Below are 115,227 nucleotides of genomic sequence, written 5' to 3'. Positions count from 1 at the left end.
TTATTAAAACTATATAGTCAATTACCTCATTATAGATACTGCTTATATTGTTTTGTTTTCACAGTGATCATTTTACACTATGGTGATTTACCGATAGGAGAGCGCTCCTATGGCTGTCCCTTGGGGTTGACCGTGTTGTGATCCAGTTACCTCCACTTTCAACATTATAAATTTGTTTCTGTTCAATCATACACCTTTTTAGGTGACCCTATCGTAGTGTTTTGCTGAGCCTACAGACTGTGTAGGCCAGTGTTTGACGAAACCTGCCATTTGCGTTGGCCTTTTTCAAATGTGTTATTTGTATGTCGCAAACCTAGCAGAAAGTCAGCAGAGTGGAAGGGTTGCCAGAGAGGTGTAGTAAGTGTGAAGCCTTGTGACTGGGAGCACTAGAGGGTCATATGTTGCTATCTAAATATCCATTAGTCTTGCATGGAATTACTAAACCACTCTTAAGTGTTAACACAATATATTAATATCTTTACATTACTTCAACACCATCACTTTGATCTACAATCATTTTGTCGCTCATTGTAACCATAATGCTAACCCTGTTAACTTTTACTCTAATGTATCCCTAATCCTAACCCTAAATTAAACGTATTAAAATTAAGAATAGCAGTGATCTTGAGGCGAGACGATGTGGCATGCTTCCATCCCTCCATGTTGTCATTGAATAAGAGTGTTTCCAGACAAAACACTGGGAAGTAGTTGCACAAACATTAATAGGATAAATTGGAACACAAGAACTAAACAGAGTGCACCGACAGACTCAATCAGCATGCTATGCTTTACAACACTGTCTAAAGAAATAAACGAGTAAGTAAATTTACCTCAACCCTATTCCTAACTCTATTTTAATTAACTTACGGTAACTTACATTTCTTAATGTAACTCTGCTGGTAACCCCGAACCTTAATGACGTTGAAATGAGTTTAATTTAAAGGCAGTAACGTTACTGTACCTATAATGCTACTTTCAACCAAACATTGAATGATATTAAAGCAAAACTAACAGTCTTGTGCCCCTTTCTGTATGGCTACTTTAATTTGAATTAAATACATTTTAATTAAAGTAATTAACCTCCCCTTAATGACAACCGCGACTTCAAAAATAATTTGAATGAAGTAACCGTACCCATATATTAACAAGGATGTAAATTATATTGCTACTTTAAATTAACTAACGCACAAGCTTTCCATGATACTATCTGCATTATCCACATTCCCCATTGGTACCATTCTTAAATGTCAAAAGTACTAATTGTTTCTAAGTGGCAGTCCGTTACGGTAAGTTTGTGGAAGTAATGGTGCGCCAAACTAATGGGGTGCACCTGTTGGGGGGGGCGATAGACGAAGAGGCCCAGTAGGGGTGACACTTGCTCCCCACATAGTGTTTCGAAAGGTTGAAGGCAGTAAAGACAAGGAGCTTACAGAGCCAGGGACATATCAGAAGTGTAATGTCAGGCACATGTGGTGTCTGCCCCTGGGTAGTAGTGTTTTGGAGGTGCAGGCAGGTTGTCTGCCCTAAGTAGGAGCTGTTGGCAGTGAGTTCCCGAGTCCATGGCTGCCTGTACTGTGTGCTTGCTTGCAAACGGCAGAGAGCACAGGGGCAGCTGTTGACTGCCTTTTGAGGGCACATTATTGTTGGCATCAGTGGAGATTGAGGAGGCGTTGTAGTTTATTTAGAAATCTGCCTCTTTGTACGCAGGTGTACGTTTTGTCGTGTTTGCGCGTGTGTTCGTGTGTTTGTTCTATCCAAGTAGTGGTTGCCATTCTTTAGTTATAGTTTATATCGTGTTTCTGTTTAAACGTACAAAAACACTGAAATTCAATAGGTATAATTATCTCAAGTAAATATGACTAATATCCTGAGGCAACTATAACTCGCACCCGTTCCATGCACTGCAAAGTACATCACTCACAGCATGTTCTATGAAATCATTCATAAACCCACATTTGGAATGACATCAATGATGACAAAACTGCGCTTGGGCAAGGGCATGAGTTATAGTTACCTTAGGGCACGAGTTATAGTTACTTCAGATCCCTATAACTGATGATTTTCAGTGGTTTTGTATGACATTGTATAGCTGACATGTTCACCCAACTATAACACCACTTTAACCTTGTTTTGGGGGGAGCCTGTGTGTGTTTATGTATGTATGTATGTGTGCGTGTATGTATGTATAGAGAACAACAATGACAGCAACACTGCCACCCTGCTGGACAACCTCGCCAACCTCGAACTCAAGCAACTGGTGAACACCCCCACCCACTACGCCGGCCACATGCTTGACCCCGTCTTCTCCTCCAGTAAGCACATCTCCTTCAGCCACTCCAGCAGACTTCACTGGACTGATCACAGCTGCGTCCACTTCAGCTTCAGGAAAAACACGACCCACCACCACCCACAACAGATTACTCACCGGAGCTGGAGCAAGATCCCCGCCGAGCAACTCACCACCTCTCTCCGCCAGAACCCTCCCGCCAGCACACCGGACCCCAACGTTGCAGCCAGCAACCTCACATAGTGGCTCACCAACTGCGCCGACGACCTTGCACCACTAAAGAACCCCCCCAGCAAGCCCAGAAGCAAGAAAGCCCCCTGGTTCACCAACGAACTCAAGGACTCCAAGAACTGCCGCACCCTCAAGAAAGCCTGGCACCACGATCAGACCTCGGACAACATGACCGCCCTCAAGCACGCCACCCGCAAGCACCACCAGCTGATCCGCACCACCAAGAAGACCGCATTCAAAGAACGACTGGATAACAATGCCCACAACAGCAAGGAACTCTTCAACATCGTCAAAGAGCTCTCCAACCCCAGCGCCGCAAACAACGACATCTCACCCTCGCAAGACCTCTGCGATTACCTCGCCTCGTTCTTCCACCGCAAGATCGCCGACATACACAACAGCTTCGGTGCACCAACCACGCACCCAACCGCTGAACCAATGCCTCCTACCACCAACCTCTGCAACTGGACCCCGGTCAGCACCGAAGAAACCACCCGCCCGATGAACACCCTCACTCCGGATCACCTTCCGACCCCTGCCCCCACCACGTCTTTAACAAGGCCGACTTCATCATCGCACCCCAACTGCGGGACATCATCAACACCTCCTTCCACACCGCCACCTTCCCGGAGAGCTGGAAGCATGCCGAGCTCAGCACACTCCTGAAGAAACCAACAGCGGACCCCACCGACCTCAAGAACTTCCGCCCCATCTCGTTCCTCCCTTTTCCTGCCAAAGTCATTGAGAAGACCGTCATCAGACAGCTCGCCGCCTTCCTCGAGAGGAATGGATCCCTCGACCCCTCGCAGTCCGGTTTCCGAGCCAACCACAGCACTGAGACCTCCCTGATCGCAGCCACCGATGACATCAGATCCCTGCTCGACAACGGTGAAAGAGCAGCCCTCATCCTCCTGGACCTCTCCGCAGCATTCGACACGGTCTGCCACCGCACCCTAGTACAGCGCCTCAGCAACATCGGAATCCAAGGGAAAGCACTAGAGTGGATCATCTCGTTCCTCACCGGAAGAACCCAGCGAGTCCGCCTACCCCCATTCAGATCCGAGGCCACCAAAGTCGTCTGCGGCGTACCACAAGGATCATCACTCAGCCCGACCTCCTTCAACGTCTACATGAGCCCCCTCGCAGCCATCGCACACCAACACAACCTCAACATCATCTCCTACGCCGACGATACCCAGCTGATCCTCTCCCTCACCAACGACCCCGCCACCGCCAGAACCAGCCTACACGAAGGGATGACGGACGTTGCCGAGTGGATGAAGAACAGCCGCCTGAAACTGAACTCAGACAAAACGGAAGTCCTCATCCTGGGATCATCGCCCAGCTCCTGGGACGACTCCTTGTGGCCCCCGGCCCTGGGCACCACTCCCAAGCCAACGGACCACGCACACAACCTGGGCTTCATCCTGGACTCTCCCCCCCCCCTCCACCCCCCCCGTTGACTAGACAAGTCAACGCCGTCCCCTCATCGTGCTTCAGCACCCTGCGTATGCTCCGTAAGAGCTTCCGCTGGATCCCCACTGAGACCAGGAAGACCGTCACCCAGGCACTCGTCACCAGCCGACTGGACTACGGGAACACCCTCTACGCCGGAACTACAGCCAAACTGCAGAAAAGGCTCCAACGCACCCAGAACGCCTCCGCACGACTCGTCCTGGACATCCCCTGACACAGCCACATCTCCGGCCACCTGAGAGACCTGCACTGGCTCCCCGTCAGCAAAAGGATCACGTTCAGGCTCCTCACCCACGCACACAAGGCGCTCCACGACCTGGGCCCCAAGTACCTCAACGACCGCCTGGCCTTCTACGCGCCCACCCGCCAGCTACGATCGACCAACCTCGCCCTCTGCGCCGTTCCACGCATCCACAGAGCCACCGCCGGAGGAAGATCCTTCTCCTACCTGGCACCCAAGACCTGGAACTCCCTCCCCATCCACCTGCAGATGATCCAGGACCATCTTCTCTTCAGGAAGTAACTCAAGACCTGGCTGTTCACGCAGTAACGTCCCCTCTCCCCCAGCGCCTTGAGACCCTTCCGGGTGAGTAGCGCGCTATACAAATGCTATGATTGATTGATATATATATATTTCAGATAAGTGATTTGGTCAGTGTAAAAGTTGAAAAAGCATATCCATCTAGTACATGGGCTAGAACTAAGTGAGTGTCTACTTCTGCTGAGAATGAAGAAGAGGTGTTTGTAGTTAGGGGTTTATGGTTGAAGCTAAAAAACAGGGAGAAATATCTGGAAGCAGAGAACAGCAGAGCGGTCTCCCAATGCTAGCTCTAAATGCTTCAGCCAAGACTAGGCATCGGTTTCTGCTTGAACCGTGCGACGCAAAAGCTGTGGTATTGTATCACCAATGGGCATTTAATACAGCAGTACAAAACTTGTCTCTGACAGAAATAAATGGGGCAAATCTCCTTTGATCGAAGGAACAGTCATCCCTATCATGAGCCTCGTTGAAGAAGAAACTGGTTGATGTGTACTTGAAATGCGGCGTAGACATAGTCTTCATCCACAGATGCCTATTCCTACAATCCAATGTATGTATATCTAGGTATTTATTTAGCCTGAGCCTGGCTAGGGACAATGGATGATGTTCAGGAGGAGGGCCAGGAGTGCAATTGAAAAGTCACTCCCATTACGCAGAAGGGCGCTTCTATAGTGTTGGGCTGAGTACTTTCTCCCAGAACAAGGCTGGCTATCTGTTGTTGTCTCCGGACTTACCCCCATTAGATAGCACCCCTCAGGGGAAATGTCTCCTGCACCAGTGGTGGTGTGTGTGCTACGGTCAAGTTAGATCCCTATGCTTTCTTGAAGCATAATTCCTGGTCTGCATTCTCTTGCCTCAGAGGAGTGCAGGTCCACCTCTGCCGTCTCTGCTACAGGAACATAACCAGGATGTTTTGATAGTGTGGGTGAAAACATGGTCCTACTTGGGTCATGAAAATCGCCTTGAAGGAATTACAGCATTTTACAGTGATTGTGTCAGGAAATACAGAACGTGATGCACAGGTAGCTAGCGCTGCTAAAAAAATTAAGAAAAGAAGCGCTAAAGACATACTCGTCGTGGATGCAACAAAGACACAGATACAACATTAAGTGGATGCAAGCGGTTGGGCCACTTATGTTTTCAGATGCATTGGAGTCAGACCTAGTGCTCATAGCGCCCCTAATAACGACATTACTTAAAGATTCAGTAAATTGGTATAAGAGGGACAGACCACAAAAATAATTCCCAAATAGAATCAGTTGTGTTTTTAAAGCAAAATTGAAATAAAATGTCAACTACTAGAGAGTAGAATTGTTGGAAAGGGAACAGGTGTTATGAATGTATAAACACAAGCTTATTCCGGGTACAATTCTTAAAACAGCGGGTTGAAAACTAAATCCAGTAAAAAGTTGGTTATAAATGTTTAAAAAAGAGCGACAGTCATTGCGCTTAGTAAGTCTTACTCCTGCAAGCAGGTAACAAAGTATTGCGGCCACCCTAGCATCAGATGTAAGAGACTTCACTAGCTTCACATCTAGTTTCAATATCCGCCACCCAAGTCTCTCAGTAGTGGGCGCCCGGGGTGTCAACTAGCTTTGTGTGTTAACGAATATATGTATGTCACTCCTCCTTACCACCCCTTTGCTTTCTTCCCAGTAACTTAACCAGACAACATTAAATTCTACTTATGCCTACTTTATAGCATCCCTGTTTTGTACTTGCATCACAAACCCTCCAGATGCTGAACGCAGCTGTGTGTTTCTACACGCAGCCAGCAGGTTGGTGTCTCATCTCCTTTTTGGGTTTTGACTGCACAGTGCTTGCAATATCTCTTGTAAATATATATATAAATACATATAATAATCTTAAAAGGGCTTACAGCTGGCCCTTTACTTATCACTAGTTGCCTTTTGGGCCCCTCACATTTTCCTGCTTTCCCTTGGTCTGTCTCCTCTGGTTTCACTTGTCTGTTTCCTAGAGCATGGACCATCCTCTTCTTCGCATTCGTCTGTTCCTTGGAGCATGGACCAAGAACAGTTTCCGGTAGGCAGACAGTGCCCTTCCACTGGCTGCTCGTTTCTCGAAGCACTTCTTTTTGTTTTAGTTAGTTTCTGGCACTCAGTACGATGTACTTGTTTTCAGACAGTCTTCCCATCTCCCCCACACATCTTCCAGTCGTTGTCTGCACCCCTAACCCACACATTTCTTGCACCCTCCTCCTGTCCGTTACACGTTTTACTACGTATTTGCTCTTTGTGTGCCATGATACCCTGGTGGCCTCGCTGCAGAGTCTGCAAATCAGTACCACACCAAGACTTAAGTGGGACTGTAATTCATAATCCAACAAGTCATTCCAATAAAGTTGTACTGTATTATTCTTTCAACATGTTAATCCCTGCCCAAACAGTTTTAAGATGTTGACTTCTCTCAGTGGCGGCCTCCACAAACAAAGGGTGAGGAGGCGGGTGGATGGAATGCAGGAGGGGTGTTAGTAATAATATATATATATTTTTTAAAAGGACTTACCTGAAGCCTCCGGCAGCCTCCTGCGTTGTGCCTCCTGTCCTCTTCCTGGTCCCAGCAGCCCCTGGGACAGACTCTCATCCAATGCCCTTGCTACAGAGCAGTGCAGGAATTGGCCAGAGTGGGCTGGAAAGACGCTCAGCTACAGCAGGGAGTCTGTGGGGTTTCTCCAGCCCAGCTGTTCAATGATGCCGGGCTGGAGAAACCTAAGTGCGCATGTGTGTTTGGCCGGCCTGAGAGGGCCTTCCAAACACATGCGCACTTAGGGAGTGCACATAGCACTCCTCCTCCACCATTCCATGCCTAGGCCCCCGCCCCTCCCTACAGCATGGACTCGGAGCCAGCAAATGAAAAATAAAACTATGCTACAACCTTGTTTTATTTTTCGTTTGCTGGCTCTGAGCCCGGCTGTGGGGCGACGCTCCTCCGCCATTGTGGAGGAGCTGCCCCTACTTTCATTCTCTGTAATCGTCCTTAAACAATATTGTGTTACTCTTACCACATGCAGCACTTTAAAGCTCACATTAACTGAATAAACGGATATTAGGAAGAAGATGGCATCAGCCCCTTGTCAGGGGTAGTAAGTGCTATATAGATCCGATTTCAATAGATGTTTGTATTCTCAAGAAATTGAGTTCAATTGAGGTTTTTCATGAAATGAAACCAGTGTAATACCAGCTGAGCTGGTACAGGTACTCGAGTGACTCAAAGCCCAATAATGAACTGTTTCATCTCTTACCTTCAGTAATGCCACTCTGGGATGGTTTTGCATGAGTTTCAAGCTCAGTGGCATTTCCAGTGGAAGAAGGGCATCTTCAGCACTCAAACATCATTTCCGTATTGCCACAGGCTGGGCGACCAGTTCCTTACACAAGAAGGGCCGCATGGTTGTGCGCTCAGGGAGGACTTTGAAAAAGAAATCCCAGGTATGAACAGGCTGCGTTCTGTTTGTACAGGCTTCCTACATACTAATCTGCTTTATCTGCTTTTTTCCATGCATATTCTCCAAGAGTGCATGGCATTGTATGGTCTCACCACCCACCCCTCGCATGCTCACCCTCTCCATTGTCTGACACCCCCCCGCCTCCCCCTCCGGTCCCTCGTGTTACAAACTAAAAAAAGGCTCTATGACTGTTGTCATGTCTTTCCCCACCCCTCCCACTGAGCGGCAGGTAGAGGTAAAGTGAGGTGAGGGTTGACTTGAGGATTCAAGGATGGGTGGAAGTGGTGAGAGGGACTTGAGGGTTCGGTAGAGGTAAAGGGCGATGAGGTGAGGGGAGATGAAGGGGACTGTGGGGCTCATACTGGGTAGAGCTAAATACAGGTGAGGGTGACTTGAGGCCTCAGGGATGGCTAGAGATATAGAAAGATTAGGGTAGCTTGAGGACTCTGGGTGGATAGAGCTAAAGGGAGGCAAGTGTGGCTTGAGGGTTCGGGTGAGTTGAGGTTAATGGAGGTGAGGGTGGTTTGAGAGCTGATGGCTGGGGAGAGGAAAAGGGAGGGGAGGGGACTTAAGGGTTCAGGGGAGGGTAGAGGTTAGTGGAGGTGAGGGTGACTTGAGGCCTCATGGGTGGGTAGAGGTAAACGAAGGTGAGTGTGACTTGAGGGCTTAGGGGTGGGTATAGGTAAAGGGAGATGAGTTACTTGAGTGTTCACGGGTAGTTAGAGGGAAAGGGAGAGGGGGTGACCTGTGGGTTCAGAGGTGGGCGGAGGTGAGAGTGACTTGATTGGATAGTATGATATGGTATGGTGTGGCCAGTCATTGTAAATGATGGTACGGTATGGTATGGTGTGGCCTGCCATTTTATAGTGTGGTATGAGCTGTTAGTGTATGGTATGGTCTATTATAGTATAGTGTGGTATGTTTTGGTATACTGTGGTTTGTCTTCTATACTAATATAATAAAGAGAGAGCCCAAACCTTTGAGGCGGGTAATCTCAGGAACCACAACACCAATGACAAGACCCAATACAGCGTTGGAAAGGGCAGTTGCAGCAGAAGGACATAGGCTATGCAGACGCCCACCATATACATTTAAAAGGTAAAAGAACCGTGCCAGCAAAGTAGTCCCTTGTGGGTGTGTCTGTGCTGTGCTGGGGGGCATGACAAATGCTGGGGGCGTGTGGTATCTTCCGCCCTTCATGCCATGTCTCATATTGTGTGCTAATCCCACCCTGCTCCCTTTAAATACCCCAACACCCTTAAACACTAACCCATCTTAACCCTATAAATATACCCTGTACCCCAAAACCCAAACCTATGCCTAAACCCTATAAATACCCCTGTACCTCGGAACCCAAACCTACCCCTGAACCCTAAAAATACCCCTGTACCCCAAAACCCAAGCCTACAACTGAACCCTAAAATACCCCTGTACTCCAAAACCCAAACCTAGCCCTGAACCCTAAAAATAACCCTTTACCCCAAAACCGACCCCTGAAGCCTAAAATACCTCTGTACCCCAAAACCCAAACCTACCCCTGAACCCTAAAAATACCCCTATACTCCAATACCCAAACCTAGCATTGAATCCTAAAAATACCCCTGTACCCGAAACCCCATACCTATCCCTAAACCCTAAAATTACCCCTGTACCCCATAACCCAAAACTATATCTTCACCCTTAAAATACCCAAACACCCCAAGACCTATACCTCAGTACCCAAAACCATATACCCCTATACCCATACTTACCTTATCCAAACATTAAAAAAACCATGCTTTTACCATTCATGCATTTACAACGAATTTCGTGAATGTATGCGTGGTAAAAGCATATAAAATGTAATGCCATGCGTTATAATGGCATTGCGGAGTCATGGTACTTTCGTAATGAAAGTATGCGGCGTGATGGTATGCGGAAAGAAAGTTGCGGAATAATGGGTGTTTACACTCCCCCGGTAAGTACATTGGTGACACGAGGGCCCATATCTCCAGCGACATACTCATATTTTTTCACCACCCATTTGAAAAATGCACAGGTCTCCCTCATTGATGGCCAGCACCGACATACACTTTTAGACACCCCTCCCGCCACATGTTCTAGAATTGCGAACTTTAGAGCTGGGGAGCGTCGAATCTCGGCATCAGCTCAACATCCCGTGATTCCAGGCAAATCGCTTTGTCTCCCCGTGCCTACAACAAATGAATGTGTTCTTCTGTAATGTAAATTGTGCTCATGCCATGTTGTCGAGTTTGCGCTATATAATATTGCAAGGAAAAATAAAGTAGGGAAACTCAAGTTCACACACTACTGAACGCGCACTCTTAAGTGCATAAGCAGTGCACTGTGAATCGGAGCGTTTCACAGGCCTGTCACAGATAAGAAATGCTATCAAAACGAAATCCTACAAAACATTATACTACTGGCCGGCAGCAATTCATACCCGGACAACGTCTGGACGGGCTGCTAGTTATTGTATAATACAGTAAGTTATGGTCTGTTGTACATTATGGTGTGGTATGTCATGGCCTGTTATTGTAGAGTATATCATTCTACAATATTGCATAGGGTGTTTTTAAGCAATACAACCTATGAACTGCTAACAGCATGCATACGCATGCATTTAGACCAGCACCAATATCACCAGTTGGTACAATTTAGAAACGTAACTTATTTTGACTTTCCCAATTGTGGAAGCAGGGCAGTATTACACAGCATGTGTCCAAAACGAGGATGAGTCATAAACAAACTCATCCTTTGGGAATGCAACTCTAATCAAATGTGCGAATTGTTCTGTTGTTTTGTTATGCGGCTCGAGCAAGGCTGGCCAGAGAAAAGTGGCTTACTGAAAAGTGAAGATTTAAAAAATCCGGAAAGCAAGCAATGAGCCAGGGGAACGACAGGCCCAAGAAGTAAAAGCAAAAATGAAGGGGCATAAAAACAAGATAGAGCTGCTGAGGAAACTCTAAAAAGAACATACAAACAAATAATACACTGTCACAAGAGATGAAGTGAAGACGACATGTTCAGCACACCCGCCTGCCAATAAAAAGGAAGAAAATAAGCGCGATACTGATTGTAATCCTGCCTGCTGCTTGGCATTGGTTCACTCCTCTGCTACTCTTCTTTCTTGGCTCCTTATTTGTTACTGCTCCCGATGCATCAATTCTTGGTTTTTGCCAAGCAGCACCGACCAACTACAGTTTACTTACGCTTTCGCTGGTTATGTCTTCCCTTAGGGACTACTTGCTTTATTTCCTGCTAGTGTGCTGATAACTCATTGCACCTTAACGTTGGACTTTTGAGTGGCCTTAGGCAGTGATGCCTGCAATATATTCACGGAGTCCTATAAGGCATGCTGCGGTACTACCGCTTCACAATGGGGACATGCGACAACAATATTGCCGCCATCCTACAGTTGGATACAAGTCACGCGTTCCTAGGTCAGTGCCAGTGTTGGAGATCAATGCTCAATTATGCTGATTTCCCAGTGTATCATGGCCTCCTCCTAGTGTAGTGTGTTTGTGGAATTTCATGTTTAATTTACTGCCTTACTAAATCGGTAGATGTGCACCTTGGAGAATCTGGGTCTAGCTGAAAGGGACAGTTGCTATGGACAAGAGAAGGAACGACAAGCAAGTAAGTAATTAATAGCCTGAGCAAGAAGCAGAAGAAACATCTAATAGAGTTCAGCGAGCAGCACCCCTTTTATGACAAGTAAGTGGCATACCTTCTTTACGAAACGTGAAATTTTTCCTAACTCTGCACGTTATTTAGGTTTTAGGTCGAGCAAGACCTGCTGTAATGGGTTATGAGTTTGAGCTATTGCATTGTAAATGACAAATCCTTTTATTTATGTGTTTTGAAGACCTGCAAGCGGTGCCTAAACATGCCCTTTTGTACTTATAGTAGTTGCTTACGAGAAGCAAGGCTGGCAGTAAAAGAGGCGCTGTTACTGCCAGCCTTGTAAAAGAGGTGCTGTTACTGCCAGCCTTGTTTCTTGTATGCAAGGACTAGAAGTACAAAGTGCTTGCTTATGCATCGCTTGCAGGTTTTCAGAACGCATAAATAAAAAGCATTGTCGTTTAAAATGCCAATAGCCCAAACTTTCGCAAACTCGAGACCTATTGCTTTGCAAAGGCTTGCCACAGAAACAATAGATCATTGCAAGTGGTAGCGAATGTGCGTTTTCTCAGGCGAGACCTACCTAACGAGCATTGATGGGCAAAGCCAATTCATCTGGCTTGCCTGTAATATACAACATGAACACAGGGTGGCACCATTATTCCATGAATTTGAAATTATTATCCAGAAAAACGATCGGCTTTCCCTGCAACATGTACTATGACTGACAGTATGGAACTCATTAGCGCTGCCAACAGACTTCTACAGCTGTCAATGCGCTAAAAAGAGGACTTAACGGTTGGCTGCAGTAAGGCACTTTATTAACGGCTCTTGCTGCTAATGGATATGTTTTATATGTTGTATTTCACACGTTATTCTGTGAAATAGTGTTAATTGTTTAACTTGGCCTTTGATTGCACTAGGGCTCAAGAAGTATCGGTTTGTGTAAAGTTTTGATTACGAGTGAAGTTTCATGCAGTTGCTGATTATTGGACAACAGCGCCCAGATACCCCTAGGGATGACCGTGTCGCGCTTTACAAATGCTGATTGGTTGATGTCCAGAGTTTTCTGCTCTTCGGTTTCCTGTTACTTTGGCCGACACTGCATGTATTTTGCCCAGAGTCCTGCCAGCTGTATCACGCCTGTCACTCAAGAACGTTGTGTGTGAATGTAAACAATACGTCATTCATCCCTCATGTGGGAACGGATTGGGAAATTGCTCCTTCGTATAAAACTGGCATTAGTAATTAGGATAGGTAGGTGTACTTATGTCATGCCAGGGGAAATAAGTGTGGCCCAATAGCACATGATGTAGTACAAGCTGCAGGAAGCCGTGTTGCCGCCGTGGGAAAAAAGCCTCTCACCTTTGTGATAAACTAGTTCTAAATCGAGCAAGCACTGTTCTGTGGTGACCACATTTGCCCTCTGGTAGAGATTTGGGCCAACAGATATGGGGCTGGGCCCTATGAAGCTGAAGGGTTAATAGGCCCAGTCTGTATTTCAAGTACATCAACAATACCCTTGTCGCTATAAATACAACATATTCTTTTTGGAAAAAAATACAACAGTATGTCTTTATTTTGAGTGTTAATCTCATATATCTGTTTTTGTTTAACATATGTTACTTGTTTCGTTGCACCAGCTTATTGTGAATGTACATATAACTCAAATATATACATCACAATAAAATAGTTTACATATTTCAACATCAAGAAATACAATAGCTCAAAAAACCTTATGACACTATATATTTCTATTGCATAGTGAACACACCCCTGCACCATAGAGAGTGGTGAACAAAGTGATTGGGTATGTGAGCAAAGGAAAGAGAGAGAATTGAGAAACTCCAAGTTTTGTCCAAGAACCCCTATCTCGTTCGTAATTTAGACCTAAAAATGTTGGGTATTGTAGTTTTTTTTAATTTTTATTTTATTTTAATGAAGCAAGGAACATTCGGAATACAACCTCCAAGCAGGGGACCTAAGGGCGGGAGCTAGTTGAATGTCCATAAAATTACTAGGCCTGGGTGGAGTTCATGGATTTGTACACCACAGAACTCTGTGAAGTGCAGAAAAAACTCCACTGCGCTCCACGGAGTTCCGCAAGTGGTGGAGTGTGGTAAGTCGCGCTTCTAGCACAGAATTTTAGCACCAGAAGGTTGTTACGCATTGTAAAATCATCGTGAACAGCACTACGCATCGCACTAGAGATCGCTTCTTCTTGCTGCTCGAGTAGATATTCTACTTGAGCGACAGCTTCCTCAATGTGAATGGCAGATTTGTCAAAATGAGGGCCCGCGACCTGCAGTGACTGGGATGACGTCTAGCGTGCATTTTGTTTTTTTTTGCTCCCAACTTAAGGCTGGCGAGCCATGCAAGATAAAAAACTCACTTAGCAGAGTTTTGCGGAACTCTGCGCAGAGTGGGCAAAGTTCCTCAAACTTCACAGACAGACTGGCCTTCTTTGCCCACCCCTGAACATTTACAAGAGCTCCTGACCAGAAATATAATTTCTTTTATTATTAATAATCATTTGTAAAGAACAACTATCACCCAGTGGGCACCTTGGTGCTGAAAACTATCAGTCCAGAGAACTTCTGTTAAAAGATTACATCCAAGGCTATTTAGCTCTAGCAGTCCTTTGCTGGGGGCAGAGCCATGTTTTTAGGTTTTTCCTGAAACTCAACAGGTTTGCACCGGTTCTTAGATAGAGCGGCACGCTGTTCTCGATTTGGTCCTTCAATAGGTGCATGTTTGGTGATGCTGTGCGCTTATAACCTAACAGGGTCTTCCTCAAGACGGGGGATCCATTCATGCAGTTTATGCTTTGTAAAACATTTCTTTGTGAAAGTTAATATATTTAATTAAGTCGAAGAAATGCTCCATTAACACATCAGTAACCAGGAGCGCTGTGAGTTCTCACATGGGTGTAGAGTGACGTCTTGTATATTAGTGCTCTGAGGCTGAGCCTCTTTTACTGTGCAAGTGCCCGTGTGCTGGAGCTCCATTGTGGGCCACATGCAGCATGTCATAGTCCAATTGAGAGAGTGGCGTCTTAGTCACTTTACTGGGATGTGCTGTGCTAAGCTTAGCATGACAAGTACTGTAAAAATGTTTTGCATCACGGACTTGAGTATTTTGAAGGTGAGTTATACCTTGCGTAGCTTTTGTTAAAATTATCAAATTACACCCACAAAGTCACCATTTTCATGCGAATGTCCAAGCATGTAGAAATGTGAATACTTAATTTTCTTACAGGTAGATTCATCAACACAAATTGCGATCGCAATAGTCGCGAAACAGCTATTGCGATCGCAATTCCATGAACCGCAATTCATGAAAAGAAAAACAACCAAATTGCAAAATATATTTTGCGACTTCGCAAATAAAATCGCAGAATCAAGGTGAAACCCCCTTTGCAATTCTGAAATAGCGAGTTTCCAATCATTCTGCGATTTTATTTGTGAAATCGCAAAATAATCGCAAACCAAATGCATGAAATATCGCAATTAGCGAAAAAGCTCAAAATCCCTATTTGCAAGGCGCAAGTTAAGGAGAACCTAAACCAGGTGGTAACCATAAAGTAAAAACTAGCTACAGGTGCGGGGCTGAACAAACACAATTAAGGAGACACAGTAGGAGCATGAGGACATTCACAATGCCAGGACTCTACATGGTGGTCAGGCGGCGAAGGCTCCAGGCTGCAGCCAGGAACCGACGCAGGATCCAGGAGTGAATTTTCCGGCAGCGGATCACACTACTGGGCCAAACTGAGAAGGAAATCTACTCAAAGTACAGGCTGAATGGGGCAATGATTACCAAGCTCATCCGGGACCTTGAACCCCTGATGCAGCACCCAACGAGGAGGACCAATGCCGTGCCCACCCATGTCCAGGTCTTGTGCTGCCTGCACCTCATGGCCTCCGGAAGCTTCCAGGGGATAGTTGCAGTTGCAGGGGGGATGTCCCAGAGCACACTGTCCCGCTGCCTAAGGAGTTTCCTGAAGGCCATGCTGACCCGGCTACACCATTACATTAAATTCCCAACCACCCAACAGGACTTGAATCAAACCAAACTAGAATTTTACAACATTGCACAATTCCCCTATGTAATTGGATGCATTGACTGTACCCACATCTACATCTGCCCACCTGCTGAGACAGAATACATGTACCGGAACCGCAAGTCCTACCACTCACTGAACATCCAGATGGTCTGCAATGCAAATACAATCATCACCGACATAGTGGCACAATACCCGGGGAGCACGCATGATTCCTTCATATTCCGGCACAGCGGCATGCATACACGCCTGGCCAGGGGAGACTTTGGCGAAGGACACCTTCTAGGTAAGTACACATGCCAACAAACAGTACATCGAGACCATGTAGCTGCGCATAACAGGCACTCACCCTCTGCTCCTTTCATTCAGGTGACAGCGCCTACGGCCTCCGTGAGTACTTCCTCACCCCATACCTCAACCCTGCCACACCACAGCAACGGCGTTACAATGCTGCACACATTCGCACTAGAAATTGCATTGAGCGGACATTTGGGCTTTTAAAGAGCCGATTCCGCATCCTACACAAGACTGGTGGGGCCCTCAAATACCAGCCTGAGGTCTGCTGCCGCATCGTGGCCGTGTGCGCAATACTCCACAATATTGCTACCAAGCAGAGGATACCTGTGGAGATCTCTGGCAGTGAGTCGGAAGGGGACAACCGCCCACCTGCACATGTGCATCATGCACACGGGGAGAATCCTGCAGAAGGACACAGGCGCCTCAACCAAATCACAATGAACTGTTTCTAGTGCACCCATTCCCCTCACACAACACTGCACTCATGCATGACAAATGTAATAATGACGAGTCGGATTTACTTGTGACTATAAATTCTTATTGTTATTTTCACAATAATGTGTCTTTAAATTTTTTACAAATTACATGAGAACTGTATTTCCTCATACAGCCCCATGATAGAGAAGAGGGCGTGCTTGTCTAATCAGCATGGCCCTGCTGGTAGAGTTCATAGAGTCACTGGCGCCTCCAGCCGGACGGTCCCAGTCGCCTCTCCACGTCCTCCACGACACTATTGGCCCGTGATGCTGCAGTGGGCCTGGTGCTGCGGCGGCGTACGGTTACCAGCGGCAAGGACAGGCTGCTGTGACTCGAAGTGCCCTCACTGGCATCATCACCCCCACTTGCTTGGCCATGGCCAGACGCCTGCATACTCTGCACAGCTGTTGTGACTTGTTCAAGGGCCCTGGCGACGTCCTGGCAGCATTGAACCATGTGTATTTGCATCGCAAGAGAGCGGCGCGTAAGTTGGGAGGTGACATTTCCGATGAGATGGTTGGATCTTGTGTATGCTGACAGGCGGGTCAGCAGCTGGCGGCGGTGGGTGATATCCTGCTGGGACACCAGGATCTGGCTGTTCTCCCTGACAGCTGCGGTCATGACCTGCATGCTTTCTGTGAGCTGGCTCACGTTTCGCGCTGTTTTGTTGAGCTGCAGGTGGATGGCTGCCAAGTGCTGTGCCTGCTTCTGGTGGACAGCAAGCATCCGGCGTTCTATGGCCAGCCCAGGATCTCGGACATATTCCCCCCTGCCAGCGCGTGTTGAGACGTTGCGCTGCTGCCTCCTCAGTCCGCTGGACTAAGATCGCAAAGTGGCTGTGCGCCGTGTCTGCCTCCTGGGTGGTGGTGGTGTGGCCTGTACCACTGCCATGGGTGTCACATGGGGTGGTTGCTGTGCTCCTGTGGCTGCAGGGGTGGCCCTGTCCACATGGGGAGGTGGTGGTACTGCTGCTGGTGGTAGTGATGGTCCGGGTCGTGGGGCAGGATGGCCCTCTCCCTCGGTTTCCTCAGGGTTCTCCTCTATGTGGAGGGCCTCGCTGTCTGTGCTGGGTTGTTCAGACGCACCTGTGATGTAAATGGGTGCATGATTAATGATATGTATCTTGCACATGGGATGTTGCTACATGCATGCACGCTTGCATTCCCTGACTGGCTTTAGGAATATCTTTCACTTGACAGGTCTGGCTGTGTGTGGCTATCCGGGAATTGTGGTCACACTACAGGTCCCACAATGCAAAAGGGCATTTCAGGTGTGCATGGCCTGCATTACTGAGGTTATCAAATGGCTAGCTCTGGAGTCATGGGCATTGTTAGGGGACGGGGTCGCAGTCGCATGGCACTTACCTTGGGATTGTTGGGTGGGTCGGGAGGAGTCCAGCCGGGTGACCCCCACGCAGGCTGCAGGATTGAGGGTGTCCTCCACCAGGTCTTCGAGTGGAGTGTTGGGTGCAACTGTGGGGTCTCCTCCTTCGGTGGCAAGTTGCTCCCCCAGCCTCTCAGCGATGCATTCTTTATCACGCCCTCTGAGGTCGTATCACCTCTTTTTGAGCTCGTCAATGGAGCGCTGGGTCACTCCAACTGAGTTCACCTTTGCGCGGATGCGCAGCCAAATGCGCCGCTTATCGGCCTCAGGCACCGTCCGGGACTCCTTTCCAAACAGCCTGTCATGGTCCTTTGATACTCCCTCGATGAGGTACTCCAATTCCTGCTCAGAGAATTGTATTTTTCTCTTTCTGCCTGGTGCACTGCTCCCTGCTGCTTCCTGGGACATTTTAAGTTGTTGTTTGTGTCCTGGTGTGGTGCTGCAGGATGTCTGTTGTGGAGCTCTGGGCTGTGCTTCTTCCACTCTCAGGCTCTGTGTTCTGAATGAGGGAGGGAACTGCCTACTTCCTGGTTGTGATGTCATCATTGTGCTCGAAATGCGACTTCCCGTTTTTGCGATCTCGCAATTAGCGAGATCGCAATTTGCGATTTCGGTAATTGCGAGTTTGCAATTTTTACATGGAAAACGGGCGATTCTGCTAATTTTATGCGATTTGGCGAAAATCGCTATCGGCAATTGCAGCCGATTGCGATTCGCTTTTTTTAGTCGCTTTTCTTGATGCATTCCATTCTGCGAATTCTAAATTGCGATTCGGTATTTTTCGCAATTTAGAATTTGCAGAATATGGGCTTGATGCATCTGGGGGTTAGTGTTTGTGAGAAATGTGCAAAACTTGCAAGATTGAACCATTGCAACCTCCCATGCGCATAAATGTGAGCCTCCGCCTTGTCCAAATAATCTCTCATCACAATTTTGAAAAGTTGACTTCTATTGAATATTCACGTTAACTCGATCCTGCTCCTGACCTGTCCAGGAGGATAGTACTCTCATCCTGTTGGTTGAGTGGTAAGTAGTCTAGTCCAGTAGGTTGCACTCAAAAAGCTTTGCAATGGGTGCATTCTTCCCCTGAGCTGTTATACTAGGATTTAAACCTTGGTAGGCATTTATATACGGTTCTGTGCGATGGCCACAATAACTAAATGAATGGGACCTGTACGAGCAACTTAAAGGTGATGCACACATCGCTGGAGCAATGCAATAACACACTGAGCTATGCTGGCAGCATAACGTATCACCAACATATATCACACATGTAGTGTCCTGTTTCCAGCCACTACCTGTGGGCTGGTCTCGCACTCACCTTACACCCAGCGTCACAAGTGATGTGGGGCCTGCTAGGAAAAAGGTCCAGGCGCACATGCCCCGGGTAAGTTGTAGTACATTTATACTAGTGTCGTTCTGTAGTTAGCATGTGGCACTAGCACCCAGAACATCCCATTGTCGACCCCACATGCCGTGCTGCCCAGCTGCTAACTGTTGTGAAGGAGGGAAGAACGGAGACTGTTCGTCTCCACCACCTCACCGCAACTGCTGGTGCCCTCCTGCTGAGAGACTGTGTGAGGCAGGCAGTGCGGAGATGCAAAAGCAGCGCTAGCATCAGTATCCCGACAATGAACACGTCCTGGCCCTTCAAGATGAGAAGGGACCATCTAGAAAGCCACTGTGGAGCTGCAGCAGCGGAAGCCACGCGGACGAGTACGGTGTGAGAGGGGGCAGGGTACTGTAGCTAGCGCAGTGTACCCTAAAGAGGAGTTTGGGGGGCAGCCTTACACAGTAAGGTCTGCCCCCGGGCCGTTTGGGAGGGGTTGGGGCTGGCCGACTAGCAGCCAATTTGCACATTGGGCTCTTTAGAAATAGCCCCAAAACAGCCCAAGTTAATAAGGGATTGCACGGTGCGCTCCTAGCCACCATTTTAGATTTGGTGACCTGGTGGCTGAGAGCTCTGTAGGTAGCGTTTATCTTTTTAGAAGTTGTTAGTTTGTTGAGGTGAATTTATATTGCTGTTAGTGAGTTGATGCAGTGGGGAGCTTTCTGGGTATTAAAATGCAGGACTATGGGGTGTTGGAACCTGTGCGTCTCTTTAGCGAAGTGGGGCGCCTCGATATGCTGATGCCGGAGGCCGCGGGAACTGTGCGGCCCCCGCAGCGTGCCTCGGTAGGTAGCGCCGCCATCACGATCTGCACATCCCCGAAGAAGGCGAAGATAAGGGAGGTGAGTGTCCGGGGCTGCTCATTTGCCAGGAGAGCGGCCCCGGTGTCCGTTGCTGTGCCAGAGCCTCGTGCCAGCTCTGAGGCTCCAGCGTGGGGGTCCGGGGCCCATCGGAGGAGTGCATCACGCGCTGCTCCAGCGGCAGGTCCAGGAGATGTACTGACTGCTCGGGGAAGGGGCAGAGTGAACACATTTCCCCCAAAGCAGCCTTATTTAAGGAACGGGAGGGAGCGGGGAGGGGGGAGAAAGGAGGTTGGGTCGAAAAGTGGGGTTCAGCCCGAGAGGGGACTGAAAAAGGCCAGTGGAGGGGGGAGGGCCAAGGGAACTGGGCTTTGGAGGGTTTCAGCGTCTTACCCCAGCAAGTCGGCAAGTAGGGGAGCTGGGAGATGAGCTGGTCCTCAGTGGGGGCAGGTCATCTCAGGGGGCTTTGAGGGTAGTTCCTTGAGTGAGGGTAGCGGGGATGAGTCTGGGCTAGGGGGGGAGGGGCCCATCAATTTTTTGAATCTGGGGGAGATGAGGGGGGGTTACCTGAAGTGCTGGAGCCAGCAGGGGGTAGCCATGATTGGGAGGGTCTAGATATCTTCACTTCATGTAAAAAAAGAAATAGGTTTGTGCTGGTAGATGCATATTTGGTGCAGGGAGGTTCAGTAGGTCTTGAAGCTAGAGGGATGGCGCAGAAAGGGATCAGGAAGAGGGGCAGTGCTGGACAGGTTGCTGGATCTGGTGGGTCAGGGATGGGGTCTCCGCACCCTCTGGCTTTTATGGCTGGCTTGGAGTGGAGGGAGGAAGGGGGGGCAGTGATAATGAGGTTGAGTATTTGTTTAAGGTGGGGCGTAGGTGGGCAGAGAGTACTTTGGGGGTGAGTAAGAAGAGGAGAAGGGATGTAGGGGATGTGCTATGTAGGACCAGCACACCAGACCAAACATTTATGTTACAGGTAGAAGATCAATGGAGAAATGCGGAATTGACACAGCTGGGAGCGGCTCGGTGTGCCGAAGAGAAGGGAGGGCGGAGCTTTTGAGCGGAGCGTCTGTTACCTCCGGGGATCACGTTGCGGCTGGCTGATGTAGTCCCTAAGCGTTCTTACTGGCCCCAACACGCGACTGACCTCAGCGGTCTGCAGGGCATCAAGCACACCAGAATACGAATATGAAGGGTGATCAGAATTACTGACGGTTGCAGTTGGCGCCCCCCTGGTGCACGGAGTCGGTGTCGGGTAGGGGATCAACAAGGGGGATTTCGTGATTAACGCAATGAATTGGATTTCGATGAAGAAAGCCTTTATGAACACAAAGTGAGAGAGGATGGGGAAAGAGGGAGTTCAGAATAACGTTTCACATAGTATTTTACAGGTGACAAGGTGAGCGTCTGAGCCTGCAGTGAGGCCGGCAAAGTCGGAACAGCCCCGGGCCCAAGGGCAAGGCGGACTGCAGCAACACGGGCACCCTCCTTAGACCCCGATAAAGCAAAAGGTAGTAGGGGAGGGCCAAAAATGGTATCAGTGGGGATGGGGAGGATGACAAAAGAGGGGAGGAGGGGAGGTTGAAGAAGGGTAAGTTTGAATTAGATATTGCCGTGGGCACTGATGACAATATTAAAACGGCTACAACGAAGGTTGAAGGGGAAAAATGCGCAAAAGAACTCAACAAAGGCAAGGATCTGAATCTTGAGAAAAAAGATAAGTTTGAGAGTAAAGAATTGAAGATTTAAAAGTTGCCTTATATGAGGGTTACTAATTCACTGGGAGCACATTTGATGTTGGCAACGAAGGAGCACATTTGGAAGGGAGAGTACATCAAAATGTTAAAATTTTGCATAGGGAGGTACGCACAAAATAAGGGTCCAAGGAGGAAGAGCTTATGAGGGAACTTGGAGTGCCGTTGGCACCTGAGAAGACAATGGTGCCCAGCATAGCTCCGTCCTTTCTGGGCCCAGAAATTGATACTAGAATGATGCATGCATGCTTTCCGGAGGATAAAAAGGACAAAATGTTGGAACTGCTCAATGAGATGCTAGCTCGGGACAAAGTGACGCTCAAGGAGATTCTGGTGTTGCTGGGACATCTGAATTTTGCATGCAGGGTGGTGAGGGTAAGTATGACTTTTTGCAGAAGACTAGGCAGGGCACTCGCAGGCCAGAGACCACCGCACCATCATGTGCAGCTGTCAGCAGGTGTGAAGGAAGACTTGAGAATATGGAGGGTCTTTTTGCAGAAGTTCAGTGGGATTCCATTGCCAAGGGAGGAGGACATGGTCTGAGATGTACAAATGTTCTCTGATGCAGTGGGCAGTGAAGGTTTTAGCCTATTCTGGCAAGGGAACTGGCCTGAGGAATGGAGGGAGGGGAGTAGGAGTATTGGATTCCTGGAGTTCTTTCCTTTGGTAGTGGCAGTAACATTGTGCGGAGAGCAGTTGGCACACAAGAAAGTTATTTTCAGTGTTGACAATATGGCAGTGGTAAAGATAGTGAATCGCCAGTCAGCAAGGGACGACCAGGTGTTGATTGTGTTTGTTTTGAGCTGTTTGCGCCACGGCATAGCATTCAGAGTTCTCCATGTGCCGAGTGTGGACAATGACATAGCGGATGCTTTGTCTTGTTCACAGTGGGGGTGATTCCGTGGGCTAGCCAAGGACGCCGACAGGACCCCGACGTCCATGCCACGGCAGTTGTGGTACATAGGCAACACAGAATACTACAACTGGTGGTAGGGTCATTTGCGCGATTAACAAGGATAGCTTACAATTTGGCATGGAAAGAGTTTTTGCTCTCCAGCACCCAGCGGCGCTCCTCGATGCAGGATAAACGGGAGGATGTTGTGCAGTTCATTTTCGCTATGATTGGGAAAGGTTTATCTAGAGTTACAACTGCAGAGAAGTTGGCTTGGATCTGATTTGTAGGCAAACTTCTATGGGGTTATCCTCCGTATGCGCGGGAATTAGGTACTTGAATATAGGAAAGATGGTCAAGGGAGCAAGGTCAGATTTGGCGGGCCGGGAAGCCGGTATAGTGGCATCTGTTGGGTGGAGTCATTCAGACATTGCCAGCTGTATGCGCCAATGGTTTTCAGTCTTGTCTTTTTTCCACATTATTACTGTGGATGTTTTTTGGCGCTTTTTGGGTATCAGAATTGTTGGGGGACAGAAAGGGTGGGGGAATTAGGTGGGAGAATGTCGTGGCACTTAGCAAAAGGGTACACATTTGGTTGAACAAATCCAAACAGGACCAGGGTGTTCGGAGGAAATGGGTGTCATTGCAGGCTTCTTTTCCCATGCTAACTTGTCCTTGTAGGTGGGAGGCCAGTTGGCGGGCAACTTCCCAAAGGTGGGAAGGGCTGGTATTTTTGCACGCACATGGGAGCAGGGTCACAGTGTTTCAGCTGCTGGCTGTATTGAGGAAGGCTCTAAAACATGTGGGAATCAATGGCACAGGCTTTGGGGCGCATTCTTTCAGAATTGGAGCAGCATTGGAAGCGAATAACAGGGGTTGGGGCGAGGGACATTATGCACCTGGAAAGATGGTCTTCGAAGTGTTACAGCCGTTATTTACGCAACAATGCCAGCGGTACTTGCACGGTTGTGGATATTGCTTAAGTTCACTCCATTTTTTCTCGTTTCAGGTTCGGTCACTGGCTCCCTCTCCGCAGAGATGTCAATTTGGGTAGTGGGGCATTCATTTGTGAAATGGGCCCAGATACATCCACACAAGAGTTATTTTGGTGTTCATCTTGGTTTTAATAAAAAGCTTTTCAATGTTTCTTGGAAAGTCAAAGGGGGGATGTTATGGAAGGAGCTGATTCATTGCCTAAATGGTATGATGGTAGCAGGAAGGTGTCCGGATATGTTGGTCATTCACCAAGGTGAAATTGATTTGGTTAGAGAAAAAGGTATTGTACTCTTGAGAAGCATGAAAAGGGACTTGGCCCTCATCAAAAGGCAGTGGTCCAGCTTTTTCGCTATCCGGACGGAGTTTGTTACCCGCAGGGGAGCCATTAATCCTGGGGCCATCGACGGAGCTCAACGGAAGCTTAATACAGAGATGGTTCGCTTTTGTAGAGAGTTGGATTTTGGCAGGATTGCCCACAGGGAAATACGTTTTGACACAGTGGGATTTTTTCATGGAGATGGGCTGCACCTTTCACAAATGGGCATGAACCGGTATCTTTAAGAGATAAGGGAAGTGTTGTCTAGGACACTAAATGTGTTGAGTCACCCAGGAAGATAGATCCTATTAGGAAGGGGGGGGGCAGAAAAAAGGGTAGGCCGAGTAGACAACCTTTCACCTGGGTGGCAAGGTTTTTAAAAGTTGGCCAGGGTTGGCAGAAGATTTTGGTTAACTGTTGGAAGTTTGTGAGCAGGGGCAGGGAAAGAGTAGGCAGGTAGGCTAAGCTTCAGAGTAGACGTTGGTTATTTACAGTTGCAGAAAGGCAGGTAGGAGATTTGGGTTTGATTGGAGGGCAGGACCTTTAACTTCAATACTTTGTAGCCGGGTTTAATGGCTTAGAGGACTAATGCATCCACTGCAGGTGCCTGTGTTCGACCTCATGGTCACAGGTTCAAATCCCGGCGGGTCCACTCAGCCTTTCATCCATCTGAGGTTGATAAAATGAGTACCATTGATTTGGGTAACAATAAACATCTGTTATTCAGCGCCTTGAGACCCACGGATAATAAGTGCGCTTTACAAATGCACTTGGTATCTTAATGTTGATGTTATATTTATCAGGGTGGGGGAACGTTTGAATGGATAGTAGGGGCCGGGGGGATCAATCATCAGTTTATTTGATGTATTGTGAGGTTTTAGTTTTGTAAGGCAGTTGCCAGTGTTTTTAATTGTAATTTGCACCTGTTTCACTAAAGCGGCCTTTTTCACACACAAATTGGTCTCGGTTTGGCTTGCCCCCATTCCCTCCCAATACACGAGGCACCTACACACTCCCAACTCCTTCCGTAAGAGGTGCCCCCCACTGAGGGAGCAAAAAAGTATAGGCCGCTGTGCCGCATCGACACTGCACGCCCTTTGGTGGCAGTTTGTCACCACCACACTCTGCCGGAGAGCACCCAATGCCACCTGGTGGCTGCATGCAGCTACCACAGAAAAGAGGGAGAAAAGACTTTATGCCTCCTGTACCGATCAGACAGACGCACAGGAGGTAAGCAAGAGCCTGCTCCTGCTGCCTGGGAAGACGATGAAGGGTGATAAGACTGAGGCACTGGAGAAGAGGATCAAGTGTGACAAGACCGAAGACTCATGCCAAAACCTCAGAGTGCATCTACCAACACAGGCAAGCCATCGAAGTGGAGGAAACTCATTGATATCCAGCCGCGGTCCATGCAGGTGAAAGTGGTGGGCCGACGGGCCATGTAAGGGTGGATTTCGAGGCACATTGCAGAAGAAAAATTAAATAATTAATTTTCCCTCAGCATCTTCTCTCGAAATCCCCCCCTTACACCACCCCACCGCTGTTACCTGCACGGACCGGGGCTGCTGGGGACTGCCCAGTAGGAGAACTGAAAGTAAGTCACTTGTATGCGCGAACTGCGTATTTGCCCCACGCTTCCAGTGCAATGGTCTGTCCACAGTCACTGGCTGCTTGAGGAATTATAGTAACCCTTCTAGGAACCGCACCGAGACTATCTGCTAACCCCACCCGCGCCTGGGTCCTATTGGCGAGCACACTATACCATGTATCATCTACCCTTGGGGTTGCACACATGACTTAACAGTGGCTCTGCTGGCGGTCATGACTCCCCCCCCCCTCAAAGTGGCCTACTAGCAGCCCAGCACAGTCTACTTGGTCCCGTGCCGACCTAGCGAAAAGGGCCTCAAGGGAATCCCACACGAGAGATGGTCCTGAAGCTGCTCCACCGACGGGTACCGGAAGGCACCGGGCCTCAGAGGAAGGCATCCAAACATTGCCGATGCCATCCGAGTCCTCACAAGGTTGTCCATTGCGGAGTGAAGACACCCCAGTGGAGAAGTGTTGCTCAATGGTTAGAGCGGCAGACCCTGATGCAGAGGTCTAGCCCGGGACCAGGGTTCAATTCCATGCCTCGGCGGGTCTTGGGCTCAAAAATTCCACGGACCTGATAATTCTCACCTCGGTGCCTTCCAATCATGGAGTCCCACTCTGCAACTCTGGGCAATAGCTTGCTTAATCTCCACAATGGCCCCTCGCAGCGGGATGCCTGTCTTTCACCTTGGGGGTCCCCAGGAGTGGACGCCTCACAGGGAAAGCCAGGAGGGGCTCCACAGCGGTATTGGTACAAGCGCCTTGAGACCCTTGCGGGTGAGTAGTGCGCTATACAAATATCAAATTACATTTACATGAGAAAACCTCTGCAGCGGACTCCACTGATGCTCCTGATGCACCCCAGTTTGACACCAACCCCACCACCGCGAGAGCAGGCGGGACTGCCCAACATTGTACGGGTGGACATCAACCAAATCAACATGCTGTTGACTCAATCCACACCTGTATTCGTGCCCGAATCATCTGGTTAAATGATGGATGCGGGCAGTGATGTCCGGGTGCTACCAGCTGCCCCCTGCCCACGTGCCTTAGAGACTGAGAGACTCAGCGGTGTCTAGTTTGTTTTATTTATTCCGACAGGTTGGACTGACAGTCTTTTCATTTGGTTTTTTGGAGGGATGGTGTGTGCTGCCGGACACTATCTATACCCATCTGGTCTCACACGCACCCCACGCACCCCACACTGGCGTCACAGTGGCGTGGCATCTGATAGTAAAAGGGACCGGGCGCACGTGCCCTGGGCCAGTTGTAGAACCCTTATACTAGCATTCATGCCAATAGACCCGATTCAGGCGGGAGACTACCGATTTTTGAAGCCAAAAATGGCTTTATTTTAGCTGTCTTCAGTCTGAAATTGCATTTTCTACAACAGAAGTCAATGGGGAATTTGAATTCTCTCGACTTTTTATTTTAAATCTCCCACGTCCCTGTCCTCAGATGTTGGCATGTATGTACTAGTGTCCGTGCCGTTCTGTATTTAGCATGTGGGCCTAGGGGCATCACAACAGACAGCCTCCTCTATTGTATGTGCCTTTACCCCCAGCCTTACTGTAACCCCGACCTGAATTTGGTATAAAATTCTGTACAACAGCAGGCACTGGACGCGCATGAGACGGTGGCCGGCAGATGACACACCGATATCTGCATTGTATTTACCTGCTTCCCGGGCTGTTTTACTGGGATTGGAACATAAATCTAGCAGGCTAACAGTTCCCGGAAGAAGTAGCATTCCTGTCTTGAACCGGCAGAGGGCGCTCTTCGGCATAGAATGGAAGGCGCCTGTTAAGTGATCTGAAGGCAGGGGGAGGGGGGATGGGAGGCGCGGGCACGATGCCGAGCCGCAGTGAGACGTGGACGAGCTCAGCATCCTGCAGCATCAGCACCAGCCTCAGCCATGTGAGTGAGGGGGTGCTGCAATGCGAGGGTTGGGGGGGGGGGGGGGGGGGGGGGAATGGTGCACTGTGGGGGAGGGATGCAGGGGTGCAGCAAAGAGGGACGGGGAGGGCTGCAATGCATCAAGGGGGGAGAGGGGTGCGGGGAGGGGAGGGGAGCCGCCAGGGAGAAGGGCCGCAGCAAAAGAGGGTGGTGCAGCAAGGGGGGAGGGGGGGGGGCAGCGGGTAGGTAACGCCAGAATGGTGCAGTGCAGCAACGGAGAGGGTGCAGTGCAGCTGGAGGGACACTACTGAGCTGCAAGGAAAGGGGGGCGCAGCCAGGCGGCGCTGTGCTGCTGGGGAAGGGGGTGGTGCGGTTCTACACGCAGAGGGGGTGAGGTGCGGTATTGCGGGTGGGGTGGACGGTGAGGAGTGCAGTGCAGCGTGCAGGCGGAGGGAGGGTCGGTCTCGAGGCCTAGAGAAAAGAGAGAAGGCAGTGCCGCGTGCAGTGAGCATCAGTGCAGCAAGGACGTTCCGTAGCGCAACGAGACGGGACGCCCTGCGACGAGGCGCTGCAGGTGCTTAGAAAGGGGGCCGTGGGAGCTACGGTGGAACAAGCAGAGTATGGGGCGAAGAAGGGTTAGATGGTGCGACAGTGGAAAGCAGCGCACACTGCACCAAGAGATGCAGTGTGGGCAAGGGTAGGAGCGAGGGCGCCAGGAGGCAGTAGGAACGGCAGGAGCAGAGCAGTGTGGGAAAGGGGAGAGGTTCTGATGCACAAGAGGATGTGGCAGCATCTTAGTAAGGGGGCTGCAGTGTTTGCAGATGTGAGGGGCAGCTGCTTCTTTCGGTGGTTGCAGTGCTACACAGGGGTGCAGTGGAGCCAGCTGGTGGCCCCAAGGGCCATTCGATGCAGTAAGGGTGTATCTGCGGTACACACCGGCGCACAGTGGGGCAGTACAGTGAAGCAGAAGGGTCGAGTGCAGTGCAGCATGGGGGAGGTTGTGCAGTGCGTCGCAGCAGCACGAGCTGCACTGCAGCAGTGGAGTGGGGGTGCTTTACAGCAAGGGTGAGGGTTGCGGACGGGTCAGTGCAACAAAGGGAAATTGCAATCGATTGGGGTGCAGAGGAAGCGGGCTGGGTGCAGTGCATAAGAGGTCACTGCTGCATTGCAGTAAACAGCATAATGCAGTATTATAAAGACAGCAGTGCAGAGGCGAATGTGTAGGAGGCAGCATGGGAGGGGGTGTAGTGCTGCATGGGAGAGGCCTGCACGGCATGAAATGGAGAGTGTGCAGTGCATTGACGGCATGCAGTGTTGCAATGGGGGCGTGCAGATCAACGAAAGGAGCACTGCAATGTGGGAGTGCAGTGCACAGAGGGAAACAGGGTGCAGTGAGTGGCAGCTGTGTATAGGGTAGTTCGGGCGAAGGGTGGCGTTCATCAAAGGTGGTGGTGGTATATGATGCAGAAGGAAGTCCTCACTGGAGCAGTGCAGAAAGATGGGGCGATGCAGCGGGGCCTGGGGCAGCTGGAGCCCGCCAGGGGGTCGGTGGGCAATATACGGATGGGTGCAGTGTCGTCAGCAGGGGGCTGCTGAGCAGATGCCCCACTGGAAACACCGCTGCAACGAAGGAGAGTGCAGTAATACAGTGCTGCAAGAGGGTGCAGACAGGCAAAGGGAAGAGGGGGTACGGTGCAGAGAAGAGGGTGGGGTGCAGTCCAGTGGGGTGCTCTGGGGCAGGCTGTCATCACAGCACAATGCAGAGCCAGAATGGGACCAGTACATCTGTTCTGGCTTCATTGGTTACAAAGGTTGCATTTGAAAATATCTCATGTGGTTAATGCACCTGTGCAGAGAGCGTTGTCTGCCCAATAAATCTCAGGGAATAATAATAATGGTAAGATAGCTCAGGCGGTTAAAGCACTTGCTGGGGAGATCTGTGTTTTGTCTAGTCCCAGTTTTGGCTCATAAAGTAGAATAGAGGGATACATGGGTCTCCTTCGAAGCTCATTCTGTGACATGCACCTTATGGGATGTAGGTGGGTGGGTGGGTGACTGTTTTCGAAACAGAGACCCTTTTGTTACTTGCGGTTCATGAACTGCAGTCCTTCTAATGTAGCACAGTGAGCTATGAACAGGCATCAAGGGCCTGCAGGCAAACTGCAAGACATGGGTTAAACACCTTATTGATTTTTCTCAAACTGTTATTATAAGGCTGCAAAAAGGGTGTCTTTGGGTAGTAATAAAGGACAGCACCGAGCACGGCGCTACATCTTTGTGTTTCTCCCGGACGTACAAACTGGGCATATAATGCCTAAAGTAAAGGTGATGTGTGACTCCTACGACGTGAACCCTGCCCTGTCTGATGTAACATCCTGTACGTTGACTTACTCTACACAGAAACATCCTTTACAACAAAACTTTTTCCACGCAGTACCTTTACAACGCAGGATTTACAACGCAAGTCGTTACAACGAGTAGGAGTACGCAAGCTGATCGTGGAGGGTGGGGATAATGCGATCATTTCTGGGGTCCTTTCCTGCAGCTTGTAATCCACACTAAATCACTAAAAAAAGGGATTTATAAAAGAGCAGCCGCATCAAACAAAAACAGAATCGACCAAAAACACTACTCTCCATAATTGAGTGGTGAGGGCCCCAGTGCATGTCTACCTGATGCACTACTGATGGCTGTAGCCCTGAGATTGTATCCTCTTTCACTCCTCCCATGTCTGACCATCACTTCAATCGCAAAACAAGCTCTGTCCCTATCTTAAAAAATAGGCGCTCCCGCAAGTTGGCTCCCTTTTTGTAGCAAGGGTGCCATCTGCCATAAGGCAATAAGGAAAATGAGCTCCCATGCCCACTTTTTAAAGTAAGATATTCATAATTGTGATGCAGTGGGCCCTTCATGCTCCTTGGCACCAGTGCCACGGCGGCTGCTTCATCAATGCCAGCTACTGCCGGGCGAAGCAGGCTGCCTCCTCTGCCCTTTGTTAACAACACGGGCTTCCATCTCACACCATCGCTCTCCCTCCCGTCCCTCGTCATCCCACCCGCTGCCAGCTCTCTGATGCCAAATCAAGGTGTCTCCTTTGCTTTGTTTTTGTCCTCCCTTCCGCCATTGCCCCAAAGCCCAAGGCTACCCTGGCACAGAGGCCCCAGGCCTCTGATGCAAGCAAAGGAGAAGAATAGGACAGGTATAGTTCTGCAGCCGCAGCACGAATGATACATTCAGATCTGTAAAGCATTTATAAAAAGACAAGGCTCTGTTCCTCACTGCACCAATCATGATTTCATTCGGTGACTCACTGGTCACGGACAGACATCTGCAGAGTTCCAATTTGCCCACGGAGGATTCATAACGTAACATTTGATTAGTTTAACTTGCATTTATTTTCCATTTCAGGTGTGTGCGTGTTATTTTGTATTTAGTTATCTGACAGTGAAAAAACACAACACAAGTAAATATTTTCGTCTTTTTCGCAATCTTTCACCACATCTTCAAAGATGGCCGCCCATGGCGCTCAGCAGTACAATTTGCGTACTCTTATATGCGTTTTAACTGCTGCATGTAAATGGAGGCAGCGTGGAAACGCGTCCGTCCTGCTTCCAGGCCATCTTCATTTACAAGTAATTGCCGACTGATTTGCGCCCCCCTGAGAGCACATCCACGGACCCCCATGGGGAGCACCCCACAATTGGAAGACCTCTGGTGTACGCAAACAGCCGCCCCCTCAGTCAGGGTCGGACTGGCCTATAGGGCAACCAGGCAGATGGACTGGCCCGACAGGTCAGATTGGGGGCCTCTTTTTGGCGGTTAATGGGCTGGTTTTTACTGTTGGTTTCCCTGATATTAAAACAAACATTGCCTGCAGCAAGCACAAATCCATGCAGATCCCTTACCTTGTAAAGTACTTGTACAGCTTCTTTTACTTTACAAGTTCAAAAATGCCCTAATTTGCAAACATGGGCCGTGTTTTTAGCTACTTAATTCCCTAATGGGTGCCACTTTCATTTTGGTGCCCGCGCCTTTCTCGCTTCCCAGAGTGTCCCTGCCCTCAATGAGGCAAGGCATCATTTCTGTAATGGTTAGGTTGGCAAATGAAGGCTGTTGGGTGAGACTGAGTGACCAGCGCGGTTAAAGGGCGGAAAAAGCCACAGCATCCAGAGGAGTTAAGGCTATTTGAAAATAGGCAATGGTGCCGGAGGTGCATCTAATAACATCACATGTATTTGTAGCGCACGTATTAAGCAAGGTCTCAAGGCGCTGAATTAAAATGTATATTGTTACCCAACTCAATGGTACTCATTTTATCGACCTAAGATGGATGAAAGGCTGAGTGGACCCGCCAGAATTAGAACCTGTGACCATGAGGTCAAGCACAGGCCTCTACAGTGGATGCATTAATCCACTGCACCACCAGACCAGTGCAGCAGGTGCAGTGGTGCGAGAGGCCCAATGCCTTCTTCATTGCTATGGTTTTTTCCATGCAACAAGGGGCCTGGGGATAAGGACTCTCTTTGCTTGCATGACAGCACTCTTTCTAGGGCACTGGAAAGGGTAGTTAGAGGAAATGCCTCACTGCAGAGCAAGGGTTGACAAGGCAGAGGGCTTCAAACTTTTTTATGCTCTTCAAACTTTTTAATGCTGTGCTCTGCATTGCCCTGTGTTAAAAAAAAATCGTTGGTGCTCCTCAGAATGACAAACATAATTGTTCACAATTGTGCAATCAAATACATTATTGTAAACATGCTATTGGGCAGCCTGATTCCCTAGAGTGTAAAAGTATCAACAGTGTGATCTTTATCAGAAATGGGGGAGAGAGGGTGGGGGAGGGGAGTGTCTTTTTGGGTTGTTTAGAGGTGCTTTGACATCTAGTCCTAGCCAGGAAATGAATGACAAAAGATGTTACTAATGGCCATTGCCACTCTGTTTTTTTTCGGTAAAACATAGTTGTTTTCAGCCAGATGACCCTATTGGTCAGGGCTTGCCTCTCACGTCCCCTCAGAGCCCACCCCTCAGTTTGAAGAGCTCTGCTTTAAGGCATTCAGGGTCTTAGGGACAGCCAGGTGTAGCAGCTACCAACCCCTCTATTGCCCAGGGAACAGGATGCAGAGGAGACTCTAGGTGCTCTTTCCTTCCTGTATTTTCCAATCTTTGCCCTCCCCAACCCCCTCAGCACCAAAATGGGGCTGATAGAGATCTTAGGAAGAGACAGCAGGTCAATTCTGTGACGCCATCAAAGGTCAAAGGGCGCTTGATGTCACTTCGGAATCCACTGCCAGGAGATAAAGCGAATTCCATGGAATTCTGTTCAAATATATCAAAAGTGTTCAGGGTACAAGTGAAAATCACAGCCAGGCTGAAAAGTTTCTGTTAAGAAACACCTCGTCATTTGCATTAAACAACAGCGGTGCCTTGCAACACCCCTTTGCTGCTCCCATTCCGTGCTATCTAAAGCCGCTTCATGTTTGCCTTTCAAGGAAAACATGTGTAAAGTTATAACCGCATATGTAAACCCAAAATACTGTAGCAGTGGTTTGTTAAATGTGTCTAAAGTGTTATGAGGCCATTAGCAATGCACCATGCAAAGCAGAAATACTATTTCACTCTCACATAGGGTAAAAAATGAAATACTCTACTGTTCCGTCTATTTAATACATGAAATACAACTTTATTCAAGTATGTGCCAACACTTGGCCCTCTGTACACATTTTCGTTCAGCAGGCTCTGTTTTTGGTTCCCTGCAGGGTATTTTTACAATTCATCATTCTGAGATTAACATAATAGATACCACTGAGTTAATACTATTTTCCATATAAGGAATTGTTAAACTGCAAATTGAGCTGTGGCAAGTGCTCTGCAGAATGTTTAAATATATTTGTTAACTGAATAAACAAAGGTACAGACAAAGGTCAAGGTTGAAAAGAGTATAGAAAGCAACACCAACTGAAGATCTGAAAAGTACAAAAGCACACCATTTAAGGTCATTTTATTACACAAAAAATCATAGCACTCTGACTCTTCCTAAATTATGCATGGTTGCACCATGTGCTGTGGAGTACTACAGGTGCTCAGTGAGAATGAAAGGTTTGGGTATTTATATGATTTGATTTATTAACAAAAACCTTAGCTGATGTATTTTAATACTTTGCGAAATATTTTCTAGTGTTATAGTCTGCACCCAATGAGCTCTTGCTTCTGTTCTATTGTGGGCCGCGCATCTGCGCCTATGGCATTTGCTTCTCACCACTGGCAAAGCCAACTACTTCTACCTTCCACATGCCTACTAAGGATCCAGGACAATGGCCCACTAAACTGCATGTATGAACTTTTGTGGATTACTGGCCTGATTTCTGGTTATTTGTTTCCAGTATAAATATCAAATGAGAGAGAGAGGACTAGGTATCTGTGGGGGCTAGTTCACTTCCCCTGATCAGTACAAAAAGTATTAAGAAGAACTAGCTCACACACAGGAAGCTAAATGTTTATGTTTGGAAAAAAACATTTGTTTTTTGTGAAAACCCTCACCCACCTACCTAGTTGGTGGCATGCTTCATCATCGGGTCAAACTCAAGGTGCCGAGTGCACATCGAGTGTGCAACGATGCCTGATCTAGAGCAGAGCTGGTTTTAATAGTGGTGAATGTGCAGTGAAGCTACTAAAGTGAGTTCACCCCTCCCATGCTTATGACGAGCTCAGCTCGTCATGAGCCACGGTGGCTGTGTGCTCATGAGGAGCTCAGCTTGTCATAATGGCTCCAACGCTCGCACGCTGGGCTAATTCCCCCGCTGTGCTGAGCGTTCCATAAAAACAAGTGTGGCTGTGACGAGCTCAGCTGGTCATGAGCACACGGCCACCGTGGCTCATGGCGAGCTGAGCTCGTCACGAGCACCGGAGCGCTGTGCGTGCCCCCCCCCCCCCCCGCCCCCAGCACAGCGGGGGAATTACCCCCGCGGCCAAGGGGTTAAAAACTGTCCACAGGGTCCCTTTGAAAAAAGGTCAGTGTTTAATGCTAGGCCCTTTGACAGTACATAAAAGAGGAGTGTATATGTGTAGAAGTTAAGTAATGTCTCTAATATCCAGTAGTATGAGGTCAGGTCTACATGTTTCAACCAGACTGCAACGTTTACTGGCTTTCGTCAGGACCTATGCGTTGGTATATAAGTGATGGACGTGCTGGTCAGATGTGGTTGTGGTGACCATAAGTGATGTCGCACTCACTAAGGCGCGAAAAAAGAAGGAGATTTCCTCCCGTCGTTGCTTAAAATGATGAGATTTCTATCAAGAGCAACTTGAATCCCGCAAGGGGGCAGGACCTATAGTCACACTTGCGTCAAAGTTGTCTGCTCACTTCCCGTACCTACTGCGGCCTGCTGCTCAGGATTTCCAGTGTCAGACACCGTTTGGGAGGCTACATGACACACGGGATCAGGTTTTTCAGTGCTTAATTTGTAAAACAATAAGTGTTAGGGAACTTGTCCAGAGGCTGCTGCAGCTTGCACCACCTTTTGCCCCTGCCATGGCTGCCAGTCACAGAACCAATACAACGACTTACCGTCACACGCCTACCAGTGTAGCAATTCAGACTATTCCAGCCGCCCAAAGCTATAAGAATGGTATGAGCCGCTGATCATCTCTAAATCAAACAAACAGCGCCCCCATTTGGCAGACTGTCATTAGTGCTGGTGTCAACAGTTACATGTCGGTGCCTAGCACGGGAAACCACCCGCTCAAATTAAGCACTGCTTCTAGTGCAGATTACATTCACCACAGGTTTAAATAAGCAATCTGTTTGCTTTGTTCTTACCCCGTTTATACTTACAGGTAGGAAGAGTCTCAAGTTCTTGCTCTCTCATCAGCACGTTGGAGCTCCTCTGTCCGGATCGCAGGTGGGGGCACCCGGACATGCATGTTGCTCCTGTAGATGTTGAAAGGGAGGTCAGTCACAGCCCACTTCTTCAGCGCGTGCAGCTTTCCTAGAACAGAAGATTGCAACCAGATGGGGCAATCGTTTTCGCAGCAATCTGGCTACTTCAACAGTCACAGCCCCCTTCTTGGCTGGTGCAGTCTGCTCCGATGACAAGGCAGTTATGAGCTACCTACAGGCCGGTGTAGTCGGATCCCATGGCAAGGTAGTTACAGTCCACCTCTGGACCGGCGTAGACGGATCCCAGAGGCAGGGCAATTGCAGTCCATCTCCTGGGCAGGGCAGATGGGCCCCACGGCATGGTAGTTGCAACCCATCTCCAGGACAGGTGAGACGGATGTGTGTTCCTGGCAGTTGCAGCCTTCCTGGGCCTATCAGCTGTCTGTTAGCAGAACTGTGTCTTCTTATGCTATGGGCGTTGGTACCAAAAATGATGACCCACAGCAGTGGTCAGTGGAGCATATGGGACGCGAAAACCTCAGTAGTCTTTTTTGTGCAGTTCTCAACAGGAACCACAGAGACAGACCAGGACACCGCTTGCAGCAAGGGTCGCTCATGGCTCTGCTCTCTCAGGCAGTCCACTTTCTCTAGGTATTCCTTAGACCAAGAACATGCTGGGCTTCTTCTCCTGAACAGTCTGGTTTCCTGCAGGGCCTGTGATACTCCTTCCCTGTCTCTGGAGGCAGGCAGGCTTCTAGGCACTAGGCGGACTCCCAACACCTCCAGCAGAAAGAGCAGCCTGCAGGTAATTCACCCTCACCGCTAATAGACTGTTAGGCACAAACCATCCTTAGTCACACAGCAGCGGGGCCGGACTGGCCGCAGCGGGCACCCAGTGTTTCCCCGGTGGGACGCTAGGGTGGGGGCCGGTTTTGGGCCCCTGGGGGTCAGTTTTTGTTACCAGGGGTCGGCAATATCAGCCCACTGTAACAAAATCGGCCGAAACAGGCCCTCGCAAACTACTCAACTGCACCCCCCTCACCCCAGGGGGGCCCGACCGAGCAGTTTGCCAGGGCCGGTTTTGGTTCCCAGTCGGGCCCTGCACGGCGGTCCTTCAAGTACTCTGTGGTGCTTTCCCTTCCTTCATCATAAAGAACTGGAACAAGGTGAAGCAGTTTTTTTTATTTTTATTTTTTGATTTTTTTCAAATGATTTTATTAGGATTTTTTTTTCTCATATATACAGTACATTACAGGCACAGAGAAGGCAATACTGGTGAGACCGTGCGCCAGTGGGGTTACATTCGGCGTGTCATTGTCAACGTCTTGGCGCGTACATGAATTGTTAGGTGATCACGATCTTGGCGCTTTCACACTTTTATGCACATCTTCCAGACAGAGGATGTGGATCCCTGACTCAACCTTTGGAACAGGTATGGGTTGCTTCTTTACCAAGGGATCATTCTTTTGCTGCTCTGTAGACACCATATTTGTGTAAAGTGATGCTTCTCACAGCAGGTGGCAATTGAACTGTCTCCAAGAAGAAGCACCTACAACATGAACACAGTGATGTGTGCGATTTCTATATTTGCCTATTTCCAGCCTTTCTGAGCACTAGTCAGGGGTAGACAAAAAGGCAGGCCTGGCCCTAATAGCTTCTCCATCTTGCACAACTGAAACAGCAGTACCGCCCCTCAATTCCACCATTAACTAAACAGCAGTGCTCAAGAAGAACTAATCCGCACCCATGTGCTTACAAAGTCTGCACTGAATTCCTATAGGGAGCCCTCTCTCCACTCTTTTCACTTAGGTGTCTGGATGTCCATCCTACAGCTATAAGAATGTCAACTTCCACTGTTTGGGAAGCTGTCCTCATCTTCCATCCTGTGCCATGTCAAACCAAGGGCATTCAAAATGGATCCCACTGGCTTCAGTATGTACACACACATACCACACACCCCTGCTACCATGTATGCACCTTATGTTGACTGTACACACAGATTTGACATGCATACTGGATATCAGCACAAGTTTCTGAATCTCACATACAAGTGGAGCTTTATATTAGAGGGAAAAGTAGTGCATGGCCCCCCCCGCATATATACAAATGTTGTTTATTCACAGTATCAATTAAAAAACACAGTATATTGCCACCTCTACCATAGGCTCTAAACATATTAGTCCACTCTCTGTGAGGACGTGCTTGGTGCATCCTTCCCATGTCACAGGACAGGTCCTGGGTCACTCATTGTCTGGGGCAGACCCAGGTGTTCGCACATATGATAGATTAGCATGACACTGGGGCCAAAATAAAATACCATCTGATTCACGAGCTATCAGGGCAGGGGAATACTCCTAAATGTCCTGCAGAGGATATTTCTGTTCCAAAAACCCATCATCTCCATTTCCACTGTCTTCCTCCTGGCATCCATGCACAGTAATTCTGGACTTGTGCCTGAGAGACTGCTGAATCTTTTTCTGGAGTTTGTCAAGCTGCAGAGGACCTGTGTGGCTGCATGGTATTTTTTCTATGGATCTGATTTCCAGGTAGTGTTGTTTCTACTGCAGTTTTTTGATGACTCTGAACCTTTCTGTCGTTGAGCCTTATCTGCCTTTTCCACTTTGAATGTGTACCTTGTAACCTGCTGATATTCCTCCTATGTTTCCAGCGTTCAGGATGTGAGCCTTCACCCCACCTTTCATTTGGTGAAAGGGGATAGTGGCCTACCCCCTTGTAAACTCAGTATATGAAAGGGATTACTTCCTATTGATATTCTATTGCCTCATTTTGTGATTCTCTGTGTATCATTTCACTGGTCTTTGCTTTTTCCTATTGATTATGACATTTTATCTATCAATTCTGCACCAATTGCTGATGTACTTCCTTCTTATAGTCTTGTAAAGTGTGGTGGATAAAAGTGCTTTAGCAAGTACACTAACATGATAAATAAATATGTGCATGTGCAGTTTGCATATATTTTTTCGAAAACATTTTTGGACAATTTGTGCTGTTATGAGATCTGCAAGGAAATCCATGTTAAAAAAATGAATGAAAATGAATATAATTTTTAAATTATGAAATCCTTTATCAATGTTCATTAAATTTCACATCTGTATGTAAGGATTTTTTTTCATCTTTCAAATAATATGCCAGTATAATATTTATATGCCCGTCTACCTGTGTCTTACTGTCCTCGAATGCCAGCAGTGGTTCTACTGGCCTGGTCATCAACTAGCAGTTTTAGGATGCTACCAGAGCACAAGAGAGAAAGGCAGAACAGAGAGTCCGATGGCAGCAGGGAACTGCACAGCAGCTCAGGAGCCTTCTGCTAGTAGTTACATGTAGCTGTTTGCCCACTGCTGAATAGAGAGCTGAGAAATGGCAGGAAAGAGGCCATAGCAGCTGGAGATGTTAGGACTTTAAAATGATTTAAGGCGATGGGAAGGAAAGGGCCACGCTAGCAGCACTGATACTTTCAGTCTCAGAGTAACAGATTCTTGCTCAGAAGAGACAGTGTTCTACCTTTGAAAACCAAACATCAGTGTTAGGTTTGCAACACCTATCTATCAAACTTGAGATCAAGCCAGTTGCAGCACAGAAGACAACAGTATGAGACAACTCAGTCCTTTTATCATACTACCTCTACTCTTCTTTATAAAATACCTTTTTCAAGTTTTCTGATTTAGATCATCATTCCTGTTGGAAACCGTTCAGGTTTTACGAACTTACCACTCTTCGTGGAAGGTCTTTGTTATAGTAATACCGAGAATACCCCTAAGAAACCTTATTACATCATCCCTTTTTCCGCAAACAAGAATTCCACTGAAATATACTCACGATACCTCCAATTAAAAAATACATGCACATTTCAGAGATAAGTTGTAGCAGTGATTCTCCATGCACAATTGCAAAATATTTTCAGGAAGGCTATTCATTCAGAAAATTCTTCTACTGCCAGTATTCAATGGTGTGGTTCACGTTTGAGTATCAGTTCTGACATGTCATGGATGTCAATCCCCTAAAATAACATCACACACACACACTGACTTCCAATGGTTTCATATGGTTGAGCCCTTGATTCACCCCTAGCTTCTAAACTCCTTCCCCCTTACTGCTCAGTATATAGCTAGAGGTCAATGATGCTTAAGGCTACATATCTTTTCTTTTCATGCTACTGCCTTCTGGGCTCCAAGGCAGTGGCATGGATCCCAGCTGTTGAGCCTGGTCTCCCAGCTGCTAACACTGGCTACCCCTATTTGCAGTCTCGCTGTACTGTGGGAACGCCATGGGTAATCACTCTCTGTGCCCAATGTCTGTGCTTCATGTGTTACTAGTGCTACTGTCTTTTTAAACTTGGTTGGAACTTCAGGCTGTGGGAGTTCCCAAACATATTACAATTATGGATATATATTGGAAGCAGAGGCTGCAGGTCACCATGTAATGCCATGGATGGAAGCTTCAACATTCCATGTGCTATACAGCCTGGACATGGGACATCCTTCTCACATACAGGACGAGTTGTCCTGTTCTGCCAGTAATGTGACGGTATTGTGTACTTGGAAATGCAGTAGCAACGGAATAATGAGATAAGAAATTACCTGACCTGCACCATTTTCTATCAATATTCCTAAACATCCTTTGGGAGAAGACTGCCCAGATCTACTAGAAATGTTTTTAAAGGTGAAATAGATTCACTTGAGACCAATGCAATTTGCCCATTTAAATGCACGCTCAGACCTAACTTATTGGCCCAATGTGCCTAAAAATGTAGTACCGGTCATTTTCCAAAAAAGTCTGCTCATAGTATGCAGTTTACAACAAAAAATAAACTCCCCTTACCAACTAATTTTCCCTAGGGTGTTTTGAAGATGCCCCTGCCACCAGCAGAATGGGTCTCCCTGCACCTGGAACCAAAGCAGGTGCCCCTCCCCCAGGCTTTGCCTTCCAACACCATAGCAGAGAACCCCTGGGGAGGGGGCCACCCCTCCCATGTGCACAACTGCAATGAGACACCTTGCTTTCAATTATATGCGCAGTGGGCATAGGAGGACCGGTGTGTGCTGGCCTGGCTGTGTTGTAGGGTCTCATGTTGGTGGGCTAAGGGTGGGGGTCCTAGGCAGCTGCCCACACTGCCCATGCCTGGCGCCGACCCTCGCAGACCATTAAGGGGATGCTCCAGTATAAACCGTTCTAATGAGGTCCCCAACCCCACACAGGAAGTGCAATCCTGAAGAGATCTAGGCGGAGAAGCCTCTCGATGATTGCACGTGGTACACTACTTATAGATGGCCGATAGTAGCCCTTTTTGGCTAAAATGAGTGACAGTGGTTCCGCGTGGAGGATCGAGAAGGTACTGGCTGGGTTTAAGGAGGAGTGTGACAAATCAGGGTTGCTTTCATGCAGGAGGCAAATCCAGCATGGTAGATAAATACTCCTGAACAGGATCCAGCCAGTGTACACATACATGTCAACATACCAGTGGTGGCTCCTCCACTAAGGTGGAGGAGCGTCGCCCTACTGCTTTTCAGCAGTGCAAAAAAGAAAAAAGTAAATGATAGCACAATGTTATTATCATTTTATTTTTCCCTGCTGAGGCAGTTTTGCGGGGCGGGTGGGGCTGGGCTGCTTACTGGGCAGGAGAAGGAATGGTTGGGGCACTTTCAAAGTGCACTTGACGGTTTGTATTATAGTTTGGATGAAGGACATGCACAGGCTCATAGTCCGCGTCTGAGCTCTGGACCACAGAGCTCAGACCAATCACAATGCTGCTGTCATGGTAGAATCAACCGCAATGGATCGCACACCGCTAGCCCCTCCTCCGGATCGCCCCTAAGGATTCTGGTACATATAGTTCGTAAGTGGTTCACCTAAGTAGGTGCAAGTGAGTACTTGTTGTTCTGAAGATCTCTAGACCCGGGACATGGCCCGGGTTTCGGGATATCTTCCCTCATCAGTAGAGAATGTAGTTGGGGTGGAAGAGAAGGCCGCCAAGTAACCGTCACAGGCCTCGATGCCTAACCGGCACGCAGGTGCGTCATCCAGAAGCTCGTCATGGTGACAGCAGCGTCGCGATTAGGGGAGTCTGTGTGCTTCCTGCTTCCGTTCCAGCACTTGTCTGGAAGAGAAGCAGAGGCGAGACATGGTCGTGAAGAGATCTGGTCCTCACTCATGGGGACCAGGACTCATCTATCAGCATTAGACTTTGACCCAGAGCAAAGTAGATGGAGTGACAATGGGGTGAATGAAGGAGGAAGTGAGAGTAAAACAGTGACAAAGGGACAAAGCAGGGGTGAAAAAGAACATACACAAATGAGATACAGGAACGTGAAGGGTAGGGTAGGGTAGGGCAGGGTGGCAGAAGAAAGAGGTATGAGGTTGAATAAAGACTAGGCTGTCTTGATATTCGGCAACTGATCATTGGGCAGCACCAGTCGCAGGACGGGGTGCTCTTGCACTTATGTTTTTATACATTTAAGGACTGTCCCTATTCCCTTGATAAGTGAACAAGAGTGCGGATGGAGACGGACCATGGGAAGGCAGGTGGGCAGTTATATCTGGAAAAGATTTTTGAAACATTTCCATGACTTAAAGGCTGTGACACAACTATCCCAGACCACTAGAGTTGTGGCTGTGAAAGTTGGTGCATTGTTTAATCTTAAACGAGGCAAATAACAGAGTGATAGTTCTGTTTTCGGAGCACATCCCTTAAAACAAGCACTGGCAAAGCCAATAGATCTAGCTTTTACAAGAGCTATTAGCTTTGCCAATGTGCTTTAGCCATGTTGTACACCAGCGTAGCTGCTGTTCAGGATCAGCATGGCTGAGAGTTAGTGGTGTAGAGGAGAGCAGAGTGTCATAGAGTGGCGTGTTGTAGAGTCGAGGGGAGTGTCGTGGAGTGAAGTGTTGTGGAATAGAGTGGAGTAAACTGTTGTGGCGTGGGGTGGGTTGGAGTATTGTGGTGTAGGGCAGAGTAGAGTAAAGTGCTGTAGAGTGGAGAAAATTGACATAGAGTGTCGTAGATTGGTGTGTTGTGGCGAATAGGGAAATAAAGTATTATACAGTGGAGTGGCATAAAGTGTCGTAGAGTGGAGTGGCTTGGAGTGTTGTACAGTAGCGTAGAGTGAAGTATGCATGGTGTGGTTCTGCACATTCTATTACAGACAACATATATTCAATTGAAATGACCTTTATATTTGCACATACATAAAGTTTTACTGATGAAACTATACACTGCACAAATGATACTATGTGGAAATGGTATCACCTACTGTATTGGTTTGTTGTTATTGTTTTAAAATCTTTGTTTCCAGCACACTTCAGAACTACAAAAAAGGCTTAATTTGTGCTTTCCTAATTTTGATATATTCTGAAATATTTGCACAGTTCATTTGCAGACATTTAATGTTGTTGTACACCAGGGTAGCTGCTGTTTAGCATCAGCAAGGCTGAAAGTTAGTGGTGTAGAAGAGAGTGGAGTGTCGCGGAGTAGAGTAGAATGGAGTGGAGTAGTGTTGTTACATAGAATAGAGTAAACTGTTGTGGCGTGGAGTGGCTAGTTGTGGCGTAACACAAAGTGGAGTAAAGTGTTGTAGAGAGGAGTGGCGTATAGTGGAGAAAAGTGATGTAGTGTAGAGTGGCGTGGAGTGTCAGAGTGGAGTGCCGTTGTATATTGGAAAGTAAAGTGTCGTAGAGTGGAGTGACATAGAGTGGAGTAAAGTGCTGTAGATTGGAGTGGTATTGAGTTTGGTAGAGTGTTGTACAGTGGCGTAGAGTAGGAATAGTGTGGTAGTGCATGTATTATTACAGACAACACATATTTAATTGAAATGACCTTTACATTTGCACTGACATGTTATGTTATGTTATTATGAGCTTGTAAAGCGTGTTATCACCCAGGGGTATCTAAGCGCTATCAGCGGACACACAACACCAGCGAGAACACAAAGCCACCCGATCAAAGAGGCCTCCATGCCTCCAGGAAAAGCACAGTTTTCAGATTCTTCCTAAAAGGAAGAAGATTGGTTTCTTTCCGGAGTCTAGCTGGAAGGCGGTTCCACGCCAGGGGGACAGTACTGGAGAAAGCTCTGCCACCCTTAGACGCGAGGTTATACCGGGGGCATACCAGGTTACATGCCTCAATGGACCGCAAGGCCCTACTTGGCATGTAGTTAATAAGTCGGTCCTTAATAAAGCTGGGGGCCGAGCCATGAATGGCCTTATGTGCAATGCACAGGCTCTTATATTTCACTCTCTGGGCAATTGGCAACCAATGTAGATCCTGTAATAGGGGCGTGGCCCGAGTTCGCCTAGGTTTGTTGAAAATATGTCTGGCGGCGTCGTTCATTTCAACCTGTAGCCTAGCCAAGAGGTTTTTAGGTAGGCCATAATATAAAGAATTCCCGTAGTCCAGACATATAGTTTTACTGATGAAACTATACAGCGCACAAACACATATTGTGTGAAAATTGCATCACCTACTGTATTGGTTTGTTGTGATCGTAATTAATATATTTGTTTCCTGCACACTTCAGAGATGCAAAAAAGTGCTTCATTTATGCTTTCCTAATTATTATATATTCTGAAATATTTTTGCACAGTTCATTTACACACAATTCATTTTGTTGTGTGCTAGAGACAAACATTTCCTTTCACACAGACATATTGTCAGATAAATCCTCTCACTTTGAAGTCAGAGAAAGAAAAGTAAGCACCAAGCACCCTCGGAAGACAGAGAGTGACATTTGACCTGTATCTTTGAATGCACAGCAAATGTGAATAGATAACAACAAAAAGTAATCGGGCAGCTGAGTATTCTAGTAGGCTTCAACCTAAATAGTCCAGAGGCAAAATTCTTCGTCTTCTAGGTTCTTGGGATGGATGCCCAATCTCCCTGGCTACTTGAGTTGAATGCAGCACAGAGTTATCTCTGGTTTGTGCAGGTGTGTGTGCTGACTGTCAGCACCAGCTGCACATCAATACAAAGTGCCCAATTAATAATGAAAATGCTCAGTCTACTGAGCAGATGCATAAAACTATGTGCCTATAGAGTATGCATGGAATCTTCACAACACCAAATAGGGTCCATGAAGGGCCCCTGCCACTATACTCATTGTGACCCCAAGAGCTGCCGTCAAGGATGTGCTGCCGTAGATAGTGCTTTCCTATTTATGTTGTTGCTTCCGGGTAGGAACCAGCCCTGGGTTTTGGTTGGCACGTCTGGTTGTCTCAGTTCCGCCCATTGCTGTGCTTCCAGCAGGCTGCGATGGGTCCTGATGCTGCTCCAGTGTCCTGGCAGGTGGAGGATTGGGTGACGGTGTTGCAGTCTGCTCTTCATAAAACAGTCTAACCATCCTCTCCTAAGCCCTATTTAGGTGCTCTTGGGCGTGAGCAGCAGTCAGTTTTTGGTAAGCTCTAATATAAGGTGTTGGGCCGACTGCTAAGGTCCAGTGAAGGAGCCCTGATTTATTGTCCCACAGACAGATGATGGTTTTGGCGTACCGCCTTAGTATCTGAGGGTCTTATCTTCCTGTGATGTGAACTAGAATCCATTTTTGGTGCCTCCTGAGGAGCTGTCCGTGCTCTCCATGAAGGTGTAAGGCATTCTGATGAAGTCTAGGTTGTAAAGTCTGATTTGCCGCACAGAGGTGATGTTTTAACTGTACCACCTTTGCACCTGAGGGTCTTATCTATCTGAGATGTGAGCCAGAATCAGTTTTTGGTGCCTGTTGAGGAGCTGTCCATGCTCCGCGGGAAGGTGTAAGGCATGCTGCTAAAGTTTAGGCCGCGAAGTCTTAAATGCTGCGCAGAGTGGTGATGGTTTTGGTGTACCACCTTCGCATCTGAGGGTCTTATCTTCCTGTGATGTGAACTAGAATCCGCTCATGATGCCTCTTGATGAGCTGTCCATGCTCCGCGTGAAGGTGTAAGGCATGCTGCTAAAGTTTAGGCCGTGAAGTCTTAAATGCTGCGCAGAGTGGTGATGGTTTTGGTGTACCACCTTCGCGTCTGAGGGTCTTATCTTCCTGTGATGTGAACTAGAATCCGCTCATGATGCCTCTTGATGAGCTGTCCATGCTCCGCGTGAAGGTGTAAGGCATGCTGCTAAAGTTTAGGCCGTGAAGTCTTAAATGCTGCGCAGAGTGGTGATGGTTTTGGTGTACCACCTTCGCGTCTGAGGGTCTTATCTTCCTGTGATGTGAACTAGAATCAGTTTTTAGCGCCTCTTGAGAAGCTGTCCATGCTCAGCGGGAAGGTTCAAGGCATGCTGATGAAGTCTAGGTCGCCAAGTCTTGCCATGTTCTGTACAGAGGTGATGGTTTCGTTTACCACCTCGGCACCTGAGGGTCTTCGGCTGCCATATCTTGGTACCTGCCGGCGATAATGTAGGGCTCAGCGGTTAATCGTTCTCTTATTGTGTTTATTCCTCTTTGTCCCAAACTTCAAACCAGGACCATGGCTGGTGCAATTACCTTTGATAATTTAGACAAAGAGGAATTTGGACGCAGTTCACGTGTGCCAGGGGTGCCAGGACCCTTGCACCCCTCACCCATGCTGCCGCTCACCAGACACAAACCACCAGCAGCCAAGCCCCACCCTCTGAACAGACAGACCCACGTACCCAGGAGATACCCACCCATCCAGAAGAGACAGACACACACCAGTCAAACACCCACCCAGGAAACACACTGCTCCTACTTAGCCACAACATTCAGCAGACACACACACACTCTGCACACATATCATCTCCTTTACACAAGGACTGACCCATTTTTGAAGAAATACACACACCACTCCGTCCACACAGCCCACTGGCAGGTAAAGCGCTACCCCCTCCTGCAGGCTGGCAGACACACTTCACATTCACGGGCTGCAAATACAACACACACACATGAATGCAGACACAGGCACGCGCGCGCTCATGCACGTGTGCCGCACACCAGTAACAGCGGAACGCGTCATCCGTGTCCAGGCTGTTTGATGTCTGATAATTGCATCTGCCTGTCGTGCGAGGAGCAGCCGCGCCAGGGCCGCTCTCAGCCTCCTCTTGTCGCTAGCTCGACGGAGCCGGCGCAGGGAATGGAAGTGGCTCTTTCATCCGGCAGCCGGCACCAAGTCCCTTCCCCCACCCGCCTCTGAGGCGAGCGGTGCTCAGCCAGACAGAGAGCCGAGTAGTGCAGGACATCTGGAACGCCAAGGTGCATTATGTCACGGCAGGAAAACCAAGGGGCCAAAGACGAAAAGTGGCCTCGATCTACCAGAGGGTCACCGAAGGAGAAATGCACATTTGTAATGTAAAAACGTTTGTCCAGTCGGGCCAGCTCTGGGTTCCCTGGCAAAGCAGTCACACAGGATGTTTAGAGCTCACTGTCTTTTGCTTAGCATTTGCTGGCTTCATTGTCACTCTAATTTCCATGCTTTTCTTTGGTCAGTGCATTCCTGCTTCAGTTCCACTTCTTGTGATTGTCGCTTCCCTGGAGCACGGCCCAAGTACTGCTTCCTTGCCCGGTGAAATTGCAATGTTTGCACTTTTTTTTGTTTAGTTGCACTGCTCTGTGATGAGTTGAGAGAGGTAACCCTTTCTCGTTGACAGAAAAAACTCATGAAGCACAGGGCTGAAGCATAAAGGGCCCGGCTGTGTAAAATTAGTGAGGATGATTTACGTCACATGGAGGGATTTCCCTGTAGCTTTCGCAGTCCACAGAGGGCCATGGCTGAAACCAGCAAAGCCCTGCAAAATCTTTGCCCTATGGCACAGGTTCACTGGTGCCTGGGAAATGTTCCAAACACTCCCTCTGAGAGTGAACATGAGCTACAGTACTGGGATTTTTTAATGAAAAAAGAAGTCTTTGGAAATAGGAAGGGGCAGAGCCCCAACGTAACAAGCCACTAGTGTTCTCTTGGCTACTGGTGGGCTGTTGGTAAACTTTAGCTTGGTTAAGGCGGGCATAGGTGCCTCACAAAATTGATGTTTAGCATCTGTAGGATATACAAAATCCTGTGCACACGTTGCAGTGTAATGGGTTCTGATTTCAGAACTCAACAATTATGATAATGTCCACACAAATAAATTAGGTTCAAAATCCATTTTTTTGTTGAAGGTGAGATTTATATAACTACTTTGATCAGTACAAATGATATGAACCAGCCGACACGTGTTTCGTCACACCGTGTGTACGACGTGACTCTTCAGGGCTGTGGTGTTCTCGTAAGGGGCGGTGGATCGCAGTACCGGTGTTAATATCAACCCGGCTGCGATGGGTAAATGTTGAGGCGGGTGAAGGTGCTTTAACCAGCTCCCTGCTGGACGAGACACGGTGATTAGGGGTACTAAGGATGGGTATGTCCTTAGTAGAGGTTGCAATCGTAAGATCAGGATAACGCACGGATAAGTGCGACAAACAGATCTCGAGGCTCCACTACCTAAATCAGAACCCATTACACTGCAACGTGTGCACAGGATTTTGTATATATTTGTTCAGTGTAGGCTTGTCCCACACTTTGGCAGGGGTTGTATTACTGCCTGGGTTTGTTGCCCCTGACCTGTTTGCACCGTGTAACCTCAAACCAAACACCTACTTAGAACCGTACACGCAAGAGCGCCAATTATTCCTGTCCACTAACTCAAACCCATCCTCTTTACGTACATAATAGCATCTGTAGGGTGTTCCACCCATTAAGAGTAACTTCAACCTTTGTCGTCTTTTCTGGCTGTCAAGCAGTGGTGTGTTTGGACACCATGGCTTGAGCCTCATCGCCTCATATTCTCACTGGGGTTTTTTTAGCTTGACTTCTGAGTTGGTTCACATGGTCAGCACTATGGTCTCAAGCAACAGTCAGAAGGCTTGTGATAATGTTGGCAAATTTCCTGAGCTGTGGTGTTTTTGGGATCAAGTCCTTTCCAGAATTTTTTTTGGAGCTACAATAGGTGTTTCTGCAGAGGTTCCTGGTAGCCTCTACACACTGGGGAAGCATATGACACTGCAGGTCACATACCAGGACTGTGCTTTCCATAGACATCTAGAAATGTACTTCATCGCAAGAGTGGGAACAATGCTACCAGTTTATAGGTGCCTTCTGTAGGAAGGTACATCCTGACTATGGTTGCCCCCAACTTTTTGCCCTGTGTTTTAGCTGGTTTTGGACATAGTCGACCTGGGACCCTGCCAATCAGGACCCCAGGCCTACTGCTCTCTCTTTAAAATGGATTCCATGTACCCTAGGTGCATTTCCAATTGGTACTGGGCCACCTTATCAGACCCTATAACTCAGGGCGTAGGTGTACCCAGGGCCGTCAGGGGCTGCAGCATGTATTATGCCACCCCTGGCTGGCCTCCTAAATTTGACACAACTGGCTGCATGACAGCTGGGGCGAAGTCGTGTAATCACACTTTGCTTTAGATATAGTAGCTCTATATCTAACCATACAATGGACACCCGAGTTCCTATCAGTCACTCCTATGGCAGGCCTTGACAATCCTGAAGGCAGAGTGCATGGGCTCGTGTGAACTAGGTTCTGGCCCGAGCCGAGCCCGGTTGCAGCTTGCGGAATCAAGACCCAATGGCTGTTCCATGATAACGCGTACCACATCGGTAACTTCGGTGTCGCGTTATCAAGACATGTCGAGTAAGGTGTCATACGAATCGGGATGCTGCCCTCTCACCAACTCTGGCGATGAGGTTAGCATTCCGCCCTTCTAGAGGGACACGACATGTACGTAACTGTGAACCCCGGTTAAAGTTAACTAAAGCCTCAGCTCCACAAAATGGATGCTGCCACCACAGACACGAGTCTGACCTCCTGCTGCTGGGAGTCCTTCCAGCGAGGAGCACTTGGACAAAGGGTTTCCTGTCAAGGGCGGTGTTCGCACCGTCCCAGACAGGGTTTGTGTATTCTGGGTAGGTAGGGCTTTTGCGAGAAGGTGACTGCGGAGTGGCACCCCGGTGCTCACTACGCATCTGCCGGTTAGAACCAGTTCCAGGGGCGACAGCCCTGGCCTGGGGAAAGTCCGGCAGGGGAGAGGGGTGTAACTACCCCCCTTCCTGGTCCCACCCTTAGGGCAGGACCTAGTCATGTACCCACCCCTTTCTTTAGGATAAAGGCCGGAGCGGGGACCCTTCCAAATTAGATCATCTTTGAATCAAGAATACTTTCTACGAAAGGACTTCAAGACTCTTCTCAAGATTTCTCCCTTGTGGCTAAGGAGTAGTCACCCTGCATCAGCGGGCACCATCTAAGAACTCTGCGGTTTGCTGTAAGTCCTTCCTCAAGGAATCCGACGGCCCAGCTCGACGAGAACCGGCTTCCCTGGCACCTCTGACCTCTACCCACGTCATCAGCTCAGCTGTGATCTGTGGGTGCGACGAGACCTCGAGGGACCGGCCATCATCAGAACCTGCACGCTCTTAAAAACCAGCACGACCATCGAGGTAACTCTCTGGTGAGTGCTCTGGGGTCCGAGAAGCCCCGACCCTGAGCCGCTCCAGCACCGAAGTGCAGTCTCCCAGCATCTCCACGATCTGCGTGGGGCCCTTCTGCTCGCTGCTCAGCACGTTGTTTGGTCACTAGCCGCTGGCTTGTGTCCTTCTGTGACGACATCCGAAAATCAACACTGCCGGTCTGGTTGCTCCAGACTGGCCCTTGCTTCCATCTTTTCGAGAAGCACCCCGGACCCTCCTGGTCCACTCAAGACGCCGACAGCGACATCCGTCGTGGGACAGCTCGCACCTCCACCGTGGTCGCCGACAACGCCTCCTGGTCCGTGAGACTGCAGAGCCTAGCGTCGCCCACTCACCTGGTCGAGGTGACGGCCAACCGGTGCCTTCCTGGTACCCTCTGACTACTGGCTAGTAGTACGAACTTGGTCCCCTCTGCTTTCAGGTTTCATCAATCTCCGATCCAGGCTTGGATCTCTACGAACTATTCATCACTGGTCGCCGGCCAGCAACTCCTTTCCTTCCGGCTCCTGGCTCGTCAGCGAAGACCCCGACGCCTGTAAAGACTTGCAGCCGCAGCCCTCGTGGCTAGGTAACTCAGCATTTCGGTGCCTGCATAGCCTCCTTACTCTAGGGTCCCGAGTCCCTCGCTTCCGACTTGCCTTAACCTTTCCGTGTACCCGGACACTTGTTTTAAACTGTGCACTTGAAGTATTTGCTAAAGAGATTTGGTTTGTGCTTAGTACCCTGTCCTTATAAAGAGTACAGGGCTGTTGTGATTCTTAATAAATATACTGTTTATTTTCATAACACTTGTGTGGTGTCCTTTCACTGGGTGTTCAAGGGGTACATGTGTGGTAAACAGCTGGCTTAACGTGCCCTCTCGAGTCTTTAGCCTTAGACTGCTCGTATCCACGCTACTAGGATAGCTGGTCTATAGGTTGACTTACAACCAAACACCATAAGGGTCGTTGGAACGATACATAGCGGTCGCTAGAATAGCGAACGTTGCATATCGGGCCAACTTCTCACATTGGTGAGCAGCGGTTGGGATTTGAGCTTGCTGTTGTTTTACCACACGTATCCTAAGAATATCTTGTTGAAAGATCACACAAGTACTGTTAGTACATATAACTAAAGCTTAGAATACTCTGAGTTCTACTGAACCAGCTGTTGTAGCTCCTCAAGGCTTAGCACACCTTGGCTACAGCTCTTAGCAAGGGAAAAGTAGGTAAACACATAGTGTAGGTAGGTGCATCACTTACACCACACTAGAAACAGTATGTCGGACAAAGGAGGAAACTCTGAGTCTCCCCTTGTGTCAGTTGACCCTCCACAGGTCATCCCGTCAAGATATACTGCGCTTAACTTCCATGAGTTACGACAAGTATGTACCTCTAGAAAGATTAAGCAAGGGGCTAACCCCACCACCTCCTTTCTGATTGGTCTCCTAGAGACTTATGATGCCAGAAAGGCTGAGAAGCTTCTTAGCCCTTCTAATCCAGAAGGAGGCATGCCTCCCCTCGAGGGAACCCGGGACGATCCTGACCTCATTCACCTCGCAACTGAGAACGAAGATGGCGAGGAGGATGAGGATGAGGATCTCTCTGGGGATGAGGCAGATAAGGGACAGGTAGAAGTCGTCAGACTAAGCAGGTCCAACTTAAGCAAACATGATAGCGGTACTGGGGGACCCCTGGGGCCACTATCAGGTCAGCTTAACATTGGGAATGGACGAGCCCGATCTCTGTCAAGAGACTCTGGCGGATCCCTTCGAACCAATGGCTCTCACAACTCTTCTCAGAGAGGGATGACGTCCCCTCAGAGGAGAGTGTACGAAGCTAAGGAAAGGGCAGCTAATCTGAGGATCGAAAGGGAAGAACTTGCCCTGGCCAAAGAAAGGCTTGCCTTTGCTAGAGAGCAACAGTTAAGTGGGGCAGTCCCCACTGGTGGCAGCAATGTACCTAGTAATAGGGAAAAGAGTTTCGATACGAAACACCTTGGTAAGATAGTGCCCCCCTTTAAACAAGGGGACGACATCCACAAATGGATTACTGCTTTGGAGAGGGCCTGCACTGTGCAGGGTGTTCCCCAGAGTCAGTGGGCAGCTATCTTGTGGCTCTCCTTTGAAGGAAAAGGAAGAGACAAGCTCCTCACCACAAGGGTGGAGGATGCTAACGATTACCAAATCTTGAAAAATACACTTGTTGAAGGGTTCGGCCTAACCACTGAGCAGTACAGGGTGCTGTTCAGGGATACCCAGAAAACGCAGGCTCAAGATTGGTCTGACTTTGTTGATTGTGCCACTAAGGCTTTTGAAGGCTGGCTACTGGGTAGTAAGGTTACTGATTTTAAAGGATTGTATAATCTAATTATAAGGGAGCAAATCTTAAATAATTGTCAGAACCAGTTATTACACCAGCACCTGGTAGACTCTGATCTGACCTCTCCACAGGAATTGGGTAAGAGGGCAGACAAATGGGTCAGAACCAGGGTTAGGCCTAAAAACCAGGGTGGTGACCAGAAAAAGGAATCGACCAAGCCTCAAGAGAAGGGTGGGGATAAATCCACAGAGAAGACTTCCCAAGGGCCCCAAAACTCCAACAAGGGTGGTGGGTCCCAGAACACTCCTTCAGAACAGAAGAAACCCTATTGCCATACCTGTAAACAGGTGGGTCATTACAAAAGTGATGCCAGTTGCCCTAAAAATGGTAATAAGGGAAATATAACCCCAGGTAATACTCCTAAACCTCCTGTTACCACTAGTGGTAATCCCCCAGGTGGTGGGAGTGCCCCCAAGAATGTGGTGGGCATTACTTTGGGCAATCAGGAGGACTATGGCCTAGCCAGGTTCCCTGACCACACTCTTGTCTGTGAGACTGGCATGGGGTTTGCCAACTTCACTACTGGACCCCACATTTTGGGAAAGTATAGACAAGAAGTTTTAGTGAATGGTCAGAAAGTTGAGGCATTCAGAGACACAGGGGCCAGCCTCACCATGGTGAGTGACCATCTGGTCCCCTCTGCTCAACTGACCCCTGATTTTACTTATCAGGTGACAGACATTCATGGAGTGAAGAGAAGGCATCCCATGGCAGTAGTCAAGCTCAGCTGGGGTAATGTCACAGGGCCCATGAGAGTGGCAGTGACAGATAACCTACCTGTAGATTGCTTACTGGGGAATGACCTGGAACTCTCAGCATGGGCTGAGGTGGAGCAAGAAACTCACTCCAGAATGATAGGCCTATCCAGACAGGGTAGTGGGGCAGTAATAGCTACAGCCCCAGTCCAAGCACCATTCCTCCCTGAAAAGGTTGGAAGGGCAGTGGTAGCCACTGCCCAGGCTCAGACAGACTTTCCAGAACAGGATAGGAGGGCTGTGACAGTCACAGCCCAAACACAGACTGAGTGCCCTCCTGAAAAGGTTGGCAAGGTTGAAATGGTCTCAGCCTCTACTCAGACAGATAGTGAGGTTGTGAAGCCTGAAACAATGGATCACTCCACTCAAACAGAGAGCACTGAGGAGGAAGAAGAGTCTTCCCCCTCCCAGACACTAGGTGAGAGCCAGCCTCCTCAGGGAACTGACTCTACCCCTGTTGAAGGAACTGCCCCAGAGGTAGTCAGGCCTAGCCTGGCAGAGCCCCTGATGGCAGTGGACCCTTCCCAGGTGGGACCCAGTCTGGAGCAGGTAACCTGCACCTCTCTACCCTGCCTCAGTCAGCCCAGGGCTGAAGAGATCAGGGAGGCCAGTGGTGGACCCAAAAGGGCCCCCTGTCCAAAAGAACCCCTTAATCAGAAGATTAGGATCACTGAAGCTGGTAAACCTAGCCAAGTGAAAATAAAACAGACTCCTGAGGGATCCCCCTTAAAAGTAGTTAGGGACCTCCCACAGCTGGACACTGTTGGGCACAGCCAAACATGGGGCCTCAAAACCCCAGACCTGACCTGTCCCTCCAGTAAGCCAAACAGAGGGACTCAGCCTCCCGCTTTAGGTAGCCAGAGGCTGACCCTGAGAGCTCAGTGCATCTCAGCTAAAGAAAGGAAGGCGCACATGATGAATGGTGATTGGAGGAAGTTGAGCCCAAAGGTAGAGGAGCCTCACTTCAGTACTCCATCCCAGCATCAGCCTTCTTCTTTCCCAAGACACACCAGAGACAGAGATTCCCTATGGTGGAGACCCTCAGATACCCTTAGGGTGAGGGGTTGCCTAGTGGACCATGACACAGGGGGAAACCAAGCCAGAGCTGGTCCTTCCTTATATGGCCACTTAGGTAATAGAGGCTTACCTGGACAAGGATAGCCTTATCTCCTTTCGTTTGGGGGGGGGGGGGTTGTGTAGGAAGGTACATCCTGACTATGGTTGCCCCCAACTTTTTGCCCTGTGTTTTAGCTGGTTTTGGACATAGTCGACCTGGGACCCTGCCAATCAGGACCCCAGGCCTACTGCTCTCTCTTTAAAATGGATTCCATGTACCCTAGGTGCATTTCCAATTGGTACTGGGCCACCTTATCAGACCCTATAACTCAGGGCGTAGGTGTACCCAGGGCCGTCAGGGGCTGCAGCATGTATTATGCCACCCCTGGCTGGCCTCCTAAATTTGACACAACTGGCTGCATGACAGCTGGGGCGAAGTCGTGTAATCACACTTTGCTTTAGATATAGTAGCTCTATATCTAACCATACAATGGACACCCGAGTTCCTATCAGTCACTCCTATGGCAGGCCTTGACAATCCTGAAGGCAGAGTGCATGGGCTCGTGTGAACTAGGTTCTGGCCCGAGCCGAGCCCGGTTGCAGCTTGCGGAATCAAGACCCAATGGCTGTTCCATGATAACGCGTACCACATCGGTAACTTCGGTGTCGCGTTATCAAGACATGTCGAGTAAGGTGTCATACGAATCGGGATGCTGCCCTCTCACCAACTCTGGCGATGAGGTTAGCATTCCGCCCTTCTAGAGGGACACGACATGTACGTAACTGTGAACCCCGGTTAAAGTTAACTAAAGCCTCAGCTCCACAAAATGGATGCTGCCACCACAGACACGAGTCTGACCTCCTGCTGCTGGGAGTCCTTCCAGCGAGGAGCACTTGGACAAAGGGTTTCCTGTCAAGGGCGGTGTTCGCACCGTCCCAGACAGGGTTTGTGTATTCTGGGTAGGTAGGGCTTTTGCGAGAAGGTGACTGCGGAGTGGCACCCCGGTGCTCACTACGCATCTGCCGGTTAGAACCAGTTCCAGGGGCGACAGCCCTGGCCTGGGGAAAGTCCGGCAGGGGAGAGGGGTGTAACTACCCCCCTTCCTGGTCCCACCCTTAGGGCAGGACCTAGTCATGTACCCACCCCTTTCTTTAGGATAAAGGCCGGAGCGGGGACCCTTCCAAATTAGATCATCTTTGAATCAAGAATACTTTCTACGAAAGGACTTCAAGACTCTTCTCAAGATTTCTCCCTTGTGGCTAAGGAGTAGTCACCCTGCATCAGCGGGCACCATCTAAGAACTCTGCGGTTTGCTGTAAGTCCTTCCTCAAGGAATCCGACGGCCCAGCTCGACGAGAACCGGCTTCCCTGGCACCTCTGACCTCTACCCACGTCATCAGCTCAGCTGTGATCTGTGGGTGCGACGAGACCTCGAGGGACCGGCCATCATCAGAACCTGCACGCTCTTAAAAACCAGCACGACCATCGAGGTAACTCTCTGGTGAGTGCTCTGGGGTCCGAGAAGCCCCGACCCTGAGCCGCTCCAGCACCGAAGTGCAGTCTCCCAGCATCTCCACGATCTGCGTGGGGCCCTTCTGCTCGCTGCTCAGCACGTTGTTTGGTCACTAGCCGCTGGCTTGTGTCCTTCTGTGACGACATCCGAAAATCAACACTGCCGGTCTGGTTGCTCCAGACTGGCCCTTGCTTCCATCTTTTCGAGAAGCACCCCGGACCCTCCTGGTCCACTCAAGACGCCGACAGCGACATCCGTCGTGGGACAGCTCGCACCTCCACCGTGGTCGCCGACAACGCCTCCTGGTCCGTGAGACTGCAGAGCCTAGCGTCGCCCACTCACCTGGTCGAGGTGACGGCCAACCGGTGCCTTCCTGGTACCCTCTGACTACTGGCTAGTAGTACGAACTTGGTCCCCTCTGCTTTCAGGTTTCATCAATCTCCGATCCAGGCTTGGATCTCTACGAACTATTCATCACTGGTCGCCGGCCAGCAACTCCTTTCCTTCCGGCTCCTGGCTCGTCAGCGAAGACCCCGACGCCTGTAAAGACTTGCAGCCGCAGCCCTCGTGGCTAGGTAACTCGGCATTTCGGTGCCTGCATAGCCTCCTTACTCTAGGGTCCCGAGTCCCTCGCTTCCGACTTGCCTTAACCTTTCCGTGTCCCCGGACACTTGTTTTAAACTGTGCACTTGAAGTATTTGCTAAAGAGATTTGGTTTGTGCTTAGTACCCTGTCCTTATAAAGAGTACAGGGCTGTTGTGATTCTTAATAAATATACTGTTTATTTTCATAACACTTGTGTGGTGTCCTTTCACTGGGTGTTCAAGGGGTACATGTGTGGTAAACAGCTGGCTTAACGCGCCCTCTCGAGTCTTTAGCCTTAGACTGCTCGTATCCACGCTACTAGGATAGCTGGTCTATAGGTTGACTTACAACCAAACACCATAAGGGTCGTTGGAACGATACATAGCGGTCGCTAGAATAGCGAACGTTGCATATCGGGCCAACTTCTCACACCTTCCAGAAAGGTTTCTCCAGCTCAGTACAGAGGCTAGTGTCACACCAAGCGAGGAGCTACTTTTTCCCAACGTTATTACCTCTCCGTTGAGTTAGATCTGTGGGTGTTCTGTGCTCTTCCTTCAGATGGATAACATTGCTCTCGTCTTGCCTGTGTTTAGATCTAGCTGCAAGTGACCGTAATAGCCCAAGAGTCTGACGAGAGAATTTCAAAGTTCTTAACCACTTCTTTTTCTCTGATTGACTAAGAAATGACATCAACATCATCGGCCTAAATTGCAAGATTGGTCTTCTTTGATTTTGCAGGATTGATCATTGGTGAATAGATTGAACAGGAATGGTCCAAGATTTGATCCCGGAGACACTCCCTGTAGGATAAGACGTACCTTTGTGCACTCCACTCGTACAGTTATTGGAAAGGTGCGTTCTGCAGGCTTACCAATTAAGTCGAAGACCTGAGATTAATTAGCTTATAGATCAGTCTTGATTGCCGTACTCAGTTGAAGGCTTCGGCTATACCCAAGAGGACCACCCCAGTTGATTTGCTAATGTTATATCCATGGCGTACAATATCCACTACTCTGAGCGGTTGAAGCTTAGATGAGTTTTCATTCTGGAACCTACATTTTTCTTTTGAAATATCATTTTCACTAGAGGCACAGGCGCGCAGACTCAGGGCATTGCGAGACTGGAATCATTAATATTATGGCGGAGAAACGGGTAAGGGAGCCGGGGCTGGAGGTTGAAGAAGGATCTATAGATCCTGGGGATGTTAGATGTGAACGAAGGGGGCAAACGTAGCGGAGAAAGGTGCCAGGAGTGATCTGACTTTGATGGTTGCCAATTGGTGACAATCCACCACTGCTGAAAGTGGCCACAGAGATGTTTTTCTGCTGTGTATGTATGTATGTATGTGTGTTCTTATATAGCGCTCGACTTACCCTTGGGCATCTCGGCGCTTGCATTGGGAACCCGTCCTGGCTTTTCCCTGTGAGATCACCCGTACCGGGCATCCCCAAGGTGAAAGCCAGGCATCCCGCCGCGGGGGGCCGTAGTGGAGATTAAGCAAGCTATTGCCCAGAGTTGCAGAGTGTGAACCTGTGATTCGAGTAGGCACCGAAGTGTGAAATATTGAGTCCGTGGACACTTGGGCTCAGACCCTGCCGCGTCGGGAATTGAACCCTGGTCCCGGGTCTGACCTCTGCATCAGGGTATGCCTCCTCTAACCACTGAGCCACACTTCTGCTGTGGCGTAACCCCCTAGCCCAACGCTTTGCGAAACTTAGAAATGTGATCAAAATTGGACACGTCCAATGTGCAGTAAATAATCCTTACGTATTGATGGACTAACTTTATTTACACCCAATGCCTTCGGGTGACACACTCTCACAGCTGACTTCTGCTGAAGGCAATCCTTGTACTATGGTCCAGGTAACAGCTCAGATACTTGTTGCAAGACATGTCTCTGCACCCAGGCACAGCTTTTAATCAGTGGAGGAGCCTGGGTACAAGTCCTGCTCTTAGACAAGACCTCAATTCATGTCCCTTTCTTTCATCTGAAGTGGCGAAAGGCAACTGCCTGGACCCGCCTTAGTCATGGTTCAGGCCGAGGATACTGACCCCTCTGACCTCACTCCGTAGCGGTGGTCTCATTGAACATAGTAAGTCCTTTTGCTTTCTGTGTTCTTCTGGTAGCTTCAGAGGCGCGCCCATAGGATCGCTCCAGTGGCTGGTTTAGGTCCTTGATGTAGAATTCACGACAGTAGTTCCAGTTTCCTTTGGCACAAATAAAGTTTCCATTAGGCTGGCCCCATTATTCCTAGTCTGTAGGCTCTCTCCAGATGTCAACCTGTGGGTACAGGACACCCTATCTCACCAAAAGAAGAGACAAGGGTATGAGCCTTCTCTGATTCCCCTACCCAAACTAATAACTCACTTAAGAGAGAGGGACTAGAAACAACAAAATAGAATCCACCTAGGAGGATGGAGGAAAAAAGATCCGTTGTAATACCCTCCACCGAGATGGCTAAACAATTTAACATGAGAGGCAAAAGGAGAAAAGAAAAGACATTGCTTTTCTTAATACAGCCCTCACACACTTTACAGTGTCATGCTTCATCATAGGGCCGCATCAAATTTCCAGGTGCAGGCCAACACACTGGACGGAGCGCGATTATTTTGTGGCTGAAGAAGAGTGGTGAGGGAAGTAAAAAAAGGGGAAAAAGAAATGAAAACAGAGGAAAAAGTGTTCCCTCAAGAAGGGACCAAAAAGTGCAGGCAAATATAGTTAAAACTACCTAAGGGGATAACCACAATATGCCTTTATTCATGTGTCCCTTTGATAGGATTAAAACATAAGAGAAGGAATATTCAGGTGAGGTAAAAGCCCCTGTGTCCCTACTGCCTTAAGAAAAGCAATGCCTTTTCTTTTCTCCTTTTGCCTCTCATGTTAAATTGTTTAGCCATCTCGGTGGAGGGTGTTACAATGGATATTTTTTCCTCCTAGGTGGATACTATTTTGTTTCTAGTCCTTCTCTCTTGAGTGAGTTATTGGCACATGACACCCAACAGACTTATATTCCTGATTCTGGTGGAATTGTCACTGTGGCCCTCAGACATCAGTAATTCCTGATCAGCTGCTTCTTTGCCCGGGTTCACCGTACACTTATACTCTTTGTAGGTCTCCTTCTGGAGCAAGATGTTGTACCTGATGAACTAGCGCCACGGATGTTGCCAGCAGCTCACCTTGCTGGCACTGGTCTGACAGGGTGATGGGCAGGTGCATCTTTTCCTGTAGAACTCTGGGCATTCTTGTCCTTGTCGGTGGGTGAAGCTTTTTGTCCTGGAGAGAAGCAGCAATTACCATAACAGGTCGAACCTGGGCGTTCCAGGAGGCAAAGCCTGAGCTGTCTGCGGGTTGCTGATGCTTAATGTCCAAAGACTTCAGCGAGCTGGCTTGGATAGTGGCCTCCTTCGGATCTCCTTAGCTTAGTTTGATGGGGCGTTGGAAGCTTCAAGCAGAGCAGACCCCTTGTTATCAAGCGGGCAACTGGAGCCTCAAGGGAGAAAGCCCTAAGAACTTTGCACAGCACCAACATGTGCCACCAGGTTGGATGTAGGTTCTGATAGTCGCCGTTACTAGCCTTCGTGTGCGAGCCTAGATTTGGGTCGGGTTCCCTCAGTGAGGCTTGTGCATATGAGGCTAGGGATAGAACTATTGGACCGGCTCATCTCTGATGTCCTGCTGGAACTTCAGAAGCGGGTCCAGAGCAATCAGGTGAGTCAAGCAAGTCGCAAGGCCAAGTAAGGTCTTGCCCTTCGAAGATAGGAATGGAAGATATGGGGGTGGCATCCTATCCGCCTGGGTTCGGTGAAGCTCTCGAGTTAGAGTAAGCCTAACAAGAATACTACAGGTGACCGCCCTCATGGTAAGACTCTATGGAAGCGGGTGCCTTCGCCTTTTCTTATGTCTCTTGTGCTTCGAAGGAGACTAGGATGCTTGAACACTCTGGGTGGGTGAGGGTGGTATGGTCAGGGCAGGCCTCTTATGCCTCATCTTACAATGAAAAAAAAGCAAAGGCCAATCCAATGTTCCTAAGAGCCTGAATGTTGTAAACTGTACATGAAACAATGGCTCCTGTAGATTGACTGGTTTGTAAATTTACAAACTTAAGGGGAGGTAATTTCTGAACCACCCTTTCAGCTTATTCTATAAAGGGTCCCATGCAGTGACCCGTGTCCCGTGTAGGGCAATTCATTTTATAGAGGAAGATCACTGCATTAGTAGCCAAAACACGATTTGCACATATGGTGAATGGTGAGGAAATGCAATATATGAAGGTTTTGGCTGTCCCATAATTCCGATTGTAAGAGCAGATTATTCATCTTTATTGCACATTGAACATTTCGCAGTAAGTACAGTCCAAAACAACATGGGGATAGTCTACGTTTCATAGAGAAACACATTTAAAGAGCCTTCATCAGGACGAAAGTGTGATTGGTAGCACCCTGGAGGGAATTGATGGAAAGAGTCAATACTGGGGGGAAACCATGGTCAGCTGTTAGGTAGTGAATGCTGGAGGAAGTCCTTACTTCTGACAAGCAAAGCAGGGAGTTACTATGATTAGAAACAGGAAAAGTCGAAGGTATAAACCCTAAAATGGAAATGTACCTAATATGACAGTGCAGCGGCACCTTTGGACACATGTGCCGAAACAGGCAGTAGGGGGCTCCCTGCGGTTTGGCAACCTCCAGAACTTCAGAGAGATTGTTTCCCAAAGGGTCTAGTTTACTGCTCAGGACCACCTGACACTCTTCCCTGGGCGGTGACAACCGGATATGGCTGAAACTGTTTGTGAGGGGGAAGGAGCAGGTTTGATGACTGAGCGACCTTGTGATATCTCCTTTCTCAGGGTTACTTATGTGTGGTCAGTGAGACATCTATCAGGTGTCTGTTCCCTAACAAAAGAGGCAGAGGACATGTGGGTCAGCTGCTGCAAATGGCTGGTGACATGGCATGCATGGCTTAAAGCCAGAGTCTTGTAGCAAATGCTACCTGAGCGGAAGGAAAGAGTGAAAAACATCATAAATTATATTTAAAAAAAGGAAACGGAGAGGTTACATATTGAGAAGGGGGTGGGCTGATGTGTATGGTGCATATACGCATGCATGGTAACCGGCATGCAAAGCTCGGTTGAATAGCTGTAGGGCCAATATCCGGTCCAGTTCTAGATGGCAGCAAGCCACAAGTAAAGAAGAGAAAAGAGCCCTGGTCTACGTGTCCCTGGCATGTTTCCTGATCAGCAAAAAGAATGGTGAAAATCTAGTGGCGCAGGTTCTGGTAAGGGTGTAGGCGTGAACAGGATGGCCGCTTGCTGAATCCCCCGCGTTCCCTGTGTGGGCTGAGGGAGCACAGCATGTCTCCTAGGGCACTTTCAAAGAGTTCTTGGGTTAGAGAAGAGGCTCTCATGGTTTACTTTTCTCCTGCCAGTCTCAGCATTTCCTTGCTGCTAAAGTCTCTATTTCTGGTTGCTTGAGTGCTGTCCAGCCATCCAGCTTCCAGAGCACCTTTGCTATAGTCTGTGACTTGTCACCTTTGCAGGGCTTTCCATACCTTGAGACATAATCCACAGCAACAAGGTTTTCAATATCTTTGCTCCCAGGGGCAATTGATAGGAACACTATGCAGAGCAGGTTCAGAAGACCCATACTCTGAAGATTGAAAACCCATGCTGCCCCCCTGGGACAAGTCTTTCTGGTGATGGAGTCTACGCTTCGATAGCTAGAATGGCCCTGCACGTCCTTCCTTAAACTGGCTGGAAAGTTTTGTTTATACTCGAGTGCCCATTGTCACTGGGCAGTGGATTCAACAACAGCTCTTACTAGCACCAGCCTTTGAAGATCTGAAATTGCTGATTCCAAGACCCTGTAAAGATTCCTCATTTTACAAGCAGCTTACAGCAGGATTGTCAAACGATAAGGTTCCCATCTTGCATGTGTTGCAGTAGTATTTAAGTGGACTGCACCACTCATGTGAAACGGTAGTATTCGGAACAATGAGTACAGCAGGGAGGTCTTCCCTTTCCTCAGGAAACTGATAACAGCTATTTTAAGATTAAGTACTGAAAAGCAGTGCCTTCCAGTCAGTGTGTTGGTAATGTCACCTATGCATGGTCTAGTGCTCTGGTACTGTTCTGTTTTTCTGGGTGTGGTGGTCAACACACATCATTAAATTTGGTTTCTCTTCTCCGTCATTGGGGCATAATGGCAGCGAGGCTCTTGGACAAATCCTTTTTTTGCTTTTAGGTCCCTCAGATACGTGTGCACACATCTTCTACATTGGTCAGAGCGATAGAGAGAGAACACGAGCTGTAGTATCGGAATTATTTATTTTTGTGGACTTTCTTTGGTGTTGCATTGGAGTATTGCCAAAGTTCATGTGGCTGAGTTTGAGTTTCATCATAATGGAACACCTTTCGGGTCCAAGCCTGTGGCACAGCCTTTTTCAATTGCATTTGCAGCATACTTTATGATGTATCATTGAGTTTGAGCTTAAATAGCTTCCAAGTGGTAGCTCGTACCTGGGCCAAAATATTTATTCGATGCATCTGAACCAGACTGATTCCATTGTTATACATTTTAGGATCCTTTGGAACATTGGCTATTGATTTGGTGCACTGTAGTTTGTTGCCCATGGAGAGCACAGGCTCATTCATCCCCAGCCGCACCCCTACCTCTCCATTAGCCATGCCTCAGTGCCTGGCACCTCCATCAATAAAGGCCAACTTGAGTTGAACCCACTCTGCACCATAAAAACTGTTTCCCTCACTTGTTGGCCTCCAGAGACAAGAAATGTGACTGACTATCTTTTGATCTGGGGGCCAAACTCACCTGTGTTGCTTCTGGTGCCTTCCTCTCTCCCTTCTTCTAAATGTATGTTTACCAGCTCTAAGGCAATTTCTTCTGGTTTCCATTGCAGTTTAAGCCGAATATAGTATGTTACTAGGCACGCTGGCACATCGCGTTCCTTTACAATGTGGTTGGTACACCAACTGCTTTGTTAGAACGCGATACCTTTACAACGCAAGTCATTAGATCGACTTGCTGTAGGGGGCGTGCTGGACTTAAGAATAGTATAATTTACTATTCCAACTCCAGCTTGCTCAACAGTAGGGTGGGTGTTGGAGTAGTAAATTATACTATTCCTTTTGTTAGAGTGTGCCCTTCAGCAAATCGTTCTAATGACTTTTGTTGTAAAGGCATAGCGTTCTAACAACGTAGCCATTGTAACAACCACTTTGTAAAGGAACTGCGATGCGATGACTGCGTTGTAAAGGCTGTCTCCCGTTTGAGCCTGCCCAGCCTCAGCACATGTTAGCAAGTGCACTGAACAAGGCATATCTGTGAGACAACCCACAGTGCTCTATCCTCGCGCCCTGAGTCCAAGTGGCCATCTCCTATTTGATATGTTTGCGCAGCCAGAGCAAGTTTGCCTCTTCCACTGACGAGCACTAGCCCTTCCCTTAGTCCAAAGAGCAGCTGCTGTAGACTCTTCTTGTTAAACTGTCTCCAGATGTTCATGCCTGTGAGCCACATCCAAGCTTCACTGGTCAATGTTGACCGCCAGATACTGCTGCCTTCAGCCTTGGCTCCCAAAACCACCTGGTGTCGCGTGAACCTGTGAAGATTCTAGACTTCTTTTGCGTTTCCTCAGGCTCTGGCAGTTTGTGTTTTCACTGATCTCCTGGACCCCCATTCATTCTTTCAAGTACTTTTGTCCTTAGAGTTGCTTAGATCCTGCAAGACCTCTCCTAGACCACTCATTCTTTTCTTTGCACCTCTCATAAATAGTATTCCTGAAGCATTTTGGACCTAAGCAAGACCCGTATAGGGAGCAAAATCACAAGTAATTACTATGGCAAAAATGTATCAAACTTTATTGTTATTGGTGGCGCTCGCACCAATATTGGTGTCTTAGTGTGACACTAATCGGTGCTCAACGATGCACGGGCGAGCAGTGTCTATGTTGAGGAACATTGCTGAGTATGAATTCTTCTGCGCAGACAATTGCCCTTATCAATCACTCAGCGCGTAATTTTGAAGGAAATTCCACATTTTACATATGGGTAAAATAATGAAGTTTACCCTTTTCTAGCTGTGCTGTGTCAAAAGAAAAGGGCAGGAATGTGCTGTATCTACAAGATTCTGCGTACTCCTGTCCTTTTTGCCGGAGCACCATGGTGCAAGGGTGTCTGTGATGGTAGCATGATTGTTTTTGTGCAGGAAGGGACACCTTCCAACGCAAAAACAATGCTAGGAGGCGTGCAGAATGCAGCACATTGAGTGGCGCAACGAGGAGAAATACTTTTATTTCTCCCCATTCTTTCCTTTTTCTGCATTCTGCAGCACGCATAGAAAGAGGAAAATGCCGTCAATTATTGTTTTTGTGCAGGAAGGTGTCCCTTCCTGTCATGTAGTTCCTATATTACCTCTACAGGATATGAACGTTTGGATAACATAAACTGTGGGACTGGTGGCAGACTGATTCCATGCACCCCCGACCGCATACGTTCGCCTGTCTGTTACAGCTAGCTCACAGTGCCACTATAGTCTCCGCTTATCGGGGGGAGAATAGTTTTTGGCATCCTCAGAACATGACAACCCTGATCCCTCAGGATCATTAATACAATATACTACTTTTCACTCAGTCACTCGTGCTCACTTAGTTTGTCTCAGAGATACACAGAATAAACAGGCTGGGCGTTTCAATAAGAATTTATTGCACAGTTGTTATTCTAGTGTAGAATAGAGGAGCTGCAACAACCATTAGACAGCAGACGAGATATATGATTAGCAGTACTACGAAAGTGAAGGAACGGTACAGTTCTACCATTTTGCAGTAATCATGAATATATACAGGTATATAAAATACATGATAATAAATGCGCGCTCCGACGATGCCTCCCTAACTAGATGTACCTAAATGTACCTAGCATCTGTGTAGGTGTTATGCAAGAATCCCTCTAGGATCTAGTCAACCCCATTGCCTGAGAATGAGAGAATATGGGACCCCGTCCGAGTCTCAAGTTGGACACCCCGCGAAGGATGTTAGACCACTGCGAGCTGGAGTGTCTGCATGCAGGAACCTCAGCGTCTCTGGTCAGAGTGTCAGCCAGTAAGTCACGTCTTCTCTGTCCTTCTAAGCAAGATATGATGTATATATACCCATAGGTCTCCCCAGGGGTCCTACCTTGCTGTGCTACTGTGTCAGCCTAAAGGATGAAGTAGGGCCTGAACTTTATTCAGAGATATTATACAGGAGATGGTTATCCTGCTGTGCTTCCAAGAAACCTCATGCATAATGTATGAGATTCGAACTAGATAAAACCAGCGTTCTGAATGCAGCGTTGTATCTAGGTAAAAGGTCAGTGCCTAAGAACCGTTATGTATGTAATGTAGGGAAGAATATAGGTGAAAGGTTGCAAAGTTACCTGCGCCTATATAGGGTACCTATATGAATATAACATTCCAGCAAAAAACGATCATCCCCACAATGCAGGCACTCTTGCAACATGATGTATTTCCTCCTAGGTTCTGTGCCGTCCTGCTTCCTGGAAATACATTTATTACTCCTAGTTTTTTCCTCCATAAAAGGAGAAAAATGCAGTCAATTATTGTTTTTGTGCCGGAGGGGGATGTACCATGTTACAACGCATACCATTACAACTACCTACCATTACAACGCTACCATTACAACGCATACCATTACAACGCATAGCGCTTAGAGGTGCTGGATAGTGGTAAGTATAATTTACTATTCCAACTCCAGTCCCCGTGGACGCTAGGGAAGGTGTTGGATAGTAAATTAAACTTATTCCCTATCCTAGAGCGCCCCCCAGCGCAATGCGTTGTAATGGTATGCGTTGTAAAAGTTGCGTTGTAACGGGTGTATACCCTACACATGGTGCATGGCAGCCAATTGAGCACCAGTGCAGAGGAAAGCACACGGATGTGGTGTATTGTTGTTAATACGACACATCACTGTGCTTTTAAAATGCGCCAGCTCGGTGCAGCAAAATGGCTTGCGGTGCCGCGCTGCGTCATTTTTTTGTAAATGAGCCCCTTAGTTGTATTTCATGAGCCATCATGCCCCGTAACCTGTTGTTGAATTGCGCCTTTCCTGCATAGTGGAATGTTAGTTCTACATTCTAACCTTTTGGGAATAGACATCCATCATTTGTTCTATTTTTCAAAAAGTTTTGAAAAGTAAAAATATGTTTACACTTCTGCTCCTGAATTAAAGGTACAAGCTAATTTTATTTGAAAATCTCAAGGTTGATCACCCAAATTTTGATGTATTTCATCATTTTTTAGTAAACTGCCTAGCTGCGCTTGGCCTAGCGTGCTCTAGGTGAGGTCTGCTCCTAAAACTGAAAAATTGCTGCATGGGGGGAGGGGGGGGGGGGGGGGGGGTAAGGGAGTCGAAGGGGCTTTAAGTCTAAATTAACTTTTACTTCTCGTTTCGTAAGGGGAAACAACAAGGCACTCTTCTAGTTCATATGTTGGAAGTGCAATTAAAAAGACACTCATCTAAAAATAGTAAAACACAAAATGTAATGCCTGGAGTTTGCAACTTAAAATACATCTAAAACATGCATTAATTATATACATGTTTAATATGTATCTTACTATCCCCTCCTGAAACACTTAAAAGCACTGAAAAGCTGCTACCAGAATTTTAATCCTGTATTTGTAAAGCGCACAGCTACCCGTAGGTTTCCCGCGCGCTGGGGGCCGTTGGGAAGATTAAGCAAGCTATTGCCCAGAGTCACATGGTGCTGGGCAGACCCCTGCCGCCGGTGATCGAACTGTGATCCCCAGCGTCCATCTTCAGTCGCCCTGGCCACTGCGCCACACCTCTTCCACCTCCTCCAGTGACCTCTCATATTATTGGTTAATGTACTCAGTGGAAGGAAAAATGAGGCGAGCGAGATACCCAAAATGTTGCAAATGGGTCATAGGTTTAGGCAAAGGTTGGTGTACTTTGAAGAGTGTGGGCCAGACCAACTTCTGATCTGAGCCCTGACCAGCATCTGGGAGGTCTGCATGGCTGCTTGGAGTGGTTTTCCTTTGCCTCATTGTTAAAGTCCTTCTGGTAGGGTCAGCAGATGGAGATCCATGCTGTCCCTGTCTGAGTTTCAATTCACCTTGGGTGGCACCTATCTCTGATTTCCTTCCACAGTATATTGTGTTTGACTGATGGTGGGAAATGTTACTTATTGATTGTAAAAAAAAAAAAATCTATGTTTCAGATTTTGCACAGATTCTCCACCACAATTATATCTGGTGTTGACTTCGGGGTTTTTCCTTCTGATCTTGGCATTTTCTGGTGCAAAAGAACATCTCAGAGTACATTTAAAAAACATGTATTTTTTGTTGTTCAGAGAGTTCTTATTTAGTTGTCAAAAATAGCCAAGAAACAGAGCACATCAAGAAGCTGCAGACTCTAGGCGCCCTAGGTTATTAAAGATAAGACATCAATCTCCATATCACAATATAATTGAAAACGGTATGTGCGAGAACATGTACGGGTGGGAGAAAACATGAGGATGTAATTCCAAAGTAGGTGTGGAAGAAGTTACAAATCGCATTAATGGATCAAGTCAGTCACAATAGAAACATACAGGTTGGGTGCACCGCGAACCAAGTCCTTTGACTCAAGAAGGAAAAGAATGAGAGAAAGAAAGAAAAGATGCGGGCAGTGAAGGAGGAAGAGGAGAGAGTACGGCTACTCTGAGCAGCGTATGATTAAGTCTAAGACAAATATTTAATCTGTATTAGAACATTGGACTGTTGGGAGCTCCATTGAAAACAATGGAGTGCTCCGGGCTTATAATGGCTGGTATAAGCCTGGAGCTCCAATATTCCAATGCTTCTTTGTTCACAGCTCTGGCTGTGAACAAAGGCTTCAGGGAGCCTGAGGGGATTTCAATCCCCTCACGCTTCCAAAAGGCTTTGTTCTTTTTTGTTAGAACTTTCTGCCCTCTAGTGGCAGAATGTTCTAATAGTCTTATAGCCCTTCGTAGATGGGCTATACCGGCTAATAAAGTCCCTCTCCCTTGTTAAAGGCCCTCGCCCCCCTTTAACGCTGGAGAGGGCCTTTAATAGTCGCTATAGCCCTCTAAGGCGGGCTATAAGGCTATAGTAAGTGCAGAGTGAATGTTACCACACAGGTGGGAAACTGTGGGGGCATTGGGGGATTTATGGTGGTTTGGCCTTCTGTAGGTTCTCATCAAAAGCATCCCATAGTCATCGGCAACTCGAGTGGCCATGGAATTTGGATTGTTGGATGTTATCAGCTCTCCTGATTGAACAAAGAAGGTTCCACCATTTATCAAAGGCGCTGGGGGTGGTGGATTCCTAGTCCGAGAGAAGAGTTTTGGTGCCTAGGAAGAGGAGAAGGTCTACAAGTGAAGAGATGTGGGGGTCAAGATCCCTGCTATGGGGGTTGGCATACAGACAGAAGGTTGCTGTTAGGAAATCGATTTCTGTTGGTCTTTTGGTCATTTGGCGTATCAGGGCTTGAAATTTTATCCATGATGGAAGGGTCATCTATGTGTTGTCGGTCCCTGGGTCCTTCTTCACAACACTACCAAAAGGTGGAGTCCCTCAACCCTAATGTGTGTAGCCTGGATGGGGTTTAGTAAGTTTTGTGGATGGACAAAGAACCTGGACTGTGCCAGGGCAGGGGTGATTTTGGCTTCGAAGTGGAAACTCCAAATCTTTCAGCAGGCATTTTCGTCAATATGGGGAGAGCCTGTCGAGTGGGGGCGTGGTTCCCATTTCCTGTTAAAAAATCCCAGGGCCTGTCCATTATGTGTGTGAAGTAGCTTATAGAGGTGGGGAGTGGTGTGACCTTTTCTTTTGAGGGTGCCTAACAAAGTTGGAATGTCTGGGTCATGGGGTGTTCCAATTTACTGAGCATGCACTTGAGTGGTAGGAACTTATAGAAGTCAATGTTAGGTAGATTGAAGTCTTTTTGTAGAGTGAAGAAGGGGATCAGATTGGCACAGGGTATGAGGCTGAGTATGGTATTTATGCCCTTTTTTACCCACGTGTCCCAAAAGAGGGTTTCCCATCTAGTTTAACTGAGTGGTAATACTATGAGGAGGCTAGGCTGGAGCCACCGGTTTTGTAATCGTTTGTCAAGGAGAAGAAGTGCTTTTACAGTGTCCAGTATGATTTGGTTGGAGTGTTCGAGGTAGAGTTTTGGGATGTTATGGACTGTAAGGGCAGAGCTAAGGGGAAGTGATGCGATAATGTAAGTCTCAAAATAAAGCCATGGAGGAGGGTTGGGTTCTTTTCACCCACCACAAACCCTGAGCAATCAAGTAAGCGCTTTAATAGTGTGAGTAGTCTGGGGTTTTTATACTTCCAGAGGTTTTATTCCTCTTCAGGATCTTCATGGAGATCCTTGTGTTTTTTTCCCTTTCCATATGGATTCTGAAAAGGCAATGTCCACAGATTTAAAGACAATAGGGGATAAGGACACCAGGAACATGCTGGATATGAAATTAATCAGGGTGCAATCACCGAACCCACTCGACCTATACAGGTAATGTTTGTTTGGAGACCATGTGGAGAAGAGTTCTTTAATTTTGATCAGTGTCTTTTACTCCATAAATGCCACACAGTGTTTGAGGTCCAAGGTATTTAATGGCCGTCGGTTGCCATATCAGGCCTGATTCACCAATGACCGCAGCTGTGCAATGGACAATTTAGAGGAAAAAAATCTGTTTTGTCTTTATTTAGAAAGTAGCCCACAACCTATGAGTGTCGGTTTATGTTGTCCATGATGATTGGAATGACTCTTCAGTGAGCAGCAGGACTTCGTCCGCATATGCAGCAAAGACTTGTCTGCCAGTAGGTTCTGCATGGTTTAGCTTGCATGAGCAGCTGAAGGCATGTTAGTGATTATAGTAAGGGTGTGCACTATCAACACCTCCTACCTCTCATTGGGCACCAGTAATCATAGTAGTGTTATTAGGGTCCCCGCAGTTGGAGCATCGGTGGCCGCCATGTTGTCGCCTTCGGGCCTGTGCAGGGGGGCAGTTAATCCGATTCGATCCGTCGATCTGGGGCTGTTTCTGCACCACATCTGTAGACCCCTGGACAAAGGCACCTCCTGCATTCAGTTTGGAGTGGATTGAGACACTATTTATGCAATAGGACTCCGGTACTGCAGGACAGGAAGCAAACGGTCGGATCAAGTGGCCATCTTGCTCGGGATCAAACCACGCCCCCACCTTTATTCTTGTATTGTTTATCATAATATACTACAATAAGAAAATGGATTATTAGTTAGGGATAATATGACTCCTATTGAAGTAATAATTTCCCAAATCCTATAAGGTCAAACATACAGTTGAATAATTGTAAACATGGACACAACCCCTGATAGCTATGGCACAGAGCAGACAGGCTTAACTTAGGAAAATGGGCAAAGTATTTAGCAACATTAAACCAGTCAAAATGTCAACACACATCGCAATAAATCCTGCAACCAATTTCTGAAAATTATGAAAAATGAAATAAGAAAAATGACAACAAACCAATACATGTTGAATAAAAGAGGACCGGAGATATGCATTTGAAAGTTTTAAGGCAAAAAACACTAAGAAAAAATAAAGTGGCAAAAGAAAATCAATGTTCGAGGTTGACTGGGACTTAGTTGCATTTTCAGGCTGACTGCAATGGAGCTTAGGTCAGACACACCAACTGAGTTGTCTCGTTCAAAGTTATTCCTTATGACTTAGTCCTTTTTATGGAAGTTGAAATCCTCCAGCTGGGCAAGTTTGAAAGCTCTATCCGATGAAGCTCCTTTGAATCTGGATAGTCGCTGGACAGGGTTTTGATAAAGCTGTTGGTTTTGGCGGGAAAAGCACCAAAGGGAAAATTTAATATTTGCATCAGCCCCATGCCACCCTCTTGTCAAACGGATACTTTTTGCACATTGGCCCGGTCAAAATTTCTACCCTTGGATTTAGTCTCTTCTTGGGATCTCAGTATCTTGTAATGTGGCAAGCCTGAAACTGCAGCTAAGAAGGATCTTCTGAAATCAGAGACCTTTGCCTCAAGGTCTCTCAAAAGCTCTGGAGTTCTTAAGTCCCAACTTTTTAGCCTTTCTGCAGCTATTGCCCTTAGCCACTTATAAGACATCCCAGTACCTAAGGCGCAACACTTAGGGACCAGGACACACTCCAATATCAGCTACCAGTTCCAGTCCAGTTCCAGTTGTAACTGGTGCACTGGTCACTCAAGGAAAAAGGTCTCTTGCAACTTGTTTTGTCCCTATGCCCACACAGGACGTCAGCCAACTGATCTTTGGGGTCCACATTTAAGTCCTGGGTGCAGTTGGGATAAGTTCCAGCCCTTCAGATCGCCACACTGGTCCCAGACCGCTTCCAGAAAGCAGGTCTGGTCCTCTTCTGATCTGCTATGTGTCCAGAAAGTGTTCTGAGACGATGGGTGGAAGGTGCTACATTTGTTTCATTCACTGGCCAGTGAGTGGGGATGACTCCTGGATACTCCCCAACCAATGGGAAAAAGTGTCCAATGGCAAACGGTTCCACGTTTGCATCTCAGAGCAAACTATACCACAGCACACCATTTTCAGTAAAATCCTGCATGGCAAATTATTTCTGACCCTGGCGGGGGCTTGTGGTACATCTAGGAGAATGTTTAAAGTAATGAAATTCCCCACCCATTCAACCACTCCAAACTGGTTCACTGGCCAGCCCGCTTTGCCACTAAAACTAAAGCCAGGAGACAAAAGTGTTCTCTAAAATCCATTTTGCAGGCTTCCTTTCTCACTGAGCAATAAACGTACAAGTCTCCCCCGGTCTCTTTGTAGTTAGTTATGTTCCTGGACACTTCTAAACTGCCCTGCTTGACTTCACACATCATCAAAGCATCATCAACAGGCCTGCTGCAGGCAGGCCAATGCATTAGTGTGCATGGGCTTCAGGCAGGGAAAGTATAGCTTTTTAAAAGTTACTTTTCTTGTTTATTTATCAAAAATCCAACTTCACAATTTTTTGGGAATTTAAACACATACTAAAACAGTGGTTTAACTGGTTTGATAGCTTATTCCAAACGAAATATGCAGAACGAACATAGGTTTACCTCCTGTTAAAAGGCTTAGTTTTGCAGATCTGGCCACAGGTTGGAAAGCTGCAGGAAACCTGAAGCTTTATTTTCCTTGTCAGCCTAGTGAAAGGCCCAATTAGTGCTGCAGTCCATAGGCGACATTTAATTTTCCCACACCATATACCATATACTATGGCCTTACTGGAAAGTTGAATATGCCAATTTGGTCTGCCTATATGCACATTTTACCATGGTTCAGAGGTCAGATTACATGTCCTGGGGATAGACAGCAATATTCTAGTGTGCAGAGTTCCAAAACCAGCAGCATCAGTCCATAAAAAAAGAGGGTGACCACATCAAAAGTGACACTTTTTTTCATAATTACATGTTTCATTACTTCAGGGAGGTACTGAAGTGATGATAACAAATAAGGCACCTTCGGAGGAGGAGATACATCAGCGTCCAATAGGGAGATGGGAACCCATAACCAATATTCTTCAATCACAGCCCCTATTCTAAGAGGAATATCAGTAAAAAAGAAGGCAAAAAAGCATGTTCCTTTAGGGTTTCTTGAACAGAATATGATTTGGCTTGGACCTGACATCTGGGTTTATGGCAGTGCACGAGCAGGAGTCTTGAACTCATTACTAGAATTTGAATGTTGCTGACTCTTGAAAGACTTTTTGATGATCAAATTCATTGTTGCTGAGTAAGAGTTTCTAGATAGGGTACAGTGTGGCCTCATTATCTACAAGTACTCTGGGCCTTTTCCTCTATAGATTTTGAGTAGTGCAGAGGACCCTGAACTTCATCCTTGGGTGCTGGGATCCAGTTGGGAGCACTGAGAGCTGGTTTGACATAGTAAAACCTCGAGAAGTTTAGGTGCAGTTTGGCTGGCTGGTTCTGCAGTCCTGGGAGCCTGGCAGTGAGTGTCGTATGGAGCTCAGCTTATTGCAGTGATCAAGATGTGCCATGTCAAGCACTCTCATCCCCTCCAACTTATGGTCAGTTTAGAGTAGTAGGGGGAATCTTCAGAGATGAGAGAGAGCTGCAGGTGTATACACTTGTCTCCTGCATTGACTTGGGACAGAGAATGGAGGCAAAAGAAAATGCTGAGTTAAAAAGTATCCCTAGGTTTCTTACTGTTGGAGTGGATGATGGAGGGCGTGTGGGCCTGCGGGCGAGTCAAAGGGTAAATGTCAGGCTCCATTCTCCTACATGATTAGAAACTGTGTTTAGCTTCATTCATGCAATGGACGTTCTCATTGTCCTGTAGGAATGTACAAGGTATTGTTGGCTAAGTTACATGTCTGTTATCCAACCAGATGTGGATTTAGGTATCGTGTGCTCGCATTTGGAAGTTGACAATGAAAAAGTTTTAAAGGAGAAACCCTTTTATGAAAAGGGAGGGGTTAAATACTGTGAGACAAATGTAAGGAATCCCTTTTCATGTATTTTTGGTAAGGAGACTTCAGTCTCTGGGGGATCCGTATCAGGGAAGGGTGGTGGCACACTAAGTTGTATCTAAGGTTGTATCAGGATCGACAAATTTACAATTTCAACAAGATAAATCCATATTGCAATTACACAAAGAAAAATATGTCTATATTTTTCTTTGTGTAATTGCAATATTGTTTTTTTAAGTCATGAAATGTTTTTTAAGAATAAATGTGAATTTTTAACCAACAACCTGTATAGAAATACACAATAAACTTTGGAGAAACTTTTGATAAATCCCTTTTGTCCTAACATTCTCTTTTGGCTGAACTAAAATTATGTTTTAAATGCTTAACATGGATTTATCTTGTTGAAATTGTAAATTTGTCGATCCTGATACAACCTTAGATACAACTTAGTGTGCCACCACCCTTCTCTGATACGGATCCCCCAGAGACTGCAGTCTCCTTACCAAAAATAAATGAAAAGGGATTCCTTACATTTGTCTCTCACATTTGGAAGTGCACCTCACTCAGCTCATACTGCTTAAGAAGATGTGCTTTGGGGTATATTTAGATGTTCAACAGAGAGGAAGGATCCCGTACAATAACGCGGCATGACCTTGGGTGTGTGGATATCTGGATTGACCAGATCTTACTTCCTGACTTGAGTTGACAAGAAATGATGGCCTCCATAGCAGGGTTGTTCTGCATATGTCTACCCATTTTCAGGCTTTTACAGAAGTATTGTTTGAAGAGGTGTGGAAATTTAAGAACTCTTGTCTTGTCTTTGGCCAATGAGAGCAGGTAATTGTCCCTGATGCTTGCTAAGGATTCTGAACCCACATAGCCCTGAATCCTGTTTGATGGATGTGGACCATAGGACTTTGTTACACATACTTTTTGATTCTGTCTCTTTGCCATCCTTTTCAGGATTTTTCTGGCTATAAGAAGGTTGGAGATATGCACAGTTTGCCAGTATCATTTGGTTTGCAGTTACTTTTTCAGGAGAAAGGTGATGATGGCACGCTATACAGGAACAGTACTAGACCTTGGAAGTTTATATTGAGAGGGGGAAAAGGTGTTTGAAGCATGCAACTGACCAGGGGTTTATACGTGAGTTTGGTGCTTGTGTTTTCAACCAAATTGTATTACCATAGCAGCTTTTAGATGTTGGAATTTGGTGAAAATAGCTTGTTTCAGATAGCAAGGTGGGAGGATTGCGGTTGTACCAATGTGCTGCAAGAGCATTTCAGAGTTTGGTGATTTTAGAGTAGAAGAAGCCAATATTGTGAGGCACATGATTGATCTGTCAAGATGTCTGGATCCGACGGTGCCTGCTAGGTAGTGAATAGTTCAATAATTTTCCTTCGGATGTTCGCCAACGCCTTCGAAGTTGGCCTTTTTGGCTCCCTTCATGGCACTGTGATAACCTCCTGTGTCTCTTTCAGTGGATGTGGTTTCTTTGGTCTCAGACCTGTGCTACTGCCTTTCTAGGATGTTTAGTGTTGCAATGTCCCCTTTGCATCACTTGTATCATTGCAGATATCATCTTCTTCTCCTGGGTTGTTTACTGCCATCTTCCTAAGATGGAAGGGACTGCCCTTCTCTGCATGTGCAGGGCCATCAGCACTCTTGCCCCGGCACCGGATTGAGGGCCCAGGTGCAGAGCACACAGTTCCCTGCCGAGGCCCTCAAGCATGGCTCAGTCTCTGGGGCTCTGGTCTTAGGCTAATTCTGAATGAGTGAAGTTGGGAAGCTCCTCATTGGCATCAATACATACATTAAGGTTTGAACCCACTGCAGATATTGGTAGCACTAAGGGAAGCATTAAGGTAACTACAATGTATGACTGCACTGTAACCTATGCCAAGGCGTGGGGAGCAGATTCAAGTCCAGAATAGTGCATTCAACGAGGCACAGTGCTTTGGTCTTGCAAGTGTTTATTAACACAGACAACTGACAAAGGGTTCTCATGAGCAATTCCCTTGTATTTCCAACAAAGGGCATAGATCCTAACACTGTTGCCTAAATTCCAAGCCAATAAGAAAACAAACCCTCTGGATAAGGTTTACTTCATTTTTCCCTGCAATGTCCCAGTGAACAAGTAGAATGAATCTTCTCTACTTCTTACATAGATTCAGAAGAACAAGAGAGTCTGACCTGAAATGGCAAAAGAGCCGGCATGGGTTTCCTTTTTATTATGCGCAGGTCCTGATCACCTTTCATTTCTTGTCAAGCCTCAATTTTAAAAGGACTTGGTGCCTGATTTAGAATGTGCCGGACAGGTTACTCCGTCTAAAGCGTGACAGGGATCCTGTCCACTGTATTACAATTCCGTATGTACTAGGGCACTTGCAGTAGGCGGGTGGGATATCAGGAGTAATCTGTCCAACAAGCTCTGAATCTTGCCCTAGATTGGGTTACTCTGTCTTCACATTGGCCTCTTTCCTGCTCTTTGGCGATGGATGTGGTCCCCATCTCAGAACCAAGGCCTCCGTCCACTTATCTGAATAGTACCTATTTTGAAATATCTTTCATCCTAACCCGTGTTTGATTTACGGATCCTTTCTCGGTGGTGGCTCCGAAGCAGGGGTTCTTGACTCTCCGCTCGCTGCCTAACATGTCACCTTAAGTTTGCAAGATGCAAGTCCATTCCAGGTGGCCCTCCTGTGGGTTTAGGACATTGTGTTTTTCTAATTTCTCTATGTGGGGCTGTAGTGAGTAGCTGTTCTGTAGCGGCTCTACTAGCTGTTGTAGTAATTATCCTGGTGTTGAATTAGTATCTAGTCATGTTGACATGTAGCGTGCGTTACTTCAACCAGGCCGGTAGATATTGTTAGATATTGCATCAGTTGTTAAGTTAGTGTGACTGGGTTCTGCCCATTGCCCTGGTTCGGTGTTCCTTGTTCCTGGTTTATCTTCTACCGGAGTGTCCCGCTTCCCATGCAGAGCACACCTGAACCCTGACTGAGCTACTAGACATTTTGAGATCGATATGTCTTCTGCATTAGGAATTCATGAATTTGGAAATGTAATGCAGGCTGATTGTGCAGGTGGTCACTTGTCCATAAGTCAAACCAAGGTCTGTGGAGTAGAGGTGTTTAAGGATTCCACTGCAGCTCTGATTTTCTGCTTTCTTAAGCTACATGGAGGGTTCAGAAGTCAGGCTGTTGAAATTTGCTAATTTATTAAATTAAAATTCTCTTAAAGAATTTATTTTAAAATATATTTACCAAGGCTGGATATGTACAGAATGATTGTTTGCAGATTGGTGCAGCATCTATCTGCGTTGGTTGAGTGTCTTGGGTGTATTGTGTGCTGGTGCATTGATGGATGTTTATACCTAGGTGCATGTGAGATGGAAAGAGAAAGAGGCGAATTCTGATGTTCCGGTGTCTTGTTTTGGAAATATCTGGTATAATGACCATTAAGAAGTGGGGGTGCGGATGTTGTGATATAGTGTGAGAGGGTATAGAAAAAAAAGGAAATGAAAGAGAGACAAAAAAGAAGGCTAGAGGAGAGAATAAGATAGGAGTGCAAAGACAACAGAGAAGGATAAGAAATGTGAGGGGAGGGAGATGAAGAACATGAGGTGAAAAGTAGAAGTTTGATTCAAAGAGAAGAGAAAATAGGGTAGAGAGAAAAAGGGAGAGAGGGGGAAGAGAAGGCAAAGGGGAAGACATGAAAGAGAAAGGGAGAGGAATGAAGAGGAGGAAAGGAGAGAATGGGGTGTGGAAAAAGAACATGTTGAAAGTGGAAGGGAAGGGGCAGAAGGAGAGAGCAAAGGACCAAACAAGAGAATCAAAAGGGAAACAGTAATACATTTAAGAAAGAAGTTGACAGATGGGAAGAAATGAAGGGAAGGCAGAGATGAGTAAGAGACTAGAGCAGACAGGAGATTACGTGAAAGATGGAAAAGAAAGAGAAGACCAGGCAGTGAGGTGGAAGGAAAATTGGGCTGAAAGTTAACAGTGATGGGGAGACAAAGCGGGGATAGAGAAGGAAAGGAAAAGGCAAGAGAGAGGCAGAGAAGAGGGAGAGTGAAAAGAGAAGTGGGGAGTTAGAGAGAGAAGAAAAGGGGAGACATCCTTTATTACTTTACAACGCAATACTTTTACAGCGCGGTTTTCACTACAGAAGTCATTACAACGACTTGCGCTGGATGGCGCTCTACATCAAGGAATAGTTTGATATACTATTCCAATACCTTTCCTACTGTGCGCACAGACTGGAGTTGGAATAGTAAATCATACTATACCAAAGAACAGCAGCCCCAGCGCAAGTCGTTGTAACGACTTGCGGAGTAAAAACCGCAACGTAACATACCTCGTTGTAATGGAACGCGTTGTATCGTCATATATTCGAAGAAAAGAGAGTAAGAAAGAAAGAGGACAGGGCAAGTGAGAAAGGGAAGAAAAAAAGGGCACGGAATGAGGGGAGCCAAATTAGAAAGTGAAAGAAAAAGGGAAGAAAGAAGATAGAGAAGAAGGCGATAAAAAATAAAGGAAAGAGAGGGATTAAAGAGAGAACAGAGAACGAGAGCAAGAGAAGATAAGGAGGAAAGAGAGGGTATGAGGGTATAGGCAAAGTGGTGGGAGAAAGAGCTTCTGGAAGAAGAAATGAGAGACGAAAGAGGAAAGAGAGGAGGAAAGGGGAAAGATAGATAGAAAGCGGACAAAAGAATAAGTAAAAAAGATAGGAGAGAGAACAAAATGGGAGAGAAAAGAGAGAACCGTTAAAAGTAGGTCAGAAGAAAGAGAAGGAGAGGGAAGAGAACCAACAAGAGAAGGAGGGGATTAAAAAGGGGACTAAAGACAGAATACTGGGGAGAAGGGAGAAGACAGACGGATGAAAGAAAACGAGAGGAAAGAAAAAGTAAAGAGGAGACAAAATGGTGAACGAGAAAAGAGTAGCTGGGAAAAGTGAGGGAGAAAGATTGATACAAAACCTCAGTCATAATGACAGGCTTTCCTGATATGGAACATTCTCTGCCATCTTCCAGCAGCTTCCACTGTCATCTGGAGTCAGAAGCAGTGATGCCTCCCCTCCCTTCCCCCAACAGTCGAAAGTGCCTGGTCCACCTTGTGCACAAGCATTAGTGGCCAGTGTGCTTTTTCAGTGTATGCACAAGGCAATCTGCTGCTCGCTGTCAGACAGGAAGCACGATTTGATCGCTTTGCCACACCAGCCCTCCCCTTTCCTCTCAGTAGGGTGACATGGCTCACATTCTCACCTTCTGCTAGTTACTCCTATGTTAAGAAAAAGGACCTTCTGGCATGTGTGTGATGGTCCACGTGGAGCATCCTCTGAGGTTGTCAAGGTGACTAAAGATCCATCCAGTGGGTCATCTCTCTGACCTTCTTGATAATGGTGCATGGGCCATGTCTATCTGTTCTCTGTGGGACTGGGTTCCACTGAAGAGTTTATCCGCGCCTCTTGACGTGTGAGGTTCAGTTGCTGCATCTCCGGGGGGGGGGGGGGCGGGGGGGGTGTCAATGCTTTACTGTATTGACTTGTTTAAAGTTTGAGGTTGGCTCTTGCAATGTAATCCATGACATACTCTTTTGAACCCATCTGATTGTTATTGGTCTATGTCTGGGGTTGACCTTGCATCTGATGCCCAAAGGTCATTGGTGCTAGGATAAGGCCTACCTGTTTACTACGTAAGTCAACGCAGAGACGTATGATGGATGCGGGTGATGTGCTGCTTCCTTTTCAGTGGTACCTCCTGGGTTCTGAGCAGAACCTCCAAGGATTTGTTAAGGCCATTAGTCTGTAAGTGGAGCATATAAAATACTTAACATAGTCCACACCCATGTCACAAGGTTCACACGCTCATACTAGAATTTGGTCCCTCAGCCAGATGCAGCTTTTCTAAGGAACCCTCTATGTTTAATAAAGCATCTTGTGCCTCTGGTGCATGTATAGCCATGGCATGTGTCATTCACACCACCACTGGGATCCTAGTGTAGTGATCCACAGCCAACAAGATGCATCTGGCACCTTACAGAGTAGGCGGTGTACGAGGCCTCCAGGCTCTCACTCATGGTCAGCCTTGCAGAACCCTTCCTACCAGTGGACACTTCCAGCTGAATCAGGCAGAGTCCTAGGGACAGGTCCCCACCTCTTCCTGACCCCCCGAGATGAAGCCAGGCAGCCATTGACTTCCAGGGCTCAGCACCCCGCATGCAGCCCAGGCCTTGCCCTCTTGGTCCATTGGTTTTGTGTTGCATCCGGCTGCTGTGCGAGAGGCGGGCAGTCGTGCGCTTTCCTGTACCAGTATCTCTGCTGATTTTAGTGGGTTATATATTCTCTAAGAAACCTTCAACATCTAATCCAGGGAACATTTCCACCCGTTTGTGGTTTGGTCTACTTCATATCCACAGGTAACTCTGCCTTGGGGAGTCGCCCTAACCCCTTTCATTGGGATGGACTCGTCTTCAGGCGTACAATCTGGGTTAACCAGTGCTGAGCCTACAATTAAAGGCGCGCTGCTCTGTCTGCAAACGCAGTCATCTTCTGCACATACATTGTCACGATTAAACATATTTGCAGAGAGTCTGAGAAATTTTCCCTGTTGTCCTACTCATCCTTGATTTTAGGACGCAATTCTTGCCACTCCTTGGGAGAACTCTGTCTGTGGCCTGAGCTTCCACAGACCACCCACAGACCTAGGCTTACTTGACTTAGAGCCCGTGTGGACAATGACCCTGTCTCTGTCATCCATGCCTAAGGCTGACCATCCAGGGACTTGAAAGAAACATGCACTAGTGTTTTTAGGAGAGTTTGATAATGTTACGATACTTTAAACATAATTACGTAAAGTATACATTGAGTGTAAGGGTGGAATTTACTATGCTTAAAGGCAATTGCTGAATAGAATTATTTTTCCACCTACCTCTCCCTAATTGTCCTAGCTTAGAAACGTAATGGCGAACTGTGTGCCCATTGCCTTTGGAGGTTTCAAGCAAGCCGTAGTTGGTTGATGGTAATCCATAATCCAAGAATAGGGTGGAATTCAATTCCACCCTAGGGAATTGGAAGTGCTTCTCGACACTGGATTCATGATCTGCTTATCATGGGGATGGATGTTCTGCAGAAGAGTTAAGGGATTTGGTAGTTCGGTCTTACCTTATATTGTTTATTTATTTATTTATGTGCTTATATAGCGCAGGACTCGACCCTCGAAGGGATATCTCCGTGCTTGGTTCGCCATAGATACCATAAACCGAGCATTAGGAAGTGCCAAAGACTATACTGTCAGGAACAGGTGCGTCTTCAATGTTTTCCTGAAGGTTGTTGTCCAGTGAAAGTGAATGCTCCCTGGATAGCAATACCTGGCCATTCTGCCGCTCCCGCATTTCCCCAGTCGGTTAAGCTGAAGGTCTAATTTCATATCGGGATGGGCTGCCATGACCGAACCAAACATCAATGACCCCATTCGAGTTGCGACCCCCTGCAACGGAGACAGCTTTGAACCTTTTTGACAGGGATGATTTTGGTTTCTAGGGTGGCCTTGGGCTTGGAGTGACCTTGGTGGCATAGAGTGTTAGAGAGGAATCTGTTTAAATATATTGATGAATCCTCGCTTTCTGGGATTATATGGTGGTATTCAGATGCACTGGGAAGGGGGAACATCACTTACAACGCATTTTTTACAACGCACTACCATTACATCGCAACCATTACAACGCATACCATTACAACGCATTGCGCTGGGGGGCGCTCTAGGATAGGGAATATATTTAATTTACTATCCAACACCTTCCCTGCTATCCACGGGGACTGGAGTTGGAATAGTAAATTAAATAATTCACTATCCAGCGCCTAAAAGCATTATGCGTTGTAATGGACTGCGTGGTAAAAACCGCGTTGTAAAGGCATGCGATGCAAAAGCATGCGTTGTAGTGACACCAATCCACTGGGAAGACGAGGCCATAGTGCTCTTGTTGTTAAGCATTTTAGAGTCCTCTAAATGTAAACCTAGGAACTTTGTATTCAGTGGATTTAAAGTGGAGTGATATAGACAAAATATCTACAGAAGGGATTAAACCCAGACTGAGATTGGTTAAACTGTTGTTGAAGCTCCATTGCTTTGTGGCCAGGAATAGTTACTGTTCCTGGGATAATGCAAAGGTTATTCAATATTTATCCCTAAATTTGCACCCAACAGTGGAAAAATTTATAAACTGTTAAAGAAAGGGAATGAATACTTTGGGATTACATTGTCCTCATCCACCCATCTCTCTGTAATCATGAGTTTTCTCTCCAATCTAAAGGTCCTTTTGAAATCCTGCCCGGCGCTTCACAGGCCATCTCACGTCTCCCCGGGCCCTCGGCTAGCTGAGATCTTGAGGTTTAGAGTCTGCGAGGGTGAGATTTGAGGGGCTTTAGACCAATGTCTCTGGTTTACGACTCTTTCAATCAGTGACACCATTAGGAATGACCAAGGGTGAGACTCTGCTCCAAGATGTGGTACTTGCACCAGTTGAACGATGCTGCTCTCCAAAAAGGAGACGGCGCTCCAATAGTTGACACTCCCAGGCAAAGAAATTGTCCATATTTGCATCTTCCTCCACTCTATCCTTTGCTCCCCAGCCCCTTCTTTAGTGTTCCTTTCTGGTGCTTGTTGTTTTGCTAAGTGCTTACTTTCTGATTGCTCTGCTGCATGATGGTCATGTAAATTAAAGTCTTTGAAGGATAAGACATGGAAGGGGTGGCAAAGGCGACCTCGAAACCTTGATCTTGATGCTTGGGGCACCTCACGGTGTCACAGAGCTATCAACCCACCTGAGTCCTGCCTTGTGGTTTGAAAGCAGCAGCAGACGGACAGATCCATCTCTTCTTACATGGTCCATGCTTCAGTGGCTTCCGATGCCCTCTGCGTTGCAATCAAGCTCGCTGAGCTCATCAACTTCCAAAGCCTGCAGGAGGGGGCCAGCTTTTATTTGCTACTTTAACTTCATCTGTGGGCAATGGTTTCTATGAGCCTCGCTTGCAAATGATGGATTAACTTGGTAGTTTCTACATAAACATGATTTAAAATCGTGACTCCCCCTTGTCACCCCCCTATCTATGAACTACGATCACCGGCCCCTTCCCTTCTCTCTACTTATTGGTATGCTCTCCATGTTACCTATTGGGCGAAATCTTTGTTCCTTTCACTTTTTATTTGTGCTTTAGATCTGGCATGTCATGGCAGCTGCCTGCATAACCCACTGTTACCAGTTCCTTGAAATATACATAGACTAGGCTTTTGCTCTGACCAGAGGAGTATTTCCCTCTCACCTCATTCTATTGGCTGTTTGGTGTATCATTTCGCCTTCCATTGAGTGCATACATTGAATTGCATAAGCGACGATTTTGTAGCTCAAAAGTACACTCAATTGTAACGCATTAAATGCTTTATCTCGTAGATTCGTTTTTATAGAAGAAACAATCGTTTTTTTGCTTTGTTTTTTCACTGCAGCAAGTTTATTTACATGTTTTAGTCAGTTCCTAAAATGGAAGCCAGACACATGGAGCTTGCCAATGCTTGTTTTTAATTTTAGTGCCTTATAAAGTGCTGATTTAACCCATGGTGTTTCAGAGCCCTTCAACAAACAAGCATTGGAAATGCAATAGGTCTCGCACCATTAGAGTTAGTGCTTTTAGAATTGTTTATGGTTTTTTTTTGTAAATGTTTAGCATTTTTGTTTCCTGTAGCCAATGCTAAAGAATTACAAATAAAAAAAGCCATAAACATTTCTTAAAGCTGTAACTGAAATGGTCTGAGACCTATTGCACTGTGTGAGGGTGAGGTGTTGAGGGTGGGTGAGGGTGAGGGGTTGAGGGTGAGTGAGGGTGAGTGAGAGTGAGGGTGAGTGAGGGTGAGGGGTTGAGGGTGAGTGAGTGTGAGGGTGAGTGAGGGTGAGTGAGGGTGAGTGAGAGTGAGGGTGAGTGAGGGTGAGGGGTTGAGGGTGAGTGAGAGTGAGAGTGAGTGAGGGTGAGTGAGGGTGAGTGAGGGTGAGTGAGGGTGAGTGAGGGTGAGGGGTTGAGGGTGAGGGGTTGAGGGTGAGTGAGTGAGGGTGAGTGAGTGAGGGTGAGGGTGAGTGAGGGTGAGGGTGAGGGTGAGGGTGAGTGAGGGTGAGGGGTTGAGGTTGAGGGTGAGGTGTTGAGGGTGAGTGAGGGTGAGTGAGGTGTTGAGGGTGAGTGAGGGTGAGGGTGAGTTAGGGTGAGGGGTTGAGGGTGAGTGAGAGTAGTTGAGGCTGAGTGAGGGTGAGTGAGAGTGAGGGTGAGTGAGGGGTTGAGGGTAAAGGTTTGAGGGTGAGGGTTTGAGGGTGAGTGAGGGTGAGGGGTTGAGGGAGGGTGAGTGTGGGTGAGGGTGAGTGAGGGGGAGGGTGAGGGTGAGTGAGGGTGAGGAGTTGAGGGTGGGTGAGGGTGAGTGAGTGTGAGGGGTTGAGGGTGAGTGAGGGTGAGGGTGAGTGAGGGTGAGGCTGAGGTGTTGAGGGTGAGTGAGGGTGAGTGAGGGTGAGTGAGAGGTTGAGGGCGAAGGGTTGAGGGTGTGAGGGTGAGGGGTTGAGGGTGAGTGAGGGTGGAGGGTGAGGGGGTGAGGGTGAGGGGGTGAGGGTGAGGGGGTGAGGGTGAGGGGGTGAGGGGGTGAGGGGTGAGGGGGTGAGGGGTGAGGGGGTGAGGGTGTGGGGTGAGAGTGAGGGGGTGAGGGTTAGGGGGTGAGGGTTAGGGGGTGATTGTTAGGGGGTGTGAGCGTTAGGGGGTGTGAGCGTTAGGGGGTGTGAGCGTAAGGGGGTCTGCGGGTTAGGGGGTGTGAGGGTGAGTGTGAGTGAGGGGGTGTGAGGCTTCGGGTGTGTGACGTTGCGTGAGTGTGTGTGAGGGTGAGCCGGTGTCCTTTGCATATAAGAAATGCACCAAACAGAAAAAAAATACAATATATGTGTATATCTGATATTTTGGAAGGAGGGCAGCTAAGTGCCTTGCATTTTAGTACAGGTGTGATTTGAATTGCCAAGCTCTTTCAAGACAATTTGACATTATTGCAATCCGAGAAGCCAACCACACCCTTCAAGTGCAAACACTTGTTCTGCCTCCAGGAATTTTCAAAGACTGCTGAATAACCATTTCATATTTTAGTTAATGGCGGGGGCAGTGGGAAGTGTTTTCATATATTGTCCGAAATCACATTCTCACCCCCCCCCCCCTCAGTCCCAGCTAAATAAAAAAAAAGTAACAAAGTAACGATCCCATGTATGTTTCTGTTCTTAAAATATTAAAAAAAACAACCTGGCCATACTAAAATGTTGCACTAAAAGCGTCGAAAAGCATTGGTGTGAGACCCATTTGTGCCTCGAAAAGTTGTAAGATAGGCGCTTGGGCTCCTCTGTAGGATGGAAGAGAGAATATGTGTCTAGGGTCCTCTTTTAAATTTAACATTTAACCCCTGATGTGCTTTTGAGAAGCTTTACCGCGTGTTATGTCATAGGTCACGTGTAGAGCGCCTGCGCCGCCTCAATGCGCTGCTGTACAAAAAACACTTCAAAGAGAGGGGCAGGCATGCTTCCCAATGAGGCTGCCAGCTTACCCTGGATGCTATAAACAAAGAGGGCGTTCGATTAAACCGCTGCTCCAGCACGATTAATCTACATTTTTTCAGCGCCATTAAATCTGATTTTCCAGCACTAATCGTGAAACCCCTGATACAGTGGAGGCGGATTTAATAAAAAACAAGTAAAAAAAATCAGGAAACCACACTAGAGGATTAAGAAGTTCTTCACAAAATATATATTTTATTGTATGTGGCTGGAGAAAAATGTAAACAATTAAAGGGTATGGTCTTTTGAGTAAAATTATGCAAGTACAAATGCTACAGGACAGTTTCCTCTGCTCCCGGCTCCCTTTCTAGTGTCGCCTTTATCGCTCAAACTCATTTGGCGCTGCGTAGGCATTTGAATTTGGTGAAACCCGCATTTACCAAAAATATGCATTTGCTTATGCATACGATAAGTAAGGATCGTGTGTAATCGCCTATCCTTTAATTATTAATAATGACCTGGCGATAATAAAGTGTCACAATAAAAGTGGTGAAAAGCATTACTGTGAGACCCTTTGTGCCTCGAAACGTTATTCGATAGGCGCTGGAATGCCTATGCTTACTTGGCAAAACAAAAACAAAACAAAGATGGAAAAGGGGCTTATATTTAAAAACACGTTATCAATTGCGTTCTGATATAATACAGGGAGCGATTTGATTAAGCACAGGGTGGCTTGGTGTGATAAATAGAATATCAATTCTGGATGTCATTTCACAATTGGAAAACACGTATATTACTGAAATGAGCCTAGTCGCAATGCACGTGTCATAAGTCTATGTACTGAAATATTTTCCAAGTACTAATTCAAGAGCTTATTTTATTGCATGAGCTTAAAATAGTATAGAGTGCATTGCATGCGTGTTACTTCAATGAGACGGCCAAACAAAATGTGTACATGCTATAATGCCTCTTATAACACACTTTACCATCACCCCTTCCATTCAACTGTGAAAAGTCTCTTCCGCGTTTTCCACAGGAAATGACGCACCTCCCTATCTTCAAATGATCCCTACGAACAATTGTCACGCTCTCCCACTAAAGCACTCCCATTTGTATGCAAGTTAAATATTTATTATATGAGAAATCTCATTTTCTATGGCTGTTCAAACGTAAAGCGCACTAATAACCATTAGATGGGCGGAGAAGCACAAGATACAATAAAGAAATCATAAGCATGAGCGTGAAAAAAAAGCGAAAGAGAAAGCAGGGTAACCTGACCCAGGAGGGGGGAGGAGGGAGGAGAAATGCGTCTCGGCCGGAGCAGGCCGCAGCAGAGGGACATCGAGTTGAAATCCCTGTGGTGACCGGGCATGGGAGGCAGTTCGTAGAAGTCAAAGAAGAGGGTCTTGTGAGTCGGCTACACGGCGCCAACAATTTGACTACAGGCGAGAGTTTTAAGGATTTATAGTTAGACCTTTGTTGGACTTGTCCTAGTTAAATGGCCATTTTAAGGTCAGGGGATTGTGACAAAGGGGCATAAGAGAAACTCGCTCACCGTTTCACGAGAAGAATCTTCGTGCTGGCCTGTGGGGGTCCTAGTTAAATGGCCATTTTAAGGTCAGGGGATTGTGACAAAGGGGCATAAGAGAAAGTCGCTCACCGTTTCACGAGAAGAATCTTCGTGCTGGCCTGTGGGAGGCGGCCCATGTGGGTCGAGGCAGGTCAGGGCTCTCATGTGCTCACTGGGTCTCCTAGAGGGAAGAGAGAGAAGGGGAGGAGGGAAGAGAGAGAAGGGGAGGGGGGAGGAGAAATGCGACACGGCGGGCAGGGGAGGGGGCGGAGCGGGGAGAGGGAACAGACGGAGAGAAGGCAGATAAGGGGAGGGGGGAGGAGAAATGCGACACGGCGGGCAGGGGAGGGGGCGGAGCGGGGAGAGGGAACAGACGAAGGGACGGCAGATAAGGGTAGGGGGGAGGAGAAATGCGACACGGCGGGTGAGGGAACTGATGTGCACGCGCTTTTAAGCTCATTGCGCATGCGCATTGAGCTTAAAAGTCACGGGCACTGCAAGGAATCGCCACGATTCCTTGCATGTTGGACAAAGAGTGGATAAGCCCCTATAGTCTCGCTTGCTCGATGCGCATGCGCATCGACAGGCGAGACCTAAAAATTCCTAATGGATAGCAGCTCGAGTTGCCATCCTGCTTACATACAGTACATAGGATATGGACACAATATAATGTAAGATTTATAATTTGAATTTAAATATGTACATTATAATATGCTGTCACACAGCCGGAGTTTCAGTTAATGGTGTGGTTTCCAGTCATGCCAGGCTTGGAATCTATTTACAATGCACTTTAAAATTCCCAAATGTACAGTCATTGTAGGCCCCAGATCTTGCATGAAGCTGGCCATAGGTCATGCATGATGTACACCGAGCCATGATAACTAGACTCTGGGGTTTACTGCGATCTAACATCAGTGGTGTAGCAAGGGGGGGGGGCGCCTCGGGTGGCATGAGTTCTGGGTGCGCTCTTACCTGTGGCCGTCGCAGGGAATTGCCAGCACCCCCCACCCCGCTCTTATATAAGGCAGTCGCCTCAGGGACCACCACAGGCAGCAAAATCTCTAGCTATGCCGCTGTCTAACATTTCCAGTGCTTAATTTGTAATTTTGTAAAAATAAGTGCTAAGGCTAGCGTCAGGAGGCCACTGCAACCTGCACCACACATTGGCCCTGCCATGCTGCCAATGATAGTAACAACACAACTACTAATCGTTATACTCCTGCAAGTGTGACAATTCAGACTATTCCAGGCCCCAAAAGCTATAAGATTGGCTTGAGTGGGAGGCAATAGTCATTTTTTATATATATTGAATTGTTATTTAACTATTGTTGTTTTCAGCTCTAAGTTAGTGAGACAGCGCCACGTTGTGGCAGAAAGTCCCAAGCGCCAGTGTTGACAATTAAGTGCCAGTGCCGAGCACCAGAAATCACTAGCTCAAATAAAGCACTGGACTTTTCACTGTTAATGATAGCCATACAAGGCATGGTAACTGTGCATGCAAATTGAAATACCATTCATAAACAATGTCTACCTTTGTGATTCATGACTCCTTACCATTTTCCACACTTTTTCCATGAAGCTCTGTAACGTTCCATGGGCTAATGTCTGTGCTGCAGAAAAAAAGTAAATAAGAATAAAACCTCTGAGGAGCAGTTCAACTACTTCCACCTGCGAGGTAGGAGGGGTGTAAAGATCGCACTAGAGATTTCAGCAGGTGTTTTGGTGCCATACTCAAAGTGCATTTTCCTCCTAGCACTTTTTAAGAGCACCCATGCACCTACACCCTGTTTATTTGGTTCTTGAATGCACCCCCACCCAGTGGAGCTGCGCTGTGCTATCGGTGATCGCCTTCAGCCTAAGCATTGAAAAGGGCTGGTACAGCCTGGTACATTTCCTGGGCTCAGTGCCATGCGGGTGCCTGCTGGACTGCGATGAATGACAAAGGCATAAAAGTCCTTCTCTAAATTTTTGCCAGGTGTAAGTGGTTTATTCTGTTCATCTCCTCCTGACCTGCATCAGAGGAAAGTGGGCAGATTGGAGGAGGCTAGGACATGGTGATGTCATTGCAGATGAAGGGGTGGGAAGGACTCCCTGCCCTGCCGCAGCAGTGGGCCAAGTACCTTTCTGCACACAGAAATAGCAACCGGTTCTTTGATGGGATTGTTTTCATGCTGGACATATATACTTTAGAAGCCTGTCAATCAATCAATCAGCATTTGTAGAGTGCAGCACTGGCACCCCTGGGGGTATCTGAGCGCTGGGGTGCGAGGTCTCTGTCAAAATGCCAGGTCTTGAGGAAACCGGCAGGAAGACGGAAGAACCATTAAAAAAAAAAGCAAAACAGGGGGCAGAAAACAAGCTAGCAGACAAGGCAAAACAGAGGGCAGAAAAACGAGCAGAAAAGGCAAAACAGAGGAGAGGTGGGCAAAACAGAAGGAAAAAAAGAGCAGTAAAGGCAAAATAGGGAGCAGAAAATGACCAGAAAGGCAAAAAAGAGGGCAGAAAAATGAAACAGAGGGCAGCCGGCAGACAGGCAGCAGAGGGTAGTGGACTGCGGGCAAGCTGGACAGGAGATCTGTCGCGGGGGGAGCTGGCACGAGGACCTGTATCAAGAATTCTGTATTGTATGATATAATCCTGTTTAGACTATGTAGATTTACTCTGCATGTCTTGTGATTAACCTGTGAGGCTTGGGTCGATGATATTAGCTTGTGTAAAGCAAAAACCATACGGTTCAAGAGGGTCGCAAACATTCCAAGATCTACAAACTTTTGATAAGAATACAAAGGTGTTAAAGTGTTCTAGCTATGGAAGTTATTCTCATTTGGGTAATGCTCAATTTTGTCCTGCCATCGACTGTCTCTGTTACAAATATATAAGCAAAAGCCATGTTGCTAGAGTATGTAAATCTGCTTCAATTAGGATACACAAATCTGTTAATTCAGCAGGAATTGTGCCTATAGAGTGTAGTACTAGGGATGAATATGTGGTGTTATATGTGCTGTTATCTGTTGATGGGATTAAAAGCGAGCAGCGTAGTAAGGAAGGAAGCAAGCAAGCAAAATGCTTCAATTCCAGTAGCGTGTATTTAACAAGAGTGTATTCAATAGACCGTATTGTGTGATCAATATATCAGATATGCCTGTTAAGATGACTGCAAATACTGGTTCTCCATCAACTCCAAAATGGACCAAGGAGTGGGAAAAGTTTCAGGAAATAATGTTGAGGGAGACCAGTGTAAAGGCAGTAGTGTAAGGTGGCAAGCCTATTAATGTGCAGTGAGTTAGTTTGATGCTCCACTCGCGTTCAAAAACTACTCTACCAAAGGTGTAATTTATATAGCCAGAGATGTGCCTTGTTTACTTGGATGGCTGGAGCAGAAGAATTTGGAAATCATTCTGGATCCCAATAACCCAGAACAAGTGTTTCTGCAGAAAGAATGCTTAAATGTGTATGTATATGGGTTAAGGAATTGCTAGACATGTTCTTCCATAGGCTAGGAAAACTCAAGGGATATTCCCGTTGTGTACAGTTGAGGTGTGATACCCGATCTATCGTTAATACAGTGATAAGAGGTCCCTTAACTTTAAGGTCAGAGTTGAGGAGGGAATTTGAAATGTTGTGCATATAGGATAATGCTGAAACCATTGAGAGTTCTGATTGCTTATCCCTAGTTGTGTTGGCACACATTGCTAATTGGGCTGTATGGATGTGTGTAGATCTGCAAGATCTAAATACCAATGTACGGGTGGACCAGCACCCAGTGCCATAATTTCTGAGATGCGAAACACCGTAAAAGGATACCATGGTTTTCTATAAATTAAATATGGCATTGGCCTATTATCAGGTTCTATTAAATTGGGATTCACAACTTTTGATGTCTTTTGTCAGTCCTGAAGAGGCGTTAAGGCTTAAATACATGCCTTCTGGTATGTTGTCAGCATCTACATTATGTCAGTGACTTATGGAAAATAACTTTAAGGATTTAGCTGCAGTTGTACAACTTCAAGACGAGCTGTTGGTTTACGACCAGGATAAGGAAACTAATTATATGAGGTTGGCTCAGGTATTGATTATCTTAAGGGACAAAGGTGTTACCTTGAAGGTGCAAATGTCAAAATTAGGTGCCTCAGGAGTGGATTATCTTGGTTTTCAGTTGTCAGTATGAGTTGTGGAAACTAAAGAGAGTTTAGTTAGGGCTATTTCCAAATTCCTTGCAGCAGGTGCCAAGGACCATTTGAGGTTGCTCTTAGGCGTGATTGATTTCTAACTGTTTGGAAAAGACCAATAGCATACGTAAACACCTTAAGGGGAACAAAAGGTGTCCAACACAATCCTTGTGTGAGACAAGGATTGTGAGGGAGAGTTTCTGCAGGTCAAGCAAGAATTTGTTTATGCCATTCCTCAAAACCATTTGTCCTTGTGTGAAAATCAAGGATGCAAGCCCTTATAGCTTAGGTGACGTACTACTTCAGTGCCGGAACAGAAAGGATAAGTTGATGGCCTTTCCTTCTTGGTGTTTAAAGGAGGCTTAAGCCATGTACTCCGTCACTGAGTTAGTGTCATTTATATGCTAGTGGGACATAAACTACTTTTGGAGTTATTTGTGGGGTTCAGAATTTACAATCAGAGTTGATTTGTTTAGTAGCAATAGGGCTGGAAAGGCCAACCCCAGGATAGCCTAGTGGCAATATGGACTGCATGAGTTTTCCTGCAAGTTAGAGTCATCCCAGAAGATCACAATATTTCTCCCCATTGTTTGACATCTTTGCCAGTTAGTGGTGTTGATGGCCAAGATGAGGAGAAGGATGAGTATTAGATTGTAGTGGACTCTTCTGGAGGTACCAAAGCATAGGAAGAAGATGGAGTGATTAGGAGAGAGTATGATCGTGAGGGGTGCCCAGGGTCTAAGAAAGTATAAGATAAAGTTATGGCCTAAGGACATCTGGCCTTTGAGATGGCTCTAGATGAAGGGTATTTGAGACATACGGAATTGCTAGTGGCACCAGAGAAATTACGCTGCAAAGTTGTTAGTAAGGCTCTGGAAGGTCATATTGGCATGAGGGCTGTGAAAAGAAGGTTGAGGGGTAATTTTTGGTGGCAAGGATTGGATGAAAATCTTGAGCATGTTGTGAGAGATTGTATGTCCTGCACAGTTTGCGACAAGTCTAGTCACTGTACCATTTCTGGTGGATTCAGCACCGGTTCCAGAAAGGAGTGTGAATTTGGGATATATATCATTAATCTCATTTATGTGAAAAAGAGGTACGCCGAAGTATGGGATGGTATGTATGGATTATTTTTCTCGCTGTCTGGACGTAATGTTTTTAAACTCTCTCAAGAGTACCCATGTGATTGAACTTTTGGATACCTTGTTTTCTAGGGTGGGTGTTCCATAAGAGGACGTGACAGATAATGGGACACAGTTGTCCCTAAGGGAATGTGAGGTTTATTTGGAATATCTGTGTGTGACACATATGAAAACTTTTTTATATTATCTGATGAGCAATGGCTTCATGGCGATGTTTAATAGATTAATCAAGGACAAGGATGTGATTGGGTAATACTCTGAACTGTGAGGTGTATTTGAGAGTAATGTGGGCCGTCACTCCCCCTCCCCGATGGCAAACACTGTTGTGCCATCCTTTGTTCTAATGACAGGATGTGTTCCCACATCCAAACTAGTTACACCTTGGATGGGTATGTCGAAGTTACCGGTAAAATAGATTAATGATGCATCCAGTTGAAGGAGGTGTTCACGGGTGAAGAACTTTGAATTGGGTGCAAAAGTCTTTGGGGATGAAGATTGGTAATTGGGTTAAGATGAAGTTGCCTGGGAATACCTAAAATATTGGAGTTAAAAATAGCACATTTAGCGCAACCGTGAGATTATGATGAAAAATTGAAAAATTGCGATTTCAGACTGCGCAAAAAAAATAGTAAAATATAAATGAGACTATGAGTTGCTAAGGCTTGCCCTGATAGTAGTGGCATGGATTGTGACTCAGTAGTAGCCCTAGACCTTAATATTATACATGTTGTAACAATGTAACAAATTGTATTTACAGTGGATTGTTACTGCCTCTCATTTGTAGATAATGATGCTGTTGATAGACAGCCGACCATGTCTCTTTGTTCATGCATTTTTTATGCCACCTAGCAGACGAGTCCAGCTGGCTGTCCTGGGATGTGGAAAGGACTCCATAAGCAAAGGCACTGTGCATAGGAGTTTCTCAGTCCCTCTCGTATAAATTGTGCAATTTTTTAAAAATTCAACCAGAGAATGACAGCAACCTCTCCCCACCCACTACTGTTGTCCTGTGTATGGACCAAACATTAACACCTCCCCAAAAACCCTTAATTTATTCCCAAAACATCGACTATGTGAGAAGATGAGCTGATTCCTGCCTTGGGTCATGGTAGACCTGGCTCTTTGACACGATTTGCATTTGGCTTTCTGAAGTAATGTCAATGGATTAAGATGGAAAATCTTTTTACTTTGGTGTAAGAACATAAAGCCCTCTTCCTCTTAGCTCCCCATCTTTCAACTTTGCAAACAGTGTCCTCTGACATTGAAAGGCCTCCCAGTTTTAACTTTCTATTGATATAAGCGCCTAAGCGCCTAGCGGACACCCCACGAGCAGCGGAGCTAGCGCTGCATCGCGGGACAGCTGGTTGAAAGGCCGCCATCGCTGCACTCGCGAGGCCACGCCCACCTCACTGGCCACGCCCACTCCCCCGCCTATAAGTAGCGCTGACTGAAAGTGCAGGTAACCATTACCTACACCTCTGAGGCGGAAGCCGGAGGCCAAGTCTATCGCTTTTTTAAAAATTGTGTATTTTGTGTTTCACTTCTTTTAAAACTTGCCAAACCTCTCCCTGAGCTTAGATAGTACTAAGCGCCTAGCGGACACCCCACGAGCAGCGGAGCTAGCGCTGCATCGCGGGACAGCTGGTTGAAAGGCCGCCATCGCTGCACTCGCGAGGCCACGCCCACCTCACTGGCCACGCCCACTCCCCCGCCTATAAGTAGCGCTGACTGGAAGCGCAGGTAACCATTACCTACACCTCTGAGGCGGAAGCCGGAGGCCAAGTCTATCGCTTTTTTAAAAATTGTGTATTTTGTGTTTCACTTCTTTTAAAACTTGCCAAACCTCTCCCTGAGCTTAGATAGTACTAAGCGCCTAGCGGACACCCCACGAGCAGCGGAGCTAGCGCTGCATCGCGGTACAGCTGATTGAAAGGCCGCCATCGCTGCACTCGCGAGGCCATGCCCACCTCACTGGCCACGCCTACCCTCTCCCTAAATGTGACATCCACGCAAGCGCAGTGGACGAGCGCAGCGGGAGCGCCTAAGGCAAGCCAGTCTGCGCCCGTCCGCGACCATCAGCGGCCCAGGCCCCATCCCCCTGGCCAAACCATCTCGGACCAACATGGGATAGTAACCTATACGAGGCAGGCGTTACTACAGCTGCGCAGGAGGCTGCCGCCGGAATGCGAACACAAGCTGCAGGTGGAACAATGGCCCCTGAAGTGTGTGGGCTGCGGCCATACTATCCTCAGAGACCAAGCGACGAGTAAGGAAGGTAATGAACTATCTGCCTTATTACTGAACTGTCGATCGATGAAACGTCATAGCTTGAACATTTATGACCTACTGATAGATGACAAACCCGACTTGGTCTTCTTGACAGAAACATGGCTGGATGAACAATCCATCCCTGATATCATAGAGGCCCTTCCTCCCGGCTTTAATATTCTTCACATTAATAGAGGGGTTCAAAGAGGGGGGGGGGATAACCATTATCCACAAAAGCGAACTGTCAGTCTCTCTTGAACCGACTTCCATTAATAAATGTGAAGCGGGACTCTTTTCTATTTCGGTTAGCCCCAACTGCACCATTAAGGGCTACCTTATCTATCGTCCTCCGGGTGTGGCGACTGCGTTCATTGAAAGCCTCCTGGAAGCTCTAACGCAATTTGCTTTACGCCATAATAAGTTTATGATTGTAGGAGACCTCAACGTGCATTTGGATGATGTCAACTGCAGAGAGGCTGTTTCCCTAATTAATGAACTTAGAGCTCTCATGTTTGTTTTAGCTGACAACAGAGCCACCCATCAAGCAGGACATCTGCTGGACCCAATTTTTACAAACTGGGAAGATATAAGTGTCTCTGTTCCGATTAAGATCCTGTGGTCAGATCATTATTTGATCCCTTTTAAACTCAGAAGACTGCCCAACAGGGGGCCTTTACAGAAACCTCCCGTTATTAGGCGCAGGGACTGGAGGAAATTCAGTCACGACGCCTTCAGTCAAGCCCTAGGACAGGAACCCCCAAAGCTCAGCGACAATTTGGTTGAGGCGTACAGGATGTATGACGAATGGGTTCAAGGTGCGCTGGATAATGTAGCCCCTTGGACTCATAAAGCCATGGCAGGGAGCACGAAATCCGCTCCGTGGTTCACCGCTGAGCTGCGCGCCGCTAAAACCAAATGTAAAACCTTGGAGCGTAGATGGAGAGTGGAATATGCCCCCTCACTACGTGAAGTCTATAAGAGTGAACTAAGGTCCTACCACAGCCAGATCAGGAAATCTAAAAGAGAGTACTATAATAAAAGGATTGACTGTGCAGAGAACACATCTAAAGAGCTCTTTATGATTCTGAAGGAACTCTCCGCCCCTCTAGCGAGTTCAGGGGAAGTCCCCCCCTCGACTGAGTCATGCAATGAGATCGCAGACTTCTTTATAGGGAAGGTAGAAAAGATCTATGCATCGTTTCAGACTAACTCTGAAGCTACAAATCTGCCCGTCCCCAACTGCGGAAATAAGGTCAGGGAAGAACTTAGGAAATTTGTGGTTCCCCAAGCAGAGGAGCTTATCAACATCCTATCGGACATTCACTCGGGCTCTCCCTTAGATGCGGTACCAGCGAGGATTCTTCGCAGTCATCTTCCCCAGGTAGCGAAGCATATAGGTGACATGGCCTCGCTTTCCTTCCAGGAATGTCTAGTTCCGGATAGCTGGAAACTGGCCCAAGTCGTCCCAATAAAAAAGAAAGCCCACATAAGCATAACGCAATTAGACAACCTGAGACCAATCTCCCTCCTTCCCTACTGTGCGAAGGTAGTAGAAAAACTGGTTAACCGACAGCTGGTGAGCTTTGTGGAGGAAAACAAGCTCCTCCACACGTCTCAGTCGGGATTCAGAGCCAAACACTCGACAGAGACCGCCCTCCTCCTATCGACAGAACTGCTGCGGGGTAAGGCGGATGAGGGTCACACGGCCGCACTGGTCCTACTGGACTTAAGTGCGGCGTTTGACACCGTATCACACCCCGTATTACTGGACCGCCTGAATGAAAAGGGAATAACCGGACCTGCACATGAGTGGTTGGTTTCCTTCCTTAAGAACAGGAGATTTCAAGTGCATTGTCCACCATGTAAATCCAGTGTAAGATGTCTCAGGCAAGGGGTTCCACAGGGCTCGATTTTGAGCCCCACATTATTTAACCTGTACATGGAACCCCTTGCCAAATTGGTGGAGTCATATGGTGTTGCAATAGTCTCCTATACAGACGATACACAACTGGTGATCAATCTGTCCCGTGATCCAGTTGTGGATGCTGAGAATTTCTCGGCCTGCTTGGTGGCACTTGACGGCTGGATGAAACAGAACTATCTCCGCCCTAATGGTAATAAGACGGAAGTTCTTATCGTAGGTCCCTGTCCTTCCATCTGGACTTCTGCCTGGTGGCCCATTGAACTGGGCCCTGTCCCGGCCCCGGTAGACACAGTTAAAAACCTTGACTTTCTTCTGGACTCTAATCTAGCCTTTACCAATCATGTTGGTAAGGTTGCCGGAAAATGCTATGGCCTCTTGAAGGTCCTGAGGAAAATCCTGGACCTATTGCCCCCCAGCTCCAGAAAAACTATGGTACATGCCTTGGTCACCTCCCATTTAGACTATGGGAACTCCCTCCTATGTGGACTTAGCAAAAAAGGCCTAACACAGCTACAACGCGTCCAGAACGCAGCTGCCAGGCTGGTCCTTAACCTCCCTAGGAGAGCCTCTGGGAAACATGCATTACGCTCCCTTCATTGGCTCCCAATAAAGGAACGAATCAAATTTAAAACTATGTGCATCACCCACCATATAGCTCACAAAAAAGCACCTCCATATCTCCAGGACTTACTTCCAGTCTATCGCCCCTCACGCCCTCTGAGGTCGATGGGCAGCATGCTATTAGTGGTGCCACGGATACACAGAGCAAGGATGGGAGGACGTTCCTTTAGACACCATGCCAGCAAAGACTGGAATGACCTACCCATCGAATTGAGGATGGAGCCGTCTGAAACCAGGTTCAGACAGAGGCTGAAAACCCATCTTTTCCCCAACACAAATTCAGCATAGTATGTCCCTGGCCCTAGTGCTCACCCTTTGTGAGCTAAGCTGAAGAGATGTTGGTAGGATTGTCAGCGCGGGGACGCACTGTTCTCTGTGCAACCAAGCGCTTAACAAATGTCATTAACTAACTAACTAACTAACTATATACATTGCACATATTTAGGATGGTCGGTTCAAAATACTGACCATTTAGTTTACTAAAGGCATACATGCCAACATTTTAGAAGAGAAAAGTGGGAGATTTCCCAAAAATTATTGGGAGAATGTATTTCCACCATTGACTTCTATTGAGGCTTGAATCGGGTTATTGTCGTGTATGGGACTTGCAAGTGTGCTACTACTGGGTCAGATATTAGAAATGCAAGTATACTTTTCTTACCTGTCAGGAGCACGGAAAAAGCGCTATGGCAGGCAGAGAAAGCGTGATAAAAATATGGGTCACTGGCCTGCAGGAGCTGGTTACTGCCCATGCAAGCTGCAAGTCACACAAGACCAGTCCCTGTCAGCTGAAGCCCTTCAATGAATTGGGTTTTTGCATGCTGGAATCAGGAGGCGGGAGGCGAGCCTTGAAATCGGTAGTCTTCCGCCTGAATCGGGATGGATGCATGTATGTAAACGTGAGAGGATAAAGTGAAGGCTAGGCCATGTAGAGGCAGAGTGATACAGATGATTGCCGGGATTATCGCTCCAATAATAAAGTAATATGCATTTTAAGTCTGGCGTAAGGCAATGTCTTTTGATTTTTTCTAAAATGGCATGTATAATATACTTACCTATAGAGACTTTCGGCCAACCCTATTCACTCATTGTTCTGCTGTTATGCCGTTCACATTTAGATTCTGCCCCCTACAGCATACGCAGAAACCACAGTTGATGGACAGAATGCAGAACAATGTCATACATTCACCTCAGTACAGAGATCTGGGACTAAATCCATCGTTTTTTTGTATTCCACACCACCCCAGTTCAGACATGGCCAAATGCAAATCAGTCTGACCCTGTGCCTCATGGGAACAGTCCAGCCCGAACTGCCAAGCCATGTCTTCCCTGGACCGGAAACAAGCTTTCGAGGACCGGTTTCTGGCATTCCAGCCGTCTTCAGCCAGGCTTGCTTGGAAACTACAGCATACATTATGGGTACCGGAACAGTTCACTACAATCATTGTCTTACTTCACTGTATGCGATGGCATTCTGCCCTTTCATATGGACAGGGGCGGCTAGAAACTCGGAAAATCAGTGAGGCGCAGTGTGCTGCAAAACTCACCAATATGTTGCCTTCCTCCTCTCTACCGATGATGACGCAGAGCAGGAAGGAAGGTGGTATACTTCCTACATATGAATCCAACCAATCCTGGAGCTGCTGAAAGCAGCTTTAGGATTGGTTGGAGCAGGCTAACTCAGCACTCCGTTTGAGGCTGGGGGCCTGTGTCTTCAATCCCTCAGCTGTTTTACAGCACTGGGATTGCAGGCTTTTAAGGGCGCATGACAGATTGGCCGACTGTAGACATATGCAGGAATCTGTCTGCCCTCCCCCACCATCTTGGTTGTGCTAGTGCGGCCGGCAGCACACAGAATAATACAATAATAATGACAATTTTATTATTCTGTGTATACCTGCTGCGCTTGCTTCAGGGGGGGCAACGCTCCTCAACCTTAACAGAGGAGCCGGTCTTGCATATGGAGCATATCCACACACAAGGTAGTTCCCTTCAGTGTGGGGGACGATTATGGCAATGTGTACATTACAAGGCTAAAAAATGTTGTTACTTTTAGCCATCTTCTTTTTGCTCGAACAAGAGCACAGTAGCTTCACCGTGAATCAATTTTTGCAAAAGCCATGATAAAAGAAAACAAGCATTGACAAAGACAAAAAGCTGGCACCTATTGGTTTTGCCAGTGCCTGTATAATTGTGGTTGCTGTTTTCCCTGTTTCTTATTGATAGAATCGCTACTTGTTGAAGAAGGGTTGATTGAGCTGAAAAGAGAAGAACCCAATCATGTGGGCTATGAACATAAACTACGGGTGGACAGGGATAGCAGCTACTTCCCCTAGATTCTTCTTTGGAACCTCTGCACTTCCCTTGCTACCCCTAGTCTCAGAAGTCATGTATGCAGCAGCCAGAGCCGAAAGTAAACTTGACTTGTATTTATCACTCCCTCCCTGTCCTTCAGCAATAGACAAGAGGGTATTGATTGCTGAATTTGGTCCAAGGGTTCAAACCGTTGAAGTCTTCAGGGCCAAAGGGTGCATGACATCACTTCCGCAACTGCGGGTCTTTTTGTGAATCAACGTCTATCCCTGGGGAGAGATAGCACAAGCTTAAAACTCTATTTTTTTTTTAATTTTCATTACACAGGAGATAATACGAGGCATATGCTTATAAATGTGAACAAGCGAATGCAATGTGCATATTTTTCACCACAGGTTTATAAGAAAGTATGTCAGTGAGCAGTGCAGCATAGTTCATAGGGCCCTCCACAGACCTAGTCTGTGTTTTGATCCAGTAATATGTATAAACCCCAGGAAGTGATGAAAGCAATGATCACAAGAACTCTAACCACTGAGAACCGCTCGGTGCAGCATTCCACCCCATCGTTCTTTAGCCAACCATGCAACACCAGATTAGACACAGCCATATGACGTGACTCTGATCCAGTAGGAACAGTCCAGCCTGAACTGCCCAAGATGAATCCTTTCTGAACCAGAACACATGCAACCCAAGACCAGTTTCACCCCGATTGGGGCTCCTCAGAAGATCCTACCCAAGGGCTCATAAAAGCTTCAGACATTTTTTAATCCGCTCTTCACCGTGCAGCGACATCCCGAGCCTTGTTGACTTTGGACGATGCCATTCCCAGGTTGAGTGGAGTCAACAAGAGTTGACTCTGCGGCTGAAGTCCGTTGCCGATGTTGGCAGCCGGTCTGCTTCACTGAATGCTGCATTGGCCATTTTTTGCCAGTGACGGGCCAGCTGGGTGCAGCTGCGACCTCACCTGGGATCAACTTCCTGGCCGAGCTCTGCTGGTCTTCTGGGAGAAGGATGTCACTTTTCCTACCGCTGAGATTTTGATGAATTGGTTTCCAGGTATAAAGACAGACAGACACGTGCATGTGAACAGAGAAGCACCCTGTTCCTCTTTTTTTCTGCGATATCAGCTATCCATAATTCTCTCACCTTTTAAAATTTGCTTATAACTCATCCTTGTGAAATGTTAGTTTTTTTTGCCGCACAAAAACAATAATTGATGGCATTTTCCTCTTTCTATGCGTGCTGCAACTGCAGCACGCATAGAAAGAGGAAAAAAACCAAGGAAAAATAAAAGTATTTCTCCTCGTTGCGTCACTCCTATGCCTCCCCTTCGGAAGTGTAGGGTTCTGACACATTCCCAGTTTACAAAAAGGTGACTCACCAGTGGTGCAATGGCCTTGTAAATGAGGACCTAAGTGTAGATGGTGCGTGTTTCTATTTATTTATTTATTTTATTTATTTATTTTTAGAGTTTTCTATAGCGCGAACTTGAACCGATTAGGTTATCAGAGCGCTTTACATAGCACCAGTTCCGTTACATGTTATCACAGCAGTTTCAACCACCTAAGAGCTCCCTAATCCCCCATCCTGGGTCCCTGTCATAGATAACAGGTACTGCCAAAAGTGAGAGGCGCTGAAGAGATCCCGGAGAACCCTTGTTGAAAGTATGTTCAATTGCACATAATGATGACACATACAAACAGCAGAACTAATGTGGCACAGGGGCCAGTTGACATCCGTGCTCGTGTCACAACATGGCACCATTCCCTCCAACTGGGCCCCTGATTAAGGCAGATGGGGCTACCTCACTCTATAAAAGGTAAGGGTTGTTGAATACTTGGTGCACACTTCATGTCTCTCCTCTGACAAAAGACATTCAGATCGAAGGTCTGCCACTAACAAGCCAATATAAGATAGGGAAGAAAGCCTGCCCGCCAGGCGGCCATGTCAAAGCGACGATCAGTGGCTGAGAAACCATGTAATGAGATGGATGCCTTTCAGTTCTTGTCCGTGTCTGTGTATTGCTTTTTATAAACGTCTCTAGTAATTATATTTATAAATATATAGATATTCGTTAGTTCTGCTTAACAAATGTACATATTACTTACTTTACTTCTAATTCAGCATCTCATATGAAGTACACTCTATCTCACCTTATACCTCTCTCAATATATCTTGTACCTTCACTCTCTGACTCATCCCTAACCTCATTCTATTCTCTCCGACGCAGCACCCTAGTTCTTACCCTATACCTCTCTTAATAAATCCTCTACATTTACTCTCTGACACATCCCAATCCCCATTCTACTTCTATTGTATTTTATTGTAATTGCATTTAAATAGCGCTTACTACCCCTGACAAGGCATCAAAGCGCTTTTTCATCGAGTAGTACGCTACTCCGGAACCCCTAAAGGATTAGTAGTAAATTAATCCCCAAAATAACCCTTTCTAGACTCTTCCCTCCTCTACTCCTCCTTGCATCATCTCAAACCTCTTTTACTATTCAGATCTTCCAAACAAGCCTTTTTAAACCCTTCCCTCTGACTCTTCTCCCCACCTCCCTTTTTACTCATCCCAAATGTCCTCCTACTGCTATGTTCTCCCAAAAACACTTTCTAGACCCTCCCTCTTCTATCCCTCCACTATCGTTTTCAATCCAACTAACAGACTCACTTGCCCACCATTCAAATTAATTTGATATTTCCCTATACTAATTCAGTTTGGGTTCCGGAGTAGTGTGCTACCCGCCGAAAAGCACTTCAACACCTCATCAGGGGTAGCAAGCGCTATATAAATGCAAACCCTTCCCACTTATATCCCACCACTATCCTTTTTCAATCCAAATAGGAAACTCACATGTACACTGCTCAAATTACTTTCATATCTCCCTATCTTAATTCACTTCTAATCCTTTTTGGGTTGCAGAGTACCATGCTACTCGCCGAAAAAGCAGGGCTAGTAAGATCTACATAAATGCAATTATAATTTAGATGGCTTCAATGATTTAATGTTGACCGTATAATGTTTTCCACAGGTCTGCTCCCGCTCCAGCATCCGGAGGCCCTGATGCTCCTTCAGGGCCACCGACAGGACCTCCTCCAAACCTGACCAGTAACAGGCGATTGCAGCAAACACAGGCCCAAGTGGGAGAGGTGAGTGTTACCACCGACGCCCTGCATCTCGTGTTGTGGAAGGTACAGTCAGTTCACCCTGAGAAGTTATTCAGACTTCCTCTTCCTCCATCTTGGTCAACTAGTCACATCTCTGCCACTGTTTCCATTCTCTTCATCTATAACCAATCTCCTTACAACTTGCCTTCTTTAAATTTTTCCTTATGATTTCTCCTTTGCTTCCACTCTACCTCTGCCTATTGAAATCCTCTTACCCACTTCAAATGTCCATTGCTATAGTGTTTCCTCCATTTCCTATCCTTCACTCTCCTTGTTTTCCCCACACTCTCTTTCGGCTTTCATAGGGTGAAGGGTAGCCACTTTACTCAGCATCCAGAGTCAGATGCTTACAAATCATTCAAAGCCGAGCAAGAAGCCTGGCACTTAAAAGGGGTTTGGATAGGTGTGGCATTTCCAAAGTGGTTGCACATCTCTGCTGAATGGTTAGCACTGGCCACAAACACAGACAGAGGTGGACAGAGGCAGACAAAGGCAAGCCTTTTGAAAACCCTTTTTCTTAGAATCTAAGATGGCCGACTATGAGCCGAGGCAACATGATAAGAGAGTTTCACAGTGTGGGAGCATGCCCAGAGGATGCTTAGCTCCCACGCGGACTAGACTATATCTGGCATGACAACCTGCCCGACTGAGGAAAGTACTGATTATACCTCATCTTATCCCCAAAGTCTTACTTTTTGGAAAAGTTGGGTACATGCCAAAGATCATGTTGTGGAGGATGCAAATAGCTTTGGACTGGGAGCCAGAGGAGAGGCTGGGTCAGAGGAGTAGCATAATCAGATTTTCTAGTCCCAGGATGAGGCTGACAGTGGCACTCTGGACCACCAGCAACTGAAACTGGTGCACAAGCTACCTAGATGTCTCTGGGAGAAATAGTTGCTGTAGTGATAGCATAACCTCACTAGGGCTGTGACAAGATAATACTCCTTCACTTTGTGAGGCAGTGAGGATCTTCCTTAGAAGCTGCAAATGCTGGGGCTCTGATCAGTTTGAAAGCTAACTCAACCCTAAGATTCCTTGCTACCGTCACTGGCATTGGCTACATTACAAGATCCTCCAGCCAACAAGGGTTGCCCCTAACTGTCTCTAAATACCACATCTTTGTTCTTGTCAGTGTGAAGCTGCAGCCAATTGCTGGCCATCGAGTCATGCGTCATCAGCACTCCGTGTTAAAAACTCTCTGTCCGCAATAACAAACATATCATTGGCCAAACAGATTGGGACCCTGGCGCATCAGCATAAGATTGAAGTCATGGACTGGAAAAGAGAACAAATTGGCTTAATGTACAGACTGAAGAGGCTGGATAACCGCGAGGAGTCCTGAGGTGCTTCACAAGTGAACCTCGTGAGTCTGAAGGTGAAGGGGTAATCGAGAGGCCTTGCAAGTCCTAATTGAGGGACTGAAGCCACTTTAAGATAGTTCCATAGACACAGAGGCAGAAAATAGCTGAGAAGGAATGCATTGTTGACTGTGTGTAACCAAGAAGGATCAATATACTGATGAAACCAGCACCCACAGCATCTCACGACTCATCGATTGCCATCACCTTTATTGATTCCATTCCAATACGAGGTTGAAAGCTCATCAAAAAAGTGCTAAGGCAAGTGTTGTTTTCAAAGCAGCCATAGGGGTCAGTCGATACTTAGGCTGCTAAAACCTTAGAGGCCACATACACCAGAGAGATTAACAGAAAGTTACACTGGTCGGACAGGTCAAGATTAGATTTGTTTATGAGCAGACTGACCCAAGTAGACTTACATTCCTTGGGAAACATGTCAGAGACCAGAGAGACATTCCAAAGGGCAGCAAGATCCTGGCCAAGAAGAGCGGAGGGTAGGGCCTGGTAGAGCAGAGAGTTAGATTCGAATGTGTTCCAAGTTAAAGAAACTTGCAGCCTTATTCATCAAAGACCCATTTTGCGAGTCTTTAATAGCGATTCATAAGGAATCACTATTACAGACTCGCAAAATAAAATGCGATTCCTACACATTCCTTATTTGCGATTAGCAAATTGCTAATCGCAAATAAGGAATAACTCCCCATTCATTCCTACGGGCCAAAAGGCCCATAGGAATGAATGGGGAGTATTCCTTATTTGCGATTAGCAATTTGCTAATCGCAATTAAGATAGCGATTTAAAGGGTGCCAGGGGCCAAAGGACACCCTGTAGCATTCCTGAAATGCAAATTTAAACAGGTGTTGCGCACACACATGTCCAAAGGACATGTGTGTGTGTAACATGCAAAAGATAAAAATGCACTAAAGTGCTTTTTACTCTTTTTTCGCAATTTACCACGAAGTCAGACTTCGTGGTAAATTGCGACCAAATATTGCGAATTCGCAATTTCAAATTGGTTGATGAATTGCATTTAAGGAATCTCTATTAGAGATTCCTTAAATCCAATTCCTCGCAAAAAAGCAATTTCGCTAATAGCGATTTTTGCATTTGGGATGATGAATCCCAAATGCAAAAATTGCACTCGCAAAGGGCCAGATTCTCAGAATCTGGCCCTTTGCGAACGCAATTTCGCTTGATGAATCGGGCTGTTGGTTTTCTTTAAGGCAACAGGTCAATGTCTGCACTAAGAAGACTCACGGGCAGGGGAAGCCAAAGTGCAGATGTGTTTCTCAATGTTACTGACTTTTGTTCCCAAAAAGTGAGAGATAAATTGTCACAGATGTTTTCAGGTAGCAGAATTTTGAAGATGATGGCACGGCGGTGGGTTGAAGAGATAACTCACAATAGTAAATATTTATTTCAGTTAACCGTAGTAGAGGAGTTTGACAAGTAGGACTTCTGGGCAACATGGAATTCAGCCACAAAGTCTCAGTATTAATTTTTAGATCTCTTTGAGCTCTCTGCTATAGCTTCTCCCACATAAAGGTGTGTTAGACGGTGTTCCTGTTTTAAAGCCTGCCAATAATGGGGAAAACCAGATTTGCTGTGAGATCTTACATTCCTTTTCCATGGTAGAACGTTTCTCAAAAACATTAAGACACCAGATAAAAAGATAGGGTAAATATGGGTGGAAGCAAGGTTGGTGTGAGTAAGATTGTGCAAAGGCTCTCTGGCAATATCAATGGGGTCTATAGACCAATTCCTGGAAAAAAATCATAAATCGTGATCAGGTAGCAATTTGGTCGGCTCTTAGCTCTGCTACAACAAGTGACAAATGGATTGCCTTGTATTGAGCAGGGTCCTCAAGACAGGGTCACACTGTCTTTTGGCAACAGTGTCATCGGAATTGTAGATGCATGAATTGAAGTCACCGGCTTGCTGCTCTGCAACTGGGCGGTCAGCATTCACTGACAAGTCTTGAAGATATGGTAAAGGTTGTGCCGATGACAGAAAGGCTACTCACCGAAGTAGAAAAAATCTTTTCAGTATAGAGATGGAGTAGCTGGGGTAGATTCCTTCTGAAATACGTAAATAACTGGACTTAAGTACACTCTGAGTCAGATCCCCGTGATCAGAAGAACTTCTGGGTAGATCAGTCATTTCATGCCATGCTTTCTCATAGATCACACGTGAATCAATGCGCGTTAATCAGGCTGGTGTCAGTATCAGGAGATTTTGCGATATAGTCAATTGGAGAATATGGACCTAGAAAAGTGGCTGGGAATGTGATGTACACCTCAGTAGAGAAGATTGAATTTCTCTATGTATTAAAAAAAACATGGTCAAAAGTAATCTCAAGACCAGTGCCAGGGTTGATTAAATTTGTCTTTTTTAGTGTTCAGAAAGTTCATGGGCCTTGTCTTGAAATAGGACACACCCAGAAAAGCTCACTTGCAACTGTAGTTATCCATGTGTTCCTTTGTGGCAGATGGACAGTGGATGGAATGGCCCAGATATTATCCTTCAGTGGGGGAGTAGGAGTGAGAATTCAGGAGTGGAATTTTCATTATACAAACACCAGTCACACTCACCACAAAGACACAAGATCAGTTTTGAAAGTGTCTGATTGTAAGAGGCGGGGGTTCGAGGAGACTGTCCTGCTGTGCTGGTCACACATAGACATACTCAGCTGTCGGCTCCTCTGCAGACCTCTGTCCTGATTGTAGAATCTTGCTTCAGGGCAGAATTGGATAGATGTCTCCATAGTCCAGTGGAGTGTGTAACTCTACTAGGAGGTGCAATTACAGAATTAATGTGGAGCACCTTCCAGTGGGCTCAAGATTTAAGTCAACTGATCAGTGAAGCCACAAGGTCAGACATAGTGCACAAACTGGAGGCAAGATGTTCTGGATGCAATGAGGGACCTCGACACAACCACCACCTCTGTCTGCCTTCGATTCCCTTCTTACCTTCTTGCTTTTTGCCCCATTTTCAGACTCTGAGCGCCATGCTTCCTTGGTGTCCTTTTCTTATTTTCAATATATTTCCGCCCTTCTTCAGGTCTCCCCTTCTGCTTTCTCGTGTCTCCCTCTCTCACTTCCATCAATTTCTCTCCCAATTGCCTGATCTTGTTTTTCCTCCTCAGGTGGTGGACATTATGAGGGTCAATGTGGACAAGGTGCTAGAGAGGGACCAGAAGCTGTCGGAGCTGGATGACCGGGCTGACGCGTTACAGGCTGGGGCTTCCCAGTTCGAAAGCAGTGCTGGCAAACTCAAAAGGAAATACTGGTGGAAGAACTGCAAGGTGAGGACCTAGGCTCCGCTCTGGAGGTTTCATCTGGTTTGTAGCACACTGACCCATGCGTCTCACATTCTGATTGCAACCACTTCTGTTAGATGTGTAATCTTTTCTCATACACACCTCTGCTGCTTCCCATCTCTGTCAGGGATGCCTTGTCTGACAGCCCAAGCTATACACAGCTCAGACACCACCCATCTCGATCAGGCGTGTCCATGTACACTCCTGCCACTTCTCATCTCTGGTAGGTGTGTTCTGCCCAACATCTCCTCACACGCCCACCCTGGTCACTTTCAGTCTTTGGTAGATAAAGCCAGCCCAATTATGGGCAGTGACACCTCAGTTGGTTCCACTCTCTTGCAGGTAATCTTTATCTTTGTAGCTCCTACCAAGCACACAGTGGCGGCTTCTCATCACCTGAACATCTCCTGTCTGTTATCCCCTCACATGAGCACCTCACTCGCTTCCCATCTGGGGCAGGCACGTCTCAGCCGCTTGCTATCTTCCTTAGAGGTATATTGTTCTGCATCCAGGTGAATGTCCCTCACACACACACACACAGTCCCACAGTTCTACCACGGTATAGGTTCCCTTGGCCCTTTCTGCAGACAAATTAGTTAGTGACGACAATGCAAGCAACAGGGGCTCCCCTGCCTCCCCTTCTGGTTTCCTCAGTGCTTCAGCATTCACACCTGATCTCAGACTACAACTATTGTCATAAGAATGAACACCCACACCTTGTGCCTTACATGTTTGTTTAATCTCTAGTCTATTTAGAGGTGACAGAATAGTAGGCCACGTCCCACATTGGAGTGGAGACTTAAGCATCGCGTAGGGTTAAACCAAAGAAAGTGGCCTTTTGATAGCGTTGCGATTTATTTTGTCAAAATGGGTTATGGGGATTGTAGTCTGTCCTGTCTTGAGCAGTCCCTACTGATTCAACAGCACTGTCTGCACATAAAATTCAATTTATTAACTTATTGATTTGCTGTTAACTTAGTATTGCTGTTGTGTTGCTATTTTATCTTCAAGAGTCTCTCATAAGAACATTTGTGTGTTGATGTGTACCCCTTCCTGTGGCTCAATAGCACTCCATCTAGCCATTATCCCTCTGCTGTGGCAAAGCAAGAACTGTGACGTAGGAAGGGTCCTGCACAAATTAAGCAAGAGCGAAATGCTGGCAGACTAAGCTGTTTCCAAAGACCTGCAGCTAAAAAAAAACACTTAAAACCTAGAGACCTATTTTACCTGACTAGCTGCAAGGAATAAAAGGCATATGAAACAGAGCTGAAGTGTCCATTTTGAGCTCTGGAGTTTGGTTGTCATTTATTCGTGCTAAGAAGTGCTGTTTCTGCCCCAAGCTTTTGAAAGACATGAGGCAAGCGTGCCCAAAAATGCAAAGTGGCCTAAAAATGTTGGCAGTGGTTGGAGGGACTCTAGCTAAGTTTCACTTCCCCGGTGCATGCTGGGAGGCCTGCTTTGCACTTCCTGTCCTGGAGCTTAGGAGAGGCTGGGGAGCATGGTGGGTTCTTGTTGCAGCTTCTGGATTTCTAGGTTGCATCTAGGATTGTTCTGCGAGGAGCATCTGCGGCTTGAAGCCTGTCCTTGGGTACGAACTCAAGCTCGCTGGTTATTGCTTGGAGAAACTGACCTTTTGCTTGCTTCTTGCCTCTTGGTTACTCCAACAATCTCTGAAACTCTTTGTTCTCGTCCACAGATGATGATCATGCTGGGAGCCATCTGCGCCATAGTCCTTATCATCATCATAAGTGAGTATAACAGCATCCCAGGAGGGACAAGGCGTGGGTTCTGGATTTGTAGGTGGAGATAAATTGGGAAAGGGGGGTTGCTATGGTGAGAATGATGGAGACACCCAACCGCCTTGCGGAATAGAGGACTTTCTTATGTGGACGTGGGAGGGACCAAAGCACCCTCCAGTCTGAGACATGGAGTCTGGATTTGAAAGGTGGAGCAAAGTTGGGAACGAGGGATTTCTATGGTGAGAAGAATCCATGCAGCCACCGCGCATGTGGGATACCGTGAGTTCTGGTGTGGAAGTGGGCGGGAACACTGTGAAGCATTCTGGGATATAAAGGGTGGAGCTGCCCCCTCTACTATGGGAAAGTGGGATCTCTTTTGCGAGCAGCATAGAGGCCCACCCTACACCAGCCTCTTCTGCTGTAGACGTGGGAGTGGATGTAGCACTATTGAGGGTTTCCAAGGTCTAATGTTGGAGGAGGAGATCTCTGTGGTGAGGATGGAGCCCCCCCCCCCCACCTGGGTGGGACACAAGATGTTGTATTGTGGAAGGGAGAACACAGCGCCGTTCCGCCTAAGCCCGAAGGGGTTCTGAGGGTGGAGGTGTGTAGAGGTTCCCATTCAGTGTAAGGCAGAGGGAGCTTTGGGGGGAGAGGGTGCCTGGAGGGTGGAAGATAGGGAATTTTGTGGCTGTGAAGGATGTTAGTCATGTTTGTAAAGTTTTTTTTATTTCTCTCTGTCTTTCTCTTTTCTCCCTTTGTTTGGCCTTCAGTCTACTTTTTCACTTGAAAACTCGTGCAACTCTCCTGCCGGAATCTTCCCTTCGTTGGTACGATGTTCTTCCCTCTCCTGTGATGTCACTTCCTATCCAGCCCTGCGCACCTTCCTTCCTGTCTTTTCTTCCAGTTGTTGTGATACATACGCGCCTTATCACAAAATGTATTTCTTTTCTTTTTTTTTATAACTGATTTTCTTTCTCAGTTGGCCCCCTCAGCCTCTCTGAAGAGCTTTGCATTTTCCCACATCTTGACATCCAAACGACTGTTAGACCACGAGACTCAAAGTAAAGAGCAGCCATGATTCGGAGAAAGGAAACATTTGTGGCAACCATTTTGAATTCACAAAGCCCATAGGTGGGATTTAGCAGTCAATTTCAAAGCAGCAACTGATGCTAAGATGGCGGCCATTCTGCACCTTTTTGGTTGTTGAGGTAGATGAGGGAAATGAGATAGGTGTAGGTTGTGTACAAGAGAGCTGGAGGAAGTGCGTTTGGAAGAAACCCCAGATCTGTGACCACTATCCACATACCTTAATCACAGGTGCCTGGTTTGCCGGTTGTAGGGTCTGTTTACTTAACTATTCACAGAAAGGTGTCTGTGGATGGACGAAAGTTCTGGTTTTGCAGATACACCTGATGTCTGACGTTAAACAAGAATTCCTCTAAAAGGAACACTGCCATACGCTGCCCGGTGTTTACGCTGCCATTTTGGGAACGGTGACAATACAAGTACATTCCGAGATGGCCATTTTTATAAATTGGCCATTTCTATGTCTCTGAACTGGTACCGGCTCTTTAGCAGGGTGACGGATGAGAGATGCATAGAGTATTTCTAAATGAGAGGCTGTATTTTACTCAGTTTTGGCCCTACTGGAATTACCAGCGGAACAGATGTCAATGCTTGACTATGCAGTAAAGGGAGATTTCACCCTAGCGTTGCCTGCTCCATGCTACACCATGACAGAGGCCTGTATTCTAGTACAATGAAGGATCCGGCCCTTTAGTCTCTGGTTTCCTAAGGTCTTGCTTGGGGAGGCACCACCTGTCTGTATTATGGTCCCCGCCTTGCCGGCATCTTTCTTGGCTCCTAACCAGGTCATGCCTCTTCAGGGGACGACGGGGTCTAACTCCTGTATCACAGTCCATGTTCATGTCGTCTAGTTTCCAAACACATCAAAAGAGTTGTCTTCTCTTAGTAACACATTCCTTCCTTCTCCTGACCTCCTGGTCCCCCCCTTTTAGATGGACTGTCTCCTTCTCCATATCTGGTCCCATCTTCGGAGAGAAATGCAGCTCTGGTCATTTCATGCAGGGAGGGGTGGTGGGTCCATAATCAGATTACTCGTAGTACCCTGAGCTCTCAGAGAGATTAGCCAAATACTCCATGCCTAAGGCAAGGTTTCTTTCACTTAATGCAGACTTATTATATTACTTGATATTCCAGAGAGAGCACAGGGTGCATTAGCACATAGACATGGGTCATTAAATTATAGATATATATTGCAAAGCACAATATCTTACAAAAAGGTAGAAACTGGGAATGGACCAAAGGCTTCAGAAAGTCAGTAACAAAGAATTCAGACATACATGTACATAGGTCTAGAGAAGAGGGAGTTATAGGATGAGTGTTACAGACTTAAGAAGTATGAGATCAGTTTCCCTTAGAGAGGACTGGAGACAAGGGCTGTTCACTTGCGCTTGCGGTGACGTATGGTTCATGGGATATTGATCAAGGCATCCAGGCGATCCTCCAGAAGCCATCCACATCTGTAAAAATCCCTCCTGTGTCCAATATCTATGGATGTGCTGGGCATTCCTATTCCTCCATGGAATCGATCAGCGTGTGGTTTGCCACGGTCCATTGTTCATTTCACTTGGATGTATGATGGAACCCCGCATTCATATACCACGCACGCCATCACAACGCAGTCTCTACCCCGACGGTACCATGCGTTCCTTTACAGAAAAAGTTGTTACAATGACTTGCCTTAGGGGGGCGCTGGACTTTGGAATAGTATAATTTACTAACTCTACTCCAGTCTATGCAACAGTAGGGGAGGTGTTGGACTTCGAATCCAACAAAATTCCACAACACATCCTCTAAGTCGTTGTAACGACTTGCATGGTAAAGGAGTGCATGGTAACATCATAATCGTGGTAGTGACTGCATTGTAAAGGCAGATCGTGATAAAGATTACGTGGTAAAGGATGTTTCTCATTTCACTTCAGTGTTCCTCCCAACTTCTCACTCCTTCTTTTCCCTCACTCAAAGCTAATTTTGCCATTTTAACTTAGTTAATTTCTTGCAAAGGAAATACAATTTGCGCCTCTGGCAGTAAGCTGTGTGGGGCTTGTGGAAAAAGGATATTGAAGGGTCATATAGAGTTGGTTAATAAACATCACACAAGCTAATAGCAAAAGCATTTAAATTCATCCAACTACTTTGACGAGTGGGAAAGTAAACCCTTGCCATCAGAGCAGGGTTCAAGGTGAACTGTGGCAGGCCGATGAGCGCAGGCCGCCACTTGTACCCACTCCATCCTGCTAGGCTGAAGATGCCCATCCGTGGACCACTGATCACATCGATCTCACCCAGATTCAAACAGAAGCGAGAAGGCGGGATTTCAAGACACAATCAAGAACCATAGAAAGAGTTGCTCCAGAGGTCCCTAAAGTGTACTTGGAACATATTCCCATTCCTCAATCTCCAGGCCGATGGTACCCTAACATCATTACACGCTGGGAGCCCCTTGTCCATACCCCAGCCTCTTCTGGTCCTCATATCTCAGGCACCCCATGAAAACGATTGTCACTCAAAGGGAGGGGGACCTTCTTCGAGTATTGATGTCCCTTCGTACATTCCTCCTTTTCTAAAGTGTCCTTTAGTTTTGTAAGTTGTGCGTCTTGGTTTTGTTTCCAAGTGCTGTGTTTCTGATGTTTTGAGCGGATCAGTTCACTGAAAATGTACAATAAATGAAATAATAAACTTTCAAAACATTCCCCTCATTTCTTGGTCCTGAAATCTTTGTGTCTGAACCTGAGTTTCTCCTTCAAAAAATGTTTAGGACTTCAGAATAATTTGCAGCTGCTGGACTATGTTTTCCAAGCAGAAAAAATATAGAATATAGTTTTAATGTATTTATTTAAGAGCCATCTACAGGGTACCTGCCTCTGCTGCGCTAGAACGCTTTCCAGGGTGGAGGTGCTGGACAGTAGTGTCAGGCCTACAGAATCACTGAGTTGGAAACATCCTATGGTTGCCAAATGTGCAGTCTAGCAAAGGAAGAAAAAACATGTAAGCTAGAGTTTGTTCTTTTGTGATTCTCTGCAAAGGGATGGGTGAGGAGGCCCCCCCAACATTTTGCAGCTACAAGTTGGGCTCATAGATTCTTTTTGTGCTCTTGTTGCTAAACATGTGACTATAATTTGATATGGTGCTGCATGGGGGACAGTGAGCACAGGCTCCATTTAGATTGCATTTTGTTTCCTTCAATAAATCACTGGACAGTATGTCATTCCACCCTCTTCATAGTCTTAACTATGAAGCTACTGATACAGGAGAAATAAAGGCCACTGGTAAAATTGGGATAGCTTATAACAGTATTGAGAATTTCCTTGAAGAATACAGGGCCAGCAACAATGTCACCAAAATACTGTACGCCTAGTAGAAGTAAAGCTCATGCGGTGTGCCATGGGATAAAGCTGCCCCTAGGATCACTGTGCCATTGGATAAAGCGGCCCCTAGGATCACTGTGCCATTGGATAAAGCTGCCCCTAGGATCACTGTGCCATTGGATAAAGCTACCCTTAGGATCACTGTGCCATTGGATAAAGCTGCCTCTAGGATCACTGGGCCATTGGATAAAGCTGCCCCTAGGATCACTGTGCCATTGGATAAAGCTACCCTTAGGATCACTGTGCCATTGGATAAAGCTGCCTCCGGGATCACTGTGCCATTGGATAAAGCTGCCCCTAGGATCACTTATGCCATTGGAGAAAGCTGCCCCTGGGATCACTGTGCCATTGGATAAAGCTGCCCCTGGGATCATTGTGCCATGGGATAAAGTTGTCCCCTGGATCACTGCGCCCTTGGATACAGCTGCCCCTAGATAAACTGCCCCAAAGATCACTGTGCCATTGGATAAAGCTGCCCCTAGGATCATTGTGCCATGGGATAAAGTTGCCCTCGGGATCACTGTATCATTGGATAAAGCTGTCCCTAATAGCACTGTGCCATTGGATAAAGCTGCCCCTGGGATCACTGCGCCATTGGATATCGCTGCCCCTAGGATCACTGTGCCATTGGATAAAGATGCCTCTAGGATCACTGTGCCATTGGATAAAGCTGTTCCTAGATCACTGTGCCATTGGATAAAGCTGCTCCTAGGATCACTGTGTCATTGGATAAAGCTGTTCCTAGATCCCTGTGCCATTGGATAAAGCTGCCTCTAGGATCACTGTGTCATTGGATAAAGCTGTCCCTAGATCACTGTGCCATTGGATAAAGCTGCCTCTAGGATCACTGGGCCATTGGATATAGCTGCCCCTAGTATCACTGTGCCACTGGATAAAGCTGCCCCTGTGATCACTTTGCCGTGGGATAAAGCTGCCCCTAGGATCACTGTGCCATTGGATAAAGCTGCCCCTAGGATCACTGTGCCATTAGATCATGGGTACTCACAAACTTTCTCTCAGGGGCCAAATTTACAGTGTGGTTTGTGGCTGAGGGCTGCACCGGTGGGGGCAGGGTCAATAAGAGAGGAGGGCTGGGCTAGAGCAAAAAAATACTGACCATGAGGTTGAACACAGGCCCCTGCAGCGGACGCCTTCGTCCACTAAGCCACCAGACCCGGCATACACACATCTCTCTCTCTATATATATCTCTTTCACTCTCTGTCTCCCTCCCTCTCTCTATCTCTCCCTCCCTTTGTCTCCCTCCCTCTCTCTATCTCTCTCTCTCCCTCCCTTCCTCTCTTTCTCTGTCTCCCTCTGTCTCCCTCACTCTGTCTCCCACTCTCTCCCTCTCTCTGTCTCCCTCCCTCTCTCTCTCTGTCTCTCTCCCTCTCTATCTCTCTCTGTCTCTCTCCCTCTCTATCTCTGTCTCCCTCCCTCTCCCTCTGTCTCCCTCCCTCTGTCTCCCACTGTCTGTGTCCGTCTGTCTCCCTTCCTCTGTCTCCCTCCCTCTGTCTCCCTCCCTCTGTCTGTCCCCCTCTCTCTCTCTGTCTCCCTCTCTTTCTGTCTCCCTCTCTGCCTGTCTCCCTCCCTCTATCTCTCCTTCCCCCTCTCTGTCTTCCTCCCTCTCTCTCTCTCCCTTCCTCCCTCTCTCTCTCTCTCTCTCTCTCTCTGTATCCCTCTCTTTCTCTCTCTCTCTCTCTGTCTCTATCTCTCTCTCTCTCCCTCCCACTCTCTGTCTCCCTTTGTCTCCAGCTCTCTCTCTCTGTCTCTCTCCCTCTCTCTCTGTCTCCCTTCCTCTGTCTCCCTCCCTCTGTTTCCCTCCCTCTATCTCCCTCCCTCAGTGTGTCTCCCTCCCTCCCTCTGTCTATCGCCCTCTGTCTATCGCCCTCTATCTCCCTCCCTCTGTCTGTCTCCCTCCCTCTGTCTGTCTTCTCTGTCTCCCTCCCTCTGTCTTTCTCTGTCTGTCATCCTCCTCCCTCTGTCTCCCTCCCTCTGTCTCCCTCCCTCTGTCTCCCTCTCTCTGTCTCCGTCCCTCTGTCCCCGTCCCTCTGTCTCCCT

General features: G+C 47.1%; 1 protein-coding gene across 1 annotated transcript; it reads left to right on the top strand.

The window, feature by feature from the left end:
• The first annotated feature begins 27,429 nt into the window (after window positions 1-27,429).
• Window positions 27,430-112,499, top strand: VAMP1 (vesicle associated membrane protein 1). The gene is made up of 5 exons (XM_086932885.1): window positions 27,430-27,500; window positions 102,166-102,283; window positions 106,805-106,963; window positions 108,675-108,726; window positions 109,488-112,499. Coding segments are annotated over exons 1-5 (348 nt in total). The 5' UTR covers window positions 27,430-27,498; the 3' UTR covers window positions 109,505-112,499.
• Window positions 112,500-115,227: the final 2,728 nt, after the last annotated feature.

Source organism: Lissotriton vulgaris, chromosome 7 (assembly GCF_964263255.1).
Source record: "Lissotriton vulgaris chromosome 7, aLisVul1.2, whole genome shotgun sequence".
Taxonomy (NCBI): domain Eukaryota; kingdom Metazoa; phylum Chordata; class Amphibia; order Caudata; family Salamandridae; genus Lissotriton; species Lissotriton vulgaris.
The sequence above is the reverse complement of the archived record's forward strand: the minus strand, read 5'-3'. Positions and strand labels throughout refer to the sequence as shown.

Coding starts and splice junctions, on each gene's coding strand:
- VAMP1 (XM_086932885.1), top strand. Junction 102,284..106,804: donor CACAGGCCCAAGTGGGAGAG/GTGAGTGTTACC, acceptor TTTCCTCCTCAG/GTGGTGGACATTATGAGGGT. Junction 106,964..108,674: donor ACTGGTGGAAGAACTGCAAG/GTGAGGACCTAG, acceptor TCTCGTCCACAG/ATGATGATCATGCTGGGAGC.